Source organism: Manihot esculenta, chromosome 15 (assembly GCF_001659605.2).
Source record: "Manihot esculenta cultivar AM560-2 chromosome 15, M.esculenta_v8, whole genome shotgun sequence".
Taxonomy (NCBI): Eukaryota; Viridiplantae; Streptophyta; class Magnoliopsida; order Malpighiales; family Euphorbiaceae; genus Manihot; species Manihot esculenta.
This window is the reverse complement of record NC_035175.2, coordinates 10,661,904-10,771,003: the sequence shown is the minus strand read 5'-3', so window position 1 is coordinate 10,771,003 and position 109,100 is coordinate 10,661,904. Positions and strand designations below refer to the sequence as shown.

The 109,100-nt window shown below is 37.9% G+C and overlaps 11 protein-coding genes and 1 non-coding gene across 23 annotated transcripts; 7 read left to right on the top strand and 5 right to left on the bottom strand.

Annotated features, from left to right (window-relative positions):
• Positions 1-286: 286 nt before the first annotated feature.
• LOC110602557 (nudix hydrolase 17, mitochondrial) lies at positions 287-1,829 on the top strand. The gene is made up of 5 exons (XM_021740106.2): positions 287-656; positions 938-1,043; positions 1,132-1,215; positions 1,328-1,456; positions 1,551-1,829. The coding sequence occupies exons 1-5, from the start codon at positions 583-585 to the stop codon at positions 1,683-1,685; spliced, it is 528 nt and encodes a 175-aa protein (XP_021595798.1). The 5' UTR covers positions 287-582; the 3' UTR covers positions 1,686-1,829.
• Positions 1,830-14,961: 13,132 nt separating this feature from the next.
• LOC110602670 (1-aminocyclopropane-1-carboxylate oxidase homolog 4) lies at positions 14,962-16,413 on the bottom strand. The gene is made up of 3 exons (XM_021740239.2): positions 15,863-16,413; positions 15,394-15,781; positions 14,962-15,307 (listed from the first exon to the last, which is right to left on the bottom strand). Exons 1-3 carry the CDS (start codon positions 16,312-16,314, stop codon positions 15,059-15,061), a joined length of 1,089 nt encoding a protein of 362 aa, XP_021595931.1. The 5' UTR covers positions 16,315-16,413; the 3' UTR covers positions 14,962-15,058.
• A 4,912-nt stretch (positions 16,414-21,325) lies between these two features.
• LOC110600758 (ubiquitin-conjugating enzyme E2 variant 1A) lies at positions 21,326-25,089 on the top strand. Of its 2 annotated transcripts, none has more exons than XM_021737622.2 (5): positions 21,326-21,533; positions 22,874-23,013; positions 23,898-24,023; positions 24,097-24,223; positions 24,820-25,089. In XM_021737622.2, exons 1-5 carry the CDS (start codon positions 21,506-21,508, stop codon positions 24,876-24,878), a joined length of 480 nt encoding a protein of 159 aa, XP_021593314.1. In that variant the 5' UTR covers positions 21,326-21,505; the 3' UTR covers positions 24,879-25,089. The 2 variants fall into 2 exon arrangements, with proteins under 2 accessions (XP_021593314.1, XP_043807404.1); XM_043951469.1 differs by having other exon boundaries at positions 21,347-21,582.
• Positions 25,090-25,261: 172 nt separating this feature from the next.
• Positions 25,262-28,551, top strand: LOC110601778 (probable peroxygenase 4). Of its 2 annotated transcripts, XM_021739085.2 has the most exons (7): positions 25,262-26,458; positions 26,533-26,631; positions 26,715-26,800; positions 27,704-27,798; positions 27,913-28,038; positions 28,128-28,274; positions 28,411-28,551. In XM_021739085.2, the coding sequence occupies exons 1-7, from the start codon at positions 26,416-26,418 to the stop codon at positions 28,418-28,420; spliced, it is 606 nt and encodes a 201-aa protein (XP_021594777.1). In that variant the 5' UTR covers positions 25,262-26,415; the 3' UTR covers positions 28,421-28,551. The 2 variants fall into 2 exon arrangements, with proteins under 2 accessions (XP_021594777.1, XP_043807402.1); XM_043951467.1 differs by having other exon boundaries at positions 28,128-28,551.
• A 51-nt stretch (positions 28,552-28,602) lies between these two features.
• LOC110601777 (plant UBX domain-containing protein 2) lies at positions 28,603-34,880 on the bottom strand. Of its 3 annotated transcripts, XM_021739084.2 has the most exons (4): positions 33,631-34,879; positions 32,490-32,768; positions 30,280-30,331; positions 28,603-28,997 (listed from the first exon to the last, which is right to left on the bottom strand). In XM_021739084.2, the coding sequence occupies exons 1-3, from the start codon at positions 34,534-34,536 to the stop codon at positions 30,320-30,322; spliced, it is 1,197 nt and encodes a 398-aa protein (XP_021594776.1). In that variant the 5' UTR covers positions 34,537-34,879; the 3' UTR covers positions 28,603-28,997; positions 30,280-30,319. The 3 variants fall into 3 exon arrangements, with proteins under 3 accessions (XP_021594776.1, XP_021594774.1, XP_021594775.1); XM_021739082.2 differs by lacking the exon at positions 30,280-30,331; XM_021739083.2 differs by lacking the exons at positions 28,603-28,997; positions 30,280-30,331 and adding an exon at positions 30,447-30,672 and having other exon boundaries at positions 33,631-34,880.
• A 2,773-nt stretch (positions 34,881-37,653) lies between these two features.
• Positions 37,654-40,092, bottom strand: LOC110602678 (plasmodesmata-located protein 6). Of its 3 annotated transcripts, none has more exons than XM_021740246.2 (4): positions 39,168-40,092; positions 38,231-38,350; positions 38,078-38,134; positions 37,654-37,964 (listed from the first exon to the last, which is right to left on the bottom strand). In XM_021740246.2, the coding sequence occupies exons 1-3, from the start codon at positions 39,886-39,888 to the stop codon at positions 38,124-38,126; spliced, it is 852 nt and encodes a 283-aa protein (XP_021595938.1). In that variant the 5' UTR covers positions 39,889-40,092; the 3' UTR covers positions 37,654-37,964; positions 38,078-38,123. The 3 variants fall into 3 exon arrangements, with proteins under 3 accessions (XP_021595938.1, XP_021595939.1, XP_021595937.1); XM_021740247.2 differs by having other exon boundaries at positions 37,654-37,921; XM_021740245.2 differs by having other exon boundaries at positions 37,654-38,134.
• A 9,681-nt stretch (positions 40,093-49,773) lies between these two features.
• LOC110601436 (protein TIFY 6B) lies at positions 49,774-53,086 on the top strand. 4 transcript variants are annotated; one of them, XR_006348693.1, is made up of 7 exons: positions 49,774-50,134; positions 50,791-50,990; positions 51,113-51,405; positions 51,495-51,579; positions 51,679-52,015; positions 52,179-52,318; positions 52,353-52,659. XR_006348693.1 is itself a non-coding variant. In XM_021738563.2 (7 exons), exons 1-7 carry the CDS (start codon positions 50,047-50,049, stop codon positions 52,793-52,795), a joined length of 1,224 nt encoding a protein of 407 aa, XP_021594255.1. In that variant the 5' UTR covers positions 49,774-50,046; the 3' UTR covers positions 52,796-53,086. The 4 variants fall into 4 exon arrangements, 3 of the variants coding, with proteins under 3 accessions (XP_021594255.1, XP_021594254.1, XP_043806892.1); XM_021738563.2 differs by having other exon boundaries at positions 52,182-52,236; positions 52,630-53,086; XM_021738562.2 differs by having other exon boundaries at positions 52,179-52,236; positions 52,630-53,086.
• Positions 53,087-55,868: 2,782 nt separating this feature from the next.
• On the top strand, positions 55,869-61,245 carry LOC110601435 (glucan endo-1,3-beta-glucosidase 3). 2 transcript variants are annotated; one of them, XM_021738560.2, is made up of 4 exons: positions 56,058-56,628; positions 58,874-60,127; positions 60,494-60,521; positions 60,637-61,245. In XM_021738560.2, the coding sequence occupies exons 1-4, from the start codon at positions 56,571-56,573 to the stop codon at positions 60,791-60,793; spliced, it is 1,497 nt and encodes a 498-aa protein (XP_021594252.1). In that variant the 5' UTR covers positions 56,058-56,570; the 3' UTR covers positions 60,794-61,245. The 2 variants fall into 2 exon arrangements, with proteins under 2 accessions (XP_043806891.1, XP_021594252.1); XM_043950956.1 differs by lacking the exon at positions 60,494-60,521 and having other exon boundaries at positions 55,869-56,628; positions 60,637-60,877.
• A 1,330-nt stretch (positions 61,246-62,575) lies between these two features.
• On the bottom strand, positions 62,576-65,601 carry LOC110601033 (dynein light chain LC6, flagellar outer arm). Of its 2 annotated transcripts, XM_021738015.2 has the most exons (3): positions 65,011-65,601; positions 63,472-63,647; positions 62,576-62,851 (listed from the first exon to the last, which is right to left on the bottom strand). In XM_021738015.2, the coding sequence occupies exons 1-2, from the start codon at positions 65,239-65,241 to the stop codon at positions 63,492-63,494; spliced, it is 387 nt and encodes a 128-aa protein (XP_021593707.1). In that variant the 5' UTR covers positions 65,242-65,601; the 3' UTR covers positions 62,576-62,851; positions 63,472-63,491. The 2 variants fall into 2 exon arrangements, with proteins under 2 accessions (XP_021593707.1, XP_021593705.1); XM_021738013.2 differs by lacking the exon at positions 62,576-62,851 and having other exon boundaries at positions 63,170-63,647; positions 65,011-65,600.
• Positions 65,602-67,567: 1,966 nt separating this feature from the next.
• Positions 67,568-67,652, top strand: TRNAM-CAU. Its single transcript is given in 2 exon segments — positions 67,568-67,605; positions 67,617-67,652. It is a non-coding gene; the product is annotated as a tRNA-Met (tRNA).
• A 7,548-nt stretch (positions 67,653-75,200) lies between these two features.
• Positions 75,201-76,009, top strand: LOC122721948. The gene is made up of 2 exons (XM_043951362.1): positions 75,201-75,499; positions 75,586-76,009. The coding sequence occupies exons 1-2, from the start codon at positions 75,201-75,203 to the stop codon at positions 76,007-76,009; spliced, it is 723 nt and encodes a 240-aa protein (XP_043807297.1).
• A 13,243-nt stretch (positions 76,010-89,252) lies between these two features.
• On the bottom strand, positions 89,253-90,749 carry LOC110601020 (protein PLANT CADMIUM RESISTANCE 2). The gene is made up of 4 exons (XM_021737994.2): positions 90,319-90,749; positions 90,114-90,185; positions 89,764-89,976; positions 89,253-89,673 (listed from the first exon to the last, which is right to left on the bottom strand). The coding sequence occupies exons 1-4, from the start codon at positions 90,527-90,529 to the stop codon at positions 89,588-89,590; spliced, it is 582 nt and encodes a 193-aa protein (XP_021593686.1). The 5' UTR covers positions 90,530-90,749; the 3' UTR covers positions 89,253-89,587.
• Positions 90,750-109,100: the final 18,351 nt, after the last annotated feature.

Sequence of the window (109,100 nt, the reverse complement as noted above, 5' to 3'; positions counted from 1 at the left end):
ACGCTGAAACAAAGACCATACTCTCACACGTGAGCTTGTCCTTCAAAAGTCAACTTCCTTTACCATTTTCATGTCGACCCGTGTGGACTTGTATCTCATTGAACACAAGCAGCACCAGCTTTGCTACTAGGAATTAATTTCTTTGCCTCTAGAGGAAACGACACAGAAACTCACGTTTAGACGCGTCCATTTGACAATACTCTTTTTTTCTATTATTATTATAATAATACCGCATGATGGATGGATGGATAGTTGAAAGCATCCACGGTGTTAGTTAAAGTTTCTGTCTTTCTTCTTCTCTATTTAAAGCTTTTGTTTCCTCTGTGTGCCCAGCCCTCTCTTCTGCCTGTTCCTTCAACTTCAATCTCTTTCACCTCATATTTCTGCACTTAATTAATTTTCCCTTTATTATTGTTATTTTCATTCAACTGTATAAGAACCAAACCTTAATTTTCGTAAGCGAGTTTCACTGTAGTTTCGTGATCCAAGACAATTGAAGTAGAACAAGATTTAAAGCTACTCCTCACGAGCAACTTAATTTGATTCATTCGTTTCTTTTACGTATTTAAGACTTTGGAAGATATGGCTTGCATGGTGTCTCGTTCAGGAAGGGAGTTTCAGAGATATGATAACCAGGGCCGCCGTCAAGTTGTCGGGTGAGTAATCTTTTATTTAAATTTCTTGATTTGCCTGATCTTTAGTAAGATTAATTCAAGAATGCAGCATTTTTGTGTATATGGAAGAATTTTATGGGTGGCCCCCATTTGTAATGTTCTGGATTAAGGGCCCAGTGTTTTTCCTGTCTCTTTCTCAAATTTCGAATCTTTACTTCTCAACTTTGTTGTTTTGTCTTTGATTGGAATACAACATTTTTAACTTTATTGAAAAACTGGGAATCCATTATTTATTATTCTTGGACTCTTCAAATTGATTGCAGATGCATTCCATATAGATTCAAGAATGGAAGCGACGGCTCCATTGGTGATGAACTGGAGGTTCTTGTCATCACTTCGCAAAAGGGTCAAGGAATGATGTTCCCCAAGGTATATATATAATAAAAATTTCTCTTAAATACCAGAAATATTTTGTTTTCATATATAGATTATTAATTATGCATTCTCATTTTATCAGGGTGGTTGGGAACTTGATGAATCCGTGGAAGAAGCAGCTTCTAGGGAGTCACTTGAAGAGGCTGGAGTCCTTGGTCATGTTGAGGTAGGTTTCCATTTGTTGTATTATCATTTATAGTACTTGTAGGTAGACATTGCTTTTTGGACAAAGTCTTTTTAATGAGGCTAATATGATGAACAATAACTGAATATGGCAGGACGAACTCGGCAAATGGAACTTCTTAAGCAAGAGATATGGCACATTTTATGAAGGCTATATGTTTCCTTTGCTAGTCACCGAGCAACTTGATCTCTGGCCTGAGAAACATGTCCGTCAAAGAATTTGGGTAAGTAGCTCTAACATGATTCTTTAATTTTGATTTTGTTTAATAAATTATAAAGGTGTGTGTCCTAATTTAGATGTGAAACTGGTTGATACAGATGTCTGTGGAAGAAGCTAAGGATGCTTGTAGGCATTGGTGGATGAAGGAAGCCTTGGACATACTAGTTGGGCGGCTAACATCTGCGCAACAACAGAAGGAAGATAATGATGTATTGTCATGCTCTTTAAGCTAGGGCAAGATTAGATTAATTTTGTAAATAATATAAGATATTGCTCATAGAGCAAATGAGATAGCTACTTAATTAAGGTTGATAATTGTAGAAATTAGAGATTGATTGTTTCATTTTCTCTCATATATTAATTTATGGAAATTTTGAAATTATTTTTTTCTTTAATTGCAATTACATTTGATCATCATAGCAGAAAAGGAAAGCCCAAAGAGAATACATATATATCTACTTAATTAAGACGCATTGTTCACATATGTGCTCTAATTTTCCCATGAGAAATTCTTTCATTAACTCTAACAAAAATTATTAGTGGAGTTAATATATGAAATTAATGTGAATTCGATCTATATAAATCTTGAAGTTCTGAGATTCAGAAAATAAAATTCAATAATATGAGTGTAAATTTAGTTTGGAAAGATCACATCTCCCTTTTATATTCCTTTTTTTCTTATCTTATAGTGATGCATAATCGCGGTTTTGTTATAATTTCACCTGTCCCTGTTACTCAGATTTGTACGTATAGACGTACCAGCGTATCCATATCTGCCAGGCGGCCATTTAATTTTTCCAGCGCACATGCTGATAGGACTGCGAGATAGTTGAACCTGCTCTCTTATCTCCCATTACGTCATCAGATTAGACTCTTATCTGGTGGAAGGTGCAATATTAGATCGGTCTGTTTAGAAATATCTTAATGGGTTTTGAATCTATATTTTTCTCCGAGACCTATGTTTTTCCTTTATATGTTGAATTGAATTTGACAATTTTCACAACATTTACGGAATGTGATATATATTAGAATAATATATAGGAATAGAATTTCATGATCATGATCATGAATATTAGCTCACTAAAGGAAATGTTATTGTTACTTTAAATGTGAAATATTATTCAATATATTGTATGATGACATGATCAAAATTATCAATTTGAGCAATTTCAACATAATTCATTATTGCTGAGCACACATTGGAAAAGTAAATTAAGAAGCAACTCCTTGCATGTCCCAACAAGCTTGATAAGCACATTGGAAAAGTAAATTTATGGGCAATTATCCCAGCAAGCTTATCACTAGCCTTGCTTGAATTTTTTTTTTTTATTTTAAAAAAGAAAAAGTCTTTGGAAAAGTAAGCCTTTCTTCCATACTAATATTCAATGCCTTATTATGGACTTAGTATAATTTTGAATAATATGTTATTTATTTACTAAATGAATATATACATTTGAGCATATGAGTATATATATTCGAGCATATGTAAGAGAATTTAATAATTAATAGCACTTAACTAAAAATTAAAGTAATAATAAATAAAATAAGTATATTAAAAATACTTAAAATAATAAAAAAATATAAAAAAATATATAATTTTATTGATTTTTCATTTTAGAGTCTATAATTTAATTTATGTTAAAGTAGTACACGTAGTATCGTGACATAATACATGTAGTATCGTGACGTTAATAAATAACAGTAATTTTTAGACGCGATTAGAAATATTGATATAAAAATCATATTATGATATACTAATTTAACACAAGTTAAATCATAAATCTTAAATTAAAATGAGTGAAACTATATTATACTTTTTTATACTTTCTTTTTTAATTAATAATTATTTTTTATTTATCACTTCAATATATTTTGACGGTATTAAAAAATTACTGATATTTATTAACAATACGATACCACATAAACTATTTTAATACAAATTGAATTATGTGCCTTAAAGTGAGATAAGCGAAACTACATAATATTTTTTTTACTTTTTCCAAACAATAATATTATTGATAACTTCATTCTACCGAAGTATAATGTTTTAAGTATGTGTATATAATATTCATCATACACACATCATAACTATTAAGAGAAAAATATAAAAAAATATTATGTGATTTCACTCATTTTTATATTAAAATTTATATCAAAATAGTATTTCGTATTATTGCACTCTTAGCAAATAATTATAATTTTCAAACATCATTAAAAAATTTAATAGACAAGTAAAATATAATTACTAATAAAAAAATATAAAAAAAAATCATATGGTTTCACTCCTTTTAACTTTAGTATCTATCATTCAATTTGTATTAAAATAATTTATTGATTCCATTTCAACTTTTCCGATAGAATTTAAAATTTAGAAAATGATGTGATATTACAGTCTACTATTTTAATATAAATTAAATCATATATTCTAAAGTGAATTATTTTTTAAAAAATATTTTTCCATTCTTAAAACATCAAATAATTATTTGAAAAATCATATATATGCTCGTTCATACGAGACTATTCATATGTCTAGATTCATTAAGTTTACTTTTCAACAGCTTGAGTCGAGCTTAATTTGTGGCTCTCTACTTATTACCATATTAAATTACTTTGATGGGTGCATGTATTACAGCCTTCCTTCTCCAAGGAAAAATCTAAATGGAGAATTTGAGTTTCTTCTGGTAATTAAGAATTTAAAGCATTTCAATTTTATTTATCGTTTAAAGTTTTTACAAACTTAGAAAATAATAAATAAAAATGAATGAAAAGAGTGATTTGATTGTATTTTATTTGGGCTGAGTTTGGATTTGCTTAGGATAAGATTGAATCTTAGAAATCCAAAAGGTTTCATAGTTATCTCATTGATTTGGTGAGCAGACAAGGTGACTTTTGTTGACCACTTTGATAAACATTTACCCATTTAGGACTAAGAATATTGAAGAAGCTAGAAGGCCAATATGATGCCTTTGGAGAATATATGGCAGCTGCATGTTTTTGCAAAATTTTTGTCATTTCTAGCTCCAAAATCTAGTGCAAATGTTCTTAAATTGGAAATTAAACCTCAGGGATGTCAAAGTTGATCATATATGAACATGAATCTGTTCAGCCAGTAATTTGATAGCCATCGTGAAATTGACAAGAAATATAACTTTTGCAGTGTTGTTCATATGGGTAATCACAGGACAAGCATGGCTTGAACTGCCAGTAGCTTGGTATCTCCTACGTATTATGGAACAAGATTATGTAGCATGTCTAACGTTGTTCCTTTCAAACTTCAAATTCAGAAAGTGGTAGCAGAAGATGAAAGCGCAAAAGCAATTTCTAAGATTTTAGGTTCTGTAGCAAAGTTATATATCACATTCCGTAATAAATTATAAAACTAATATTATATTGTAATTAAATATGTACAATTATACGAAAACAGCTTAATAAAAATTAAACTTACTTTTTATGATTTTAAATATTTATATTAATTAATTAATTTATTTATTTTTAATAAATTATAAATAATTTAAAAATATCATACAAATCTAATTAAATAGTAATGTCATTTTATAATTTTAAATATTTCTTATGCAGTTTCTTTTCAATTTCGAGCTAATTTGATAAAATATTTGATAAATATTTTCCTCTTCCTGGTCCATGATAGATCTGGTTTTCTTCTGGGTCCCTTCTTGCTGGGCTCCCTGGTGGATCTCTCCATGTTCTTCCTGGTGAAAGGACCTGTAAATAAGAAAGAATGGTCAGGGGCCTACCGGGTGTGCCCCGGCAGAGGCCCTCCGACGCTCAAGTCAGATTTTATGGCTCAGAGTAGTATATTTAGGCAAGGGTTACAGTAAGAATAAAAATGGTGTCCAGGAAGGAGAAGGAAGAAGAAGAGAGTCCCCTCTGCGTGGCCTCTACCGTGATATATATATCTGACTCTCTGCCACAATGCTAGCTGTCTTCTGTCGCCTAGCTCCGTATGTACGGATGTGTCAGGCGCCTGCTCCATGCGTAACGGCCATTAATTCTCTTCTGATACGTATGATTCTCCTCTGATACGCATGCGGAAGGACCTACCAGCGGGGCATCTTGGTCATTTTCCCCTTTCCGGGCTGGGTTGAATGGTAGGGCTGAAGTTGAGCCTGGTGAGGGCCTGATTACTGGGCCGAGAGGTTTGGGCCGGTTTGATTGAGGAGTCTAGGCGGATTCCGGCCCTGTGACTGAGCGGGCTGGACCTGGCTCTCGAGGGGAGTATTGAAGCCTTCGGATCATGGACTGTTTTCATGGGCCTGGCCTTTATACCGGAGTGAAGAAATCCAGCGATCATCAATTGCCCCTTTATCTCCTCAGCAGTTATTCCATGACTGGTGAGGGGATAAATCTTTAAACACTTTTCATGACCGTGTGGTCTGAGAACTGCTCCTGTCGAAAGTATCCATTTCTTGCCTTTTTATTATTTTTGCCTGAGCGTTGGACTTTTGTGTATGTTTTTTGCCCCTGAGTTTTTATGGGCTGTCTTCTTTCGAGCGTTTTGCGGGCTCTTTGTTGCTCGGACCTTTCTCTAGGTCAGCTGAGTTGGTTTGGTGTGAGCGGTCAATTCTCGAGGTCGGTGCCTCTTATGATTGCCCTCGGTTCTCTGTTATTTCTTCTGTATTTTGGTATGCAGTTTGCTTAGGAATCGCCTTGCCTTAATTCAGTCTGTCTTATCGGGTTTACCAGTACTGCGCTCGTTTTCTTGAGATCGGCATGATGCTTTGGTATTTTTGGCTGTTGTGTGAGATTAAAGTCTCTCTATCTGATGACTTGAGCTCCTTTGGGAGGTCGGAATTTAGCTTTTTCATTTATGGTCCCGTGCCCCAATCTTTTATGTGAGATCAGAACTATGTTCTTTATGAGTTGTTTTTGCTTGTTGCACCGAATGATCTTGGGGATTCTGGCTATTTTTGCTCCGGGAGATCTTTGAGATCTTTGCCGGTCTTCTACCTCAGTGAGGTCTTATGCCTCATTGAGGTCTTCTGCCTCAGTGAGGTTTTCTGCCTCAGTGAGGTCTTCTGCCTCCATTGAGGTCTTCTGCCTCATTGAGGTCTTCTGCCTCTTTGAGGTCTTCTGCCTCTTTGAGGTCTTCTGCCTCTTTTGAGGTCTTCTGCCTCTTTTGAGGTCTTCTGCCTCTTTGAGGTCTTCTGCCTCTTTTGAGGTCTTCTGCCTCAGTGAGGTCTTCTACCCCATCGAGGTCTTCTGCCCCATTGAGGTCTTCTGCCTCTTTTGAGGTCTTCTGCCTCTTTGAGGTCTTCTGCCTCTTGGAGGTCTTCTGCCTCAGTGAGGTCTTCTGCCTCAGTGAGGTCTTCTGCCCCATTGAGGTCTTCTGCCTCTTTTGAGGTCTTCTGCCTCTTTGAGGTCTTCTGCCCCATTGAGGTCTTCTGCCTCTTTTGAGGTCTTCTGCCTCTTTGAGGTCTTCTGCCTCTTGGAGGTCTTCTGCCTCAGTGAGGTCTTCTGCCTCATTGAGGTCTTCTGCCTTTTTTGAGGTCTTCTGCCTCATTGAGGTCTTCTTTTGCTATGACCTCACCTCATTGAGGTCTTCTCTTGTCAAGACCTCATTGAGGTCTTCCTTGTCAAGACCTCATTGAGGTCTTCTCTTGTCAAGACCTTATTGAGGTCTTCCTTGTCAAGACCTTATTGAGGTCTTCTCTTGTCAAGACCTTATTGAGGTCTTCCTTGTCAAGACCTTATTGAGGTCTTCCTTTGCTAGGACCTCAGTGAGGTCTTCTTTTGTCAAGACCTTATTGAGGTCTTCTTTGTCAAGACCTTATTGAGGTCTTCTTTGTCAAGACCTTATTGAGGTCTTCTCTTGTCAAGACCTTATTGAGGTCTTCTCTTGTCAAGACCTTATTGAGGTCTTCTCTTGTCAAGACCTTATTGAGGTCTTCCTTTGTCAAGACCTTATTGAGGTCTTCCTTGTCAAGACCTTATTGAGGTCTTCCTTTGCTAGGACCTCAGTGAGGTCTTCTTTTGTCAAGACCTTATTGAGGTCTTCTTTTGTCAAGACCTTATTGAGGTCTTCCTTTGTCAAGACCTCATTGAGGTCTTCTCTTGTCAGGACCTCAGTGAGGTCTTCTTTTGTCAAGACCTTGTTGAGGTCTTCTTTTGCTAGGACCTCAGTGAGGACTTCTTTTGCCAGGACCTCAGTGAGGTCTTCTTTTGCTAGGACCTCAGTGAGGTCTTCTTTTACTAGGACCTCAGTGAGGTCTTCTTTTGTCAAGACCTCATTGAGGTCTTCTCTTGGTGAGACCTCAGTGAGGTCTTCTTTTGCTAGGACCTCAGTGAGGTCTTCTTTTGGCAAGACCTCGTTGAGGTCTTCTCTTGGTGAGACCTCATTGAGGTCTTCTTTTGCTAGGACCTCAGTGAGGTCTTCTTTTGTCAAGACCTCGTTGAGGTCTGCTTTTGCTATGACCTCAGTGAGGTCTTCTTTTACTAGGACCTCAGTGAGGTCTTCTTTTGTCAAGACCTTGTTGAGGTCTTCTTTTGCTAGGACCTCAGTGAGGTCTTCTTTTGCTAGGACCTCAGTGAGGTCTTCTTTTACTAGGACCTCAGTGAGGTCTTCTTTTGTCAAGACCTTGTTGAGGTCTTCTTTTGTCAAGACCTTGTTGAGGTCTTCTTTTGCTATGACCTCAGTGAGGTCTTCTTTTGTCAAGACCTCATTGAGGTCTTCTCTTGGTGAGACCTCAGTGAGGTCTTCTTTTGCTAGGACCTCAGTGAGGTCTTCTTTTGGCAAGACCTTGTTGAGGTCTTCTCTTGGTGAGACCTCATTGAGGTCTTCTTTTGCTAGGACCTCAGTGAGGTCTTCTTTTGTCAAGACCTCGTTGAGGTCTGCTTTTGCTATGACCTCAGTGAGGTCTTCTTTTACTAGGACCTCAGTGAGGTCTTCTTTTGTCAAGACCTTGTTGAGGTCTTCTTTTGCTAGGACCTCAGTGAGGTCTTCTTTTGCTAGGACCTCAGTGAGGTCTTCTTTTACTAGGACCTCAGTGAGGTCTTCTTTTGTCAAGACCTTGTTGAGGTCTTCTTTTGTCAAGACCTTGTTGAGGTCTTCTTTTGCTATGACCTCAGTGAGGTCTTCTTTTGTCAAGACCTCATTGAGGTCTTCTCTTGGTGAGACCTCAGTGAGGTCTTCTTTTGCTAGGACCTCAGTGAGGTCTTCTTTTGGCAAGACCTCGTTGAGGTCTTCTCTTGGTGAGACCTCATTGAGGTCTTCTTTTGCTAGGACCTCAGTGAGGTCTTCTTTTGTCAAGACCTCGTTGAGGTCTGCTTTTGCTATGACCTCAGTGAGGTCTTCTTTTACTAGGACCTCAGTGAGGTCTTCTTTTGTCAAGACCTTGTTGAGGTCTTCTTTTGCTAGGACCTCAGTGAGGTCTTCTTTTGCTAGGACCTCAGTGAGGTCTTCTTTTACTAGAACCTCAGTGAGGTCTTCTTTTGTCAAGACCTTGTTGAGGTCTTCTTTTACTAGGACCTCAGTGAGGTCTTCTTTTGTCAAGACCTTGTTGAGGTCTTCTTTTGTCAAGACCTTGTTGAGGTCTTCTTTTGCTATGACCTCAGTGAGGTCTTCTTTTGTCAAGACCTCATTGAGGTCTTCTCTTGGTGAGACCTCAGTGAGGTCTTCTTTTGCTAGGACCTCAGTGAGGTCTTCTTTTGGCAAGACCTCGTTGAGGTCTTCTCTTGGTGAGACCTCATTGAGGTCTTCTTTTGCTAGGACCTCAGTGAGGTCTTCTTTTGGCAATACCTCGTTGAGGTCTTCTCTTGGTGAGACCTCACTGAGGTCATAGCAAAAGCAGTCTTCTTTTACTAGGACCTCAGTGAGGTCTTCTTTTGTCAAGACCTTGTTGAGGTCTTCTTTTGTCAAGACCTTGTTGAGGTCTTCTTTTGCTATGACCTCAGTGAGGTCTTCTTTTGTCAAGACCTCATTGAGGTCTTCTCTTGGTGAGACCTCAGTGAGGTCTTCTTTTGCTAGGACCTCAGTGAGGTCTTCTTTTGGCAAGACCTTGTTGAGGTCTTCTCTTGGTGAGACCTCATTGAGGTCTTCTTTTGCTAGGACCTCAGTGAGGTCTTCTTTTGTCAAGACCTCGTTGAGGTATGCTTTTGCTATGACCTCAGTGAGGTCTTCTTTTACTAGGACCTCAGTGAGGTCTTCTTTTGTCAAGACCTTGTTGAGGTCTTCTTTTGCTAGGACCTCAGTGAGGTCTTCTTTTGCTAGGACCTCAGTGAGGTCTTCTTTTACTAGGACCTCAGTGAGGTCTTCTTTTGTCAAGACCTTGTTGAGGTCTTCTTTTGTCAAGATCTTGTTGAGGTCTTCTTTTGCTATGACCTCAGTGAGGTCTTCTTTTGTCAAGACCTCATTGAGGTCTTCTCTTGGTGAGACCTCAGTGAGGTCTTCTTTTGCTAGGACCTCAGTGAGGTCTTCTTTTGGCAAGACCTCGTTGAGGTCTTCTCTTGGTGAGACCTCATTGAGGTCTTCTTTTGCTAGGACCTCAGTGAGGTCTTCTTTTGTCAAGACCTCGTTGAGGTCTGCTTTTGCTATGACCTCAGTGAGGTCTTCTTTTACTAGGACCTCAGTGAGGTCTTCTTTTGTCAAGACCTTGTTGAGGTCTTCTTTTGCTAGGACCTCAGTGAGGTCTTCTTTTGCTAGGACCTCAGTGAGGTCTTCTTTTACTAGGACCTCAGTGAGGTCTTCTTTTGTCAAGACCTTGTTGAGGTCTTCTTTTGTCAAGACCTTGTTGAGGTCTTCTTTTGCTATGACCTCAGTGAGGTCTTCTTTTGTCAAGACCTCATTGAGGTCTTCTCTTGGTGAGACCTCAGTGAGGTCTTCTTTTGCTAGGACCTCAGTGAGGTCTTCTTTTGGCAAGACCTCGTTGAGGTCTTCTCTTGGTGAGACCTCATTGAGGTCTTCTTTTGCTAGGACCTCAGTGAGGTCTTCTTTTGTCAAGACCTCGTTGAGGTCTGCTTTTGCTATGACCTCAGTGAGGTCTTCTTTTGTCAAGACCTTATTGAGGTCTTCTCTTGGTGAGACCTCATTGAGGTCTTCTTTTCTTGTATCCGGGAGACCTTGGGGATCCCGGTCTCGTATCCGGGAGATCTTGGGGATCCCGGTCTTGAATCCGGAAGATCTTGGGGATCCCGGTCTTGTATCCGGGAGATCTTGGGGATCCCGGTCTTGTATCCGGGAGATCTTGGGGATCCCGGTCTTCTACCTCCAGGAGGTCTCTATGTCTCAAGGAGGTCTTCTGGCGAGATTTAGGATTTTTCTGCAAAATAAAAGCTTGCCCAGGGCGTATATAACGAGAATGCTTGTTGTTAATTCAATAATATTCATCAATTAATAATATGTCGCACATGTCACTTGGTTTCATTTTTCAGATGCATGCAGGTATTAACTCATGCAATTTTAGAGATGCAGCGAACAATACTTTTGCATGTGTAAATTTTCTCCAGGATTTTTCAATCTATAGAACATAGGCAGTTATCAAGATATCTGAACTCATAGAGGTATATTTTGAACTTAGTCTTACTATTTACATGCGAAGCATGCCGTTTAATCAATTTATAAAATAATTACCAATAACCAAAGGCAATCTTGAAATTTAAATTCTATCTTACCTATTTCGAATACTAATGGTAAAAAGAATCGGTTAATTTATAAAAAAGAGTTTTTTTTTTTTTTTTTTTTTTTTTTTTTGACATGCATGTCGATATGTTATATTATCATGCACATGACATGGCATGAGATGAATGCATATGTAGACACATGCCTACATAGAACTACGAGAAGAGGAGATAGGAACCTGAATGGGAAAAGCATCCATGTCAGCTCTGATGGCAACAAACGAAGGCCCACCAGTGCCGAACTAAGCCCGAATACCCATTTTCTTCTGCTTTTTCTTTTCTCTTTTCATCCTTGCTGTCCTTTAATTCATTTGCAAAACTCTCTGGACCTTTCTTCTGGTTCTCCTCATTCAAATCTTTCTCATAAGCTACACCAGAATGATTATCTTTTTTAAATAAATTGTTCTTCAATCCATTTCTGCACTTTTCGTCATTGGCACAGGATGATCCCGTCCCCTTGGTTTTCTTTGAATGGGTCATGAAGTCTTCATCGTCACTCAAATTTTCCTTATAAGAGACCTGTTGCTTACGCCGATCAGATCTCCTTGGGCGCTTTCCATAGCTACTCGAATTCACTTCTGCCTTAAACTCACCATCTTCATCAACTAGCATATCTTTTTCAGCCGGTGCGATTCTTCTTGCATTGATATAAATGTATATGTATTATTGGCATACAAAAAAGCCAATAGAGAGGACACTTGTCCTGCTGTTATAGGCTCTAGCCCATTCACGCGTTCACCTTCCTCATCTCCTTTTCCTTTCTCTGTTTAGTTCCCGAGAGCATTAAACTGCCTCCTAAATACTTGCTGGTGTTGTTTCTTGCAGTGGTGTTACTCACTACTCACTCTCTTACCCAATACAAGCCACCAATTAACAAGCCTCCTCCTGCAGAGAGATACGCCCCATTTGACCCAACAGACAAGCACCACGGACTCCCAAAGAAGTGGCCACCCAGTTCGATTGATGGATCGATAGGAGCTGGTGATCATCAAGAGAAGGCATTCCCTGACAAAGACAAGCCATAAAAACGCAAGGGAGTGACGTCACCATACAAGCCTGGAAATCTGAGGTGAAACAGAGCCACACAGATTCGATTCTGTCAATTCCAATGAAACAATACGCCCTTGGGAGCAACGGACTCCAACCCATGAACAAATTGATCTTGGATTTGAGGAATTCCACGTTGTCGACTTGGCCGACCTGCTCAGTCAGGCCATCGTACTCCGCTAAATTCAAGTTTGAAAATTGCATGTCTTCAAGCTGGCCAACATCAACAACATCATTCCCTCCGACCTCCACTTATCTTGAGGACAGTCTGGCCATCCGACTCAAAATGCGAGACCGACTTCTTCTTCCGACCTGTTGAGTTTGATCTACTGGAGCCTTCCCACTCAAAAGTTGATCATCTGGTGGTGGTGTCTGCTTTAATTCTTGAAGGTTGTGGTTTCTTCCTTTGCATACGTGGTGTCAGCTCCATCATGCCTTCATATCTGGTCCAGTTCGGTGTCACGACGACCTCACTTGTTGGAGCTTGACCAGACCAGCAACTTCCTCCTCAGGTCGGTGCGTCTTTGGCAGCTCGAGCTCTTTCCACTCCTGCTATTTCTACATATATATATATATTATTTTTATTTATTTATTTATTTATTATTATTATTATTATTATTTTTTTTTGATAACTTGGAATCTTACAGCCAACTTGCCCATCTAACCCTTATAATATATACTCGGCCGACCTCACAATCTCAACAAATATGTATATTATGCATTCTTTCTTCTTTTTACAGAAAAAATTAAAATTTATACTTACAGGCAAGCACTTCGATCTGAAGTTTCACCTCATCAGATCTCAAAGAAAAAGTTAGTAGTAATAATATTTAATAAATGTTAAAATAAACAACGAGGGTAGGAAAATGAAGATTAAGAGACTGTCAAGATATTCTTACACCAGCTGGGTCTTTCTTTTCAGCTGGGTTACTGTAAATCTCCAGCTTTCTTTTTCGTGTAAGCTTTCTTTTTTGTATTGTCTCCCTGTCGCCCCGATGCTTTCCATCTGTCCTGAAATGCGACTCCAACCTCGACCACGAATCTAGTTTCGAACATGGATCCAACCTCAACGAGCAATCTATCGCTGTGGTCGTCGGATTTGCTGAGTTCCTTTCTGTCTTGCTAAACACGGCTCCGACCTCCTTTTTTCTCACGGACTCCTCTTCTCTTTCTCTCACCTTCTTCTTCTCTTTTTTTTATTTATTTATTTATTTATTTTTTTTATATATACAGCGGACCTCAGAATTTCAACAATACATATATTCCTCACCCTCTTTTTTTTTTTTTTTTTTTACAGAAAATATTCACCAGACTTCAAAGAAAAAATCAGCCGTAATAAAATCTTATGTGGATCTCAATGGGTGGATCTGAAAACTTTTGAGATAGTAAAATCTCTTTCGTGGAGGGCACATTCCCGGCCAAGCTCGGCGAGGGGTTAAAAGGAATGGGTGGTTGGTTGTTTGGAGTTGTAGGACTGGAAAATAAGAACCGCTGCCCCTCTTGGGCAGAGCTCAGATTATTTGGAATGACGTTAAGGTTATTTTCTTGGTGGTTTGCCATTGTGGATCTCAGTGGGTTTTGAAAGTGAAAACTCTGGTGATGAAAAGATCTCCTTCGTTTCCCACAGACGGCGCCATTTGATAAATATTTTCCTCTTCCTGGTCCATGATAGATCTGGTTTTCTTCTGGGTCCCTTCTTGCTGGGCTCCCTGGTGGATCTCTCCATGTTCTTCCTGGTGAAAGGACCTGTAAATAAGAAAGAATGGTCAGGGGCCTACCGGGTGTGCCCCGGCAGAGGCCCTCCGACGCTCAAGTCAGATTTTATGGCTCAGAGTAGTATATTTAGGCAAGGGTTACAGTAAGAATAAAAATGGTGTCCAGGAAGGAGAAGGAAGAAGAAGAGAGTCCCCTCTGCGTGGCCTCTACCGTGATATATATATCTGACTCTCTGCCACAATGCTAGCTGTCTTCTGTCGCCTAGCTCCGTATGTACGGATGTGTCAGGCGCCTGCTCCATGCGTAACGGCCATTAATTCTCTTCTGATACGTATGATTCTCCTCTGATACGCATGCGGAAGGACCTACCAGCGGGGCATCTTGGTCATTTTCCCCTTTCCGGGCTGGGTTGAATGGTAGGGCTGAAGTTGAGCCTGGTGAGGGCCTGATTACTGGGCCGAGAGGTTTGGGCCGGTTTGATTGAGGAGTCTAGGCGGATTCCGGCCCTGTGACTGAGCGGGCTGGACCTGGCTCTCGAGGGGAGTATTGAAGCCTTCGGATCATGGACTGTTTTCATGGGCCTGGCCTTTATACCGGAGTGAAGAAATCCAGCGATCATCAATATTTATAATATTTTTATAATAAATAATATTTTATTATATTTATATTTTAATTTTATAGCACTAAATTATATAGTAAATGCAATATATTTGATGATAAATATTTAAAATAATTTTTTATAGTTACTCTATTTTTTAAATAATTATTTATATAATATAAATAAAATTTTATAAAAAAATATAATAATTATTTATAATAAATTTATGACTGTTACTATCTAATTCCAGTATTACTATAATAATATATTAAAAATAATAAAATATATTATGAAAAATAATTAAAAATATTTATTATTATAAGTTTTTTTTTTTAACGCTAAAAGGCCAAAAAGTCAGGTTCCGGTACTTATATCAGATGGGATAAATAACAGGAGAATGCTGTTGAAGGTTCCGCTGAATATGGCTAAACAAGGGCATTCAGATGTTCACGGTTTCAAATCCTCCTCCGGGTTTGGCAATAAAGTTGTTTGCAAATATGATAGAACAGTTTGTGTGCATAAGCTAAATCAAGCAAGCTTTATTTTTTATTTATTGCAGTCTGGTTTACAATACATGAACGTATTAGTACTATGTTTCTACTTTCTTTTCACTTAAATCCTGTAGTAATCTGCCAAAGTCTTCTCTGCCAAATCTTTTGTGAAGAACCTTCTCATGAAATCATTGAGCATAAATTGCCTGTAACAAGCTGGTTTTTCTGGTGACACTAGCTCTGGAAAGGGTCCATACAAGCAGTCTCTCTTACCAGCGTTGAAGAAAATTGCAACGGAAACTCGTGGATCGGTTGAAGGATTAGCCAACACTCTATGGTCTACGCTTTTGTATTCATCATTGGAAAGGATCTGAACAACAAAGAAAATACTTCAACCAAGATTTCAGACTAAAATACAATTTCAAAGAAAGCGTTCACCTTTGTATGATTCTTTACCTGAAGTATATCCCCAATGTTAATAACAATCGCTCCAGGGACAGGTTCAATTTCAAGCCATTGTTCACCATACTTGACCTGCAAGCCTCCGATATGGTCACGAAGCAGTACTGTCAAAACCCCAGGGTCGGTGTGCGATGTGATTCCAAAGGTGAGGTCAGGCTGAGGGCAGGGTGGATAGTAATGAGCCGCAAGTGTCTTGGATTCCAAAAAGGTCATCTCCTTTAATCTTCCTGCGTCCAATCCCAGCCCTTCGCACAGCAACTCCATCAACGTCTCTGCAACTTGTGTAGCCTGCTGATTCCACTCAATTATCTCGTTCTTACAAATTTCAGGGATGTGCTCAACATCTGCCAGGACAGGGCCCAACCTCACCTGAAGTGTATCCCTGCAATAAGAAGAATGAATTTTCAATTCCTGAATCTGAAAACTGAATTTGAACATATATCAAACACTTTGGTTGCCTGACCTCCAGCTCGCAGCTTTAGCGTTATACAAGTCAACATTGGACATGAAGGATACTCCAGTACCCACCTCCCTCCGGTACCACTGCTTCTTGACCTCCGTCGGCAGCTCATGGAACGCCTTGACCGCACTAATCGTCCGGTTCATAACTTCCAGCGGTACCCCATGATTCACGATCTGAAAAAACCCAAGTTTCCGACAGGCTTGTGAAACCTGCTCAACAATCGCCGGCCTCCTGTCGGAGTGAACTCCAGAAAGGTCAATGGTGGGTATGACTTGGGATTCGGATCTCGAAACGGATTTGAGATCAGATAGCGCTGCTGTTGGGTGGACAAACATGCGGGGGAGGGAGGTGATGCCGGAGTCAAGCAGGCCTTTAACTCCGATTTTGGCATCATCGAATCGTTTCACCTCTTCCAAATGATTGTACTCCTGGTGGGTTCCGTTCACGGCCATGATTTCTTTGTTTGGTTGATGATTTCTGCAACTTGTAATTCTATGGACGAAGGATATGGAGTCTGGCGTTTTAAATCAGTAGACGACGAAATCCGACAAAGAGCATGTTTATTCAAAAATTAAAAAGAAATTAAAAAGTTTTATTTACAAGCCATTTATTTATTATATTCTTTTATTCATCTCGCTAATTTTCATATCCATTTTATATTTTAGAGAAAATTAATTTCTCCCGATAATACATTAATAAATATAATGGATCTTATTACTATTATTACCCCTTGGACCAATGAATAACAATTTAATTGGTTTTTAAATTTTGACTTATTGCAAATTTATTTTTTAAATTAATTAATTTAATGTTATACTCAGATTTGAATTACTTTAAATTAATTCATAGTTGAAAAGGTTATGGGACATTCCACTATAAGAACAAATAAAACAAAAAATATATTATCTTACAATTTTATGGGAATTAATTTTAAATGAAAATAGTAGAGTAATCCACCATCTTAAGTACTCGAACAATGCCAAAAGCTAGGAAAGAAAAAGGGGATACGCATCAACTCCGTGGTTTATATTTGTTAACACTTCTAACGTCTGACTGCAATTATTGTAATTTGATACATCAAAAAACCAAACAAGAACAAAGGTGTCCACATCTATATCAACAGCTTGCGTCTGAATTGCCTCAAGTTTTATCTTTGTAATTGGCCTGAGCCATAGATTTATTTTTAATGGATGAATCCATTTTCTTTGAGGAAAAAAAATAAATAAAAATGGCAATTACTGCCATCTCACCATTATTCTAACATAGATAATCTGCTGACGTGGCCAATATTTAGAAGATTTGGCCTTTATGATGATGGGGAGTTCTTTTCACCACCTAATTCTAATTGGTGTGGTTAGGTGAAAACAAACATGACATAGCTGTAATTTGATGACAGCACTTCAGTATCATAATCATAATTTTAAATTTTAAATACAAGGGAGAATTTCATTCAAAAGGTTAGGGTTTTGAGAATTTCATTGAAAAGGGTCTGGGACCTAATGCTGGCATGGGTAATCTGCTATCAGAGATCCGTGAATGTACTGGATTTCTGGCCCAAAGTCTGTGCTTGTATTTACTTGCTTGAATGGTATGAATTTTCTTATTTTTCTATAAAAACAAAAAAAGCATGGATAATATAAGGAAAAACAACAAGAATCAAATAGCCAAGCATCCATGCATTGAGAATACTTAAATTGATAGCACCAATTAAACTTGCATGTGTAGATGAACTAAAGCTCATAAATAAGCTACGGTTTGACTAATATGAAATTTTTCTTAAAAATTTGGTCCACTGTAAACTCAAGAATTATTTATGTTTTAGTAATCGAATCCAATTAAGTATTTCTCTTGACTAATTTATGTATTCAAATTTAATTTTTTATTATTATTATTTTTAATAACTATATGTATATTCTATTCATATTAAATTGGCCCACATAGAAAATGTCTTGAATCAAACCCTCTATATCAATCAATTAAAGAATAAGATTGTCGAACCATTCATTTCAATACACTACGAAAGTTTAATAGATTAATAATGATAAATTTTTATTACTGATTTGTAATGGATATTATATAAAGGACAATAATAATAATGGATTAACTAATTCATTATAAAGTCATTACTAAGTTTTATAACAGATTTCTATCCGTTACAAAATTGGTTTAATTTACCTAAAATTAATAACGGATGAACACATTCGTTACTAAATAGTTTTGTATTCAGTCATTTAGTAATGGATATATGATCTGTTACAGAAGTTAAATTTAGTGACGGATATATCCGTTACTAAATTTAAAATCCCCGACATAAGAAATTTTAACTTTCCCCTTTCCATTTGCATGAAATTCTCCATTCCCCTTTGCACGAAATTCTCATTTCTCCTCTTTCCTTCCCATTGATACTGTCCTTCTCCCTCTCCTTATTGTCATTGCCAGTGTTACTGTATCTATTGTCATTGGCGCCGTCAATCAAAGCTACCGTCGCCTTCACCATTGCTACTATCCTTCTCCCTCTGGTCAGTATCAATCTTGTCATTGTTGTTGTCCTTATCGTCCTTCACGTCTATTAAAATTACCATCGCCTTCACCATTGCTAGCTTCCCTAACTACTCTTGCCTTCACCGTCCCTGTTGGCATTAATTATTGTCGCTGCTACTCCTTAAATGTGTGGAAATTTAATTCTTTCTCTTCTATTGATTTTATCTCTAATGATTGTACATAAAAGTTTGATTGCATATGAAGTTTTAATTGTAGTCTTGCTTCCAATCTTGCTATAATAAGATGTGTTATGCTGATTAGGTCTTGCTTTCAATCTTGCTATTGGATTAGCTTCCAGTCTTGCTATTGGTTTTATCTCTAAAACCAAGTGTAAGATTGAACTGAATATAGAGGATTCTAGATTAGCTTTTAGTCTTGCTATTGCTAGTGGAGGGGAAGGTTTCTTATTGTTTGTTGTTGTCATTAACTAACTTTGTATTTCTCATTTTAATATTCTTCTAAAAAATAAAGATAGTATTGGATACTTATTTTAATAAAAGCAAGCATTTATCCCTCAAGCATTTAGTTGCAGTTGTTTCTTAAGTTTATCGTGAGGCTTTTTGTAATTATTTTTTGAATTGAAATGTATATAGATTCGTATAGTTTTTTATTTTTTAAAATTAATAAATATTTTATTTAATTAGAAAAATAAAAACTTTCAAATTTATTCAATTTTTATTAAAATTTGAATGTGTCTGAATTCATAAATTTTTTCAGTCATAAACAATACTAAATCTTACTACAAAGAAATCTTATCCCAGTAGTGCACAAATGTTTCAAGACTTAATTTATACTTCAAATTTCAAAAAAAAAAAAAAAAAAAAAAAAAAAGAAAGCACACTCCAATGGTTTTTTATATACATTCAAGAAGTGCCCTTAGAATTAGATCATAGTACATTGAATGAAAATTTTCGCAAAATAATTTATATGTTAAAAAATTATCTTTTATAATTTTTTTTTAGAAAAAATTATAAAAGTGGAGTAGTATTTAACTTTTAGTTTATACGAGACATTTAATATTTGTATTTTTTTATTTAAATATTATTTTTTATAATTTATAAAAGTATTTGTATTTATATAAATATAAAAAATATTTAAAATCAATGCTTTATTTTTTCTTAGAAAAATTAATGCTTTGTATATACTTCTAATAATACTATATTGTAGAATAAGATAAAGAGATTAGATAAAGAGATCAGAAAGAGCACGATATAAGAGAATAATCTTATTATGGTGACTTATATAGTCCTTTTATTTAAATAAAATAATAATTAATTTGTAAAAATTTATCATATTTTAGTAAAAGATATATTTTAGAGTGAATATATTTTCGTAATAATTATATTATAGAAAATATATTAATATTAATAAAAAATAATAATAATTCAAAAAAATATAAACATAAGATTTTTTTATAATTTTTTAAAATTAAAAAAAATTATATTTACATTTTTGAATTTATAATATATATATTTATAAAATTTCACTCATTTTCATAATAAATTAATGAAAAATTTATAATTTAGTTTTTGGATATTGCTATTATTAATAAGTCAGTTTCTGTATTTTTAAAAACCTATTAAAACGTTTTTATATTTTTTTTTGTCAATAAAATAGTTTTTTTGTCCTCTTTTCCGTTAAAATTAGATAAAGGGAGAGAAAAAAAAATTTAAAATCCAATTTTACCCTCAAATAAAATCCTTTATTTAGTCATTGGATATTGTTATTATTAACAAGTTAGTTTTTATATTTTTAAAAATCTATTAAAAATCTATTAAAATATTTTTATCTTTTTTCACATCTATTAAAACGTTCTTCCGTTTCTTTTCGTCAATAAAATAGTTCATATTTTTTTTATATCTATTAAAACGTTCTTATCATTTATTTCCATCAATGAAATAGTCATTCCTTATTATTTCTTTCCGTCAACGAAATCGTCTCTCCCTATATTTTTAGAAATCTATTAAAACGTTTTTATCGTTTTTTTTATCAACAAAATAGTCTCTATCTTTTCTCACATCTATTAAAATGTTATTATCGTTTTTTTTTGTCAACGAAATAGTCTCTATCTTTTTTTTTTCTCTTCCTCCTCCTCCTCAAAAGAAGAACGTTTTTTTTTTGTCAACGAAATAGTCTCTATCTTTTTTTTTCTCTTCCTCCTCCTCCTCAAAAGAAGAAAAAGAAGAAGAAGAAGAAGAAGAAGAAGAAGAGAAAGAAGAAAAAGAAGAAGAGAAAGAAGAGAAAGAAGAGAAAGAAGAAAAAGAAGAAAAAGAAGAAAAAAAAGAAGAAAAAGAAGAAGAAGAAGTAAAAAAAGAAGAAAAAGAAGAAGAAGGAGAAGAAGGAGGAGAAGAAGAAGAAGAACAAAAAAAAGAAGAAAAAGAAGAAGAAAAAGAAGAAGAAGAAGAAGAAGAAGAAAAAGAAGAAAAAGAAGAAAAAGAAGAAGGAGAAGAAGAAGAAGAAAAAGAAGAAAAAGAAGGAGGAGAAGAAGAAAAAGAAGGAGGAGAAGAAGGAGAAGAAGAAGAAGCAAAAGAAGAAGCAGAAGAATAAGCAGAAAAAGGAGGAAAAAAAGAAAAGAGGAGGAGAAAAATAATGGGGTAATTTAATCTTTTATTATATATTTAACTGCAAAAATAGATGGAAGGACTATTTTATTGACAAAAAGAAAAGATAAAAACGTTTTAATAGATTTATATTTTAAATAAAAGTAATATGCATTGGCTAAATTATAAATTTCTCTAAATTAATTTTACTTTATTGTTGTATTAAGTAACGATAGAAACTGCTATTATTATAATTATCAAAGTAACCGCAAGAAACAAACCGTTTTTGTTTGGCGGTGGTGAACTGAAGCCTGAGAAGCAGAGAAGATTTTCAAAAACAAAAATAAATTAAGGGCCTTTTTACAATTTCGAAAAAGTGTACAGGGCGTTAAAAGACTAGAAGTGGACCTGGGGATTCGCGTGAACTGCAGAGCCGTAATTGGACTCCATATTATCATCTCCCACAATACAGTTCCTTGCTACTTTTTTTTCTTTTTTTCGTCTCTTTTTAACCGAAGATAAACCCTAATCTTCTCTTCTCCGATTCAATATCCACTTAGCAATGGGCTCAGAAGGATCAAGAGTTGTTGGTAAGTATGCCTCCAACGAAAAACCCTATACTTTCAATTGGTTAATCAGGTACTTTTGATTCAGTTTTATTCTCTATATTCTTTATTTGCCTGAATCTGTTTCCCTTAAGTGATAATTGAGTTTCTTTTCCCTGGATTTTTTCAAGAAAAATTAGTCCTCAATGCAAGAGGATGAGAATCAATTGTGGTGTTTTATGATGTTGCTGTGTTATGTGTACATTGCCGAATTCTTTATCTGGCTTGTTTAGCCTCTAGGTATTAGTTAAAGAATGAGGGAAAATTAGGAGAAGAGAGAGATGGTTTAATTGGAGTTGTTTGGAGTGTCTCCTTAGATTTCAGGAGTTCATTTTATGTTTGATTGCAAATGAAGAGAAGTGTTTTCCAGAATAAGAAAGCTTCGGAGAGATCCATTGAGCTGGTGTATCAGACTTTGAGCTCTCGTCCAATATTCTAATTGTAGGTTGTGGAGCTGTGAATGAATAAACTTAAATACAGCTTGCATTTAGGATTTATTTTTCTTATGGTACCTAAATTTAAAATTTTAATCAAGAAAGAAAATGGCAACTAATTGGAGGTGCTTTGTCCAAGACACCAAGTGTTAAAGCTTTATTGCTTTGTAAGCACTGGAGCCATAGATGTAAAAAATTGGAAAAATAAAATTAGAATAACTGGAGGTTCCCTGATAAATTGCTAGGGCTTAACCTGCATTTAGTATTTATTTATTTTATGGCGCAGAATTATGAATATTTGATCAAGATAGAATATGGCAGAATAATTTGAGGTTCTTTGGACATCCAAATCACTGGATTTATAGGTTCAAGAAACTGGAAATCATTCAACTTATTACAAATGCATCCCCCCTCCTCTCTCACTTTCACTTGTATTTCCCTCAAATTGATAAAATCATATTTCTCTGTTCCCCGAGAAAATGTAAACCAGTACAAGTTTATTATATTATCCTGTATGCCCATAATACTCATCCTTGTCTTTTCAGGTGATTCTTAAGTAATCATTGTAATTGTCATCAGGTTTCCTAACATCAAAAGGCTATGAATTTTTGGAAGCATATAGATTCAGTTGCACAAGGCATGTCAATTAATGGTTGTTCATGAGTGATTCACAATGACTCTGATGCATGTTATGAAAACTAATTCAATTATGGTACTTGACTAAGATAAGCACACCAAACTAGTAGGGTTTTCCTTTTAAACCATTCTACCTTCATATTCAAAGAAACTGAATTGAACTGTGTTTGACTATTAATTTCCTTTTTTTTTTCTTATTGGGAACATGCATGCATGAGTGATGATTATGTATCTGATAGTTGTCATCATTTGCAGTGCCTAGGAGTTTCAGATTACTGGAAGAACTTGAGAGAGGGGAGAAAGGGATTGGAGATGGAACTGTCAGCTATGGAATGGATGATGCTGATGATGTTTACATGCAATCATGGACAGGAACTATAATTGGGCCTCCAAATGTATGTTACTTTCCCTACAATTTTTGCTGTATTAGTGAGGTTTGGATTTTGTTTGCTGTGCTAGGTGCTTGCATGTGAACTTGGGTGTGTGAGGGCAATTATTAGATGTGCATTTAACTTTTGCTGCAATGGCGTATTATGATTTATGTTGATGATTCATTTGATTTGTCTTGGGAATTGATTGATTTCAGTGAACTGCAACTGATGGCTGAAGCAATCTTCACATGGTCAAATGTTTCTGGTTAAGGCATAAAATTAAGATTTACTTGTGCTTCATTCTTGCCATATCTTATCATTGATTGATCTATATATGAACCTTTGCTGTCATGAAATTATTGGTTACAGAATTCTTTTTGAGATAGAATATGATTGAATGTCTTTTTTTTTTTTTGCAAGTCTCTTAGACCATTTGATGAGTCAATTCTGACTTCTGAGTTGTTTCCTTTGAAAGTAAACAACTACTCTGCTGTGATGGAAATTATTTGATTGATGTCTTTTCAGCAGTCTTTTCTCCCTTCTTGTATCTCCATCCAAATGGAGATGGAAATGAGAAAGCACAGTGAACTTGGATGGTTCAAAGGCTAATCAAAATATTCATATCCATACAGATTTATTTTATAACTTATTTTAAATATCTGGATATTTCTATAGCTTTCCAGATGTGGCATCGTAGCGTTTGGATAAATTTGGAGGAATGACCTTGTAAAGGTTATGGTCTTGGGGATCAAGGACTCCTTTAGCCCATGACTGGCCCCATAAGACATCTCTGCCCATACTGTCCAAATCGCCCCTTGAATATAGGATGTGATATTGTGGTCATAATTGTTAACGTTTTCATCAATTTTATGGAGAATAATAATGCAATTACTTATGATGCTTGTCAGACTGTTCATGAAGGTCGTATCTACCAGTTGAAATTGTTTTGTGGAAAGGATTATCCAGATAATCCACCAAGTGTAAGGTTCCAAACCCGGATAAACATGACTTGTGTCAATGCTGAAAGTGGGGCGGTAAGAGGTTATACTCAGTTTCTGTTATGCCATAATTTTAAAAATATGGGCTTATGGTTGACTCAATTAACAGGTGGAACCAAGTCTCTTCCCAATGCTTGCTAATTGGCAGAGGGAGTGCACAATGGAGGACATATTGACTCAATTGAAGAAAGAAATGATGTCACCCCAAAACCGGAAGCTTGCTCAGCCTCCTGAAGGTTTGTCAATTTTGCTTCTTCTTATTGTTGTGTATCTCTGTGTATTCACAATACATACTTGTATATTTTTCATTTTCTAAGCAAGCATAAGTTTCTGTTTCATCAGGGATATCTCAAATATCAGTTAGGAGTTAATTAATGAGATTGGTTATTAGATGGTCGCTGTCCACTGAGAAATTGTCATGTGAATGAGTGCAAAGAGGAATAGAAATATTTCAATTTTCCTCTGTGACTATAGCCAAGACACTGTCTGGCAGGGGGAAGGATAGGGATGGGCACAGCTCATATAACTTGACTTTTTTTTCCTTTTATCGATGATGAGTATTAGTTAATTGCTTAATTGGTTAACTAGTTTTATAAATTTTCACTACTATGTTTCATCGTATTTACTGCTTATATCACACACAGAAAGTGGCCAGTTGCGTGGGTGTGTGAAATTGTACAAACGGGTCACAAATAGCACTTCTGTTGCGGCATGTGCAGCTTCTCCATTTTATCTTACTCGGAAACAGTGCCACGTGCCACTTTCTATTAATAATTTTATGTTGTTTTTGCTGTTTCTTGGACGTAAAGTTGTCTTTAAGTTGCAATTGCAGGAAATGAAGAAGCCAGGATGGATCAAAAAGGGCTGGTGCTGAAGTGCTGTATTCTCTAAGTTACTTGAGTTGTATGAACAACAAATTGTATATAGATATATACTATTTCTCCTACCGGCTTAGTTCCATCCATATATATAATCTTGTGTATGAGAAAAGAGGACCTTGGTCCATCACATGGTGGCTAAATAAATTAGAACTCAATGAATTGTTAACTATAACACTTTTAACAATTTGCAAACCTATTGTGCCAATGTTAATAACTGTAAATGAGCACTTGTTCTCTTTTCTTTTTATTAAATGTTTATGCATGTCACTGTGCCGTTGTATTAAAGAAGACCAAAAACTTAAAGAGATTATTTAGTGCTCTGAGAACAGTTTTAGAGATGAAACCTCGTTGATCTAATCTGAGCGACGTGCCCATGCTTAACAAATGGCTTAATTTTAGTCATGATTGAGAGCATGATTTGTGCATTGTTGATGTCGAATTAGGTGAGTGGCGTAAAAGCATTAAGGGTGTTGATTTTATGTTATGTAGTTGCTGCCCAGCAAAAGCAAACTTATTTCTTTTGTTCAAATTTTCTTTATTTCGTGAGTGCACACTTTCCTTATCCGCGAATTCTGTAGTTTATGCTATTTCTGTTTCCTTTTAGCTGTTCTTCCCTTGCTACTTTAGTAAAGCCATTCCGGAATGCCATCCCATGGGTGAACTCAGGTTGGAGAACAAATTATTTAGAGGGACATTCATAAATCTCGAGTGATAGACGCAAGAGTATAGTTAATGAAAGAAAGAAAGAAAGAAATAGTCAAGTAATTTATACCTTTTTTACACCCATAACAAAATAAAATGAATCAATCAATCCATTTTAACTTATCAACATTAAATTTAACTAGTTCTCAAAAATAAATTAAATTAACTAAATAAATAAAAAAGCCCAAGAGATTCTAGCAACTGTAAGTAATGAGATATAGGATTCTTCTTTCGCATTGCAGTTTTTATTTTATTTTTTGGTATGAGGACAAAATTTACCAGGACGAAGATACGTGGGTTATTATATTAGAATACGGACAGGTAGTTCATCATAAAAGCCATAACAAAGTCCATGGGGCCAATGGAAAGTGCCTACGCAATGCCAGAGACATCCTTCTACTCGATACATGCACAGCACAGTATTCAGAAATTTCGTCTATGGTCTCTTTTTCCACTTTGTTTTAGTACATAACAAAACTTAAACTAAATAAAGCTCCAACTCTCCATTTAAAGGTTTTGTTTTTTAATGTATGTATAACTAATATATTTTGTAATTAATTGTCATCTGACATGCACAAAATTTGCCATGATCATTAATAAATACAACTGTTTTACATATTTACTATAAAATTTCTGGGCTTAGTGAGTAGGTTGAGGAGTATGGGTCTTTTGTCTTATAAATAGGTGCCTAACCTGTAATCGAAAAACAAATAACAACGAAAGCGTAAAAGCACAGGCACAGCACTCTCTCTTAGCTTCTTCTGCCAATATTTCCTTTCTTGATTCCTTCCAAGCAAACCCAAACCGTTCTCTATCTCTCTCTGTTTGGCTTCAGAGAAGTACCAATGGTTTCCACTAATTCAACAACAAGCGACCTGCAAGAAAAGGGTATTTATATTTGTTAGAAACGAAGTTCTTAAAATGGCTGTGCGTAAAATCTTATAGTTGGTATTGTTATGCAGGTGAATCCATACCAAATGACCAAAACGTTCTCCAGAAGCATGTTCTCTTCTTTGACAGGAATCAGGACGGCATCGTTTATCCCTGGGAGACCTTTCAAGGCATGTCCATATATATTTTTTCCAAGTTTCCTTCTTTTAATTTGATTTCTGGCGATGACAAACATATATATTTTGGTTAACAGGTCTCCGTGCAATTGGGTGTGGTGTGGTGTTTTCTGTTGCCAGTGCTCTTTTCATCAATATTAGCCTCAGCCAGAAAACTCGCCCTGTATGTTCATTAGGACTTTATTTACGTGATTAATTAACATGGATTTCATGAATAATTGAGTAAAAAACAGACCTATTTAATCTTAAAAAAATTTATTAGTTAGAATTTTTAATTTTAAGAAGTATATTAAAATATTTTTGAAATTTAAAAAATTTATTAATTAATTATTTTATTATTTTTAACTATTAAATATTTTACTGTATAAAAAATTTATTAATTTATTAATTAATTTTATAATGTATAAAACACCTGTACACGTATAACCTATTAGCCGAAAAATGTTTCCAATTCAACTCCTTCTGTTGCATTAATTTCCATTTTATTCTCTCTTTCCACGCGCTTTTCTTAATAATATCCTTAATATATATATATATATATATATATATATATATATATATATATATACATTAAATAATTAAAATTTAATCACATTGATTTACAATTAAAAAATAAAATAATTTATTAATTAAAAAATATTATTAAATTGTATCACATTCATAATAAGTATATTAAAATCACATTATTCTCTTGGCATTTTCTGTAAACATTAATATGATGTGACAATTTATAGTGATTAATTGGCGTTTTATATGCAACATATCATTTTAGTAAAGAGTTTTAATTTCACATTTTTTTGATAAATTGTTTATTTTAGTAAAAATAGAAATGTGTAAAAATATCAAGTGTCATGTAAAAATCAATTCAATTTAATTGATTTATTTTTTAATAATTATTTTATTTAAAATGAAAGAATTTAATTTTTTTAATTGAAAAAATATTTTGAAAATTGAATTATTACATCATTTTATAAAAATTTATTTATTTTTTCAAATAAATCATGACAAATGGAGGAAAATGTAATTAAAGAAAATATATGTTTAATATAATTTTCATGCATTGCAGGGAAAGTATCCTTCTCTACTATTCCCAATTGATGTTCAGAATATTCATCTAGCCAAACATGGGAGCGATTCTGGTGTCTATGATCACAACGGAAGGTAAATGTTAAAAAATATTTTCAAAAATACTGTACTAGAATTAATCTCTCAAATAATTATTTAATTAAATAATTTCAATAGGTTGGTCTTTTTTATTTAGTAATTATTTTGCAGGTTTCTTCATGAGAAATTCGAAGCCATTTTCCGCAAATACGCACACACACATCCTGATGCACTCACCTCAGGTGAACTGATGGCGATGCTAAGAGCCAACAGAGAGCTTAAAGACTATACAGGATGGTGGGTTTGGAGATCTTTTGGATCTATTTTTTTTTTAAAAAAAAAATAATTAAACTATTGGAAATTGATAATTGTGATATTAATTGCAGGCTTTCAAGCTGGTCAGAATGGAAAACATTATACGTTCTGTGCAAGGACAGTGATGGTTTGCTGCAGAAAGAGACTATGAGAGCTCTATACGATGGAAGTCTCTTTGAACACTTGGAGAAGCAAAGAGCATCAGCTAAAAAGAAAGCGTACTGCTTCATTCACATGAACAAATCCATAATTTCACATTAATTCTTTTACTTATTGAAATAGATTATACCGCAGTTTGATTATAAGAATAACAATAATGGAATGCCTTATTTTATTTGTTTATTGTATATGCAGTTCCATTTGAAGAGGATTCGGATTGGCTGCAGGCCTGCACTTGATGAATATGATGATCGAGTTTCAGAATATAAAACGAATTTGATGATTTTTCGGTTGTTGTAATAAAATCAAAGTAATTAAAATTATTCTCTTCTCTGTTTATGGAATTTGAGCCAATCATTAACGCATTACGAGTACAAGTAAACACACTTCTGGGCAACTATGATCAGTTTACTAGTGTCAATTTTGGAGTATCTGAGAATACGCACAATTTGAAAACAAATGTAGCTGGGAGAATAGCAAAACTGGGAAATTGAAGCATGACCTGAAGCACACAGGCATTGATACTGTTGTGTCTTCATACTTCAGAATCAATTAAGTGGTTCACTAATCTCGAGGAGTTCATTACAGAGGCCTGTGAAGACACAAGAGTCAGTTTCAACAGGCCTGAACTTGATGAGAGCTGAAGGAACCAATTCTTCATCTTCCAGTGTAGAGCCTCTCTCTCCTGCACCAGGAAAATGAGGTATTACCCGTCGTTTGACCAGTACAGGATCTAACAGTTCAAACTCCAAACTGGGGTCCTTCAATGATGCGCTCACAAACTGAAAATAACACAGAAGTTTGTATCACAGAGAAGTCACGAAGACCAAATTGATTATACTCACTCCAGAGTTTAAATATGCTTTTACAAACTTATGACGTATAGCATTTGCTAGCTCAGGCATTAAGAAGGTCAAAAACCTTCCTCCAGAAAATCAGTGCAGAAAATTTTTCTTTAAAGTGCATAAAACGCAGATAAGCATTAGACTACAAGCCCTTGCCAAGTTACATCTCTTACCATCCTTGGCCATGTTAAGTAATCAGATCTGTATTACAAGAATACAGAGGACAGAGCAGACTGAGATGACAAAAGGAAGAGAAAGAGAGAGTAGAGAGGAAAGAGAGCATTATTGGTTATGAATTCTGATGATCTCTACAAGAGATTCCTCTCTTTATACACAATAATCTCTCTAACTAACTAACAAACAAACTAACTGCTATCTCGCCTCTTTCCCTCCAATTCTAACTGTCAACAACTTTTCCCTCCAACTCCTTCATTGACTATTTGACTGCCTATACCTCCTCCTCCTCCTCCTCCTCCTATAATACGTGATAGACCACTCTTATTCCTGATAGCAATAAAGATTATGTAATAAGGGAGCTTTGCTCCCAATTTGCATTTTCATTCCAGGGAACTAAGAAATAAGAACTTAGGATTGAAGGCATTATCCTCATTCCTGAAACTAAACAGGAAACCACCAACTAAAACAAACAACATAAAATTTAAAAAAAAAGATGATATAGAACAATGACTTGAAGAATACCAAAGGACTTGGGAAAAAATAATAGGATAAGGACACAACAAAAAGCATAGAACTTTATGTAGGAGTTGTGTGAGTTCAACCAAAACAGTAACATTGAAAAGATTGCTCAATGTGATAGTGAAACAAAAACCAGGAGATTTTCAGAATCAAACAACAAGCTCAAAACAATGGAGAGATGTTGCAGGAATGCTCGAACCATAGAGATTATGCAATATGCACCAAGTTGATGAAATAAAGATGCAAGAATAGGGGCCAGCACAAAAATTTGAAATTAAACTAAAGATTCTTAATATAGGAAATGCCTGCATAAGTGACAAGTGTCGTAAAAAATTCAAATTTCAGCAGAAGACTATTAATCGACTTAAACTATGAGGAGGCAAGCCATTTTATTTTATTTCCCAAAAACTTCTTTTATACAAGAAAAAAATCCATGCAAAAGATTCACAAACACACCCTACAGTTTGATCTTCACCCCCATGAAAATCCAAGAAAATTGTCTAAAATAAGGGTAAAAGCATACCACTATCATCAAAGTTACAGTGCCATACTCCAGTAAAATATCATGCCTTCACCTGGGAAGAAAATTTCAGCATTCACATGGGCAGAACAAGATGATGAAACATTGCTATGACATCCCATATGATAAGAAAAAATATCCTATTGAAACCTAAGAGGGGAAGTGGAAGATTTATTGATTGCAGACAAATTTGAATTATAAAAGAAAATATGATAACATGTTTAGTTATGTTTCCTTCAAACCTCGGATAACTATACATTGCAAGAGAGTGAAACCAAAAAGGTGTCCCCCTTCCCTCTTTAAGTTATAGCTGAACTATGTCAACAAAATCTCATTATGAGCTATTGGCAGCATGACACATCAAGTCAACTTCTAGTAACCACCTGTTACGTAGAACTGGAAGAAGAATAGAAAGAAGCAACAGCTGAGAGAGTAGTTACAAATAGAGAGAAAAAAATAGTAAGTTGTTTGAGAATTGGTTGGTGGCAGTTATTATAGATGCAGGTTGTTAGTTTCTGGCAGGAAAAGGAAGATAAATAGAGCTGTGCAGCCCTATATTCCTCATACAATAATCAAGACTCAATAATGTCTGTCTCTACTCTCTAATCTTCCTACTATCTCTCTAATTCTTCTTCTTCTTTTCATACTTCTCCGTTAGCATTTCTATCCTAACATTTGGTATTAGAGATAGTTTGAGGGGTGGGCATTGCCTAGAATCAAGCTATCTGGTGTTGCAACTATGGCTAAATCTGCTGTAGTCAGTAAGGAGGCTGTGAAGTTGACTGAAATTGAAGAACGGATCAGAGCTGCCCAAGCACAGTTTCAACTCAAGGATTCAGAAAAGATCTGAAGATTCTTGAAATTAGATTTCAAGAATCTTCAGATGGGATGAGGCTTGATATGACTAGCATGAAAAGAAGAGATGCAAGAAACTAAAAATTCAGTTAATGCTATTGGGAATTCCATAGACGAACTGAAATCTTTGAGTTTCATTTTGGGAATGAATGCTGCACTTGAAAGAGACAACTCTTCTAGTTCTCAACGGAAAATGGACTACAAATTACCCTAAGGAGATCTTGCCTACTCAAAGCAAGGAGCAGGACAGCTTTGGGTCTGAAATGGGATCAAATTTGAATGATCAATTTCAGGATTTGGAGAAGAAACTTCAAATTCAATAAACAAAGATTCATCAGGGTTTTAAGGAGTGATTTTGTAATGTTTGGGAAGCAATCTTGAACTGAAGTTCCAGGTGGATGGGTGCTTGGCTGTTGCTGAAAAATGGAAGACATGACAACAATTTTACACCCTGAAATCAAGATAAATATGGAAATGAATGTGGTTCTTGCCCTTGCATCTATTGACATTTTAGAAAACGCATTCAAGGGCCACTAAAACAATCTGCATTTGTACAAGTCATTTTTAAACGGATTCATTGAGATTCTTGAGGAGATTTCTCATAAAGAAAAATATAAAGAAATTGGAGAAAGTTGCAAGGAAGTGGCATTATTTTGACAACCATGATTGTGACTTCTGTTCTTGTGATTACCCAATTTCCATGGTGGATAAATGGCAGGTATCAAGAAGGTAGAAGAAATTAATGTCGAAGGAAATGGCTTCCACAATTCTAAAAGAAGATATGTTTGACAAATGGAGAAGACAGAAATGAATCAAGAAAATATATGGAAACTTCTGCAACTAATCAATACCAGCAAGTTCTCCAAGATCTCATTAAATGGGCCAAATTACCAGCTGATGTTCCACATGAGTTGACAGAACTGTCATTGAGGCTCATATTCCAGATTTGTTCATTCTTGAAGACGAGAATGTTGTAAAGAAGGGGAGGGGTATTGTTAGGTATAACTGGATGAAATATAGAGTAGTTAGAAATAGAGGGAAAAATAGTTAGTTGTTTGGGAATTAGTTAGAAGCAGTTGTAGAGGCAGGTTGTTAGTTCTGGTGGAAAGAGGAAGAAAAATAGAGCTGTGCAGCCTGTATTCCTCATTCAATAATCAAGAATCAATAATATCTCTATCTCCTCTCTAATCTTTCTGTTCTCTCTCTATTCTCTCTAATTTTTCTTCTTCTTCTCAATATAATTCTCTGTTAGGGTTTCTAAATTTCTATCCTAACAACACCAAGGGTTCTCATCATTTTTACTGCTAAGCAGGATTTAGAAAATGAAGAGACTTGTAAAATTAGCTTAAAGGACTGACCTCATAGAGAGCACTAGTTGGTTCCCAAGGAGCAAAGACACCCTGAAGCACCACTCCATCAGGAAATTGGATACGTATAAGGGTTCTTCTGTACCTCTTCCTGGCGGCTTTTGCCTGCTTCTCCTTGTAAGACTTAGGAATCAAAAGCTGAGATTCTGCAATTTTTTTCTTCCTTGCATCGGCTTCTCTTTTCAGCTCTTCAGCAGACAGATTGTAAAATGAATCTGGCAGCTGAATTTTTGCTGCTACACTTTCAGGGACAGAGAAGAAGACTCGGATCTAGCAAACCAAATTAGTATATTAAAATGCCACATGAACTGATGTAAAGAGATCATAAATAATAATAATAACAATAATACAGGACAGCTAGAGAAAATTAGATACAGGATAAATGATAAACACAAATAATTAAATTAAATTAGAGAAAATTATTATTTCATCCCTATGATATAGAGAAACTCGTTAATTAGTCTCTCAATTTTGAAAAATATATTAAAATGTCATTGAGGTTTTAAAAGTTCTACCAATCAGTCCCTTCATTGTTTTAGCCGTTAAATGTAATAGAAAAATCTAAAATACCCTCAATACAAATACGAAAGAACTAGTTTAGTAGATGTTTTTACAAAATTTAGGGACCAACAAATAAGTTTTTCCGTGTCACATTGACTAAATAGTACAACACTTAAGTGCTAAAACTAATTTAAGTACTATTTAAAACCTGAGGATTTAATATATTTTTCAAAATAGATGGACCAACTAATAAATTTCTCATGTCATATGGACTAAATAGAAAATTTTCCATCAACTTAAGGATACAAGCCATTTTTTCCCATCAAATAAAACCAACCCCTTTTTATAAGAAACTTTGTGATAATAACAAGAAAATAACAAAAACATGTATGGGAAACTAACTTCTCAATTGAAGTTATAAAGGCAGCTCGTTCACTTATTGTCGATTTGAAGTAATATGAGCTTTAACTGCTACATATTTTCATGTTCTAAGGTTAACTAAGACCATTCAATTTCTCAAAATTAATTTAATATAATTATCTCATAAAAATTGGCCAAAGTAAGGAATGATGGTGCCAGGAACAAAGGTTAAAAATTTTATGAACGAAATACTTGCACTGGTTTCACATACCTCCCTGTCAATCTTCTTCGGCTCAACCGGCTCTCCTGTCCCAGATGGAGCGACAGATGGTTTCTCCTCTATCTTCTGCACCTGCCCCTCTACCTTTGTAGGTTCCAATAACCTAATTGCCTCATTAATCAATCTAAGTCTCTCTTCATTAGGGACTTCCATAACCGCACACATTTCTCCACCCTCCTCCTTTAACTCAAACCCAACACCCTCCAACAATTCAACCCCGCCTGCAACATCACTAACAGCCTCCCTAATCTTCGGATTCCCCATTCTAATCTTCCTAAACTTTGCATTACCAGGCTCCTTAACAATATTTCTGAACAGTCGAAGCACAACTTCCACAGACCCCTCCGGTGGCTTTCCTGACAAATACGCACCGACAGAAGACTGCAATTCACTACCACTGGATGCTCCGATTCCATTTCCTTCATCAACCAAATCATTGTTGTTGTTATTGGCACAGCTTTCTACGTGCATAGAGACCTCTTCTTCTGATTTATACGATTGCCCACAAATCGGGCATTCATACACATTCAGTGAACTGCCATTTTGAGATCTTTTCCCGGTGGTGATCAATGAGTCAAATGGATCGAACCCATCAACGGGTTTACGATTTGGGATTGAGTTATTAATAGGAGCAGGTTTGTTTTGATCAGAATTTGGCGTTTTTTGAGGTAAAGATTTAAAATTTGAAGAAGAATTGAGTGAAGAAGGGGTTGGAGTTGGCTTTGGGTTGTCGGGTTGATAATAGCGGGAGCCAATGGGGTTATTGGATCCGGATGAGGCAGAGGAGGAACCCCCCAAAACTCGACCTTGGCCCTTGAATTTACCTGAGGAAGACGATGATAATTGTGTATTCACTTTCTTCATGAAACCCTTGAACTTGTCTTTCATGTCATCCATTGTGCTCAATACAGAGGGTAAATTTCAATAGCAGGGAACTAAGAATTCAGGAAACTATGAAAGAAAAAAAGCAAATAGAAGCGATCAATTGGAGGGTTTCTGTGTGAAATAATTACTAAGAATAATTAGAATCATATAAAAAAAGAGTAGAGAATCGAAAGATCAGTCGAATCAGCACGAGTGAATCGGGAATATATTTGGGTCAGGGGAGAGGCTGGATTTTATTTCTGTGCAAAGAAATTGAAAGTTTTTGAGTATATAAAAAACGAAAGGAAAGCGGAGATTTTGGAGAAAAAAAATTGGCAGAGACCTTGGAAGCTCGGAAGTAAAAGGAATTCTCGCGGTTGGATTGGAATATTCTTAATTCATCAACGCGTGCATCGTCATGCTGTCCAAAACGATTATGCCAAGTCAGAAAGCTGGGACCCGCATCTCAATGGCCCCAGCGTCACGGCTGGCCAAAGCATGTACGTGGCAAACTTTTCTTGGACGATGGTTTTGCTTATGAAGCATCCGTTGTGTTCTTTATTAATTAAAAAGAAATAAACTGAGTCAACCGAAAACAAATAAAAAGAAGAAATCAACTGAAGATGATCGTGCGACAAAACGTTAAGCACCGTGGCTGAATATTCGCCCGCAGGGGAAAGTCAGACGCAGATCACACGCCAATCATTCGATGAAATGGCGAAGGTGATGGAATTGGGGAATGTCTTGTTTCTGGTTACGTTCTCTGCTGAAATTGACTATCTCAAGGCCCTTCAGCAATCATGGGGCGTTGGAACATATGGATTTCAATATTATAAACTCAAGCCAGCAGTAGGAACCATACCGCTTAACAATTGAACTCAGCTAATTCCAAATATTACTTCCAAGTTCATTTATCTTTGTGAAATCACGGCACTAACACAAGCAAAGTGTGGCCTTTCCCTTAGCAAGGAGCTTCTTCTTTGAGAAGTGTGTTATTTGGCTTGAATTTTGGTGATTTCTGAGATTCCCACACTCTGAAGCTGAACATAGATGATACGTGCTGAAGGCTGGTGAGCTGATGACTTGACACCATCACTGGGCCGTAGAGCTCTCGTCCATACCAGTCCAATAAAAAGAAATCAAGGATATATATATATATATATATTAACTTTTTTTAAAAATATTTATTTATATTAATGGGCTTTGAGAAGGACACGAAAGTTAGGCCTGACGTGACCCAAAAAAAGAGAGTCCTTCCTAGCTCACCAAACATTCTGAAAAAGGCTTTGGTCTGCTTGTTTTGTAAGCCTCCATGAGACCAGGCCTTTCCCTGAAATTGACGGATGGCTGTTTCTGGGAACCTTATGGCAACTGCCGTAGCTTGGAATTATTCTTAGCAAAATGACAATTTCATTTTTTGCCCAACTCTACCAACTGTCCCTAATTATTTATTCAACTTTCTTTGTTTTTCCATGACAAGGCTAGAGAGGAAGCACCCAGAATTCGCGTATCATTGGAAGCTTCGTGCCTCTGAATATCAAATAGACAAGTATTTCTCATTATTCTTCTCATTCAACTTCTAATTTTTATGCTTATAAAATAAATTAATCATTTTAAAAAATATATATTAAAATAGCTTATTGCCTAATAAAATAAACTAACTCTACGGGTTCTTATATTCAAAAATGTCAAACGAAAGGAGAAAAATAATGAAAATTATGATAACATTGAAAGGAAGGAAGCTATTGATAGTGGTAGTGTCAAAAGCATCTTACCCACTTCGTGGACCAATTAGAAAATTCTGGAGAATATGGCAAAAATTATAGCAGAAAGTTCAAAAAGCCAGAGATTTATAATAGATGCCTTGAAGGTAGGCACTGGAGAACTCTTTTGTATGTGTTCGAATTTCCCAATATGATCAACTTGCAATTGGGGAAATTAACAAATTACTGAGAATTTTCCCAACTCCTTGTTCTTTACGCTATCTCCAAAAAAGAGAAAATGCCTTTCAGGATAGAATCAAACTCACGTCAATCTCTCTTTTGATCAACCTTCCCTTACATTTTCTTTTTAATTAAATATTATATCAGGTTTAAAACCTTTTATACTTCTATTTTTCAATCTGCAAATAAGATCATTCATGTTTGAACAGAATGATTTTTTATTTAGAGTTTAGATTTATATATATACACAGTAATAAAAAGTTTTATAAGTATTTGATACGAAGAAGATTCACTAATTAATTTATTAATTAAGCTTTTAGTGTCATATGCCCTACAAATTGTCATTCCTCTTATCGCTTTTTGTGCACCCATCACCAACTTTTATTGAATTTTCATCAACTTTAGGCCTTGAATGCTTTGTTTTATTAATACAAAACTTGGGTTTTGAATAAATTAAAAGGAACATGCTTTAATAATTAATTACACTTTTTTCATTCTTTAATGTTATTGTTCTTTTTAATTGTATGTTCTTGTTTATATGCATATGTGGAGATAAAGCAAGAGAATCTTTATAACCATGCTTGTGAAAGATGGGATTAAAGTAATGGTGGCAAGGACTAGATTGGGACAACCCCAAATAGATACAAAATTTACAAATTTAAAAGCAATTGCTAAAAAGCAATGGATAATGGATGAGAGAGAAGCAACACTGCCCTATTCATCAATATCACCCACTAACTCATTATTGAACCTTTAAACCATTCTTTTTGTCCCCTTTAATTCACTGATTTATCATCAATTTAAGGTAGTAATAGTAATTACAATAATAATCTAAGTGCATAAAATATTGTCTTAATCATTGTGATTATATTCTGCTGACATGTTTTAGATATTCAATTGTGTATTCTTATACTCTAGATTATTTAGTGATTCTAATCACAAGGATAAACTTTTGATTTGCTTTTCACACGTAGAGGATAGATTATAGATTTACAATAATGAAGAATCAACTTCGCTAAAAGTAAAAGATCAATCTCGCTTTCGAGCGTTTGCAACTATAAATTTTAATATATTTATTTTTAGAGTGGATTATATATCCCATTAATTATATTTTACATTTTTTATTAAAAATTTCACTTTCAATTGATTATGTTTGTATTCAGTGATTCAACTTAGAGTGAAAGGCAGAATTTGTTGCAAATAAAGAGAAGTAGAAAATGAAATGATATAAAATTGAAGGAGAACAATGGTATATATAGCCTAAACTTTTGGATGAAAAACACCCATCAAAAGCACTAACTACAGTACTACAAAGAGCACTTTTACAAAAGTGTTCACTATTTATACAAGTAATTTTCATTAGAAATAAAAGCTAATGAACATGGATCTAAGACTCAAGAAGTTGTAAGAAGAGAGTGGAACCTTTAGGCTTTTCACCTTATTGCGACTTTCTTTTTCTCTTGTTCCAAGGTAACCTGTTTCAAGAAGAATATCTTTCTATCTACCCTTTCATGCTCTCTTTTTATAGGGAGATATGAAAGAAACTTTAAAAAAAAAAAAGAGCAATGGGAGAGGGGGAAAAAGAAAAGTTGACACCACAATGCAAAAGTGAAGCAAAAAAGATGAATTACCAAAGAGAGGAGCATGCAATCCCTGATATGCCCACAAGTTTTTCTTCTATTTACCACCTGCATATTGAAGAAGGCACAAAAAATTCAAGTATTGATGATAATATTTGGATTAAAGAATCAAAAGAGAGCTCGCAGAAATGGCTTGCTTCTTACCTTTTCCTTTTTCACACACTTTTCTCAAGAAAGAAAGGAATACAATGAGTAGAGCAACCCCAGCAATGAGTCCAATTAAGATTGCAAGTGTCTTCTCTATCTCATCATCATTATTCTCATCTACATAAAAAAAAAAAGGTTTTTGCATAAAAAGCAATTAGATGCCATCAGATTAATACCACAGAAAAATTAATAATCATAAGCTAACAATTGAAACTTCTTGGTTTCAGGGTTGTCAGTAAATGTTCCTTGCCCCAGAAAACTCAATAATTGGTCTAAGTAAGCAGTAAGAAATGTAATTGATTGGGACATTGTAGTAAGCCTTCTTTTCTCCATTACAGAGTTTCAAACACTTGGAACATTAGAGCTATGATTTTGTGGCCATAATTACTCTATTTACATTGGATTAATCTCGTTTAATTCCTAATTAACGAGGTATATTAGCTCTGTGTGGGGTATTATGATATGGTGATTAAGTGCTTCTTCTGCATAGTTAGCTTTTCTTGCATGCATACGAATGTGGAAAACTTTACATTCCCTTTAATGGATTTGGTGTGATTAAGTAATTAACGACCTTTAAGAAGAGATGGAGAAATCTTCATTAAAGTTGCTCCAACAAACACACAGAATTCACAGCAAACAGAGTTAATACAAACAAACACACAGACAATTTCCTCAATTGCCAGTGCTCTAATTAATACACACACAAATAAAATAAATAAAAGGGTGAAAGAAACAAAAAAGATGGAAGCTTGAATAATTTGAACTTACCCACATCACCCTGCAACATCTTAAAATAATTAAATAAATAAAATAAAAACACACTCACAGTTTGTTCATAATTACCATGATTAAATTCTCACTAATTAAAACCAAAATATGCTTAACCAGAAACCAGAAAGCAGAAACCACTTCCCAGGGGGACGAAACAGCTTACCATCTCCACCGTGCGAGTGAGCCCCGCGTTCCGAGAATCGCACATAGCACTTGGCGAGGTACATGTCACCCGAAGCGGCCGGCCCACAGTCCGTTTTCAGCCGTCCGACCGCCTCCGATAAGCAATCCTGGCATTCACTCGCACTTAAATCCTGTACACACTGAGCCACACCGTAGATGTCACCGGACCCACCAACCCTGTAAGGCTTGTAGGACCCGTCGTTGGCTACCAAGTAACCCAGCAACGCGTCGCGCCTGGTCAACGAGTCAGACTCATACCCAATCGTCGGCCCGCATTTCTTCAACACCACTGTCTTGTCCTCCACACCCAAAAAACTGGTATTATCATACTTAACGAAACACCCATCGAGTTGCAGCGCGCCACCGCAAGAGTCAAGACAGAGAGTGCCGAGTTGACTCACTGCGCTAGCAACACAGCGAGCACAGTCACCATTGGAGAGGTCTCCACGGCATTGGTAGAGGCCGTAGAGAGTGTCCTGTGAGGAAGGACTCTGGATGGTGAAGTTGTTGTAATTATTGAAGGTGGCTGAGTTAACCAGGGAGGTGAGTAGAGAGTTGACATTAGATTCATAAGGAGAGCCTGAGATGTATTTTTGCTGCGAACATCCACCGAAAACAAAAGACACAAGGGAGGAAGTTGATGGGGTTGAAAGTAGGGAGATTGTAAGAAGGGAAGCAAAAGCTGTGATTGTTAGAGACATGTTTGATGAATTCCCCAGAGAGTGAGAGAGAGGTTGAAGGTATAAGCAGAAGAGAGGGATTGCTGATGCTTGGGACTCTTTTTGAGCGCCTGCGAGGGAGAGCTCTGGCAAAGAGAATGGTTGTTGCTTTGAGGAGAATTTACGTAAAGAAAGGGAGTTACTTGAGCTATACTACGCATACATGATTGTTGCTTTTTATTTTCCATCCCTTTGGTTTTAAATTTCTCTATTTTCAGGTCAACTATACTTGGCAGCTGCAGCTTCTGGGAGTTTTTTTTTCCGGTGAATTATATCAAAATAATTATGTATTATTATTATTATTTACTAATTAATTCTTGTGTATTGATAATTAGATTAAGAAAATGATCATATCATCAATTATAGAACCTGTAGCAGTTAGTGAATACGGTAAAAAGGTAGTTTTTAATACACATGCTCCTCTCTCTCTCTCTCTAATTCACCGGTCAGTCTGGGCAGGCTAGCTAGGGGTTGATTCCAATTTGAAAATACACCCATGGATGTAAATGTGTCGGTACATTATAATAATTTTTAAAAATTATTTTATAAATACACTTAATCTGAATAAATTTGAAAAATATCAAATTTCACTTTTTCAAATCTTCAATGTATGCATCTAAACAAAATATTTTACAAATGTAATATTGAAAATTAAACCTAACAAATTAGCATTATGGATTATGAATATGTACGTGAAATTTGGTAGAATTTGAACTTATTTTCATAGAGGAAAGGTTTAAGTAACGGTCTGTATAGGAATGAGTAATGAGGTTGAAGTCTGTATTGTATGGTTGGGGACTGATTGGAATTGACCATATCAGCATCAAGACTGGTCCATTTCGTATACCTAAAACTTGACACGTGTCAATTTGCAAGGTATCAAATCATGTCTATACGTGAAAAATCAATTTTGATCTTAATTTTTAATCAGTGGACATTTTTTTGAAATTTTTTATTTCAAATAGGGATTTTCTTTTTAAAGTTGGATAAGTATTTGGATTAAACTAAAATTGTTGCATGTAATTATCAGACAATAATTGTTTTTGTTAAATTTCTATATTTATTTATTTATTCCATAACCCCAAAGACTAGCTAAGTCACTATTATATAGTCCAGTCAATTTGGCATCATGGGTAAGTTTCCATGCACCCCATTAAAGTCAATATATTTAATTTATTAAAAATAATTAATTAATTCACACTAAATTAAGGGATTCACACTTGCAATTTGACCATAGAATTAGAACCTTCCCAGTCGTGTAGACCAATCCCATAATTGAACTATCTATTTTTCTAATGTACCCAAATTGTAATTATTTACAAGAAAAATGAAATATCATTTAACGAGATGGAAAACAAATTCAGTAAATTTATTAATTAGACAACGTGGCGGTTCTCAACTTGGGCATGATTGTCTGCTGAAGATACCCATTGTCTTCTATATAAAGCAAAAAGGATGAAGGCTTTCTTGGTTGGTTACAACTGTAAGAAAAATAAAGCCTTTGAATCTCAAAAAATTCCATGATCCAACAGGATGTGGGATTTTTTTTTTTCACCTAATTTTGTTGACATCTGCAGTGGTTAGTGGGAGGTGACTTCAATTCATTGTAGTTGTTAAATGGTCACTGTTTTTTTCCTTCTTTTTCTGGTTTTCAACTATGGTCTATCCTCATGTCCTTTCCCTAAATGTTTATGCATTGCCCAGTGTTGGAAAATTTCTTATTGTTTGAGTTAAGTTTGAATTTATAATTTTATTATATTATAAGCAAATAATCCATAATTTTTTTTTTATGTTTCGAAAATCATAAAGGAATGTGATTGATTAGTTTTAAATTCTTGATTCATACGTCAAATTAAATGATTAATTTAATAACTAACATGTTATGTTATATGAAGATGGTATTAATTTAATGAGTGTAGGCTTAATAATTCATGTGCAATAAAAGAAATGAATTTAATTCTTATAACATAATCATGCTTTTTTATTTCCATTTTTTTAAAATAAATTCTTTTTTAGATTAGAAAGAATTCTTTCATTGTCTTGTTTTATTTCTATTAACTTTGATGTTCTGAAATCTAGAAAATAAAATTTATCGTGATTGTGTAAGTTTAGGTGAAAAGTAAGACGTTTCTCCATTTTTATCCATTTTCCTTTTGTCCGTTAGTAATGTCTCACCGCCTCTCTGCTACAGTACCACATGTATCTGTCACTTATATCCGTATATACGGATGTGTCAGAATCTCTCTCCACGCCAAGCAGCCATTTAATTCCTCTGGCGCGCATGCGGATAAGGCTGCGAAGCGACCGGACCTGCTTTCCTTCCTCTGGTTATATCACCAAGCTAGACTTCCTTCGGAAAGATCCGCATGTGAGGTTCCGGCCTGCTTTCTCGACTGGGCTGGAACATGCAATCTGGACTACCTCACTTGAAGAAGAGCTTGGTGGGCTTTAGACCTACCTTCCTCATTAAGGTCTGGTCTTGCCCCAGGTGTAAAAAGTCCGGTGGTCATCAGACTTAAATATTAAAAATGATACTAAATTAATCTATCCCATATTCATATCTAGTCTTATAAGTTCGTACTAAAATCTACGAAAAATATTACGTTTTATAAATTTTTAAATTTTAGATCGAAAATAATGCATGAGAGAGGAAAATAAATTATATGGTGAGGGAAAGCTTTAAAAACAAGAAAAACATCAAATCATAGGTGAGAATGAACATTGGAATTGTGACATTAATAAGATCAAATGGCATTTGGTATTGAAGCTAACTCTTTCTGGTACATTGACGCAATATATGAAAGTGCGAGGAAAACAACCCTTATAATTTAGGTGACAATTAATATTCCCAATTTCAGGATGATGCCTTCTAAAATACAACACAACCACCTGCGAATTTTCCATGTAACTGTGAAGGACAAGACATAGTCATTAGTGGAGTCATCGGAGGAAAATACAGGAAAAATTGACTGAAGACTTGTATAAAGAAAGACTCCAAAAAAGAAGTAAACATAAATAATGGAACATTTATGATCTCTCTTTTCTGGTGAGATTGGAGACCACTGAGAGACTATGTGGTGGAGGACCAACAAATTATTTCCAAAATTTTGGTGATCATAACTTAAAGAAAAGCTACATAGAACAATAAAGCTTAAAGAGAAGGTCGCATTCAATAATTAAAAATATATCTTCATAATTTTTCATTTTAGTAATGGGGATGCAGGGCCAACAACGCCAATGGAAAGTCACTTTAGGAAATTTGGCTGATGCTCCGACCAAATGCTTGTCATTTTTCTCTAGAGATAAGGTTTCCCATCCCGTGAGCTCCTTGTAGCTCTAATTTCTAGCCTATGGTTAGCTTGTTTCTGTGCTGGATTTGCTGGATCCTGTAATATATGGTCTTCATAGCTGGCCAATCTACTTGTGCCACCTCTTAGTTCTTGTCCACAACATTATTTATTTTTTTTTCCAGCCATGATTTTTATTTTTTTAAAAAAAATTATAAATTATGCGAAATCAATGAAGAAGGATGAGACTGAATTGAGCAACCCAACTAAGCTTTTGCTTAGATTTTCAACAATTTTGATCATTATTATCATCTCTAATTCTTTAATATATTGAAAGCTTCTGAAATAGGAAATGAGAAATAATTAGATTTTCTAAGTGGAACTCAATTGCTAATCAAGATTCCACAAGTAGAATGCCCAGTTTTCAATTAGAATGTTCTTGAAAATCTATGTATTTAGTCTATCTGAAAGGTGCAGAATCTTTTTAAAGTAATGAGGACTCGTGTAAAGCCACTACTAATTGCGATCTTACCTATTATAGTTCCTACACAAAAGAGAGGAAAAGGAAAGTTTTTACGTGTTGTTGTGCTTTTGATTATGTTGTGGCCATGTGTAGTCAGACTCCTTTTGATTATGTTGTGCCCATAAGTCTCTTCCATGTCATTTATATTAGCTTTAGAGCCTCTGAACTATTTCACCCATCAAGGAACGATCCACTGCCTGCTCAAATCCTGCTCTACTGGTTAACAAATCAACGTGTCCATGTTACTAAATTTTCCTCCCACGAGGTTGAGTGAAATAGGATATAAAACCGTAAGCTCCCAGGGATTCTAGCCATGTGCATATTGAAGAATGAACTGGTGAATCATAGGTAGTGGCTTGGTTAAGGGTTGCTGAGCTAAGCCCAATAAGAAACAGAGTATCTGAAGCAAAATATGCCATCAAAAATTTTTCATATGGATTAATCCTAATTTTTGGATAGGATTAATTCTATTAATCTCAAATACTTAGCTGGCTTTTTGTTAAGGGTTCGACTCCAAAACCTCTTTATGCAATTTACATGTTAGGTGAATTGGCCCTTACCATTTGAGGAGAAAAAAATAATAATAAATCTGCTTTTTAGTAGTAATCGGACAGATTTAACCAAATTTGGAGCTTTATGTGCAGAATTTTCTATGTAGACAGTTCCAGGCATTATGAATTTTCGCCGGCCGAAAGGTCAACTTCATTAGATTGTACTCTCTCTGGGCTGCCCATGAAGAGAAAACAAACACATGAAATTTCCTTTGCTGTCTCTAGCTAATAAGAATGCCTCGATCCTACCTTCTTTGGAACCTTGCAACAACACACTCATCCAACAACTCTTACCAAGTGTTATGCTGTTGTAAAATTCTATATTTTAAAAGTTTTTATCCCATATGAAAAAGACACAAACTTTTCCTCTGGTTTATAAATGGTTTTTTATTATTGAGTTTGTAAGGAGCAAGTAAGAGGGATAAGACTTATGCGCACAGATTTAAATTAAAAATCAAATAATCCTTAAGTACAGTGCAATGCACAAATTTGACTATTTGACTATGTTTTTCCACTTCCATTTATAACAATCCCAAGTTTGGTTCAGTTTATTTCATGGTATTCACATGAAACATCCAGTAAAGAGCAAGGAGATGAAGCCAAAGTCAGGTGAAGCAGGAGAAATAGAAGAAGTTGCAGGAGTTGACTGGAAGGAATTGCCAGAGGGATACATAGCCAACATATTAGCGTTCACAAATCCTGTGGATGCATGCAGATTGGTTTTGTTTCTAAAACTTTACGATCAGCTGCCAATTCTGATGCTCTCTGGGAGAAATTCTTGCCTTCTAATTGTGAAATTCTCTCATCTCTATCATTCTCTTCAAAGAAAGAGCTTTCTTTAAGCTTGTGCAATAATCCAGACCTCATTCATAATAACAAGAAGGTATACAATCAGTCCCATCTCCTGTTGACAGTAGAAAAATCTCTGGACCTTTATTTGTTATTGCATCACAATATTGTTGAATGTTGATAGTACACAGAAAATTAATCGAGGAAATAGTTTAGGTAGAATTGATTTAATGAATGAGCGAATAAGTTCGGGCTTGAAGTTCATGGCAAGATAGACACTTAATCAACATATGCATGGGCAAATAACTTAAATTTTCAACATATCCAGAATCCATGTGGAGATTGGAGTGTAGCTCTATATATGATGATGTGCATTGTTTTCTTATTATCCATTTACCTTGACAACGCAAAATGCCTCCTTATTAGAGCTTTTCTCTGGACAAGAATGGCAAGAAATGCTACATTCCCCTTCGGCTTTTTTCTTTACATCTACCTTTTGTTTGTACTAAATGCAATGTATGCAAACGAAAAGATTCACAGAGGTGGCTTGAAATTCGCTGCAAGATAGACACTTGAATTCTATCCCCAGCTACAGACTACGTAGCTTATCTAGAATTTAAGATGCAACAGGATTCATATTTTTTTCCAACAAAGGTTTCAGTTGGGATGTGGACGCGAAACAAATACAGCAGCAGTTTGTTTGCAGCCTGACAAAGAGCTTGGCAGAGTAATAGGCGGAGTCACATGCATGCGGCGTCCGAATAGGAGAAATGATGGGCGGCTAGAAATTGAGCTGGGTGAGTATTTCAACCACTGCCATGCAAGTGCGCGATCCCAAAAGTGGACTCATTGTTCAAGGGATTGAGATCAGACCTAAGGCACTTCTATAACTAGCGAAAATTAATATACACTTCTCATTCATTACCTGTGTGTGTATACTTTTCCTTTGCGTTCCATTCGAAAAATCTAGGCCTCGGTAAGGGAATCAATGAGCCCGGCCCATTCGAAAAAATTAATAACTCCACATCCCAATGTGGAGTTCCATGATTTCCCTCAGCAGCCCTCTTCAAATAAAAGAGGAACCTATCTCCTTTGCGTTCCACTCAGTAGTTTTTAGTTCTTGGAAGGAGATTGAACCCATGCACTCAGTCCTCTTCGAATAAAAGAGGTTATCAATCCCATTCTTACAGTTGAAATATTTTGCCTTAAGAACTTTGCAACGTTATGAGTCGTCCCCATTAAGAAGCCTCCATCCCAACTTGGTTAGGAAGGTGTAATTCATTTCTCTACTGGATCTTATCACAAGCATATTAACTTGATTCTATCCATTTATTACATCTCTTCATAAGAAATTTTATTTAATGTAATTGTTATATGTATAACGATTTAATATTAACTATTAATTATTGTTAATTAAGACAGTTCTCTAAGATTTTTCCTTACATGTTTATTTTAATTTATGATTAAACAAAATAAACATATTTCTTAAAAATAAATTATATATCTAAAACTTAATTATATATTTTTTATTAGAATTATATATTTAAATACAAAATGTATCAATTTTTAATAAAACAATATATACCCAGAAAAAAAAAAGAGTAGGGTGGAATTAGGAAATATTAATTAATTGGGAGCAGGTCAATCATATATATATATATTGTCTGGATTAAACCTACATAGTTAATGCCAAAAAGTTGGAATTTTTATATATAATGATATGGAAATTAAACTAGATAAGCCATATAATATTAGTTTAGGGTTTGGTTAAATATAATTAAAATAATATATATAGCCTTAGATTTCAGAACAAACTATTAATTATCATTAATTTTAAACTATAATATTCATGCCTTTGGACATATACACATCGGCAGAGAAATTAAATTTTTTTTTTTTTGCATATTGTACTATATTTTTAAATAAATACATATGACGTTGAATGAAACATTAATAAATAATTAGAACATGCAGTGAACAGTTGACAATTGAGTTGTCAACTATTGCATATTCTGAGTTTTAGTTCAATAAAGTAATGATTAGTGCTCATCACTTTCATTAATTATTAAAATTATAAAAACAAAAATACTGTTTTATATAATTTCAGATTTTTCCACTTAAATTTGCTTTTTCTCTTTGCCAAGTTTTTAATTTTATAATGTTAATATATTTTTTATATGTAGATTTGGGGCTTATCCATCCAACTTGCACATTCCGAATGCATGCCACAATACAAAATAGATATTTTTATGTAAATATTGGTGAGGATAAAATAAATTAATTATTTTTATTTATTATATAATATCAGTCAATAAAAGGGAAGGTGACAACGTGCTGGCCGCCCAATACCAAATTTCTTTTTTTTTTTTTGTAAAAAAAAAAATTATTTTTTAATATTTTTTTTGGGGCTGAATTTTCATCCTAGATGGGTTTTGTTGTGATATGTAGGGTAGATGGCCTTTAAATTTAATAAAGGATTAGATGCACATGCTCTTGGAGAAGAGTTCTAAAATTGGAAAACCAAAATAATATTTTTTTTACAACCGATTTTTGCTTAGTTTAATTATAAAAAACAATTATTGACAAACTGAATTATAGTTTAGTTAATTAAATAATACACAAATCTATTATTGATATCAATTATGTATTAAAAGCGTACAAGGATTAGATACGTGAGGAATAAGAAATTGTAGTATATACGGGGGAAAATGTAGAATAGGATTATAATTTATAGTAATTAAATTTAATAATTATATATTTATATAAAAGAGTTTATTGATATTTATGTCATAATTAGTGAGATTAAGATTTTTTTTTTGTTTTACTGAAAATATTTTTTATATTTTTTTAGTATTTAAAATATTTAAAAAATTTATTTTTAATATAAGATATTTTCAAACAAATGAAATTTAAAAGATGAAAATTTATTTTCCAATTTTTTCTGTATATATTTGCTAGTTTTTCTCACATTTGATTCTTTTTCAAATCCAAATATCCAATCATGTAAATATAAAATATAATAAAGAAAATTGCACCATTGAAGTTTGCAGGAGAAATGAAGAGGACAAAATTACATTTATGTCCCTTGATTGAAAGTTTTCTTTTTGGCACTCTGCCCTTTGCCAATTGAGAACCTTCAACACCGAAATGATTGCTGCCACTCCCAATTATTCTCTTATTCAAAACTATTGTTTTTCTTTCTTTCTTTTTTTTTTCCTGGAAAAAAAAAAAGAATTTGAAAGCAGTTTACTATGGAATAAAAATTCTTATCTGCAATGTTTGCATACATCTAACCAATAGAAATTCACTGATAATTTTTTTATAAGTGAAATTAGTATAATTTTAGCACGTATAATAAAATCGCAGTTCAAAAAGAAAAACCTTGAAAATCAGGTGACAAGCACGGAGGATTAGGTGCACGTGCGCCAGAGGGACGTGGCAAGGGAGCAAGGATAATAGCACGTGCTAGTAAAACGGTAATAACGGTAAAATAGGAAAAGTAGTTTACTGTTCACAGTTTCAATTTTTTCCATCTCGTGTGTAGCTGTCGGACAGATAAACTTATTAATTAGGATATATATGACGTCACCTCCAATATGTCGGGCATTTGATATTTTCTTTATTATCAACTAAACACTATTATCAGAATATAAGACGCACCAGTGAAAAGAGCATCCATCAATGATAGTTAAAGACAAAGGTAGCCGTTAATCTGATTTTATTATTGAAAATATTTTTTTTTAAAAATGTATTTTTAAAAATATGTTGGTTAAAAGGCAAAAGTGGAGTGCCCACAAGAGGATTGTAAAAAGTTATTATTTTTTTAATCTGATTTTGAGTCCGTTTCAATAAAATTTCATATATTTTAATAAAAAAATTAACTGCTTGAAAATTTTTAACTTTTTTTAGCAGCATATGTCATAATTATTATTATTGTCTTAAAGTAGCTTTTTGACATCTCAACAACCTCTACTGAAGCCTTATTTATACTAGGTTTTTATATACCTAAATAATTAATGTATAATTAAAATATATAATAATGAAATTTATTATAAATAGGATATGGCATTTTATAAAACATAATTGTGCAAATTTTAATTAATTGATTATATAAAAATTTTTATACATCTTAGATTTTTTTTTGTTTGATGAAAAATATTTTTTAAGAAAAAAATGATTTTTATTTTTTGACATTAAATTATTTATGAAAATTAATTCAAGAAAACTATTTTCTATATAAAAAATAAATTAATTTTAAAAAATATTTTTTATTTAAAAAATATTTTTAATATTGTGAAAAAATTATATTTTCTGAAAAATATTTTATTTTTTACATTTAAAATTAATTTTTCAAAAGAAACGGATGAGGCTTTAATATAAACAAGAAGTTTTTATAGAAAAGTGGAAAAATATAATTTTCATTTCTCACCAATTTCTCGTGATAGGCAGACAGCTTGTAATCCATTGTCACTTTATTTAAAAAAAAGAAAAATACTAATTCACGAGGGAAACTAATCACGTGAGAAATTAACGTGTCAGTTCATGAATGGAAATAATAGTACACGTGGTACGTTACATCGACAAGTGGGCACCAGAAAAGCAAGTTGCTGGCAAAGTGTGAAATGTGAATTAAATGCTCGCGCACGTGGTGGGTTAACGGACTAGGCGGTGAACAAACTGCATATACAGGTTACGCATACTTGGTTTTTTATGAAAGCCTTTTCTTTTTCTTTTTCTAATTTTTCAAAATTAACGGTCAAGATCTTATAAGCTCATCTTCTCGTACCAAAGTTCACAAATCTCTCTCTCTCTCTTCTCACTTTTGATGTAGTTGGAAGCTTTCGTTTTGGGTTTTCTCTCTCTACTTTCTCTCTATAAACTGAGGTTTGGTGGGATTGATCTGTAAATTTAATGGTTGTCGGACTAGTTTGGTGAGGTGGGTTTTGGTTGAATTTGTGTCTCGTTTTTTTGAGAGGTGACAGAGCTAAAAATGGAGAGAGACTTTATGGGTCTGAACTTAAAAGAACCATTGCCTCTTGTTAAGGAAGAGGTTAATTCTGATGGATACAAAGAGATAGGTATGTGTTTTGTTCTCTTGTTTTCCTTTTTTACCTTCATTAATTCTGTTATTTAGTTCATGCAAGTTCTTTTTTCAGTTGTTTCATATGGAAATTATGTAACTTCGCTTTTGAAATTTTGGTTAGTTTTGGACCTTGATTTTGCTCTTTGCAAGTATCTTATCAGTTTTATGTGGCAAACAGGCAAAACTCTGATGCTTTGAACAAGTGAAAAGGAAAAAAGAAAAAGAGAGGAAGTTTTTTATTAATATTCTTTTTTCTTCTTTGTTTTGAAATGGAAAGGTATTTATCTAATTAGGAAGTCTTTGATGACCCAGAACAACCCAATCGTGATTAGAGTTTCCTCCCCCTATTAATTGGTTTAGTGGGCTGTCAGATTTATTTGGATGACAGCTTGTGAATTGTACTTCCAGTAATATGCATGCATGAGTGTGTTGATGTATATATTCTTTACATCTTCAGTATCTGCTGTTATAATACGCTTAACAATTTATGGACTACCTTAAGAGTTATGCAATCTGAACTATTAATTTATTTTCCTAATAAATGGGTTTTAATGTGATTATTGACCTGGAGAAGTTAGGTTAACGTGATTACCTTATTTGTTTTGGAACTTAAGGCTTTTGAGCTTATTAACTGTTTAATGGAATCTGTAGGATTTAATAAGGGTTCAGGGATACACTGGCCTTTCTCCAACAAGGTCTCTGCCCTTCCTCATTTGAATTCTTTCAAGGCTTCCCAAGAAGATAAGGCCAAAAGGCTTGTATCTGATTCCTCATTGTCTCCTGGATTCTTGTCCATCTCAACTGCTGATGCATTTGATTCTAAGCAAAAGCAATTTATGGCTGAAACCCAGGTATTAGAAATTGGAAATCAAGAGGGATATATTTTATTGTTTGTACTATTCAACCTTAGCCGGATGATTATTACCATGACTGATCTTTTCTTAATTGTATCATTCTGGTTTTTACCATATAGAAATCGTTCAATCACGACAGGCAAAGTGGGAGTCATTTTACTTTGACTGCTTATCCTGTGCAACATGGTGTGCATTCTATGCATCATCCTCATGACATGAAGATGTTTCCATTCTCCAACTATGCAAGTTCAATTTCCATGAGCAACCCTTTCTTCAAGAATTATCAAGCCACCTCTGGTCAGAATATTGCTGGTGCTACACTGAACCCTCAATTACTTGGAGGAATTCCTGTCGTAAGTCCACAAACAAATCTTCCTACTGTTGGCTTTGTGACTGGGATGACAGAATCATGGTAATCTACAACTTCGTTGAATATGAACATAAAACATACATTATCGAACATAAACAAGAGTTCTAATTGAAAACTATTTCTACAAACAGCGTTAAAGCTTCTCGGTCTCCTCCTCAAATGACCATCTTTTATGCTGGCACAGTGAATGTGTATGATGATGTATCACCTGAGAAGGTCGTCTTTTTCTCTATTCCTGAGAAATACTTGTGCCGGCTATGTATTCTCCTCTAGAACTGTGGTGAGCTTAAAATCAGTTTTGGGAATTTTATGCAGGTCCAGGCTATCATGTTCTTGGCTGGAAATGGATCTTCTATCTCCTCTAACATGGCACAGTCGAACATCCAAGTGCAGACACCAAGCTCAAAGCCTATAGCAACTGATGTTAGTCCTGTGAACCTCAGTGTAACCATACCCCCTTGCTCCCGTCTCTCAAGCCCTGTATCTTTTTCTTCACAAACTGGTGCTCAGTCTGGGAGTGGGTCCACTAGTACTGAAGAAATAATGGCAGCTAAAAACACTGGAGTTGCAACCACTCCTGTCAGTAAACTAGAAACTCCAAAAATTTCAAGTGCAATGGGAACTGTTACTGCGACATCCATGATGCCATCTGGTATGAACTTGTACTCTGGAAGACAGTTTTGCATTATTTGTAATCTGAGAAAACTTCCCAATTTTGAAGCCCATCCATCAAGCATGAAATACATTTTATCCACATCAATTTTTTCTTATTACTGCATTTACCATGTATAAATGGTATCTAACTTCTTTTGCAGCAGTTCCCCAGGCTCGTAAGGCATCATTGGCTCGGTTCTTGGAGAAGCGCAAGGAGAGGTAAGTTATATAAATTCCTGGAAAGATCCTTAAAATCTCATGAAAAAATATTGACCCAGTATGCATGGTAAACAAGGGAATGATATGTGGAAATTAGTAGAGTTTGGGTAGAATAAATAATTTTGCTTGCATATCTTTTAATCCTTTATTCATTGAAAGACTCAATATTGTTTTGGAGATGTTTGGAGCATGTAGTCGAAACACTTATAATGTTAAGAAGATTTTACAGTATCTATGCTTTTAATTGATGTAACTATAGTGCTGGAAAAACATTCTATTAACAATTATAATGTTAAGATTTTACAGTGCCTCATTTTTACTATGCCAAAATATGACTTCAATCAAGATTACCAAGACTGATTATTGATTGAGACCTTATATTTGTGCATGTAGGATGATGATTTCAGCACCATACAACCTTGGCAAGAAATCTGCCGAATCTGCTATCCAGAATCCAGTGATGGTCTCTTCTGCAACCTCTGCAGTGGGAACCTGTTATCTCCCAGCAAGCAAGGAGGGTAACGACAACAAACAAGTTAGAGGGAATCATTGCAATTGATGTAGTAAATTAAAGATGTAAGCACCTTTATTTTTGTTTTGTTTTAAACTAGAATTATTGTAGTCCTTATTTTGATTTCAAAACTTAAGGTATATGTTTATATATATATATATATATACATAGACAGAGAGAAAGAGAGAGCTCGAGTAGGATCGAGCGTTTCCCTTTTTTCTTTTGTTCCCCATTATGTTAATCCATATGGATTCTATGATTCAACGATGACATCGAGTACATTTTGCAGCTACATGTAACTTTTGTTATATTGTGGAAATAAAAACCAAATTTAGATCATGTACTATCATCATTCAGTTATATATTCTTGTTTCTCTATATGCAATTAGCTTTCTTTATGATAAACCATTGTTGATATTTGCAGAATTGTTAATTTTTCCCACAAGTTTTCCATCCGTAATTCTTTGAAGACTGTTATGGCTTTGTTGTACCAAGTATATAATGAGTCAAAATTTGTCAAATTTTTTTTTTTTTTTTTTTTTTTTGTGGGTTGGAAATATGTTGTTTCCCAAGCTTTTCTGGTTGGAATTTGAGTGACTTGTCCTTCCACAGTTCACACTTCTTGCGGAGCAGAATTTCTTAAAAAGAATAATCATGACAGGAACCCAGATATTTGCAGAATTGTTGAACTTTCTTTTGTGGTTTCACATGCTTGTATGAAGCTTGGAGGAGTCTTTAAGATCAAATTCTCAGATTCTTCTTACCTTGCTTGATGGGGACTTGGGTGTGTATAGTTTAATGTTGCTAAGCTAAATATTGAAAATAAATATGATAAGGAAAAAAGGAACTATTCAATTACCCAAGATGGGAACACACATGTGGAAGGTACGAAATTAAAGAAATGTGGCGGACAGGAAGTATCTTGAAGAGTCATGGTTTCTCCATCCACAGAATTCACATGCCACATAAGGAAGGAGAATAGAGAATTGATCTTTTCTTTTCAAATCTTGAATTGATAGATATACTAAAATAATGAGTGGATGTGCTTTCTGAAACTGAGTGGCTGTGATTAAATATGAATTCTTTTTTTTTTTTTCTTTTAATATCTTCCATCAAATGTCTGCATTTGAATATTTGGTTGCATCATCTTCATGGGGATATTATTAATTAATTAGAAATAAAGCAGAACCATTTTTTTTGGGGGGAAAAATGAGCATCAGAGTGGGCAGGTGGTGAACATCAGACACGTTTTCAATGACTCTGGGACTGTTGGGTATTTGGCAAAAAAATAAAAGAGAGGACCACTGGAGAGAAGAGTTTTTTGAAAATGTTAATGGCAGCGAGTGATATTTATCTAAAGGGAGGTGTCCTGTCCAATCAGCTGCTGCTAATGGGTCATTTTCTATCCTTATATAAATGGACAACATGATAAAATTAGTCCCACTAGGTAGGGTTACCTGTTGCTTTCGGTTTCTTTCATCCATGTTTTCTTCGTGTGGTTAAGTTTTTTCGTGGATAAGAGTAAACACCCAACTAGCGCATAGGGTTTGAAATTGAAATCATTGATCGAATTAAAAAATATTTAATAAAATGGAATTAAATTAATTTATTATTTTAATAATATAGGATAATTATATTCTAATTAAAGTTAAATATTTTAATTAAATTTTAAAACATTAAAAATAAAATATAAAAAATTAAAAATTTATAAAATAATTTATTTACATAATCAAATCGAATCAGAGATTAATTTTTCTTCAGTGGAGAATTCTTTCAGAACACATAGTTTTACAGTTGTCTCTGCCTGCAAAAAGAGTCGGCATTCTAAATTTCCTGATGCTGAAAATTCCTCAAGCAATCTGTACAAGCCCATTGTTAGATCATGACGTAACCCTTTTTTAATTCACCCGAAAAGCTATAGGGTCATTGATAGAATTGGTGAGATTAGAAGCCCAACACCAAGAAAAATAGACCAAACACCAAATAACTGAGGCCCAAAAAACAAGCTAGCCCATAGAGGCCCAGGGTCCAAAAGCTCAAATGGAAGCCTGCGGTCACAGCAGCTCGTCTTCAAAATCACTTAAAAAAAAACTCTTTAATTTTGATCTCTTACTCATTTAATCTTTCAGACAACATAAATTACAACTTTTTTTCCTAAATTAAATAAAAAATAAAAATAAAAATAAACAGGAAACTGCAAATAAAGCCATGAAAAAAAAATGATAGTATTATGAAGTGATCGTAGAATTCATGGCAGAAGTCGGTGCGATGATGATGATGAAGAACGGCAGAGAGGTAGTACTAGTGTTGGCAGCAGAGTGGTAGTCAGTAACTGCGAATGGTGGTAGTGGAACTAATTAAAAAAATAAAAAAGAATATTTCGGACAACTTGAAAACCATATATATTCATGACTTTGTTTCTTCAATCTTTCATTTTTTTAAAAGAAAACTAATAACTTAAGAAAATTTTATTGCCGTAAAACACAGTCTCTCTCCATCTAATATCTATTATTAATTTGTGATGTTGGCATTCCCTTGTGCACTTATCCAGCATCTTCCTCGTAGCTGCTTCTTATAACAGTATATTACAGGTATTGATGGAAGCCAGAAAGTTTCAGACAACCACAAATTTCACGTCAGGAATTTAGAGGGATGGAGAAAAATATCCTCCCCCAAACATAAACTCTCAGACAAGCTACAAACAAATGCAGTAACTGCCCAGCAAATAAGGAATCTTCCAGTTGGGAAAACCAGCCTTCAAACATTGTCAGATTACTTAAATTTACTATATATTATTATTTTAAGATAGAGACCAGCCTTCAAACATTGTCAGATTCAGTGAAAGGCCAGGTAATAATGATATCGCCTTAGTTTCCTCGTCACCATAACTTAATGTCTCATTGCGCTGCATGTTTGTTCCTGGTAAATGGGAATTAAAAAAAAAAAAAAAAAAACTTTTCTTATGATAATTTATAATTCTAAAGAGATAGTGCTGTTTTACATTAATTTAACTTACCTAGAGCATAAAGAAATCACCATTAACTTTAAATTATATATATAAAGACCAATTGACTAATTATCAATTTGATTTTTTAGATGCGACAATTTGCAAACAGGGGATAATTATAAACCACAGGAACATGGAGTATAGACAGGCGCAGAGGCAGAGCTTCTTCTTACCAAGAACAGGAAGAGACGTAATTCCATTTGGACAATTTGTAGGATCCAAACAGCGAAAAGGAACCTGTCATACACATAAGCAATGCATTGTCCCTCCTGGTCGTGGGGGCTATCCTATTATATAGGCATGTTTGGAAACTAGATTATGACCGTCGATTGAATCCACCTATCCTCCCACGTCATCACTTAAGATCTCCTCGTAGACCGTCACCAGACAGCTCCTCCCTTCTCCCTGCAATTAAAATAGCCTGACATTCTTCATCTGTGGTAATGCTCACCGCTTACCATGCACCTCTGTTAATATTAGCCGTTCGATCTTTGAATCAATTCAAAAGCACAGGCTGTCTCTTGTGCGTATAACAGATTTTAAAAACAGAAAAGACCCACTTCTCCTTTCCATCGGTCATCGCACACCAAAACCCAAGCTTTTTTTTAGTTTAGTTAAAGAACTGTTCCACTAGTTCAAATACACTTGTTTCTGTTTCACTCCCCACCCAAACCTCAAAAGGAGCTCCTTTTCTCACTCCAGATTCTTTTCCCCCCTTCTTTCTGTTTTTTTTTTTCGGGTTTTCTGGTTTAGTCTGTAGATATCCTTTCTGGGTTTTGGTTTTTTGAATATTCAGTACTTGTAAGCAAAGACTCCATGGCTCTGCTGCCCTTTCTCTTCTTATTGGTAGTATATGCGGTTTCTGCTGATGAAGGTAAGCTTATATAAGCTTTCATTTGATTTTTAATTTTGACTCTGGTGTTTCGCTCTCTGGGTTTGCTTGGTGTTTGTTTATAACTCCTTGTTATGTGTTTTAGCTCACTCAACTCATGAGTCATTACTACGTATTTGTTCTATTTTGATAAGGAATTATGATTTTTATCTGTAGTGCGTTGAAGCAACTTACTTTAATTTTAAGTTGATTCCTCTGTCTACATTGTGCTTATCTAAATCAATAAAATGGGTCTCATTTTTTTCCCTCTTATTATTTTGTCTTCTAAATGCTTCTTTGTTTTTCCCTCAGTATTTTGTTTGCAATATTATTTGACTCAGGCTCAGCTTTTAATTGACTACCTTGGGTGGAAGATAGAATTGTTGTAAGTTCTTAATAGAGTGAAAATTTGAATATAACAATCATTAATTGTTTTAAGTTCTTAATGATAGATTACATACTAATTAATGTTTTAGCTAAAACAAGCATCAGTATGGTTTGGAGTTTAAAGTCACAATCTTGTTTTACTTTATTGCAAATCTTTCAGTGGATAACTGAGAGAGAAAGAGGGAAGCAGGTGAGAAATTCCTCTTTCTCTTTGGTAATTCACTTAGTTGCCACTTCAGTAGAAGCCTTTGATAAAAAATCTTTCCATTTTATGAATATTGCTGATCTCTTTCTCTACCTGCTTTTTAATGGGAATCTCAACCGTATTGCGTCCCAGCTCATCTGGCTGTCCTTTACAAGCTTCTAATGCATTTCCATACAATATGTTTGTAGGACCAATGTACACGTAGTGTGAGGATTTAAAAAATTTGTTAAATGAAATGGAATCCTAGAAGTCTGCTTTGAAGGGTATTGTTGTCATCTTGCTCCATTGCATTGTAACATGTATTTTCTATTCCACTACGTTATAAAAATATAGTGCAACCATTACCATTCTGAGCTGCAAAGGCTTTTTTAAATACTTACATCCTGGTTTACAGATCTGACTGTCAGGGTTTTCTAGAGTACAAACCTGCTTATTTTATAGCATATCTTATTGTATAGTAATTATAGCATACACTATGGTTAATAGCTTATATTTTCTCCCTTAATGTCTTGATACTTGTAGCAGGAAAGTTTTTGATGTTGTTAGTCATTGACCAAGTGCAGAAGCCTTCAACTGTGACCAAACTTAGGAGAACTAAAAACATAATTAAATGGTCTTGTGTGCAATAAGGACTCACTTCTAAGAAGATTCATGAGTTTTGATATTGAAGTTATAAATATGTATTCAAGCACTGGAATATGAATTTAAATTGCAGTTTTAGAAACAAGCTTGTAATGGCCATAATGTAATAGTAACAGCCTAGCACTGTCCAATTCCTTTCTGAAAAATAATTACAAAGTTCATAAAATAATTAGATATCTAAGGATTAAGTAAAATTAAGATACACAGCAACGTAATGTGCATAAATACGTTAATAAATACACTAAACCTATCATTCTTAGACATATCATACTCATTTAAAACTAAAATAATTAGGTTGACAGTGAAAAACTAACCTTATTACCACCAAAAAAAGTGCCTAGGAGGTTGTTTATGGTATGTCTGTTGCCATTTAAGTAGTGGCCTTATCAGCTCCAAAATCTTATACCTGCTTTTGCAGGGCTGTAGGTAATGGTGCACCTAAAAAGTGTAATAACGGCCATTGCCCTTTCATTATTTAAAACCATGCTCTGAATAATACCTCCTTCCACAGTGCAAAGCCTTGTTTTTAAATGATAGTAGAAAAACAAAGAGTATATGTACCAATACTAGAGTAGATCATCTTTTTTTTTTTTTTTTTTTGTCTTTGTCAATTTTAGGGTATTCCTCTTTTGTTCTTTTTTTTTTTTTTTCCCCTTGGAATGGTACATATTCATGTTTATTGTTATTGAAATAGTGTCTCATTGTTAGGTATGAATTGTGTTAATGTTTATCAGTCATTGAGGAAGTATATGAATGCAGTAAAAGGCGTTCAAAATTTTTAAGACCAGTTGTAGAGAATACAAAATATGAAAATGGTTTTCCATGCTAACTTATTTCTTTCAACTGCTTTCCTTTATGCTTTGTTATTTCTATTGTCGAAGTTTGTTTGTCTGATTAAAACATGTTTGTGATCAAAGTCCTTGACAATTCTGCTTTACCACGAAGATGAAAAATATTCTATCAAGGAAGGACAATATGGTTGTTGAAATCCTTACACTTGATTCACTTTTCTAGATGCTTTCATTGGTGTGAATGTTGGTACTGCTCTCTCAGACATGCCAAGTCCAACTCAAGTGGTGGCCCTTCTTAAGGCCCAGAACATCCGACATGTCAGGCTATATGATGCTGACCAAGCCATGCTGCTTGCACTTGCCAACACAGGCATCCGTGTCTCAGTTTCTGTTCCAAATGAGCAGCTTCTTGGTATTGGTCAATCAAATGCTACTGCAGCCAACTGGGTTGCCCGCAATGTAATAGTCCATGTTCCTGCCACCAACATCACTGCTATAGCGGTTGGATCTGAAGTTTTGACTACCATCCCAAATGCTGCACCAGTCTTAGTCTCCGCGCTAAAGTTCATCCACTCAGCCCTTGTTGCGTCTAACCTTGATGGCCAAATTAAAGTCTCTACTCCACATTCTTCTTCCATCATCCTAGATTCCTTCCCCCCTTCCCAGGCTTTCTTTAACCGCACATGGGACCCAGTCATGGTTTCCTTGCTGAAATTTTTGCAGTCAACTGGATCATACCTTATGCTAAATGTATATCCATATTATGATTACATGCAATCAAATGGTGTGATCCCCTTAGACTATGCACTTTTTCGCCCCCTCCCTCCTAACAAGGAAGCTGTAGATGCTAATACACTTCTTCATTACACTAATGTCTTTGATGCTGTAGTTGATGCAGCATATTTTGCAATGTCCTATCTGAACTTCACCAATATCCCCATTGTTGTGACTGAGTCTGGTTGGCCCTCCGAAGGTGACTCAAATGAGCCATATGCAACCATTGATAATGCAAATACTTACAACAGTAACCTAATTAGGCATGTTCTTAATAACAGCGGCACTCCGAAACATCCAGGGATTGCAGTTAGTACTTACATTTATGAACTCTATAATGAGGATTTGAGAACTGGACCAGTTTCTGAGAAGAAGTGGGGACTTTTTGATGCCAATGGTGTGCCGGTTTATGTCTTGCACTTGACAGGTGCTGGTACTGTGTTGGCAAATGACACAACGAACCAGACCTTTTGTGTTTCCAAGGAAGGTGTTGACCCAAAGATGCTACAGGCGGCACTGGATTGGGCTTGTGGACCTGGAAAAGTTGATTGCTCACCTTTATTGCAAGGTCAACCATGTTATGAACCAGACAATGTGGTTGCACATTCAACATATGCTTTTAATGCCTATTTCCAGGAGATGGACAAGTCTCCAGGGACCTGTGATTTTAAAGGGGTCGCTACAATAACTACCACCGACCCAAGTAAGAATTTATATTTCCTTAAAGAGAGTAGTATGTGCAACTCTAGTCTTAGTAATTGATTTTTGAGCTTTAAAAACCTTTATACATCTAATTGGAACGGCAGTGAGAAAATCTAACCATGAGTGGCTCGTTCCTAAGTGGCGCAAAGTCCTTATCGAAATTATCTATAAAGTTGGTGGCTTTTGTCTTCCAAGTGATGACATTTTAGAGAGTTTGGTTCCTTTTACCAAGCAAGGAGTTTCATTTTAAGCTTTTTTGGAACCTGACTGCTATATGGGTTTTATTAAGATATATGCAAGCAGAGAACGTTTCCAGTGTGCATTTATTTGTTGCTTATGGAATCACTAATACTGTTTACTGGTGCAGGTTATGGTTCTTGTAGATTTCCTGGAAGGTATTATTCGAAGCTTTTAAATCAAATCTTTCTGATTAATATTGTCCCATATTTCCTCATCTTCCATCTGAATATTTTCCTGAGTTTCTTTTCTCTGCTTGTATTTTGAGGATAGTGCTGGAACAAATGGCACCTTGACAAATACCACATCGCTTGCCCCATCTTCCAACTCAACAAGTTCTGACAGCCCTCCGCTACATCTGCACAATATTGGTTCTTTCACAACCTCTGCGATCATAGGTGCTTTTCTAATGAGTGCAGTTTTCTTGTAAAACTGTGCATTTGTAATTTCATGCAAATCTTGGATGCAAATATTTGGAAATTTGGTTTCAATTCTATTGGAAAACGTACAGCAATTCCCAGTTTTGGTCTTCCTGGATAGGAGTAAAGGGGTGGAAGTAACTATGTCCTAACATGAGTATTCTTGTACAAAACCAACCAAAATGATTGCTCGGAGCATATTGTAATCATTTTATGAGGGTGATTTGGTTGTATTCTTTGAGCGGACAGACTTGTGACGTTCGATTTTTATTCAGTAGTATGATAATTTTTGTTAGGTTGCACAAATTTTGGTAAATTGTTTCTTCCAGCAATCATTTGCCTGCACAGACAAAGCAATATGCTGGACAGGAGTTTAGTGGAGAATTCTGCAGTAGCCTTTTTGTCCGAGTCTTTTGAATTTGTAATCTCATTTTCATAATTTATTTTACCTTATTGAGCTATGCATTCATCACTGGAACACAAATTATTGATTATGGGTTGTTGCAATATTACATTGCCAGCAATCTGAACACAAATGTCTGCAAATGCGCCCTCTTGTTCTTCTGCATCCACTCTTCACAACTTTGAATGATGCATAAATTGTTAACTGTAAACAGCCAGTGTCTCGCAGATACAGTTCATCTGCAGGCTCTTCAAGTTGTTTCAGCATTGGATTATTGTTTTGAGAGGATGAAAACTAAGGAATAAAGATGAAAGGAACAATACTGGGGCTGCCGCAGAACTTGCATAATTTCATTGATAATAACATGTATTTATACATATAAACTCAACCAAAAAAAAAAAATCCATAAGAATTATTATTAATGTTATTGCAACTAATGCATCATCCTCACAGCTCCGATGATTCCTTTCGGAGTTAAACCGGTGCATGCTGGCTAGAAGGCGGAGCAAAAGAAAATAATGTCTGTTTGGTGAATAGATAGGAGAATAAAATTTTCCAAAGTAAAAAAAGCCTCTAACCTCCTAAGAAGTAAACCATTATAGTTCCCTCCTTCAAAATAACTTAATTAGAAAGGACTTGATAAATTGAATTTGCTCAAATTATCTTATTTTTCTATATTTTTAATTATATTATAGATATCATTGAATTTTATAATTTAGAAACAAATTACTTTACATACAAAACATGTTTATATTATGCTTTCTGGAAAGTAAGTTTTCTCAGATTGTACTAAATGCCCAATATTAAGGATTTCGTTAAAACTGTACAAGGACATGAAATGTTTTTAAATTAAAATTTCATTATAAATTAATATAAAAAACATATTTAATTAAAATAATAAATATATTAACTTCATAATAATATTCAATTTTAAACAAAAAATATTTAACTCTTTTATACGAAAATGAATTTATACACAAATTCACCTTCATTAACTCTCAGACGAGCGTCCAAACGATATCATCAACTTTCATGTTTTCTCAATTCCTGTATCCGAGTTCGATTAACTATTAATTTTACATTAAAAAAATATTAATCTTATATATTATATATAAATTTTTTATGTTATTAATAAGTAAAAATATTTAATCAAAATTAAACTCATTAAAAAGATCATATTTTGAATTGGAATTTCTGCTTTGGACTTAAGCATAGTGATCCTCAATTGTTGAGCCACCTGAACATTCAACTTTTAGTAATGAGAGAATTTTATACCCTGTTTGACGAAGAGCATCCTCACCAACCACATTATCCAGTTCCTCCTCAGTCCTCAGAACCATATTAAAAATGTGTCAACCATCGTTTGAAGAACACATCTAAGCAGCTCATATCCAGAAGAGTCGCAGGAAGGAATGACAAAAGTTGCGGTTTTATTTTCTTCTTTTTTTTTTTTCAGAAGAAAAAAAACTAGGTCGGGAATCAAGAGAAACAAGATTGAAGGGCCTGCATGGACTCCACAATAGCTTCATCCTCCTTGAGTTCTTCAAAGTGTGAAATCCCCACATCCTCAAAGCTATAATAATAGTCATATACTTTGTACGATTATGAACCGACGGATGATTTCGTACACGTCGAGGGAAGACTTGAAAGAGAAAATATGAAGATTCTGCAGAAGGAAATATGAGATAGAGAGTGAAGACTGAGACTGTAAGAGGTTAGATACCATGTATGGACCAACATGAGCCCCATAATACTTCAAATTGCAAATCGGTTCGAAGATATGAATCAAAGCCTTCAGTTATGCAGGAAAACCCTGGTATTTGATCCAGGCTTATGCAATCACACTTTACAACTTGTAAAGCACAAGAGTCCTTGACATTTTAACATTAGAAAGCAATTAATATTCATGATCAATATTACGAATCAACTGGTCAGATATTGGACATAAATCTGCAACTGCAGCTGCAGCAATGAGGATACCCAATCAACAAAAGTGAAGCTGTTGCTTGCCAAGATGGCAAGGCTAATTTATTTATTCAGTAAAAAAATCCAAATACATGAGAACCCATAGAAAATATATTACATCAAAAACCTCTTTTTCAGCTGCATAAGCTATGTGTCAAGGATGGAAAGCAATATTGCAACTAATCATGGGAAAACATCTTATGATAGTAAAATATGGAGAGTTCTATGGCTTAAAAGATGAAAAATTTTGAATAGTACATTCTGTAATTTGAAATACAACAAAAGAAAAAAGATGAAAATATGATATCAATAAGAACTTACATGAGCAAATTTGCAGACCATCAATGGTCTAAAGGCTCAACAGCGGTCTTAAAGAGTAAGATGTAGACCTTGTCAATTGAAAAATACAAGAAGCCTCCAATGGAATGAGTAACATATGAACCAAAGCTAGTTCCCACTATGCAATGCCAAGCTGGACCGTATGCCGAGTCGAATTCCTGGAAGATTAAAAGCCAAAAATGAGTTGGATGGTGGCAGCTGCATATAGAGCTCATATTTTCTATGTTGATAGTTAATCAAACACTTGACAAAATTGGGCCTAACATGTTGCTTGCTATTTCCACCTTCACAGCCTTTCCTTTCATGAACAAATTGCAGCACCTCTTAGCCTTGACTCCAATGTGTTATTGTACACATTGAGGATATATAAATGCTGCCCCATTTTAACATGAAAAATTAAAGAAATCAACCAACTTTAACCTAACTAGTTATTCATTTTGTTGAGCAGGCTGATATTTGGTAATCCTGCAAGCTCGTGATTTAAAATGCAACAAACTTTGAACAATTAATTATGCTTGAGACTTATAATTGAATTTTATGGTGTATGAAAATCTATTTTCTAAAACTTAAAATGTCATTAAATTTCAAATAAATGGTATTGGAGTTGTCTTCTAGGTATGTGAAGTTATGAATTTGAGTACCAATCGGAGACGATAATTAAAAAAAAAAAAAAACACCAAACATAATTAGTTATATAGTTTGAACGAAATTAATGCAAGTACATCAATGAAAAACTCTTATTCAGCACAAATTTGCAATTTAGAGGAACTATTACTGGGACTTCAAATCATCCAAACACACAAGTATGCAATTCAATATCAGTTATTTGACTAAGTAACTGTAAAACATCATTAATTAATGTCTAAGTAACTGTAAAACATCATTAATTAATGTCTAAGCAATCTTAGACAGGAAAGGACCAAAGAATACACGTGAAAGCTTATTCGCTTTCCACGCCCGTGAACAATTTGTCCAGTCCTTTCAAACTCAAATAAGCAATTGAATTTTACAGAAAAAGTCAAGAAGATATACAGTTAAAATGATCGTGGAGTATTTGAAATTCCTGTATACCCCATACTTCCAACATTCAAAAACTAAGAATATTCAACCCCATTAACACTGACACAATTGGACCACTTTTTTAGACGCATTCGCAAGGATGAAGAATCCTTCATTCTGAGCATTAAAAAATTTATTAACTGATATAGAAACCGCAAATCATTCACCAGGAAATGAAAATAATTGTCCACAAGCATAAAGGGAAATCGAGTTTCCCAATAAACAATCCCCACAGCCGAATTTTAACCTCCTACCGGAAAACACTTCCATTTGTGGTCAATCTATATTCAACAGGATCACTTGCTTGTCAATTTACTAGATGGCAATAAATGCCCACTGCAAAAGCAGATCTATTCAAGCACAAAGAAAATGAAGGAAACGCAGGGAGAGGAAAGGAAATTAAGAAAGAAGATAAAAGAAAAAAAAAATACAGACTTATTTAATAAACCAAAAATTTCCAACCTTCTTAAGTGCAAGAGCTAGGCGTTTGCTGTCGAGCTTTCCAGGCATGGAGTCAAGCTGATCGCGAGCACATTTGAAAGCTCGAATCTGCATAGGAATGGGCATATCAGAAGCTCTAACGCGCACATTGAGGTGGTCGTATTGCTCTTGATGTTCTTTAGCTTTCTTCTTCTCTATCAAACTGTTCAAGAATCGGCTCCTCCTTTCCAATTCCAACGCTGCTCCGTCCATTGAACCCGATTATCTTCCCTTATATTATCATCACTCAAACAGCTTAAAGCCTCAAAAAAATAAAAGAAGCTTCCTTCCTATGAGGATCAAACAGCTTGATGCTGTGGCCACTACAAATACATACAAGTGTTTGAGGAAAAGTCTCAAAGAAGGGAAAAATGAAGGAAAGAAAGGAGGAGAAATATAAAGCAAAAGAGATGTAACAAAAGCTACAGTGAAGGGAGGGAGAGAGTAGAAAAGGAGCAAAGTTCCTTGGATTTCGAATAATGTAGGTTCTGGGAGTTCCTTTATCTTTTTCAAGTGGGCAATCGACGATGTCGTTGTTGGGTTACGCGTTGAGGGGACAATCATTTTTTTTTTTTTGGGAGAAAAAAAAAATCAAATATCTATTTTTTCACTTTCATTAGCGGGAAGTTTTCAGCCGACCAGACCTAACTTAAATGTTGTATTAGGCTAATCTCGTCTGGATGGTGGAAAAGAATGATGAAATAAAATAAAATTTTCAAAATAAAATGGAATATTTATTTTTTTATTTAAATAATGCAAGAAAATAAGAGGAGAATTTTACATATTTTTATTCCATTTTAGAGAAAAAAAATAAAAAAATGTAAGAAAAAAATATATATGATAAAATACAAGGATGAAAAATAAAATAAATTTTCTACTTTATCTAAATTCAAGGAAGGAAAAAAAAAAAAAAAAAAAAGACAGTGTGAAACACGGGAATTGTTGCTTTTATTGCTCATTTATAGCAAAGCCTAGGGCCTAAAAACATGGCCAAGGCGTTGTTCAGCTTAGAATCAATATGAAATTTAAGATGTCTGATTAAATTTAAGATTAATAGTTTTTTATCAATTTAAATTCGACTAATTGAATAGTTAATCAAAATAAAATTAAAATCTTCATTGATCTGAAATTGAACTGAGTGGTTTAATTGAACGTCCTCTATGATATAATAATAATTAAGTTTGAATTGAAGTAGGCTGATTTTTATTTCTCCTTAGTAATAAAAACAAAACTTTGTTTTTTCCACATCTTCGACAATTCTTAATTTGGGACAGTAACAAGTTGACTAGCACTAAGAATTGTGTTTGTGTGTATTAGAAGACCGTTGTATTTTAAGGTCAAAGGCCAACGGCCTCCATTGCCATTTTCTTCTTTCACAGTGTCTCAAACGGGAAAGAGAGCCGTGAGAAACCTCAAAGCTGAAGGACCAAATCAGTGCCCTTGTTTATAGAGAAAGAAACGGCTATCACGGAGAGATAGGCGTGCAATTTGGACACTCTGCCCTTCCAAACAGGGAATCTTAGAGGATCTATGGATTGTCCTATTGCTATCAATGTGCAGGACCTGTGTCTGAGGGTCCATTTCAACTGTCCTAGCCTTTTGGGCTCCTAATAAATCAAGGGCATCTTCCGTCACTTTTTTAAATCCATCTGTTAACATATTTTGTGTGAAAAATATTTAAAATAACATTTTAGAAGAAAATATTTATATATATCTATGCGTTTAAAATATATTCTTGAAAAAACACTTTTGGAATATTATTGAAGATTTCATAATAGTGGGGGAGAGATTTAAGTACGATTGTTTAAGCTCTTTAACTTCGGGTGGTAGTAACTATTTTTATTCCAATTTAAGTTTTATCTTTTTTTAAATAAAAATTAAAAATAAAAAAAAATTAAAATTTTTCATATTTACTTGTGCGACTTTAATTTAAGTCTAAATCTTGATTTTAAAGTGGAATAAAAATTAATGAGTTATAAATCATTATTATTTGAATTTTTTAAAGTATATGAGGTTTTAAATTTGCATTTAAATTACATAATTAAAAAAAAAAATTGTCTGGAATGGTCGCAATAAATATGTATTCGAGGGTAAGCAGTAAGCATTGATCCGCAGCAGGTTTTTCATCAGAGCCAGATAATCTTCTCTCTTTGATCACTCAAGTTTGTGGGGATGGTCCTTCTTTTTGGTCTAGGTGTCATCTTCAGGGATCACGAAGGTGCTGTGTTGTCAGATGCTTCAAAGCAAATTCATGGTGCATGGGATCCCACCATTTCCGAAGTGATGGCTCTATCAGATTGTTCAAGACTTGAGTTTCCATTTGTTGATAGCTGGATCGATCGATCTGCACGTTATTTCTATGCTTTAGGATATGGATTTTCCATTCTTTTGCGTTGGGGATGATTGTCTCGGACTGTCGCACTGTTGCTGCATGTTTGTGAGACTGTCGATGGTCTCATGTTCGGCGATCCAGGATGAAGCTGCCGATGCAACCATGGCTGGCATGATCTTTAGTCTCTTTCACAGCAAAAGTAAACAAGGGGTGGTGGCGCAGTTGGCTAGCGCGTAGGTCTCATAGCTTCTGAGATATCCTGAGGTCGAGAGTTCGAGCCTCTCTCACCCCACAATTATTTTTTGTCTTCAGGTTCTTTTTTTCCCCCATTGGTTGGATTTCATTGATTCTCATTAATTGTTTACAGCGTATCGTAATTAAAATTACATTTAAAATATTTTTAATTTGATTAAATTATTATTTATCTTACCTAAATACTTTAATTTGAAATTTTTTTCTATCAATATACCATATAAAATTAAATAATAATAAAACAGTTTAGAAAATTGAAACAATAGTTATTGTATTTAATAAATATTATAATTAAATTTTTTTAAAAAATAATTAATACTTTTTAATTAATTTTCTGAAACGTCAAAAATAATTTAAACAAGATAAATATGATTTTTCAATTTCACGCTACTCCCCCTCCGAAACAGCATATTCGCTCAGTGACAAGAGCCCTTCAATTACGGTTAAATGCATTAAATAAATAATTAAAATATTGTTAGCATTTTTCTGAATAACATGAACAAAAATCATAATGGTTTCTTTTTCTTTATTTTTCGGTAGCTTTTTCTTTTAAATAGTTTACTGACATAAGAAAAATCCAACATTTTTTATTATTTTGTATTTGAATTTAAATTTTTAAAACTTGATAAATGTCCAAAATTATTATCTTTGTTGTAATTATATTTAATTTTAAAATTAAATTTAGGAGTATATTTAGCATATCAGACCTTATGTTTGCAATTCAAGTATGGGCTAGGTTAGTGTGTTTTCAGGTAGGCTTGATCCTACTTATAATTATTCTCTTTTTTCTTTTATTTCGATCTTTTTTATTTATTTTGAGCATGCCTCTACCATTATAGTTTTAACGTGACTGTGGTTTACACACCGACGACATATTTATGAGTATAAAAAATTTTAATTTTTATTAGAAGACTATTTAATTTTTATTAGAAACATTGATTCCTATTTTTCTGAATTTTGTTTTAATATGAACGTTATCTGTTGGCTGGACTTAATTGGCTCATGGGCTTCTTTGGATTTTATATAGTCTATGAGATCAAATTCTAATTGGACTCAGCCCTCCAAATGGTACATTATGAGTTTTTGTCATGTCCGCCTTTAACCCACTCAATATGGACTGTTATAAGCCTATTGGCTTAGGGCCTATTTGTTATCAAAACCAAACCACATTATAATATCATATTATTTTTTATTGTGGCTCATATGAAACTAGACTATTTGATAAATTATGGTTAACTAATAATTTAAAAGTTATTTTTATAATTTCATCCCAAAAAACCTCAAAAATTTAATATTCTTTATTCTTATATTTTTAAAAATTATTTCGCCCCAAGTAGCGGCAAACTCTATCTCAAAAATCTAAAAGTCAGCCTCAGAGTTGAAAAATAAATCAAACCGCCTATAGTTATCACTAAAGAAAGCTCTAATGCTCTTCACAACCATATTCTAAAGATCAACCGTTACACTAATATTGTAGAAGGCATTGCAACTTTTGCTCAATGTTGTCGCTGAGGGATTTCAAGCTTAAGTGGAAGTGGAGTACTAATGACCAATGTTACTTTAAGGCAACCTGAAGCACCTGTCGAGTTATCACTCTTCAAGAAAGATTCAAGATTTTATTATTATTGGATTCACTATTCCTGCTGCATGGAGGAACAAGATTGATTATATATTTTCTTGGTAAGTGAGGACAGGCTGCAGGAGAGTCAATAGTGAAGCCACTAGTGGTAGGAGGACCAGTTGTGGTGATAGCAACAATGTTTAATAGTGCAACTTTTGAACATCTCTCAACTTATCATTCTGGGTTTAGCCCTCTCCCTCTCATTCTCTATCGGATTTCTTAAGTCCTCTTGACTTTTTCTCTTTATCTCCTTTTTCTATCAATTTTCTCCATTTTCCTCCCTCCCCAACATGTCAAACCTTGATTTCTTAGTTGTAGAACTCATTGATAAAGCCATGCTCCTAAATTGTCAAGAGACTATCCTTCATTTAACCACAACTCAAATCACAGATGATCCCTTCCGCAAACCTATCCTTGTAGGAAAGCTCATCAACCAAAGATGCTTTAATGCGCAAATCATTAAGGCAGCTGTTATAAAGTTATGGCATCCACAACATGATTTAATTGTTACTGCTAGCAAACAAAACACTTTCATCTTTCAATTCAATGATTCTGAGGACCTACATCGAGCCTGGAAAAATAGGCCTTGGTTAGTCCAAAACCACCACTTATACTTGCAGCAGTGGCCCTCAGATATTACTTTCGATGATATTATCTTTACCTCCTCACTCTTTTAGATCCAGATCCATGGCCTACCACCGAATCAATTTAATCTTACCAATGCCATTACTGTTGGAAACACCATTGGCAGATTCTTAGAAGCAGAAAAGGAGCAACTTACTCAACCAAATAGTAACACCTTCCTTCGAATCAAAGCAGATGTGGATATAAATAAACATTTCTTACTATGCTTCTTTAACTAGCAGAAGGAAGATAAATAGAAATGAGTTTCTTTGAAATATGAACATTTACATGAAATCTGCTTCTCTTGTGGCAAGATGGGTCACCTAAAATATTATTATCCAGAATCTTTTCAAAACCCCCTTCAAAACCTTTTAAACCCCAAACATCGCTTCGGCCCCTAGCTTAAAGCTAACCCACCCTATCCTCTCCATCTCCATATTTCCTCTCTTGCACAAGCCTCCATATCTCATCTCTCTCAACTCTCCTTTGTAAGTAAGAATGGGCCAAACCTCTGCAACCCTCCTCTGTCCTTTATCCACACTACAACCAGTTTGTCAGAACCCTCTTTACCTTCTCAAAAAGGAAAATCGCCATTTGAAATACCTTCTCTCCTATCTACCCTCCCACCTGCTCTCCCCAAAAGCAAAACAATGATCGTTTTTCTCTCTTCTCTTTTACACATCCCTTCTAGTGAAATATTGATATATGAGCCAACAAGATTTGACACCCATCCCAAACAAGACCGGATAAGAGATCCTTTCCCCTTGAATCAGATACCTGCCCTCTTTTAGTAATATATTTCCAAAACCAGCTCAAAAGAAATTAACGTTGAGCAGCTTTTTAACCTTTTTCCTTACCTTGCTAACTACGTCCAATCTATTGCTCTCCTCGCTCTCAAGGAAAAAGGACACCCTTTGTAATACCCGGCTAGACTCCGGTATCGGAATTTCTACCGTCCGGTGGAATCTCGGATATCGGAAGCCTCTAGTAGGGTAGAAACATGTTTTCATAAAATGTTTTAAGGTATTTCATGGTTTTAAGTAAAATGGAAATGAGTTTTTGCATTAAAACAACCTTGGAGGAAAACTCAGGTTCGGCCGCCGAACCTCAAGTTCGGCCGCCGAACATGCATGCCTTCGGGAGCGCCTTTAGGCCCCCGAAAGCACAAGTGAGGGAAGTCCAGGTTCGGCCGCCGAACCTCAAGTTCGGCCGCCGAACATGGCAGGCATGCGGAGGCACATTCGGCCCCCGAACGTGGCCTGACCAGCCACTATAAAAGGGTCCCTTAGCCGAAAACGGGCGAGCTTTTCCCCATTTTCGGCCAAGGTGAGCTTTCCGCCGCCCCTCACCGATCTTTGATGTTTTTCCTCTAGATCTTTCAAGTTTTTCACTTGTTTTAACTTCGTTTTGAAGATTTCCGAGTTTTGAGCGAGTTTTGGAGTTTTGAGGCTCAAGAACTCAAATCTCTTCGAACCCCAAGTTAGATCGTCTCCACCCTCGATCTTCAAGAGGTAAGAGTCGATCTCTAGCTTACATTATGCTTTAAACAAGTTTTATGCAAGTTCATGGGGTAGAAAATGCATGTGTAGCTTATGTTGAGATTATGGGTTTTTGAGGTGATTTTGAACAATGTGGCTTGCAAATGTATGTTGAATGTGTTGTAGTTGGGATTTTTTGATGGTTTGATGCCCCTAGGAACTTGTATGTTTGCTTGTGTATGTTTGGGAATGTTGTAGAATAGGTTTATGCATGTTTGGATGAGATTGGAGGCACAAATGCATAAGGGAGCTGAGTTTCTGCCATTCTGGGAGAAACTAGGTTCGGCAGCCGAAGGAACTTTCGGCCGCCGAACGTGCTTGTGGAGGCAGCCTTCGGCTGCCGAAGCTTGCCCCCGAAAGGAGACTTTCGTCTCTGTTTGGGACTTTCGGCCGCCGAAGGTGCCGCCGAATATGCATGAGTTTCGCCTTTGTCTGGGAGTTTCGGCCGCCGAAGGTGCCGCCGAACCTGCCTGACTTTCGGCTCTGGAGGGACTTTCGGCCACCGAACCTGCCGCCGAAAGTGCCCTGTCCAGCCCTTTCTTGCATGTTTTTCTATGATTATTCTATGATGTTTTAGGGGGTTTTTGGGAAATAGTTTAGAGTTATGTTCTTGTATGTTTGGTCCCTCATTTGAGTCCACCTGTGTAGCTTCGGACCCGAGGAACCGAGGACCCCAGCAGTGAGTCTGTTGCCCCAGTGTCTGGTCAGAGCTATCCAGAGGTGAGTGGAATAAACCTTTATGTTTTTGAGCAATTTAATCGTATAGTTTTGAGCACGTTCATGCATCATGAATGCCATGTGATGAATTAGGTTGCTTGCATTAGAATTCACGAATATGTTGCATTGCACATTTTAAATGTTGATGTGGATGAATGCTGGATGATCCATAGCCCTCGATCTATGATATGACGATGTGATATGTACGGTACGAAATGTAAGACCAGTGGGACCCATTCTACGTTCGCTGGCACTATGTAAGGGAAAGATCAGGACCCATTCTACGTTCTGGCACAGTTGGACACTGTTATGTTATGATATGTAAGGGAAAGACCAGGACCCATTCTACGTTCTGGCACAGTTGGACCATGTAGAGGGCTATTGGTGACAGGTTCATCCTTGATGTGATTTAGCTGTGATGTGATGCATTCCATGTTATCATATGTTTTAAAATGTTTTATTATTCTGCTCACTTGGCTCTAGTAGCTCACCCCTCTCCCATTTTCCCCAGGATTGCAGGTACATGGTAGACCAGGAGGTTTACAAGAGTAATGAAGTCTGGTTTATGTAATAGATAGTGTGGACATGATAAATGTATTAATGTTATGTAAAAGTACAGTTTCAGTCATGTAATGATATTGAGGATTAGATATTGTGCTTGACATTGTGTATGAGGTATCCCTTTTATTACATGATCAAAAATGTTTTATAATGTTCATGAAAGCCAACTCATCTCATGTTGTATCGCCCGTTGGGGCATTGATGAGATCCCACAGAGGGATCACGATTATGATTATGACTATGTACAGTGTATGTTCAGGTTGAGTTGGATGTTTGAAGGAAAAGTTTTAAATTTTTATGCATGTTGTTGATCATGTATGGGATTATACAGGTTTACAAGTTATATGTCAGGCTTGCTACGGGTCCCGGCGGCCTTAAGCCGATCTGGATCCTAGCGCCGGTAGCGGTCCGATTTTCGGGTCGTTACACCCTTAATCCTCCCCCATCTGCACCATAGATATACCATCTTCTACCTCAGATACATCAGTTGACTTTTTGAAACTAAGTCCAAACCCCTACCCAATCCCTTTAGGCCCAATAATTAAATGGCATAGCAGAAAGACTTCTTTCACACAATCTTAGGCCCCTTTGCAAATAACTCGATCTTACCTAAGCCCAAAAGACTTCCTTTCCCTAGACGATCTAATTCACTTGGCCCTTCACCTAACCCAACCTAAGATTTCTTCCCAGAGAAAAATCTTAGAATCTGGTAACTATGAAACCCTTCATAACATCTCCAAACACAAATGGAAAAGGCTAGCAGGAAAAAAGAAACCAGGAGTCACTATCCATGAGATTCAAAGCAATGAAAACCCAACAGAAAGAATACTGGGAGAAAGCAAATGATGTAGAGAAAAGAAATGTGATGGAATATGAAGATAAGGACCAAAAAAAATTATGTCTGCTTAAACCTATTTCTACTTCTCATACAGACAATGCAGCGGTGGGACCTGCTAGGCAGGCCTGTCGATCACCATGAGTTGCCTTAGTTGAAACTATCATGGCTTGGGAGGACCACAGACAGTTCATGTTCTAAAGGACTTAGTGTCCTCCAATCGTCCCTCTTTCATCTTTTTGATGGAAACAAAAGTAGACAGTAGTTGTATTGATCGAATAAAACATGTGTTGAATTTTGAAGATAGATTTTCACTAAATAATTATGGTTTAAGTGGAGGGCTAGCTCTTTTGTAGAAGGAAAAGAATAGTGTCAAACTCTTGAGTTACTCAAAAAACTATATTGACGTTGTAATCTGTGATAAAAATTTCCTTACTTGGAGGCTCACAGGATTTTACGTCTTTCCTGATCGTAACAGATGTTGTATATCCTAAGATCTTCTTTGTACCCTGAAATCCAAATCTACTCTACCCTGGTGTTGTTTAGGAGATTTCAATGATCTCCTCCTATCCTTTGAGAAGAAAGGTCGAATTTCTCAGCCGTAATGGCTCCTCCAAGGCTTCAGACAAACAGTCTCTAACTGCAATCTAACTGATCTGGGTATGATTGGATATCCCTTCACTTGGGAAAGAGGAAAGGGCTCTATTCATGGTGTAGAAGAAAGGCTTGACCGAGTCCTGGTTTCTTCAAATTGGAGAACTTTATTCAAACAAGCAAGAGTCCTCAATCTAACAGCCTCTTACTCTGACCACTCCCCAATTTTGTTGCAATCTAATCCTATCTCAGCCCACACTTTTAGAAGAAGATTCAAATTTGAAAATTGTTGGCTCAAGGATGAGATATGTGCAAATATTGTAAAAGATACCTGGACTCATTTTGGTCATCTCTCTCTTTCAGGAAAAATCAATGCTTGCTCCAGGGCTCTTGCTGATTGGGGTGGGGGCTTCCAAAAACATTGCAGAAGCAAGATTGAGGCCTGCAAGAGAAGAATGAATGCTTTGAGATATCATGCTGACCTACCTCTCTTCTTCTCTACTCTGAAGCACAAAAAGAGTATAACCATCTCTTCCAATAAAAAGAGACTTACTGGAAGCAAAGAGCCAAACAATTCTGGCTAAAGGAAGGCGACACTAACTCAAAGTACTTCCATGCCCATGCATCATCCAAACAAAGGTGAAACTCCATTACAGAATTGAGAGCAAGGGGACTTTTTGCAATTGGGATAATGGTTTAGATTGGCTTATCACAACCTACTTCTAGTGCTTGTATACATCCAAAGGCAATGCGGGTGATGTCATTTTTAACTTCACTCAATGAAAAATCTCTCCAACCCAGAATGACTTCTTATGTGCCCCTTTCTCTGAGGAGGATATTAAAGCAGTAACCTTCTCTATGCATCTAGATAAATTCCCAGGGCCGGATGGTTTCAACCCAGTTTTTTTCAAAAATTCTAGAGTATTATTAGAAAAGATGTGACTATAGCTTGCCAAAACTTCCTCAACAATAATTCTCCTCCAACAGATTCAATAAAACCCATATTATCCTAATTCCCAAAGCAAAAGCTCAGGGACCATTACAGATTTCAAACTCATATCTCTCTGCAATGTGTTGTCTTGCATCATGGCTAAAGCAATGGCAAATAGACTCAAACGAGTCCTCCAAGACGTAATATCAAAATCACAAAGTGCCTTCATTGAAAATAAGCTGATCTTTGATAACTCTCTCATTGACTTTGAATTAGCTCACTTCATGAAGCGCAAGACCCGAGGACAGGATTTTTGGGCTGCTCTAAAGCTTGACATATGTAAAGCTTTTGATCATATCAAATGGGCTTTTATTTGCAGAATGATAGAGTATGGGCTTCGCTGGATCCTGGATCAACAAAGTGATGATGTGCATCTCCTTTATCTCTTATACTATACCTCAGGAAGGTGGAGAGATGGTCCAATTCTGCCCACCCGAGGTCTACACCAAGGCTGTCCACTATCCCTTTATCTGTTCATCATTGGTTTTGAAGGTCTCTCCTATCTTTTGCAACACAAGGAAAGAATGCAGCTCCTCCGTGGATGCCTGTGTCTCACCTTTTCTTCGCTAATGATAGCTTCATTTTTTTCAAAGCCAATTCTGATGAATGTGAGCATTTAAAGGAACGTCTACTCATGTACGAGCTATCTTCAGGACAGAAAATAAATTTGAATAAATCCAAAATGATCTTCAGTAGAAACACATTGAGAGATCTCAGAACCCAGCTTGCTAACTTTGTGGGAGTTTCAAAATCGGATGACCTGGGTGTCTATCTTGGCCTCCCATCTTTTGTGGGTAGAAATAGAAAAGAGGTCTTTAGCTATATTAAGGATAGAATTTGGCACCGCCTAAATAGCTGGAAAAGACGTTTCCTTTCCAGAGCAGGCAAAGAAGTCATCATGAAGTCTGTTGTCTAAGCCCTCCCTGCCTACACAATGAATCTTTTCTTATTGCCAAGGGAGTTTTGTTCAGACATTGAAAAGACTATGAATAGCTTTTGGTGGAACTCGAATAAAGACAATAGAATAGGCATTCGCTGGAAAAGATGGGAACTTCTTTGCACAAGCAAAGAAAAAAGGTGTAATACCCGGCTAGATTCCGGCATCGGAATCCCTACCTCCCGGCGGAATCTCCGTTGGAATCTGGGATTTTGATGATGCCAGAGTCTTCTTGTAGGGTAAAAGGTGTTTTCTAAAATGTTTTTACTGATTTCATGGTTTTAAATGAAAAAGATTTGAGTTTTGAAAAGAAAAGACCAAGGAGGCATTTGCCAGGTTCGGCCGCTGAAAGTGAAGTTCGGCCGCCGAACATGGAAAGGTTTCGGGAGTGCCTTTGGCCTCCGAAAGCCTTGTTTGAATGAACCAAGGTTCGGCCGCCGAACCTCAAGTTCGGCCGCCGAACATGCATGAGTTTAGAGGACACGTTAGGCTGCCGAAGGTGGTTCAACAGGCCACCTATAAAGAGCCCTCAGATCGGAAATAGGCGAGTTTTCTCCCCATTCTCGAGCTCAGGTGAGTTTAGGTCCTCCTTTGGTCGTTTTCATGTTTTTCTCTACCCACCCTTCAAGTTTTCATGAGATCTACCCTTGTTTTGAAGATTTGAAACCCAAACAGAAGTTTTGGAGCTTGGAGGCTTTTGGAGCTTGGATCCTCCACACCTCCGAGTTAGGGATCACACCACCCCTCGATCTTCAAGAGATAAGTGTAGATCCTTGCTTCCCTACTGTTTTTAATGAAGTTTTAGTAAGTTTAATGATGTTTTGATGGTTGAGTATGGTTAGATATGCATGTAGGGTTTATGTGGGTTTTATGCCCAATGCATGTTTATGTGATGTTATGTTGAAAGTTTAAGTTAGTTTATACATGTGGGAGAGTGTATGCATGATTGGGAAAGAGCAAGTGAGATTATGGGGTGTTTTGATGATTTTGACCTATGTGGGTCATAAGCTATCTATGCATGCTTTGGATGTTGTTTTTGGAGTTTAAATCTAGTTGTTAAGCTCCTTTATGCATGACTAAGGGTTTATGCATGGTTTTGAAAAGTTTATGCATGTTTTAAAAGGTTGGATGCTTGTTTTGGGGGTTTGAGAGGCTTGTATGCACAAGGGCTGAGTTTTGGAAGAACTCAGGTTCGGCCGCCGAAGGTGGTTTCGGCCGCCGAACATGCCTATGGATGCATGAATTGGCCGCCAAACCTTGCCCCCGAAAGTTTTGTTTCAGAGCTGAAGCAGACTTTCGGCCGCCGAAGGTGATGTTCGGCCGTCGAAAGTGCATGACTTTCGTCTCTGGAAGGGACCTTCGGCCGCCGAAAGTGCCCTGTCCAGCCTTTTCATGAGTGTTCTGTATGCATGTTTCCTTGATGCTTTAAGGGGTTTTTGGGGAGTTGTTTATGAGTTGTTTAGGGTGTGTTTGGCACCTCACTAGAGTCCACCTGTGTAGGATCGGACCCGAGGAACCGAGGTGTTTAGCAGTGTCAGCCATTTCAGAGTCGGCCCAGAGCTAGTCAGAGGTGAGTGGAACTAAACCTAATGCTTTAAATTAAGAAATTAAATGTTTTTAGAGCATGATCCATGCATCATGAAATGCCATGATATGTATTAGGTTGTTTTGCATTAGAATCCACGAATATGATGCATTGCATAATATGTTGTTGATGTGGATGGATATTGAATGATCCTTAGCCCTCAGTATGAGATGAGATAATATGATATGAGATGACATGGTATGATATAGAAAGCCCAGGTGTGGCCTAATCGCCCCTGGCATAGTTGGACATGTTATGATATGAGTTATGCAAGCGAATACTAGGTGTGGCCTCATCGCCCCTGGTATAGTTGGACATATTTTGATATGTAGAGGGCTAATGGTGACAAGTTCATCCTTGATGTGATATGTTTGTGATGTGATGCATTCCATGATGGCATACTTGTAAATGAACTATTCTGCTAGTGTGGTTTCCGCTCACTGGGCTTTATAGCTCACCCCCCTCCCCTAACCCCAGGTTTGCAGGGTCAGAGATAGTCAGAAGATCAGCAGGTTATATCTATGGTCAGATTCATGTAATAGATTAGTAGTGGACATGATGTAAGGTAAAGATATGTAATGAAATGTAAAATGTTATGATGTAAAGCAATGTAATGTAATAGATAGAGTGGTGCTTTGCCCTAGAAGTGTGGTTAATCCCTTGTATATGGTCCTTATGTATGTCTTTAATGAGACAGGAAAACCAAGCTTATTTTATGTTGCCCCATTAGAGTTGATGATGAGAACTCTAGTGTTGGGGTTTATGATTATGAGTTTGTGCATGCACGGGTTAAGCTTGGTGTATGAAAGAAATAAAAAGTTTACAAATTTTATGTTTTACAGTTTTTATGTTTATGTTTGATCATGTTTGGGATTATACCAGATGTACAGGATGTATGTTAGGCTTGCTACGGGTCCTGGCGGCCTTAAGCTGATCTGGATCCTAGCGCCGGTAGCGGTCTGATTTTCGGGTCGTTACAGAATGGTATCAGAGCTCTAGGTTCACATGGTCGGACCTATAGTGTGTCGGGCTCATAGAGGTTATAGAAGGGCAAGCACAGTAGGAGAGATCATGTCCACTAGGATAGGATGTGGAGTCCTGTCTTGTATGATGATGTGAAATGCCATGATTTTATGCATGTGCATTAATGATATGCTATGTATGTGATGCGGGTTCATGTGTTTGCACATGAACCATTTGATGTTAATGTTTATGCGTTATGTTGTGCTTTCAGAAGTCAAGATGAGAGGAACTCGTCGATCTGTAAGATTGACTGGAGCTCCGCCAGAGAATGAGGGCATGGATGCCCATTCCCCTGCTCTGTAGAGGGCAAGATCTTGTAGAACAAGCAGAGAAGGTACATCAAGGGACCCTAGAAGGTCTTTTGATACAGATCGGAGGAGATCAGTTCAGGGTGGTATGTCAGCAGATGTGATGGGAACTGAGGAGGGTAATCAGAGAAGAGATAGCAGTTTGGGCAGGAGTATGTCTGAAGAGGATATGGGAGAGTCCCAAGGAGGCACTCAGGCCTCGGGCTTTGTTCCACCACAGTACCCACCCTACCCGCAAGGGCCAGGGTATCCGATGGGAGGAACATTGGATTTCTTTCATTGCAGCCCATATCCCGCCTTTATGCCCAATCCACCCTTTTACCCACCTTACCCACAGTACCCCATGTTTCCACCCTCATCCTTCTACCCAGGTCCAGCAAACCCTAATCCAGGGAATGCTGCACCTCCTCCTCCACCAGCAGAGCCAATAGTCCCTGATGTCCAGATACCCAAACCTGGTTCATCAGTTGGGGGTAAAGTAAAGATGACAGACTACCTAAAGTTGGATGCCCCCAAGTTTGAATCAGGTGATGACCCTTTTGAGTACCTCAGAACGGTGAAGATGATAACTGATGAGTTGGGAGCAAGTGACAGTAGAGCCATTCAGATGGCAGGGTTCACATTGAAATGCAAGAAGGCAAGGGAATGGTTCAAAAACTATGTGGACCCAAGGTTGGAAGGCTTATCCTGGGAGCAGTTTGCCAATGAGTTTGCAGGATGGGCTTTTCCAGATAGTTCCAGAGAACTGAAGATGATTGAATTTGAGCAGTTAAGGCAGACGGAAGAGATGAGTGTAGAGGAGTTTACAAACAGGTTCCTGGAGCTGTTGCCGTTTGCAGGACAAGGTCTTGACACAGACCTGAAGAAGTCTAGGAGATATGTTATGAAGCTTCACTCCAGGTATTCCTCGTTGATTCAATCAGCAGAAAGGGAGAGTTTCCATGCTATAGTGGATATGGCATGGAGAATGGAGGCTAGTGCCATCATCCGAGGGACAGTTAAGCAGTCTGTGGCATAGTCTTCGGGTCTCCAAGCCCCGGGGACAAGTGAGGTTAATCTCTCCCCTCTGAGCGAGGCTGTCACAAAGAGTAAGAAGGGAGGCAGAGGCCTCAGACGATCAAAGAAGAGCAAGTTCTGGGACCGGTTAAAGTCTGGTCTGGGATTAGGTGTAACAGCCCGGACGTGATCCCCGGCACTGTTACCGTTCACGGCCCAGGGCTATCCCTCGCCTGGCCTCTTGCCACCTCGGGCTTTCCACTGGCGTCGTGAACAGCTCTTAACATCCATTCACCCTCACGAGTTCCTGGCAGGATTTGTCCCTTTGGGTTCTTGCATCGAATGCATCCTTCCCCAAGTGGCAAGAGGCCAGGCGAGGGATAGCCCTGGGCCGTGAACGGTAACAGTGCCGGGGATCACGTCCGGGCTGTTACATAAAAAGGCTTTTGCAGAAACCAGGTTCTGCAGCCGAAGGAACTTTCGGCCGCCGAATATGGCTGGGGAGGCAGGCCTTTCGGCTGCCGAAGTTGCCCCCGAAAAGAGACTTTCGTCTCTGTCTGGGACTTTCGGCCGCCGAAGGTGCCGCCGAACCTATCCTGTTCAGCCTTCCTTTGCATGTTTTGCATGATTGTTTTGAGGTGTTTTAGGGGGTTTTTTGGGGGATGTTGTTAGAGTTATGTTCTAGTTGTTTGGTCCCTCATTTGAGTCCACCTGTGTAGGTTCGGACCCGAGGAACCGAGGACCCCAGCAGTGAGTTAGCTGCATCAGTCTTTGTCAGAGCTAGCCAGAGGTGAGTAGAATAAACCTTTATGTTTTTAAAGCAAATGAATTACACAGTTGAGCATGTTCATGCATCATGAATGCCATGTGATGAATTAGGTTGTTTGCATTAGAATTCACGAATATGTTGCATTGCATTTATAATGTTGATGTGGATTGGTTATTGAATGATCTTTTAGTCCTCATATGGTATGATGATGCTACGGCATGATATGGTATGGAAGTCCAGGTTGTACCCATTCTACGTCCCTGGCACATTGGTATGTATGATATGTTATGTTAAGAGAAAGACCGGTTGTACCCATTCTACGTCCCGGCACTTTGGAATGTAGAGGACTATTGGTGACAATACCATCCGAGATGTGATTTGTTGTGATGTGTTGCATTACATGATGGCATGAGATTTAAATGTTTTCTATTATTCTGCTCACTGGACTCTAGTAGCTCACCCCTTTTCCCTAATCCCTCAGGATTGCAGGTACGGGCTAGACAGAGAAGTCAAGAAGAGTAAAGTCTTATGTTTGTAATAGATAGATAGTGGACATGGTAAATTGTATAATGATGTAAAGTTATATAGTTATGCTATGTATATTGATATTGAGGTTTAGAAGTGTGCTTGACCATAGTTCATTGTAATCCCTTGTTGATACATGATCTTAATGTCTATTGATGTTTATATTTAACCAACTCAACTTATGATGTATCGCCCATTGGGGCATTGATGAGATTCCACAGAGGGGTCAAGTTTATGATTATGGCTATGTTTAGTGCATGCATAGGTTGAGTTTGGCGTATGAGGAATGAATGCTAGAAAAGTTTTTAATTTTTAGGTATGTTTGTTAATCATGTATGGGATTGAACAGGTTTACAGGTTACATGTCAGGCTTGCTACGAGTCCCGGCGGCCTTAAGCCGATCTGGATCCTAGCGCCGGTAGCGGTCCGATTTTCGGGTCGTTACATTAGGTGATGGTTTGAGCTCTGGTTCGGGTAACTCCAGATGTACAAGGTGCGGTAGGCCGCACAAGGGAGTCTGTTTGGTGGGGACAACGGCATGTTTCAGGTGCGGACAAGAGGGGCACATGGCACGTGAGTGTCCCACCGCAACCTTGGTGACACAGTCCCAGCAGACAGTTTCAGGTAGAATGGCTCAGCCAGGAGCTCCAGCCATAGCGCAGGGCAGAGGCAGAAGAAGAGGGATAGCTCCTTCTTCAGCAGGTTTCCCAAGTGAAGGTCCATCAGCTCCAGCACGAATCTTCACTATGACCCAGCAGGAGGCTAACACATCGAACCCGATGGGATCAAGTAATCTCACTCTAGTATGTTCTGATGTGTATGTTTTATGAACCCTGATGTTTCTCTTTCTTTGTTTGCTTGCGAGTCATTGTGAGGTTGGACATGATAGCTTAAGGGTTAGAGTATCCCCTTTGGGTCGGTGGACCCAAGTGTGATCCATCAGTGGCAGAGTCAGTCTGTCGGTGTAGTTCAGAGTATGTTGTGAGTAGATGCCTTCCAGCTGGCCTAGCGGTTCTAGATTTGACTGTTTGACGTCATTCTAGGGTTGGATTGGTTCTTCTACTAGTAGTGCTACCTGAGCCTGCAAAGACAAGGTAGTCTAATCCAGAGGTCAGGATGGATCAGAGGTAGTCCTTTGAGGAGACAAAGTAGGGATACCTAGAAGTTTGATGTCAGCCCTACGGGCTCGTAGGTTGTTCGGGAAAGGTTCTCAGGGGTTCTAGCTTTTTAGAGAGAGTTTGATGGTCGGGTCAGGGAGCCAGCCTCAGTGCCAGTTGTTAGAGAAGTTCTTAGATGTTTCCCCAAACGAGTTCCCAGGACTGCCACCTGTCAGGGAGATAGAGTTCCAAATAGAAGTAATGCATGGAATTGGACAAATCTCTATCCCTCCCCACAGGATGGTATCATCGGAGTTAAAAGAGTTGTAAGGATCAGTTGCAAGAGTTGGTAGACAAGGGTTCCCATCTAACTAAGCACCTCACCTTGGGGTGTTCCAGTGTTGTTACGAGGTTGAAGGATGGATCCCTAGGACTTTGTATCGACTACAAGTCGTTGAACAAAGTCTCTACCCAGGACAAGTATTTGTTACCTTGGATCGACGATCTATTTTAAGCCAGCTAGCAGGAGCTGGTTGCCTTTCCAAAATAGATCTGAAGTCCAGGTACTATCAGTTAAGATCAAGGAAGAGGATATACAAAGATCAGTGTTTAGAGCCAGATATGGGCACTATGAGTTTCTAGGAATGTCGTTCGGGTTAATGAACGCCCCTACAGTATTCATGGATCTCATAAGCAGAGTTTTAGTCGGTTTCTGGACCACCCCGTTACTGTCTTCATTGACGGTACCTCGGTGAGTTCCAGAAATGCAGAAAAGTATGCCCATTATCTGAAATCAGGATTTGCAGATCCTGAGAGAACATGGCTTGGATGCCAGTTCTCCAAATGTGAGTTGCGGTCGAGGAGCATACCTTTCTTGGATCCTGAAATGTCAAAAAAAAAAAAAGGGGTAAGTGAGGTAGACCCGAGAAAGTTGAAGTTGTAGCTGACTAGCCCAGACCCATTGTAGTGACAAAGATCAAGAGCTTTTTGGGTTGGGCAGGTTACCTACTGGAGGTTCATCTAGAACTTCTCTAGAGTTGCCGCTCCTATGACAAGATGGATCAAGAAGAATCAGAGGATTGTGTGGTCTACTCAGTGTGAAGAAGGCTTTGAAGAGCCGAAAGAAATGTTGATGTCAGTACCGGTGGTGGCTCTGTCCGCCAGTAATGAAGGTGTCACAGTGTCCTGTGATGCGTCCCGGGTGGGACTAGATTGTGTGTTAATGTAAAGTGGCAGGATGATTGCTTATGCTTCTAGGTAGCTGAAGAAGCATGAGTCGAATCGTTTTACACATGATCTAAGGATGGCGATGGTAATCTTTGCACTCAAGATGTAGAAGCGATACCTGTATAAGGTATGATGATAGATCCTTGTAGATCGAAAGAGCTCACAATACATCCTGAGTCAAGGGAGAAGAACCTGAAGTGGAGGTGATGGGTAAAAACTGCGTAGTGGTTATGACTTCAAGGTTCGATACGGGTGAGGCAAATATTTTTTATAGATGCCCTCAACCAGAAACCACTTGACAGCTATCCCATCCCTTAGTGCAGTAAGAAGAAGATCAGTAACCAAAGAATGAGAAGAATCAGAACTGCTGTGAGTCAGCAGGAGAGTTACGAAGTTGCCCGCAAAAGGTATGTAGAGTTTTAGAAGAGAGAAGAGTTTTATCAGAGTGCGCAGCGAAAGCATGAGGAGGTTCTCGAAGAAGTTGAGGTTGCTGGAGGTGTCTCCTAAAGAGAGGGTGATTCATAATGGGCAGGAAGGTAAATTAGCTCTCAAATACATTGGACCCTTTGATATCCTGCAAAGGATTGGGAATGTATCTCACGAGTTAGATTTGCCCACTCCAATGGGAGAGATCCATCCATTTTTCCATGTTTCCACGGTATATGAGTTCATGTCGGATCCGAGTGAGGTTCTTAAAGGAACCAGAGGTGGGGATCGTAGAGGATCTCACCTATGTTGAGCAGCTAGTACGGACCGCAGACACACAAGTTAGAAAGTGTGGAAACAAGGAAATCCCGATGGTGAAAGTCCCTTAGAATCACCTTAAGATGAAAAGTGCACCAGGGAGACCGAGAGTTCGTACTCCAGTGATATCGTGTTTCTTTATAGAATAGAGCTTATGTGTTGTCATGATTGAGCTTATGTTATGTATATGCATGTGCCTGTTTGTTTGAACATTCAGGGACGAATGTTCTTAAAGGGGGGAAGAATGTAATACCCGGCTAGATTTCGGCATCGGAATCCCTACCTCCCGGCGGAATCTCCGTTGGAATCTGGGATTTTGATGATGCCAGAGTCTTCTTGTAGGGTAAAAGGTGTTTTCTAAAATGTTTTTACTGATTTCATGGTTTTAAATGAAAAAGATTTGAGTTTTGAAAAGAAAAGACCAAGGAGGCATTTGCCAGGTTCGGCCGCCGAAAGTGAAGTTCGGCCGCTGAACATGGAAAGGTTTCGGGAGTGCCTTTGGCCTCCGAAAGCCTTGTTTGAATGAACCAAGGTTCGGCCGCCGAACATGCATGAGTTTAGGGGGCACGTTAGGCTGCCGAAGGTGGTTCAACAGGCCACCTATAAAGAGCCCTCAGTTCGGAAATGGGCGAGTTTTCTCCCCATTCTCGAGCTCAGGTGAGTTTAGGTCCTCCTTTGGTCATTTTCATGTTTTTCTCTACCCACCCTTCAAGTTTTCATGAGATCTACCCTTGTTTTGAAGATTTGAAACCCAAATAGAAGTTTTGGAGCTTGGAGGCTTTTGGAGCTTGGATCCTCCACACCTCCGAGTTAGGGATCACACCACCCCTCGATCTTCAAGAGGTAAGTGTAGATCCTTGCTTCCCTACTGTTTTTAATGAAGTTTTAGTAAGTTTAATGATGTTTTGATGGTTGAGTATGGTTAGATATGCATGTAGGGTTTATGTGGGTTTTATGCCCAATGCATGTTTATGTGATGTTATGTTGAAAGTTTAAGTTAGTTTATACATGTGGGAGAGTGTATGCATGATTGGAAAAGAGCAAGTGAGATTATGGGGTGTTTTGATGATTTTGGCCTATGTGGGTCATAAGCTATCTATGCATGCTTTGGATGTTGTTTTTGGAGTTTAAATCTAGTTGTTAAGCTCCTTTATGCATGACTAAGGGTTTATGCATGGTTTTGAGAAGTTTATGCATGTTTTAAAAGGTTGGATGCTTGTTTTGGGGGTTTGGGAGGCTTGTATGCACAAGGGCTGAGTTTTGGAAGAACTCAGGTTCGGCCGCCGAAGGTGGTTTCGGCCGCCGAACATGCCTATGGATGCATGAATTGGCCGCCAAACCTTGCCCCTGAAAGTTTTGTTTCAGAGCTGAAGCAGACTTTCGGCCGCCGAAGGTGATGTTCGGCCGCCGAAAGTGCATGACTTTCGTCTCTGGAAAGGATCTTCGGCCGCCGAAAGTGCCCTGTCCAGCCTTTTCATGAGTGTTCTGTATGCATGTTTCCTTGATGCTTTAAGGGGTTTTTGGGGAGTTGTTTATGAGTTATTTAGGGTGTGTTTGGCACCTCACTAGAGTCCACCTGTGTAGGATCGGACTCGAGGAACCAAGGTGTTTAGCAATGTCAGCCGTTTCAGAGTCGGCCCAGAGCTAGTCAGAGGTGAGTGGAACTAAACCTAATGCTTTAAATTAAGAAATTAAATGTTTTTAGAGCATGATCCATGCATCATGAAATGCCATGATATGCCATAATATGTATTAGGTTGTTTTGCATTAGAATCCACGAATATGATGCATTGCATAATATGTTGTTGATGTGGATGGATATTGGATGATCCTTAGCCCTCAGTATGAGATGAGATAATATGATATGAAATGACATGGTATGATATAGAAAGCCCAGGTGTGGCCTAATCGCCCCTGGCATCATGTATATGTAAGGAAAGACCAGGTGTGGCCTAATCGCCCCTGGCATAGTTGGACATGTTATGATATGAGTTATGCAAGCGAATACTAGGTGTGGCCTCATCGCCCCTGGTATAGTTGGACATATTTTGATATGTAGAGGGCTAATGGTGACAAGTTCATCCTTGATGTGATATGTTTGTGATGTGATGCATTCCATGATGGCATACTTGTAAATGAACTGTTCTGCTAGTGTGGTTTCCGCTCACTGAGCTTTATAGCTCACCCCCCTCCCCTAACCCCAGGTTTGCAGGGTCAGAGATAGTCAGAAGATCAGCAGGTTATGTCTATGGTCAGATTCATGTAATAGATTAGTAGTGGACATGATGTAAGGTAAAGATATGTAATGAAATGTAAAATGTTATGATGTAAAGCAATGTAATGTAATAGATAGAGTGGTGCTTTGCCCTAGAAGTGTGGTTAATCCCTTGTATATGGTCCTTATGTATGTCTTTAATGAGACAGGAAAACCAAGTTTATTTTATGTTGCCCCATTAGAGTTGATGATGAGAACTCTAGTGTTGGGGTTTATGATTATGAGTTTGTGCATGCACGGGTTAAGCTTGGTGTATGAAAGAAAGAAAAAGTTTACAAATTTTATGTTTTACAGTTTTTATGTTTATGTTTGATCATGTTTGAGATTATACCAGATGTACAGGATGTATGTTAGGCTTGCTACGGGTCCTGGCGGCCTTAAGCCGATCTGGATCCTAGCGCCGGTAGCGGTCCGATTTTCGGGTCGTTACAAAAGGGGTCTTAATTTTTGTAGAATACACGATTTCAACCTTGCCCTTCTTGGAAAATAAATTTAGAGAATGCTCACCAATCCTACCTCTCTTGTTTCCAAGCTTTTTAAAGCAAAATATTTCCCTAAGGAGGACCTGTTGCAAGCTAATTTGGGAAAGAATCCTAGCTATGTCTAGCGAAGCATACATGCCTCCATTCATCTTATAGCTTCCAATTGCAAATTAAGAGTGGGAAATGGTAATTCCATCTCTGTATGGAGTGACCCATGGCTCCCCGGACAACGCAGTCCCTGGCTCTCTTTTCTGGCTTCTCAAGGTATGGAAAATCTAAAAGTCAAAGACCTCCTCCATCAGAATCCTCCTGAGTGGAATGAAACCCTCATAAGATAAATTGCATCAGATACATAAGCTGATATTATTATCTCTATCCCTCTGGGAGGAGGAAACAATAAAGACCTTTGGAACTGGTCTCTAGAGCAAAAAGGAATTTATTCTGTCAAGAGTGCTTACAAAATTCTTGTTCAACCTTAGGATGAGGAAGCTGCCAATGACCCCTTTTGGAAGCTCTTTTGGCTCCTAGATCTCCCTCCTAAGATCAAAAACTTAATTTGGAGCATCTTCTGCAAATGCATCCCCACAAGAGAAAATCTTGTGCACAGACACCTAAATATAAACCCCATTTGCCCAACCTGCAACTCTTTTGATGAATCTTCTAAGCATGCTTTCCTTTTATGCCCAACGGCGAAGGAATGTTGAGATCTTTTAAATTTATTCTTGGAGCCAAACCCACCTTCTTTTCAAGAATGGATCCGAAATTTAATTCTCAACTCTGACTCTCAGGTTGCACAAAAAGCTTGTGCAATGTTATGGGCTATCTGGAACAGAAGAAACAACCTCCTATGGAATCAGAAATCCTGCCCTGCTTCTCAAGTTCTATTCTCGACCACATCTCTGCTGACAAACTAGTTATCTGCAAACTCAAAGCCTCCAGCCTCTTTTCCTACACTCGATCTAAACTTTTGGCAGCACCATTCTTCTGGCTTTCTTAAATGCAACACTGATGCTTTTGTCCTTGCCAGTCTGGCTTTCTTAAATGCAACATTGATGCTTCTGTCCTTGCTCATGGTCATAGAATTGGAGCATGCTGGGTACTTCAAGATGAGAATGATCCCTTCTTCGTGCTTGCTGCAGTTATGTGTCGTGCCCTTTGGACCCGAAACTCACCAAAGCAATCTTCTTCCGAGAAGCTCTCAGCTGGGTTAAAGATAGGGATTTTCAAAATATCATTTTTGAAACTGACTCTCAGCTCCTGGCTCAAGCTTTTCTTTCTAACGATCCTGACATTTTTCTTTTCAATGTTGTGGTCTCCGCTTGTAAATCTTTATTGAATCAAATACCTAATAATTCGGTATATTTTGCTCATAGATTAGCAAACTCTGTAGCCCACTGTCTAACGACATCAGTTAGTTTTTCAATCTGGTCTATAGAAGTGTGGTCCTATCCCTCCTACTTTTGTTCTTCTTTTTTGAAAGTTTTACCTTTAAAAAACAAAAAGTGCAATTTTTGAGAGATTACTATCAGAGGAACAAGAATAGGCAGGCCCACAATTGAAGGAGCAGGAGAAAGCACCATGATGGTTCTCTAACCAAATGGAGATGAAGGAAAAGGACTTTTAGGAATTTAGGGTAAAAAGATATATTAAATTTTGAGTTGAAATTATAAAAATAATTTTTAATTGTTTAGTTAACTGTGGTTTATTAAATATTTTTTTGTCGGAACTGTGGTTTATTAAATAAACTAAGAGTTTTATGAGTTGTATTAAAAAAATAATATAATATGCCACATGGTCTTATCTATTCATTTCTATTGCACATGCAAAAATTTTGCTTGTATAATTTATTCCCATTTGAAAAAAACATTCATTTAGGAAAAAAATAAAATTTAGAATTAAACAATAATTACTATACAATAGAAACTCCTGTTATATTTGAAAGTAAAATATCTATTTAAACCCTACAATTACTCTAAATAAACAATCATTATCTAAAAAAAATGAAAGATAAAAAGAATAATGACAGATTAGTTCTATTTCATTACACGTAACAAAAATCTGTCTGATTTATGTTTCGTTTCTTAATTAAACAATATAAATTAAACATGTTAATTACTAAATATAGTAATAGTTCCGACCAAAACAAAGATATACTAATACTTACCCATATAAAGTAGCATTAGTCAATGTGTTTGGACAGAAATAAAATCATTATTTGTTTTACTCTGATAAAATCAAGAGATTTGTCTAGCCATAGCAAACCATAGACTGTATTTATACAAACTCATACAGTAGATGTACAGGACTTCATGTGAATCCCATTATATCCAGACTAAATAAGGATTTCTTAATTTGAACATCTACAACAAAATTTAATTGATTGGATACATCCGGAAGTGTATATAATCTTCCCATCGATTTCTAGAGAGCTACCATTGAGATTAGATATCAATGTTGAATATTGAACAATATGATCTTTACCACAAGATGTTTACTGCTTCCACAATGCTCAAATATCTCCCCAATCTATCTTGTCATGCCTCCTTCCACCGCTGGCGGCACCGAAGCCATCTCCAAGTTCTGATTCTTTTTCTCCACATTACCATGCCATCCTGACACAAATAATCATCAAACTAATAAGAACCCAGAAAAATTGAGATGACAATTCATAAAACCCACAAGAAAATATCCAGTCTTTTTACCTATAGGCAAGTCATATCCACGATTTTTGAGCTCTCGATATTCTTGGCACAAGGCGCAATACTCACAAAAGCAATGAACCAAACAATCCCCACAAGGGCTCTCCTTCAAGCCGTATTGCTGCCTCATTTTTGCTCTATAGAAGCATGAATAGCAACAGGGACAACCAGTCACACAAGCGATTAGTGTGTAGAGAGCTCCATTCACTCCACAGGCTGCACCCACAACGTTAACCCATCTTTCTATCAGTAAGACTCAACCATTTCCACCCAATTTGGAATTAGAAGTGGATTTTTCATTAGATCTACAGTAATTGAGCACCCTATCTACGCAATTCAATTTAACAAGTTACCTGACGAGCCCTTGTCTACAATCTCAGCAATTCGTCCGAAGGTGAAGCAGGGGCACCAAAATGTTATGCAGCCTGTGAACCCACAACAAAAAAACAACAAATATCAATACTATGTTACTCTAAAAAGCAGCGCGTGGGAGAAAAGCGCCACCAGTGAAGCAGCTAATTAACGATAGTGGAGAGGTTTAGTTAGTTGGAACTTAACAGTTTCGCCGATCGGAAAAGCAGTCGCATAGGCCAGTGGACCATGGGTCCCTGACCTTGGATTGAAGTTGGGATTCTGATCGAGAATTTTCACTACTGTAGAACTGGCTTGTTGAGCTTACCGGAATCCCAGTTGTCGTTGAATCCTGACTAAACACCGGCTGTGAGGAGCCGGAGAATCTGTCGTAGGAATTTGGGTATGCCGAATACATGATTGAAATGTATCGAAAATGAAGAGGATTGTTAAAGAAACAAGAGAACTGGAGGAGGATTTGTGATCCAAATCAGAAGAGAGACGCGTTTGCTTATCTTTTGGGCCTCAAAACTTTCTAATACTTGGAGCTTGTCTGTAAAAGAAGAGAAAACTGAAGTCGCCGGTCAACCGTCAACGCGCCCAGCTTATAGAAATCTCTGGGAATCAACCTTGAGCTTATTTTCTATCTACTTGTACTTGTCCAAAAATTAATGTCGACTTTACTTTTGCTACTGAATTTCACAAATATGAAATTTGGATAAGGCTTTGATCATGACATTACTGTATAATAATTATGAGATTAATAAAATTGATATTTCAAATTTTTTTTTAGAATATATTAATTTAACCCAATTTTTTTTTAAAAAAAATCCTAATTAATGCAGAGCAGATTTTTCTAAACAGGAATAACAAGTTCTCACAGATTGTTACTCTTGAGCAGAAATTTGCATCACTGTTACTTAATCACAAAGCTTTATAAGCAACAAGACCTTGGGGAGATGTTTGGATTCAGGAATAGTCTTCCTCTATTTCTAGTTCTTTAGTCTCATTATTCATGGATAATTTTATCTAAATTTGACCTATTATAAATTTAAACTATTTTTTATTTTGTATTTATAATTTGGAAATTGTTTATAAATTTTTTTCATGATAAATATATGACCTTTTGTGGTTTGAATTAAAAATAACAAAAAAAGAAAAAAAAAACTCAGTAAAATGTAAATAACAATTTTTCGTTCTTAGCATAATCGAATTAATTACAATTTTTTAAAAATTACAAATTTTTATTCGTTTAGTGTAATTAAACACCTTTCTCTCCCATCAAAATTTTATTTTTTATTCGGTTATTTCAATTAATTTTTTAACCAGTTTATTTATTACTATTTTAATTTTTTGGTAATATTTAAATATATTAAATTTTATTTTACATTGAAATTACTGATTTGCTTTAATATTATTTTGAAGTACCACCATAACTTGATAAACATAATATTTTAGGTTCATATAATAATTTCTTCAATTTAGAGAAAAAATGAAAATGAATTCTAACAATATATTGAGGGAAAAAAAGAAAGAAAGACTATGATATGGAGCAAGTAGTCTTAGACTATACGGCGGATTTGGACCGGTCTTAATTTTTACTGCCGATATCTGATAGAGATCCACGATAACTTTTTGAAAAGAAAATTTCGAGACGCATGACTTTTAAAAGTGTGACGATGGCCGCAGGTCTGATCACAAAGTTTGATATGAAAATTTCATCGTTTAGAAGTCAATTTTGCATTTTAATTATTTTTTTGGATATTTTGGATATTTTCATAATTTTACTTATTAGGGTTTTATTTCTATTATAAATAGCCTATCTTAACTATTAGAAACTCACTTTTTTAATTTTTGAGAAATTTCAATAAGACTTTTAGTCTTCTAGTCTATCTTTTCTCTTATTTCGTTTTTAACCAAACGATATTGGTTAAAACTCTTGACGGAGTCTAAATAGTCCTTTATCATATTGGTATCAGAGCAAAGTTCGACCATGGCAAATAACCAAGAGGCGCGACTTGCTGCGATTGAGGCATTTTTGGCAGAATTGAGGGAGATGATTGGACAGCTGACCCTGCAGCAGGGACTCCACCAACCCCTCGCCGCCGCACACCCCCAGCCAGTCGCCAATCCTGTAGTCGTCGATCCTATGATCGCCAATCTTGTGCCTGCAAATCCCCATTAGAATTATCATGAAGGTTACAAGATCAAGATAGACCTTCAAAACTTTTCTGGTGTGCTGGATGTGAAATCTATTCTTGATTGGCTGGCAGAGGTTGAACGTTTTTTCGAAGTTATGAACGTGGAAGAGGATCGCAAGGTTCCGATTATGGTCTATAAGCTAAAAGGGAGTGCAACAGCCTAGTGGAATTTGATTCAAAACGAACGCTATCGGAGGAGGATGGAACCCATACGAAACTAGGTGTTGATGAAGCAGATGTTTGAACAACGGTTCTTACCTAGCGATCACGCTCAGATTTTGTATAACCTGTATCATGACTGTGTATAGGGGAACCAAAGGATGGATGAATATACCGAGGAGTTTTTGAGGTTGCAGGCAAGGTGTGAAAACTGTGAGAACAAAGCCCAGCAGGTTGCTCATTATCAGAGGGGCCTGAATCACGAAATTCGTTGTATGATGCGAGTAGCTGCGATTTTCACCTTGGCAGACACTATTGAGATGGTAAAAAGGGCAGAAGAGCATGTTGATCGGTAACCACGACAGCAGTACAACCGGAATTTGAATTACAGAAATTCTGATTCGATAGGGACAGGGACGCAGCAGTATAGAGGCAATTACAGCGAGCGTGTAACGACCCGAAAATCGGACCGCTACCGGCGCTAGGATCCAGATCGGTGTAATACCCGGCTAGAGTCCGGCACCGGAATTCCTGTTGTTTGATGGAATCCGGGGTGTCGGAATTCTAAAAAGGGTAGGATTTATGTTTTTACTAGGTGTTATGATGTGTTTAAATGTTTTAAGGATAGGGGAAGTGAGTTTTGAGTTGAAATGACCTAAGGCAGTTGAGCCGAGTTCGGCCACCGAAAGTAAGTTCGGCCGCCGAAGGTGTTCGGCTTCCGAAGGTGAGTTCGGCCCCCGAACGATTGCATGGTCTTGCATGTGATTGGGCAGCCGACGATGAGTTGGCTGGTGAGCTGAGTCATGGTTTTTTTGACAAGTGTTGGCCTCAGATTCTTGCCATGGAATGGCCACGTCTCTATGACTCACCTGTACATGTTTTGGGTGATCATACAGAAGCTGGAGGTGCTTGCAAAAGTGTTGAGAGTTGAGAGAAACTAAAGTTACGTTTTTGAGATTTTGAGAGGTTGATCCGTTTTCCCTTGTTCAGAACGTGCATCTTCCTGTTTACAAGGTAAGGGACGAGTTAGAACCTGTGTATATGTTTTCTGAAGGTTTTAGGAGGATTTGTGAAAGGAGATGCATGCTTAGGTTGTTCATGGTAGCTTTTTGATGAGTTATGCATGTATATATGTTTATGTGTTAGGTTTGTTTTGTTCTTTGGGGTTATTAGCTAGTTTTGGACCCCTGTGATCATATACATGAGTATATGTATGTTGAGGAGGTGACGTTTGCATGGTTTGAGAAGTTGAAGAAAAGAAGGAGATGGTTTGCCGTTGAAACTGAGTTCTGGATGAACTCAGGTTCGGCAGCCGAAGGTTCATTCGGCCGCCGAACCTCTTGCATGGTGGCTTCGGCTGCCATAGTTTGCCCCCGCGAGCTTGTGCATGTTCGGCTCTGTTTGGGGGATTCGGCCGCCGAAGGTGCCGCCGAAGGTTAGAGACTTTCGTCTCTGGAGTGCCTTGTGGCCTCCGAAACTTGCCTCCGAAAGGGTTCGGCCGCCGAACATAGAGCTTCGGCCGCCGAAGGTGCTTGAGTTTCGTCTCTGGAGAGGACATTCGGCCGCCGAACCTGCCGCCGAAAGTGTTCTGTCCAGCTTTCTTTTGCTTGCTTTGCATGACTATTTTTGTGAGTGTAAGGGGATTCTTGGGGAGTTTAATAGAGTTGGTCATAAGCTTGTTTGGTCCCTCATTTGAGTCTTTATGTGCTTATACAGACCAGAGGAACCAGAGAGAGCAGCAGTGAGTACTGCTCCAGAGATTCAGAACCTGCAGAGTCAGTCAGTCCAGTTAGCCCGAGGTGAGTGGAACTAAACTTAAGACTGATGATTTTTAATTGAACCACAAGCTGCTTTTAGCATATCTCATGCATCATGTTTATGCCATAGGTTGCTTGCATTAGTATTCACGAATATGTTGCATTGCATTGTTATTTGATGATGTGAGTAAATGCTGAATGATCCAATAGTCACAGACAGGAAGACCAGGAGCCTTTGACTACGCCCTGGCACGTATAGCAAAGACCAGGAGCCTTTGACTACGCCCTGGCAGGTATATAGCAAAGTCCAGGAGCCTTTGACTACGCCCTGGCAATGGTAAGTTCACAGGTGTTATATACACATATACATATATGACAGGAAGACCAGGTGCTCGATTCTACGCCCTGGCACAGAGTTACTGGGACTATGTGGTGACAGGTTTACTCTTGATGTGGCTTGTCTGTGATATGGTGCATTCCATGAGATCATATTTTACTGAGATGTTTTACTGTTCTACTCACTGGGCTATAGAGCTCATCCCACTCCCTTAACCCCAGTTTTGCAGGTTCAGTGTACAGTGTACAGGGACAGTCCAGCAGAGTACAGGAAGAGTGAAGAGATCTGTAATAGCTTAGAGTGGACATGTAATAGTAAAGAGATGTAATAGTTGTTGCTTGACCTAGACCTAGTAATGTATGTATTGTGTACATGATCTGTATATGTATATATGTTTTCCTGTATGTGAAAACCAGGCTTAACAGGTATGAATTAACCCATCTAGAGCAAGCTCTAGTCAGGGATACAGAGTACAGAGTACATGAGTACAGAGTACAGAGATAGTGCATGCACAGGTTAAGCCTTGGTTCAGAAAAGAGTTTTATTTTCACATAAAATGTATGATCATGTATGAGGTTTACAGGTACACAGAGAGTATAGCAGGCTTGCTACGGGTTCTGGCGGCCTTAAGCCGACCTGAATCCTAGCGCCGGTGACGGTCCATTTTGGGGTCGTTACAGATTGGTATCAGAGCCCTAGGTTCACATGATCGGACCTATAGAGATAGTGTTGGGCTCAGACAGGTTAGAAGTGGTTAAGCACAATAGGAAAATCATGTCCACTAGGATAGGGTCTTGAGTCCTATCTGCTATGATATGCCATGAGTGTTGCATGTGTATGAGTGATATGTGATATTTATGTGCTATGTGCTAAAGTGGTATGTTATATGTTGTGTTTCCAGAGTAAAGATGCGAGGAACTCGTCGATCAGCTCGATTGACTGGAGTCCCACCAGAGAGTGAGAGACCAACTGCTCGTCCTCCTGCATTGCCAAGGGCAAGGTCTCAGAGATCTAGCAGGGAAGGCATGTCAATAGACCCTAGAAGGTCTGTAGACGAGAGCAGAAGAGGAGTAGTTAGAGGAGGAAGATCAGAGGAAGAGAGGAAGGCTATGGAGACTGATCCGTCTATGGATGAAGGTATGGGCGATTCCGAGGGAGGCGTTCAGACCTCAGGTTATGGTTATCCATCCTTGTTTTAGGAGCCAGAGTATCCGATGGAGGGTATGTCGGAATACTCTCGTTTTGACCCATATCCTACATACATGCCATATATGCCATATCCTCATTATTACCCATCATATCCACCATATCCTATGTATCCCTCTTCCCCCATACATCCAAGTGCAGCACACCTAGAGCCAAATGAACCAAATGAACCAGTACTACCACCAGAACCAGTAGTCCCTGTTGTTGACAGACATGAACCTAGTTCATCTGGAGGTAAAGTCCAAATGACGGAGTACTTGAAATTGGATGCTCCTAAATACAATACGGGAGATGATCCATTTGATTACCTCAGAGCAGTTAGGATGATCACCAGTGAATTGGGAGCAGATGATAGGAGAGCCATTGAGATGGCAGGTTTCACATTAAAGTGTAGGAAAGCCAGAGAATGGTTTAAGAATTATGTGGAGCCTAGAATGGACAGTATGTCATGGGGAGAGTTCGCCAATGAGTTTGCAGGGTGGGCTTTTCCTGACAGTTCAAGGGAGATGAAGATAATTGAATTTGAACAGTTGCGACAGACAGATGAGATGAGTGTTGATGAATTTACAGATAAGTTCCTGGATCTGCTTCAGTACGTGGGTCAAGCCTATGATACTGATCAGAAGAAAGCAAGGAGATATACCATGAGACTTCATCCCAGGTATTCTTCTTTGATCCTTCCAGCAGAAAAGGAGAGTTTTCACTCTATTATAGATGCAGCCAGGAAAATGGAAGCTAGTGCCAATATTCAGAAACAGGCACAGGCTTCGGGTTCTAAAGCCCCCGCACCAAACAGTAAAAGATGGGATAGAGCAAAAGGAACAAAGAGTAAGTTCTGGAATAAAGTCAAGTCAGGTCTGGGAATAGGTAGTGGCTCAAGCTCTGGCACAGCTCCAGTCTGCAGACGATGCGGAAAACCACATGGAGGAGTTTGTCGGTTGGGATCTACAGCTTGTTTTCGATGTGGACAGGAAGGGCATATTGCTCGGGATTGTCCGCAGATGACTTTTGCACCATCCCAGCAGATGAGTTCAGGCAGTGTGGTACAGCCAGTTGTACGGCCAGTAGCTCCAGTCATGCCTCAGAGTAGTGGAAGAGGTAGAGGGAGAGGGGTAGCCTCTACTTCAGCAGCAGGTTCCCGAGGTGGAAATCCGGTAGCCCCAGCACGGATTTTCACAGTGACACAGGAGGAGGCTAACACGTCGAACACAGTGGTGTCAGGTAATCTCATCATTGGGTGTTCAGATGTGTATGCTTTGATGGACCCCGGTGCTTCTCATTCCTTTATTGCTTCGAGAGCCATAGAGAGGTTGGGTTTGATCAGTTCTGAGTTAGAGTATCCTCTCTGGGTCAGTGGACCTAGATGTGACCCATCAGTGGCAGTGTCAGTCTGTCGTTTCAGTCCAGTGTTTATAGAGGGTAGATGCCTTCCAGCTGACCTTGTGGTTCTAGATTTGACAGATTTTGATGTCATTCTAGGGATGGATTGGCTATCTGCATACAGTGCTACGTTGGACTGTCGAGAGAAGCTAGTGAGTCTCAGAGACCAGGATGGGTCAGAGTGTGTCTTCAGAGGAGACAGGAGAGGTACACCCAGAGGTATGATTTCAGCCCTTCAGGCTCGTCGTTTGCTTAGGAGGGGTTGTCAGGGGTTCCTAGCTCATGTGAGAGAGCTAGATAGTCAGGTGAGGGAACCAGCCACAGTACCAGTAGTCCGAGAGTTTCTCGATGTGTTCCCAGACGATTTGCCAGGACTACCACCTGATAGGGAGATAGGGTTTGACATTGAATTATTGCCAGGGACCAGACCTATCTCTATACCTCCCTACAGGATGGCGCCAGCTGAGTTAACAGAATTGAAAGAACAGTTGCAGGACTTGGTAGATAAGGGTTTCATCCGCCCTAGTACCTCACCTTGGGGTGCTCCAGTGCTCTTTGTCAGAAAGAAGGATGGATCCCTTAGACTTTGTATCGACTACAGACAGTTGAACAAGGTCACCATTAAGAATAGGTATCCCTTACCTCGGATTGATGATCTATTTGACCAGCTAGCTGGAGCAGGTTGTTTCTCGAAAATAGATCTGAGATCTGGGTATCATCAGTTGAGAGTCAGAGAGGCAGATGTGCCTAAGACAGCTTTCCGGACGAGATATGGGCATTATGAGTTCTTAGTGATGCCGTTCGGGTTGACTAATGCCCCTGCAGCATTTATGGATCTCATGAACAGAGTATTCAGTGAGTTTCTGGATCACTTTGTCATTGTGTTTATCAATGATATCTTAGTGTATTCCAGAGATGCAGAGGAGCATGCCCAGCATCTGAGGATTGTTTTACAGACACTGAGAAAGCATGGTTTGTATGCCAAGTTCTCGAAGTGTGAGTTTTGGTTACGGAGCATTGCCTTCTTGGGACATGTAGTATCAGCAGAAGGTATTGAGGTAGACCCCAAGAAGATAGAGGCTGTAGCTAACTGGCCCAGACCCATGACAGTAACTGAGATTAAAAGCTTTCTGGGACTGGCAGGGTACTACAGGAGGTTCGTTCAGAACTTCTCAAAGATAGCAGCTCCTATGACCAAATTGACTCAGAAGAACCAGAAGTTTATCTGGTCAGACCAGTGTGAAGAGAGCTTTGAGGAGCTCAAGAGGAGATTGACCACAGCACCAGTGTTAGCTCTGCCTGTGAGTAATGAGGACTTCACAGTGTTCTGTGATGCATCTCGAGTGGGATTGGGTTGTGTATTGATGCAGAGTGATAGAGTAATAGCTTATGCTTCTAGACAGTTGAAGAAGCACGAGTTGAATTACCCTACCCATGATCTAGAGATGGCAGCAGTTATCTTTGCACTTAAGATGTGGCGGCATTACCTCTATGGGGTTAAATGCGAGATTTTCACCGATCACAAGAGTTTACAGTACATTTTAAGTCAGAGAGAGCTGAATTTGCGGCAAAGAAGATGGGTCGAATTGCTCAGTGATTATGATTGTAAGATCCAGTATCATCCGGGTAAGGCGAATGTTGTCGCAGACGCCCTAAGCCGGAAGTCACTAGGCAGTTTATCCCATATAGCAGCAGAGCGGAGACCGGTTGTGATGGAGCTTTATAAGCTCTTTGACGAGGGATTACAGCTAGAGTTGTCTGGTACAGGTGCGTTGATAGCACAAATGAGAGTGACACCTGTGTTTCTGGAGCAGATTGCTCAGAGACAGCACGAGGACCCTGAGTTAATGAAAATTGCCAGGACTGTTCAGTCAGGCAACAATGCAGAGTTTAGATTTGACAGCAAAGGGATCCTTCGCTATGGGAGTCGACTTTGTGTACCAGATAGGGGCAGTGTAAAAGAAGACATTATGAGGGAAGCTCATAATGCAAGGTATAGTGTTCACCCAGGAGCCACCAAGATGTATCAGGATCTGAAAAGGGTTTATTGGTGGCCAGCCATGAAGAAGGAAGTGGCGCAGTTCGTGACAGCCTGTGAGGTTTGTCAGAGGGTGAAATTAGAGCATCAGAAACCAGCCGGAATGCTTAACCCATTACCGATTCCAAAGTGGAAATGGGAGAACATAGCCATGGATTTTGTAGTGGGTTTACCAGTAGTGTCCAACAGGATAGACTCGATATGGGTGATTGTGGACAGACTCACGAAATCTGCTCATTTTCTTCCAGTACGGAGTAACTATTCTGTGGATAAGTTGGCACAGGTCTATCTGGATGAGATAGTGAGATTACATGGAGTCCCAGTGTCTATAGTTTCAGACAGAGGACCTCAGTTTACCTCCCGCTTTTGGCGGAGTCTGCAGAGTGCGATGGGCACAAGATTGGATTTTAGTACTGCTTTCCACCCACAGACTGATGGACAGTCAGAAAGGACCATCCAGACCATAGAGGATATGCTTCGCCTATGTGTGTTAGACTTTGGCGGTTCTTGGAAGCAGCATCTACCTTTGGTGGAATTTGCCTACAATAACAGTCATCATGCTAGCATTGGGATGGCTCCTTATGAAGCGTTGTATGGGAGGAAGTGCAGATCCCCTGTTTGCTGGGAAGAGGTAGGAGAGAAAGCTCTTGCAGGGCCAGAGTTAGTAGACATTACTAGTAGAATGGTGCCCATGATCAGAGAGAGAATCAGAACAGCTCAGAGTAGACAGAAAAGTTATGCAGACGTTCGCAGAAAGCAGTTAGAGTTTCAAGAGGGTAATTGGGTATTGCTGAAAGTGTCTCCAATGAAAGGAGTGGTTCGTTTTGGAAAGAAAGGTAAATTGACTCCACGGTACATTGGACCCTTTGAGGTGTTGCAGAGGATCGGAAATGTGTCGTATAAGCTAGATTTACCTGCTTCTATGGAGAGAATTCACCCGGTATTTCATGTTTCTATGCTACGACAGTTTGTGTCAGATCCGAGTCAAGTTCTAAATGAGCCTGAGGTGGAGATTCATACAGATCTCACCTATATAGAGCAGCCAGTGCGGATTCTGGACACGCAGATCAGACAGCTAAGGAACAAGGAGATTCCGATGGTGAAAGTTTTATGGAACCACCATAATCTAGAAGAATGCACCTGGGAGACGCGGGAGTCTATGCTCCAACAGTATCCATATTTATTTTGAGGTTAGTTTCCTCCTTGTGTTTTGTTTTTATGTGTTTTAGGAACATCCGAGGACGAATGTTCTTAAGGAGGGGAGAATGTAATACCCGGCTAGAGTCCGGCACCGGAATTCCTGTTGTTTGATGGAATCCGGGGTGTCGGAATTCTAAAAAGGGTAGGATTTATGTTTTTACTAGGTGTTATGATGTGTTTAAATGTTTTAAGGATAGGGGAAGTGAGTTTTGAGTTGAAATGACCTAAGGCAGTTGAGCCGAGTTCGGCCACCGAAAGTAAGTTCGGCCGCCGAAGGTGTTCGGCTTCCGAAGGTGAGTTCGGCCCCCGAACGATTGCATGGTCTTGCATGTGATTGGGCAGCCGACGATGAGTTGGCTGGTGAGCTGAGTCATGGTTTTTTTGACAAGTGTTGGCCTCAGATTCTTGCCATGGAATGGCCACGTCTCTATGACTCACCTGTACATGTTTTGGGTGATCATACAGAAGCTGGAGGTGCTTGCAAAAGTGTTGAGAGTTGAGAGAAACTAAAGTTACGTTTTTGAGATTTTGAGAGGTTGATCCGTTTTCCCTTGTTCAGAACGTGCATCTTCCTGTTTACAAGGTAAGGGACGAGTTAGAACCTGTGTATATGTTTTCTGAAGGTTTTAGGAGGATTTGTGAAAGGAGATGCATGCTTAGGTTGTTCATGGTAGCTTTTTGATGAGTTATGCATGTATATATGTTTATGTGTTAGGTTTGTTTTGTTCTTTGGGGTTATTAGCTAGTTTTGGACCCCTGTGATCATATACATGAGTATATGTATGTTGAGGAGGTGACGTTTGCATGGTTTGAGAAGTTGAAGAAAAGAAGGAGATGGTTTGCCGTTGAAACTGAGTTCTGGATGAACTCAGGTTCGGCAGCCGAAGGTTCATTCGGCCGCCGAACCTCTTGCATGGTGGCTTCGGCTGCCATAGTTTGCCCCCGCGAGCTTGTGCATGTTCGGCTCTGTTTGGGGGATTCGGCCGCCGAAGGTGCCGCCGAAGGTTAGAGACTTTCGTCTCTGGAGTGCCTTGTGGCCTCCGAAACTTGCCTCCGAAAGGGTTCGGCCGCCGAACATAGAGCTTCGGCCGCCGAAGGTGCTTGAGTTTCGTCTCTGGAGAGGACATTCGGCCGCCGAACCTGCCGCCGAAAGTGTTCTGTCCAGCTTTCTTTTGCTTGCTTTGCATGACTATTTTTGTGAGTGTAAGGGGATTCTTGGGGAGTTTAATAGAGTTGGTCATAAGCTTGTTTGGTCCCTCATTTGAGTCTTTATGTGCTTATACAGACCAGAGGAACCAGAGAGAGCAGCAGTGAGTACTGCTCCAGAGATTCAGAACCTGCAGAGTCAGTCAGTCCAGTTAGCCCGAGGTGAGTGGAACTAAACTTAAGACTGATGATTTTTAATTGAACCACAAGCTGCTTTTAGCATATCTCATGCATCATGTTTATGCCATAGGTTGCTTGCATTAGTATTCACGAATATGTTGCATTGCATTGTTATTTGATGATGTGAGTAAATGCTGAATGATCCAATAGTCACAGACAGGAAGACCAGGAGCCTTTGACTACGCCCTGGCACGTATAGCAAAGACCAGGAGCCTTTGACTACGCCCTGGCAGGTATATAGCAAAGTCCAGGAGCCTTTGACTACGCCCTGGCAATGGTAAGTTCACAGGTGTTATATACACATATACATATATGACAGGAAGACCAGGTGCTCGATTCTACGCCCTGGCACAGAGTTACTGGGACTATGTGGTGACAGGTTTACTCTTGATGTGGCTTGTCTGTGATATGGTGCATTCCATGAGATCATATTTTACTGAGATGTTTTACTGTTCTACTCACTGGGCTATAGAGCTCATCCCACTCCCTTAACCCCAGTTTTGCAGGTTCAGTGTACAGTGTACAGGGACAGTCCAGCAGAGTACAGGAAGAGTGAAGAGATCTGTAATAGCTTAGAGTGGACATGTAATAGTAAAGAGATGTAATAGTTGTTGCTTGACCTAGACCTAGTAATGTATGTATTGTGTACATGATCTGTATATGTATATATGTTTTCCTGTATGTGAAAACCAGGCTTAACAGGTATGAATTAACCCATCTAGAGCAAGCTCTAGTCAGGGATACAGAGTACAGAGTACATGAGTACAGAGTACAGAGATAGTGCATGCACAGGTTAAGCCTTGGTTCAGAAAAGAGTTTTATTTTCACATAAAATGTATGATCATGTATGAGGTTTACAGGTACACAGAGAGTATAGCAGGCTTGCTACGGGTTCTGGCGGCCTTAAGCCGACCTGAATCCTAGCGCCGGTGACGGTCCATTTTGGGGTCGTTACAGATAATTGGCACAATTGGTACTCACTCTCACCAGACTATTCCCTTAAAGTGGGAGGTCAAGGGTTCGAGCAGTGGGGGAGGCGACCTAATTCCTAGAGGAAGGAATTGGGCCAAATCCACTCGGGCTAGGGCGGGCCGTACTGGCTCCCCCGAGGGACAAATCCTGCCTGGAACCCGTGAGGGTGAAGGGATGTTAAGAGCTGCTCACAGTGGCCGCCCCCAGGAGGTGTAACGGGCTGTGAGCGGTAACAGGGCCGGTCGTACGGGGCCGGGCTGTTACAATCGGCTTAAGGCCGCCGAGACCCGTAGCAAGCCAAACATGTAACCTGTAAACCTGTATAATCCCATACATGATCAACAACATACATAAAAATTAAAACTTTTCTTTCCATATCCATCAACCAAACTCAACCTGCATAAACATTTACATAATATTGATCCCTCTGTGGGATCTCATCAGTGCCCCCAATGGGTGACATAACACATGCTGAGTTGGTTTACATACACATCATAAAAATCTCTACGATCATGTATAAAAGGGATACAACAAACTATGGTCAAGCACACCTCTAATATCCATATACATCATTACATAACTGTACCGTACTTTTACATTACGATTTGATCATGTCCATTACTAGCTATTACATAAACATGACTTCTTTACTCTACCCGGACTCCTGCTATGCCCTGTACCTGCAAGCCTGGGGGTAAAGGGAGAGGGGTGAGCTAAAAGCCCAGTGAGCAGAACTATAAAACATATTAACACTATGCTCTATGAAATGTATCATAACACAAACAATTCACATAAGGGTTGGGTGAACGTGTCACCAATTAGTCCAAGTTCACTCTGTGCCAGGCCTGTAGAATGGGGCCTGGTCTTCCTGTCATGGCATTCATTACTTACCATTTCCCCAGGGCCTCCTCTGGGCTCCTGGTCTTCGAGTCCCATAACGGTGCCAGGCTATAGAATGGGATCCTGGTCTTTCCTTACTCTGTGCCAGGCCTGTAGAATGGGGCCTAGTCTTTCCTTACTCTGTGCCAGGCCTGTAGAATGGGGCCTGGTCTTCCTGTCATGGACTAATTGGGTCATCCGACATCCACCCACAACAACAACAATCGATGCAATGCGGCATATTCGTGAAAACTAATGCAATCATCCTATTGCATAATCATGATGCATGATACATGATAAAACATTTAATTTAAAAGATTAAGTTAGTCCCACTCACCTCTGGCTGACTCTGACAACACCGAAGCAGCTGAACTCACTGCTGGGGTCCTCGGTTCCTCGGGTCCGAACCTACACAGGTGGATTCAAATGAGGTACCAAACATACCTGAACATAACTATAAACTACTCCCCAAAAACCCCCCTAAAACATCATGAAAACATCACATAAAAACATGCAAGAAATGGCTGAACAGGGCACTTTCGGCGGCAGGTTCGGCGGCCGAAAGTCCCTCCAGAGCCGAAAGTCAGGCACTTTCGGCGGCACCTTCGGCGGCCGAAAGTCCCAGACAGATCCGAAAGTCCTCTTTCGGGGGCAAGCTTCGGCAGCCGAATGCTGCCTCCACAAGGGGGTTCGGCGGCCGAAAGTTCTTTCGGCTGCCGAACCTGGTTTCTCCCAAATGGGCAGAAACTTGGTTCACATGAGCCTCTTGCCTCCCAAAACCTCAAATCATGCATATAGCTCAACTAAAACATGCATACAAGTTCCTAGGGGTCTCAAACAATCAAATACCCCAACTACAACACTTCAAACACACCCAATCAACACACATTGTTCAAAACATCAATATTAACCCATAACTCAACATATATCCTAACATGCATTTTAACCCATAGATCTTGCATAAAACTTATTTAAAACACAAAACGAGCTTAAGATCGGCTCTTACCTCTTGAAGATCGAGAGAGACGACCAAAAACTCGGAGTTGGGAGAGATTTGGTGCTTGAACCTCCAAGCTCCAAAACTTTGCTCAAAAGCTTAAATCTTCAAAACCAAGCTAAAACAAATGAAAATCTTGAAAGATTTAGAGGAAGAACATCAAAAATGGGTGAGGGACGGCGGAGAGCTCACCTTGGCCGAAAATGGGGAAGACTCGCCTGTTTTCGGCTAAGGGACCCTTTTATAGTGGCTGGCCAGACCACGTTCGGGGGCCGAAAGTGCCTCCGCATGCATGCCATGTTCGGCGGCCGAATCTGAGTTTCGGCGGCCGAACCTGGACTTCCCTCGCTCATGCTTTCGGGGGCTTAACGTGCCTCCAAAACGCATGCATGTTCGGCGGCCGAACTTGACTTTCGGCGGCCGAACCTGGGTTTTCCTCCAAAGACTTTTCATGCAAAACTCATTTAATTTCATACTTAAAAACATTAAAATACATGAAAACATTCTATAAAAACATGATGTTACCCTTCTAGAGGTTTCCGACATCCAAATCCCACCGGGCGGTAGGAATTCCGATGTCGGAGTCTAGCCGGGTATTACATTCTCCCCCCCTTAAGAACATTCGTCCCCGAATGTTCCTCAACTAGGACATGCATAGCATAAAACGTAACATACAAACACATAGAGATCTAACCTTAAAAGAGATGAGGGTAGTGCTGGAGCATGGACTCCCGTGTCTCCCAGGTGCATTCTTCTATATTGTGGTGGTTCCAAAGGACTTTCACCATCGGGATTTTCTTGTTTCTCAACTTTCTGATCTGAGTGTCAAGAATCCGCACTGGCTGCTCTACATAGGTGAGATCCTCTTGGATCTCTACATCAGGCTCACTAAGAACCTTTCCCGGATCTGACACGAACTTTCTCAACATAGAAACATGGAAAACCGGATGGATTCTCTCCATTGAAGCAGGTAAATCCAGCATGTACGATACATTCCCAATCTTTTTCAAGACTTCAAAGGGTCCGATGTACCGCGGAGCCAGTTTACCCTTCTTCCCGAACCGAACCACTCCTTTCATTGGAGACACCTTGAGCAATACCAGATCCCCCTCCTGAAACTCTACTTGCCTTCTGCGGATGTCTGCATAACTCTTCTGTTTGCTTGCAGCTGTCTTGATTCTTTCTCTGATTAAGGGTACCACCCTGCTGGTGATCTCTACTAACTCAGGCCCTGCCAAGGCCTTTTCTCCAACTTCTTCCCAGCAAACAGGTGACCTGCACTTCCTTCCATATAAAGCTTCATATGGAGCCATCCCGATGCTAGCATGATGGCTGTTGTTGTAGGCAAACTCCACCAAAGGTAGATGCTGCCTCCAAGAACCGCCAAAGTCCAGCACACACATTCTGAGCATATCTTCTATTGTCTGGATGGTCCTCTCTGACTGTCCATCAGTCTGGGGATGGAAGGCAGTACTGAAATCCAACCTGGTACCCATAGCACTCTGCAGACTCCGCCAAAATCTGGAGGTGAACTGGGGCCCTCTATCTGACACTATAGAAACAGGAACCCCATGCAGTCTGACTATCTCATCTACATACACCTGCGCCAACTTGTCCACAGAATAGCCACTCCTGACAGGGATGAAGTGAGCAGATTTGGTGAGTCTGTCCACAATCACCCATATGGAGTCCAATCTGTTGGACGTCGCCGGTAACCCCACTACGAAGTCCATAGCTATATTCTCCCATTTCCACTCTGGAATAGGTAGCGGGTTAAGCATCCCAGCCGGCTTCTGATGTTCCATCTTCACCCTCTGACACACTTCGCAGGCTGACACAAACTGTGCCACTTCTCTCTTCATAGCTGGCCACCAATAAACCTTTTTCAGATCCTGATACATCTTGGTGGCTCCGGGGTGAATGCTGTATCTTGCATTATGAGCCTCTCTCATAATGTCTCCTTTTAGCCCTATGTCATCTGGTACACAAAGTCGACTCCCATAGCGAAGGATCCCCTTATTGTCGAATCTGAACTCACTGTCCTTGCCTGACTGAACAGTCCTGGCAATCTTCACTAACTCTGGGTCCTCATGCTGTTTCTGAGCCACCTGCTCCAGAAACACGGGTGTCACTTTCATCTGAGCGACCAAGGCACCTGTACTAGACAACTCCAACTGTAGACCTTCATCAATGAGCTTGTAAAACTCCTTCACCACTAGTCTCCTCTCTGCCGTGATGTGGGATAGACTGCCTAGTGACTTCCGGCTTAGGGCGTCTGCCACAACATTCGCCTTACCTGGATGATACTGAATCTTGCAATCATAGTCACTCAGCAGCTCTACCCATCTCCTCTGTCTCAAGTTCAAATCTCTTTGACTCAGGATGTACTGCAGGCTTTTATGATCGGTGAAGATCTCACATTTTACCCCATAGAGGTAGTGCCTCCACATCTTGAGTGCAAAGATTACTGCCGCCATCTCAAGGTCATATGTGGGGTAATTCAACTCATGCTTCTTTAGCTGCCTCGAAGCATAAGCAATCACCCTCTCATTTTGCATCAGTACACAACCCAGTCCCACACGGGACGCATCACAAAAGACTGTAAAGTCCTTATCACTAGATGGCAAAGCTAAAACTGGTGCTGAAGTCAACCTCTTCTTAAGCTCTTCAAAACTCTCCTCGCACTGGTCGGTCCACAGAAACTTCTGATTCTTCCTAGTTAGTCTGGTCAGAGGAGCTGCTATTTTTGAGAAGTCCTGAACGAACCTCCTGTAGTAACCTGCCAAACCCAAGAAGCTTCTGATCTCTGTCACTGAAGTGGGTCTAGGCCAGTTAGCCACGGTTTCTGTCTTCTTGGGGTCCACCTCTATCCCATTTTCTGACACTACATGCCCCAAGAATGAAATGCTCCTTAGCCAGAACTCACACTTGGAGAACTTGGCATATAAGCCATGTTCCCTCAAGGTCTGTAGAACTATCCTCAGATGATGGGCATGCTCCTCTGCATTCCTGGAATACACTAAGATATCATCTATGAAGACAATAACAAAGTGATCCAGGTATTGACTAAACACTCTATTCATGAGGTCCATGAATGCTGCAGGGGCGTTGGTTAACCCGAACGGCATTACAAGGAACTCAAAATGCCCATATCTGGTCCTGAAAGTTGTCTTTGACACATCTTCTTCTCTGATCCTCAGCTGATGGTACCCCGATCTCAGATCTATTTTGGAGAAACAACCCGCTCCTGCTAGCTAGTCGAATAGATCGTCGATCCTTGGCAATGGGTACTTATTCTTGGTAGTGACTTTGTTCAACTGCCTGTAGTCGATACAAAGTCTAAGGGACCCATCCTTCTTTCTCACAAACAAAACTGGAGCACCCCAGGGTGAGGTACTCGGTCGGATGAAGCCCTTATCTACCAGCTCCTGCAACTGCTCCTTTAACTCTTTCAATTCTGCTGGCGCCATCCTGTAGGGAGGGATAGAGATCGGTCGGGTTCCAGGCATCAGTTCTATCTCGAACTCTATCTCCCTAGCAGGTGGTAAACCTGGCAGCTCGTCTGGGAACACATCTAAGAACTCTCTAACCACTGGCACCGAGGTGGGCTCTCTGACCTGACTGCTAAGCTCTCTCACATGAGCCAAATACCCCTGACATCCCTTCCTAAGCAACCTACGAGCCTGAAGAGCGGATATCAGACCTCTAGGTGTACCCCTCCTGTCTCCTCTGAAGACAACCTCAGACCCATCCTGACCTCTGAACCTGACTACCTTGTCCCTGCAGTCCAAGGTAGCACCATGGGTAGATAGCCAGTCCATCCCTAGAATGACGTCAAAGTCTGTCAAATCTAGAACCACTAGGTCGGCGGACAGGCATCTTCCCTCAACAAACACAGGACTACACTGGCAGACTGACTCTGCCACTGATGGATCACACTTGGGTCCACTGACCCAGAGAGGACACTCTAACCCAGAAGTCATCAGACCTAACCTCTCTACGGCTCTCGGAGCAATAAAAGAATGAGATGCACCAGGGTCCATCAATGCATATACATCCGAACATCCAATGACGAGATTACCTGCCACCACGGTGTTGGATGCGTCTGCCTCCTACTGTGTCATTGTGAAGATCCGTGCTGGGGCTGATGGACCTTCACCTCTGAAACCCGCTGAAGAAGAGGCTGCCCCTCTCCCTCTGCCTCTGCCACCGGCCTGAGTCATGGCTGGAGCTGCTGGCTGTGCTACACTGCCCGAAGCTGTCTGCTGGGACTGAGCCATCGGGGCTACTCTTGGACATTCTCGAGCTATATGCCCCTCCTGACCACATCTGAAACAGGTGTTCGTCCCAAACCGACACACTCCCTTGTGTGACCTACCACACTTTGCACAAACTGCATTATCCGCACCAGAGCTTGAGCCACTTCCAAATCCCAGATTAGACTTGACTTTATTCCAGAACTTGTTCTTCTTACCCT

Coding starts and splice junctions, on each gene's coding strand:
- LOC110602557 (XM_021740106.2), top strand. CDS start 583: ATGGCTTGCATGGTGTCTCGTTCAGGAAGGGAGTTTCAGAGATATGAT. Junction 1,044..1,131: donor AAGGAATGATGTTCCCCAAG/GTATATATATAA, acceptor TCATTTTATCAG/GGTGGTTGGGAACTTGATGA. Junction 1,216..1,327: donor GAGTCCTTGGTCATGTTGAG/GTAGGTTTCCAT, acceptor TGAATATGGCAG/GACGAACTCGGCAAATGGAA.
- LOC110602670 (XM_021740239.2), bottom strand. CDS start 16,314: ATGGCCGTGAACGGAACCCACCAGGAGTACAATCATTTGGAAGAGGTG. Junction 15,782..15,862: donor GCTAAAGCTGCGAGCTGGAG/GTCAGGCAACCA, acceptor TTCTTATTGCAG/GGATACACTTCAGGTGAGGT. Junction 15,308..15,393: donor ACATTGGGGATATACTTCAG/GTAAAGAATCAT, acceptor TTTGTTGTTCAG/ATCCTTTCCAATGATGAATA.
- LOC110600758 (XM_021737622.2), top strand. CDS start 21,506: ATGGGCTCAGAAGGATCAAGAGTTGTTG. Junction 23,014..23,897: donor CTATAATTGGGCCTCCAAAT/GTATGTTACTTT, acceptor GATGCTTGTCAG/ACTGTTCATGAAGGTCGTAT. Junction 24,224..24,819: donor GCTTGCTCAGCCTCCTGAAG/GTTTGTCAATTT, acceptor TTGCAATTGCAG/GAAATGAAGAAGCCAGGATG.
- LOC110601778 (XM_043951467.1), top strand. CDS start 26,416: ATGGTTTCCACTAATTCAACAACAAGCGACCTGCAAGAAAAGG. Junction 26,459..26,532: donor AAGCGACCTGCAAGAAAAGG/GTATTTATATTT, acceptor ATTGTTATGCAG/GTGAATCCATACCAAATGAC. Junction 27,799..27,912: donor GTCTATGATCACAACGGAAG/GTAAATGTTAAA, acceptor ATTATTTTGCAG/GTTTCTTCATGAGAAATTCG.
- LOC110601777 (XM_021739082.2), bottom strand. CDS start 34,536: ATGGATGACATGAAAGACAAGTTCAAGGGTTTCATGAAGAAAGTGAAT. Junction 32,769..33,630: donor CGAAGAAGATTGACAGGGAG/GTATGTGAAACC, acceptor TTGGTTTGCTAG/ATCCGAGTCTTCTTCTCTGT. Junction 28,998..32,489: donor CAACTAGTGCTCTCTATGAG/GTCAGTCCTTTA, acceptor TGTTATTTTCAG/TTTGTGAGCGCATCATTGAA.
- LOC110602678 (XM_021740245.2), bottom strand. CDS start 39,888: ATGTCTCTAACAATCACAGCTTTTGCTTCCCTTCTTACAATCTCCCTA. Junction 38,351..39,167: donor TCACTCGCACGGTGGAGATG/GTAAGCTGTTTC, acceptor TTTTTTATGTAG/ATGAGAATAATGATGATGAG.
- LOC110601436 (XM_021738562.2), top strand. CDS start 50,047: ATGGAGAGAGACTTTATGGGTCTGAACTTAAAAGAACCATTGCCTCTT. Junction 50,991..51,112: donor AATTTATGGCTGAAACCCAG/GTATTAGAAATT, acceptor TTTACCATATAG/AAATCGTTCAATCACGACAG. Junction 52,016..52,178: donor GACATCCATGATGCCATCTG/GTATGAACTTGT, acceptor CTTCTTTTGCAG/CAGTTCCCCAGGCTCGTAAG.
- LOC110601435 (XM_021738560.2), top strand. CDS start 56,571: ATGGCTCTGCTGCCCTTTCTCTTCTTATTGGTAGTATATGCGGTTTCT. Junction 56,629..58,873: donor TGCGGTTTCTGCTGATGAAG/GTAAGCTTATAT, acceptor TCACTTTTCTAG/ATGCTTTCATTGGTGTGAAT. Junction 60,128..60,493: donor AATAACTACCACCGACCCAA/GTAAGAATTTAT, acceptor TTACTGGTGCAG/GTTATGGTTCTTGTAGATTT.
- LOC110601033 (XM_021738015.2), bottom strand. CDS start 65,241: ATGGACGGAGCAGCGTTGGAATTGGAAAGGAGGAGCCGATTCTTGAAC. Junction 63,648..65,010: donor TAGCTCTTGCACTTAAGAAG/GTTGGAAATTTT, acceptor TTAATCTTCCAG/GAATTCGACTCGGCATACGG.
- LOC122721948 (XM_043951362.1), top strand. CDS start 75,201: ATGGCAAATAGACTCAAACGAGTCCTCCAAGACGTAATATCAAAATCA. Junction 75,500..75,585: donor TTATACTATACCTCAGGAAG/GTGGAGAGATGG, acceptor TTGGTTTTGAAG/GTCTCTCCTATCTTTTGCAA.
- LOC110601020 (XM_021737994.2), bottom strand. CDS start 90,529: ATGTATTCGGCATACCCAAATTCCTACGACAGATTCTCCGGCTCCTCA. Junction 90,186..90,318: donor CTTTTCCGATCGGCGAAACT/GTTAAGTTCCAA, acceptor GTGGGTTCACAG/GCTGCATAACATTTTGGTGC. Junction 89,674..89,763: donor TGGATATGACTTGCCTATAG/GTAAAAAGACTG, acceptor TATTTGTGTCAG/GATGGCATGGTAATGTGGAG.